This window comes from Sciurus carolinensis, chromosome 15, assembly GCF_902686445.1.
Source record: "Sciurus carolinensis chromosome 15, mSciCar1.2, whole genome shotgun sequence".
Taxonomy (NCBI): Eukaryota; Metazoa; Chordata; class Mammalia; order Rodentia; family Sciuridae; genus Sciurus; species Sciurus carolinensis.
The window spans coordinates 64,929,496-65,073,674 of NC_062227.1; the positions used below are offsets into that span (position 1 = coordinate 64,929,496).

The 144,179-nt window shown below is 41.1% G+C and overlaps 1 protein-coding gene and 1 pseudogene across 2 annotated transcripts; both read left to right on the plus strand.

Moving 5' to 3' along the window:
• Nucleotides 1–6,372: 6,372 nt before the first annotated feature.
• Nucleotides 6,373–65,898, plus strand: Malt1 (MALT1 paracaspase). Of its 2 annotated transcripts, XM_047526643.1 has the most exons (17): nucleotides 6,373–6,765; nucleotides 14,207–14,373; nucleotides 24,102–24,223; nucleotides 28,777–28,936; nucleotides 29,510–29,688; nucleotides 32,309–32,405; nucleotides 32,979–33,011; nucleotides 35,490–35,516; nucleotides 38,719–38,751; nucleotides 44,159–44,362; nucleotides 54,894–55,071; nucleotides 55,921–55,995; nucleotides 56,773–56,900; nucleotides 60,081–60,230; nucleotides 61,875–62,032; nucleotides 64,064–64,189; nucleotides 65,377–65,898. In XM_047526643.1, the coding sequence occupies exons 1-17, from the start codon at nucleotides 6,539–6,541 to the stop codon at nucleotides 65,815–65,817; spliced, it is 2,505 nt and encodes an 834-aa protein (XP_047382599.1). In that variant the 5' UTR covers nucleotides 6,373–6,538; the 3' UTR covers nucleotides 65,818–65,898. The 2 variants fall into 2 exon arrangements, with proteins under 2 accessions (XP_047382599.1, XP_047382600.1); XM_047526644.1 differs by lacking the exon at nucleotides 32,979–33,011.
• On the plus strand, nucleotides 6,891–12,880 carry LOC124965729 (small integral membrane protein 30-like; annotated as a pseudogene).
• Nucleotides 65,899–144,179: the final 78,281 nt, after the last annotated feature.

Sequence of the window (144,179 nt, forward strand, 5' to 3'; positions counted from 1 at the left end):
GCTGCATTTGTTGCTGTCACAAATTCAAACACCTGTTCTATGGATTATTGTGGTTATTACCCTGTTTAAAATCCCAACAGTGTCAAACTTTCATTAGAAATAACACCTCAATTATAATTCCAACCTGCAGTTGAAATGTATCTCTCACAGTAATTTAAGTATCCAAGTGACTGACATTTTCATTGTAGACAATAAATTCAATCTGATTCAGTATTTTTCCTACTATAATGTCACTTCTATCATAATGCCTAATATTACTCATAACATACTCATGCTCAGATAAGTTTTTCTAAACAGGAAAGATAAGATGGTAATATCCTGAGCGAGGAGTGTCACGCCTGTGAATGTCTTCCATTTTTTAAAGCATTGCTAAATTATTCTTTTCCTGGTACAAAAATGTGTTAACTGAAAATTAACTGCAAGGATACTTTACTGCACAACAATATGCCCTTCCTCCCTAAAAGGTGTCTATTCTGAAATGTCAATTTTGGAATGTTTTGTCACCCTGTCTGCAGATTGGACTGTTTCTCTGAATTTATAGGTTCCATCTCCATGCAGAAGTCAACTGGGATTCTGTATGTGGAGACAGGGAAGGATGATGAGAGATGGAAATCTATGCAGGCTCCCTGTGGGTCTTCAATCCCAGACTTCAAAGTATACAAGTTACAAGTCCATACATGCATAACATGGGTAAATACAGAAATCCCACAGTAAACTTTGAGAAAGAAAATATTGACAACAGGTCTAAGGAATAGTGAGTGAAGGCCTCAAGACTTGCCATTCTCAAATAAGTTAATCTCTCTTTTTTTCCTTGTCTTGTTGTTTTATCATTTTTGAAAAAGGGTTTGAATTTGGACAATCATTACTAGATATGAGGAAAAGGACAGTGTTCCAGGTCATCCACTGTGGCCAACAAGTGGGACAGAAGGAGCAGTGGCACTTCAGTGCTCTGGACACTGGACTGAGAGGAGACGTAGCAGCTGCAGGTCTTCAGATCTGGGTGGTTCTAGGCAGCACTCTCTTGGGGATAACCCTAGAACACTAGTTCTGGGATGCGCCTTGTAAAACTAGGCCCAGAAAACAGATAAGTTTGGAGAAATTTTGGACAGTCAGAAATTTTGGACTCCTTATGCATGGGTTCCACATTCACTGATTCTACCAATCAAGGATTAAAAATATTTGGGGAAAAAAATACATCTGTACTGGACATGTACAACTTTTTTCTTGTCATATGAACATGTACAACTTTTTTCTTGTCATGTGTCCCTAAAGGATACAGTGTAACAAATATTTACACAGCATTTACATATGGTATTATAAATTAATCTAGAGATTATTTAAAGTACACTGGAGGATGTTCATAGGATTTATGCCAATACCACACCATTTTATATAAGGGACTTGAGCCCCTGAGGATTTTGGTAGCTGTGGGGAAGAGTGGCCTGGAACCAATTCCCTGAGCATACTGAAGGACTACCAGTAAAGTCACAGCTAATTTCATGTACTAAAGGCAGTGAAACCTGAAGAATCCTGGGAAATGTGCCCTAGAGTCAGAGAAGTAGCTGCTCCTGACTCCACTGTTTTCTTGTAGGCCTGGCCCTGCAAACCCTACTTAGTCCTTTTGGAGTTCAAAGCCTACTGTCAGCCACAGTCCTTACAACTTTCACTTCCCTTCACTAGCCACTTCTCTCTCTAAGAGAATGCGTATTCCAACCCTTGAATGCTGAAGTCCATCTCTAGTCCCTCTGGCCTTTATTCCCCTACTTGGAACTTTCCATCCCTGCCTTCAAGATACAGCTCTAAACTCTGCCTATAAGAAGCCTTTGCTGGTCATTGGATAATCAGTTATTTAAATCCTACTGTATTCAATCTTATTATCACATTGTATACGTATATTCACAGTTCTCCTCTTGGGAATAATTCATCATCTCCACCTTTCCAGTTTCTCTATTTAATAACAGGGTTGGGGCTGGAGTGTAGCACCGTGGTAGAGAACTTGTCTAGCATGTGTGAGGCCCTGGGTTCAATCTCCAGCATGAGAAGAAGGAAGTTAATAAATAAAATGGAAAACAACAGGACAGGACCTTGTACTACCTTTGCCCTCTCTATTGTACTTTTACAATATTCCCCATACTAGAGATGCTTGTTTCATTTCCTGCTGATTCAAATAAGCTATGAAAGTTTAAACAACATTCTTTAAAGCATAGTGATTCATGCAGGCTACCAATACCCTAGACTGGCAAAAAGTAACCCCAAACATTTCTTCACTCTGTCTCCGTTCTTCATGCACAGAATCAAAACCTTGGAAGAGGCCATTATTTCTCATTTGCACTAAATTGTAGTACTTCTTGAATCTCCAGTCTTGCCCCTCCCTACAGTACTGCCCAAGTGAGGTTTAAAATTTTTCCATTACTCACATCATTTATTTAAAGCAGAATCTCTCGAACTTTAAATATTTACCTGTTTTAGAAGTCTTGACATAGTCACATATCACTGCACTCTTGGAAATTTAATAGATTCTTTTTCCTTTTAGTGAAATCACATTTTAAAGTTGGCATTGTCCTAATCAATACTATTCGAGAAATGGCAACGTTGGCAGATTGTTTTTTCTTTTCGGTGTTAAATAAGTATATAACTATGAAGATAAAAACATCCATGTGCTATTCAAAAGTATCTTGTATCACCAGAGGCACAAATGATCCTCTGAAAGGCACAGACCTATAAGGTAAAAACCCGGTCCCTTGGCCTGACCCAATCTGATCTTCACTGCCTTCTGGGTCTCAGTCTCTGTTCCTTTCTCATGTGTGTCTCCAGCTTTCCTGAACCAACTGTGGGTCATCAACCTGCCATGATGTTTTGTGGCCATTACATTGCTCTTCTCCGCCCCTTTTCTCCAAGCATCTCTTTTCATCTTTCACATGGATGGAAAAGCCCTCCTCAGTATTTTTACACTTCCTTTGCTCAGCAGAGTATTCACCATTCTTGTGCTTGGATTTTGTCAACACTGTACTCAAAGAACTCAAAAGAAACACTGCTGGAGACTGAAATGAACTGGGCATCTTGCCCTGCTTATTTTTTCCTTGCGTTGTCTTTGACGAGGCTGTTTTACAACTTGGAGAAACAGAAGCCAACTTGTAAAAAACTATGAGTAGTACTCATAATTCTTGTTTATAAATAATTGTAAGGTGGCAGTCCAATTAATCTCTCTCCTACAATGAGAAAGAAGCAGTTTTGTTTGTACAAATCAAACACACTTTGGCATTTTTGACAAGATTACATATATAGCAAGTCTTTGGATTCTCCTCCAAAGTGGTTGTAACTCAATTAATTGATGAGTTAAACAAAACTTCTAACGTGTACATAGTGGATTTGTTGGGAATCATAACTTTAACTTTCTTTTTAAAAACCATCCTTTAACATTATTTGGCATGTAGCCTGACACAAAGTAGGCACACTCAGCACATATCTGTTAATAATTTAATGAAAGAATACATTTAGACAAGTAAGTGTAGTCTTCACCATGGTCAATATCAAGTATTTAGGTCTGGATGATTCATCCTGAAAGTAGGGTGTGGAATACTAGCATGACTCTTGGCAATTCCAAAGTTGAAATTGAATTGAGAAAATTCCCCTAATCCTGTCAGAAATGTCAACAAGAACAGGCTACAGGGGATGTGACAAGGCAAGTCTTGTCTGAGGGCCGCCCAAGTGGCCCCAATACAGGAGCTGAGTCAGAGGGGTCACCAAGGGTTTCAGGCATGGAATAAGAGGTGGGAGACAATGAATACCATATAATCACGTAACGCCTATTTTCTTTTCTCCATTGTAACAGATTCAAGGACCTACTGGGTCTTTTAAAACCTGTCCAGTTATGAAATACTGTGTATCATTCTGCCATTTTTAATTAGAGACCATCTATAGTTATATTGTGTAAAGGGGAAAAAAAAATCTATGAGTCAACTTCCACATCTGTTGAGTGTTTTGAAGATTACATCAGTAAAGTTCCACAGAATGAAACCATGAGCTTCCTGCATATGTCTGGATTCATAAAGATCTATATCAGTTTAAACTAATGAGAAAGAACTACCAAGGATATATTCTATAAGGATGCATGAACGTTTAAGGGACACTTAAAAATCAGATCTGTGCTTTCAACTTTTCTCCTGTCTTTATACAATATAATTGACAGGAAAAGGAAGTTGAATTACTGATTATATTGTTCTCAGAATTAATGTGCAATTTTGAGAGTACTAATATAGGCACATGCCACATAACAAAACATTGGTCAATGAGGGGGCCCATGTACAAATGTGGTCCCACAAGATCATGTTGCCTAGTCATGTCACATCCAGCTTAGTTTAAGTACACTCTGATGTTCAAAATACGATGAAATCACCTAACAATGCATTTTTCAGACCACATCCCCAACTACAAGCAAATATGATTATATATACTGCACTACTCCCGACACCTACTCTCAGGTACTACTATCTTCTGCTTTTTACAGACATAAAAATTGAAGCTTAGAGTTTAAGTAACTTGTCTAAGATCATATCACTAATAAGCAGCAGCATCCAGATTCAAATTAAAGGTCATGTTCTTTCTACTCTGCCATTATGCCCCAGAACATAAATGAAAATATGGCAAACAGAGTGGTGCATGCCTATACTCCCAGTCACTGAGGAGGCTGAGGCAGGAGGATCATGAGTTCAAAGCTAGCCTCAGCAAAAGCAAGCAACTCAGTGAGACCCTGTTTCTAAATAAAATACAAAATAGGGTTTGGGATGTGACTCAGTGATTAAGTGCTCCTGAGTTCTAATCCCCAGTACTGGCCCCTTCCCCGCAAAAAATAAAATAAAATAAAATAAATAAATAATAAAGACTAGAAGACTTCCAATAAAGACTAGAAGACTTAACTTCCCCAACAGGAACATGCAGGTAATGACTCTTAGAAAATATTTGTCCAGTGACGGAAAACAAAACAGGAAAACACTAAGTGATTGGAAAAGATTTGCCAAGTCAAGGAGAATGTGAAACAGCATTTGTATTGGTAAGGGTAAGAGTTTACATTTACTGAGTACTATGTGTCAATCACTAAGTTAAGTGCTTTATGCACATCGAATTCTTTCACTCTGGCAGAAACCTTATATAAACTATATTTCAGTCCCATTTAACAGAGGAGGCACAGAAAATAACTTATTCAATATCATAAATCCTGGACCCAGCAGATATTTCTGGATCCAAAAGTCATGCTCTTAGCCATTATAGTGCATTCTGAATTCTGAACTTATACAGGAGTGAAAAAGTTTAGTGACAGCTAGAATGTGGTGGAGCCTGTATGGTGGGGCCTGTGTGGTGGAGCCTGTATGTTTCATACCAACAGGTATGAAAATCTGGGCATCCAAATTATTGCTGCAGAAAATCCTGCTGTCTGGACTGATGAAAAAAGTTAATGACCCCAGAAGCTGGGCCAGAATTTCAGCCTTGTATCTGAGGGCTACCTAGCTGGTCAGACTTCATAAAATTGCTTGCTTTGGTCCCAAACTAACCTCTACTTTCCAGTGTGACAGTGGCCTTGAATATAGTTAAGATTGGGAGAAAGCTCTGGTGTAGTTCCTCTATCAGTTTATCTACTGTGGATCATTCCAGTAAAGGCATCCTCTATAAGGTTACCTGCTCTGATTACAAAGAATGTGGATGGCACTCAGACCCGGAGAAAACAATTTCCCAGATCTGATTAGCCAAAATACACCACAGCTCAGTCTGTTTTGGTTGCAGTGCTAGGGACGGAACCCGGCCCTGTGCACGTTAGGCAGGTGCTCTATCACTGAGCTCTACCACTATACCCTCAGCCCGACCCTTCGGTATTTAAAATAAAAAAATCTTTTAACGTCTAGACAGAGATTTCGGTCAATTCCTGTCAAGAATATGAAGCTCCAGCACTACTGCTTCCCTTTGGCAACGCCATACACATGGAACCCTAAAAAGGAGGAAGCGTCCGCTGAGGCTGCCCAACGTGGGAGCTGGTGGCGTAGCCCGGCACACCCAAATCCCCAAGTCTGGCGAGCGCGGCTCGGGAACAGGCGCGTGGGGGCTGGAGACCCGGAGCCGCGCGCTCCCATCCCCAGCATGAGGCAAGCCTCCTCCCACAGCATCGGGAAGCCCCAGCGCCGCAGGCTTCCTCGCCCGGGAGGAGCTGCCGGGGCGCAGTTCCTGCACCGCTTCCTCCTGCAGCGGCAGCCACCCGTGCCCTCCTGCTCCGCGGGTTCGCAGCGCGCGCCGCGCGGGCCCGGAGGCGGCGGGGGAGGGTGGGGGAGGCGCGGCCGCACGCACGCGCGCAGCGGAGGCCCCGCCCCTCGGCCCGCCCGGCGGGAGCCGGGGAGAACCTGTCTCGCGGGGCGGGGAGCCGAGCTTCCTCCTGCGAGGGCTGCGCAGCGCCGCCCGAGTTCTCCTTCCGCCGCTGTCTCCAGGCTCCGAGGCGAGCGAGGGGCGAGCGGAAGGGCGCCGGAGCCGAGGCCCGACGCGGCTCGCGCTGGCCATGTCGCTGAGGGGGGAGCCGCTGCAGGCCTCGCCGCCCCCGGCCCTGCCGCCGCCTCCGGCCGCGCCCTCGGAGCAGTCGCTAGCCTCCCTGGCCGGCGCGACCCTCCTCCGCCTGGGGGAGCCGCTGCTGCGGAGGCTCGGCCAGACCCTGGACCGCGCGCCCGAGGGCCGGGGCTGGAGGCGGCTGGCCGAGCTGGCCGGCAGTCGGGGGCGCCTCCGGCTCAGGTGAGCCCGGGCGGGCGGGTGGGCTGGGGCGGAGGGCCGGAGCGCGTCGCGGGGGTGAGGAGAGGGCGCAGGTGGCGAGGGCTACCGCCACCCTCCGAGAACCCGAAGCCGTCCAAGTCCTGGGAATGCGAGGAGTGCGAGGTGGGGTCCGGGACGTGGAGGGCGAGAGGCCGAAGTGGCCCCGCGGTCGCTGCACCCTTTTCCTGCCCTCTGTCCCTGGAGCTGAAAGCGATTAAGTGGAAGGTAGTGACCCCGGAGGATATTGAGAGAATGAAATTCTGTCTGGGCTTGATTCCAGAGAACTTCAATGCAGAGGAAAGGGATGTGGACCCTGCCCCTGAGGGGCTAAGGAAGGTCGGGAGGCAGGTGTGCAGGTGAAGAGGGAGTGAAGCCAAGGACTGGGGTGCAGGGATTCCTGAAGGTTTTTATGCAGAGAAAAGGAAGGAGGGAAAGATTGAATCTAAACTATCTTCCTCCGTCAAACCGAGTTACCAGGTTTTTTTCTTGACTTCGCCATGAACGTAACTCGATTAAGAAAATCCTGGGGTTGTGGCTCAGTGGTAGAGCACTTGCCTAGCATGTGTGAGGCCCTGGGTTCGATTCTCAGCACCACATATAAATACATGAATAAAAGAAACGTCCATCAATCTCTAAAAAAATATTTAAAAAAAAGAAAATCCTGATAAAGAAAGGGTCCACGCTATTAGCGATTCTTGAAGTGTTGAGTCTCAAGACTCTTTACAATTATTCTTGTACAGTTATCCTAGAATGAGTGAAACCCTGTGTTGGGACCCCAGCAACCCCCCCCCCCAAATATATCTATATATATGTATATGACCCAGAGAGCCTTTATGCAGGTTATATGTATTACATACATATATATACTGCGATTTACCACGTTTGAAATTAAACCAAGAAACTTCCAAGACGTTAATTTATTTAAAAAGAACCCATCACATTGTTAACACTTTTGTAGAAAAGTAAACTTGTCCAAAACAAATTTTAAGAAGTAATTAGCAAAATAGCATTGATTCACATTTTGAAAATCTCTAATGTCTTGATCTAGTCATAAAAACTGGATTCTTTTATATGTTTCTCTGCATTCAGTCTGTTGAAATTGACAGGTAGCAACCAGCAACCCTGGAAACTTCTGAGAGAATGAATGAAAAAGTTAAATAAAATCGTAGTATTATGAAAAAACATTTTAACCTGTGGACCTCCTGAAAGGGTCCAGGAACTGCAACAGGGCTTCTAAGACTATACTTAAGACAACCACCACTCTGTCATTGTTATTACTTTGGCCTGCTTTTGAATCCCTTAGCAGTTTTTTAAACTTCTCAAGTGACCACACTTCATATTGTATTATCATTATTTGTTCACATCTTTAAAACTCCTTAAGAACAAAAGTCACTGCCTAATACTGTTATGCATAGAAGTTGTCTTAGACAATAAGTGCTTGTTAAATTAAGAAGAGGCAATCATTTAAACTATTGAGTGCCTGCTAGTAGCTAAAAATTCCAGAAGATAAAAAGTTAAATATTTTATTCCTCTTCATAAGGGTTTATCTAGTAATGGGCTAGAATTTTGTGACATTCACAGTAACATTAATTGCTATGTTGAATATAATAATAAAAATGGGGTTTTATTTTTTTTTATTTGAGCACAGAGTATAACCAAACAAGTGTTTTCACGTATTATCTATTTTAACCCTCCCAACACCCCTGAGTTACAAAGTTGAGATTGTGGCAAAAGGTGATGATGAGTTGGGATTATTTCCCATGCAGAAATGAGGTAAGGAGGGTAAGCTGGGAAAGTCAAGCAGACATAGGGTGCAAGTTCTTTCTATTCTAAGAAAAAACACATTAGGCTTTTAGCTGTACAGAGAAAATTAAAAATACTATTAGTTTAGGTACACAAATTTCTGACTTATCATAATGTAAAAAATTGTCATCTTGGGAGTGGTGACATCTGTCTGTAATCCCAGTGATTTAGGAGACTGAGACAGTAGGATCACAAATCCAGGCCAGCCTCAGCAACTTGGTGAGACCCTGTCTCAAAGTTTAAAAAAAAAAAAAAAAAAATTCAGAAAAAAAAGGACTGGGGATGTAGCTAAGTGGTAGAGCTAAGAGTTCAATCCCCGGTACTCCCCCACTACATACACACACACAAACCGTCTTTGGAGGCAGATCTCCATTTTAATATGGTGTTAATCAGGAGTCTAGTTAGGAAAGAATCTGGGCTTCTTGGAGATGACTACCACTTGGTGGTGAAGGAAGGAAGTCAGTAAGACTTTGCCAGTAAAAAGTGTGGCTGCTGGAATCTCAAAGGAATGAACACCTGATGCTGGGTGTTGCATTTTCCTCCCAAGCCTTCAGTCACTAGAGGCTGCAAAATGCTGTTAGCTTTGGGAGTTTGGTGAAAACTTTGAGGCCACTTTTCTGTGGAATAGTATAGAGAGGAGGGTAATCGCCTAGCAAGAGGTGACAAGCACAGAAGGGCATGCATTTGTGAAATCTGAGTGTTCTGGGTAGGAAGTCTGACGGGACAGGTGAGTTACACCAGTCTTCCAGGATGATAAAGGTTAGTTGGGGTGGGAACGGTTGGAGAATTGGCAAATATTTAAGGTTGTATCTGTTGACATCATAAGAGTTAAGCTGGCATTATGGAAGTTAGCACTGGAAACTTAGGGACTGGAGAGTGACAACCAAGGGTCTGGGATAGCTGTTGATTCTTAAGTCTATTTAAGACCATAAAAGCTTATGTTAAAGTGGTTTCATACTGATGGGAGAAGAGTATCTGTGATCGTAGAAGGTCCTAAGAGTATTTTTCTCTAGTGTTAGACAAGACTTGTAGTGAGAGAGTCTGATCCAAGTGAACGAGTCACAAAAGGATGTGAAGAGTTTGCAGTTACTAGAGTCACAGCCCAAATATCTTGAAAGTTGCCTCTTTTGTTTCTTCTCTCTTTACTTTTTTCCTGACTCTATACCTTTCCTCAAATTAGATGAGAATTTACTTAAGAATATGAATAAACCACAGGAAAAGTCCTTTCAGAGCCGTCTACCAGGAATTAGGAGTAATTGTAAATATTTTCAGATGGTTATTGATGACTCAGAATGATTGCTTACTTATGGTTTACTTACTTAGGCCATGTATATGGAAATGCCCTACATGAAAACCAGCCATGATTCCATTCCAAACTGATCTGATATTGGACACTGCTGTGAGTGTAAATGGGCACAGATTCTGAGTCTGAGTGTCTTGCACATAGTGTAAATTGTAAGCTTCAGGGATAGGCAGAGATTGGGGGGTGAGGGGTTCTAAAATTCCTGAATTCTGCCCAGTCAGAAGCTAAGAAATGGGACTGCGGAACATGCCCCAAGGAAAAACCATCAGTCATTGCATGCATTTATGTAGAAGGTGCTTCTTTAGCAACAGAAATCCCGCCCTCACTCAGCTTATAACAGGAATGAGAATATATATAAAAGTTCTAGCTAAAGGTTCCCTCCTCTCCATCTCTTGTTTTTTAATTTATAATAACCTTAGGGCTCAGACTTTGTATCTCTTTATGTTTTGTTTTTTAATCTAGTCTCCTCGTGTTATTCTTCAGTCATATGGCTTTATATATAATTAAGTTGATTGCTCCCAATATCTCTGCTTTGAATCCCCAGGTGTATGTAGATGTCTATTTGGCATCTCCTCTTGAGTGTCTCTTAGATATCTTAAATGTAACATCTACAACTTAACATGTCTCCTCCCACAAACCTCTTTCTCTCAGTTTTCTGCATCTTTTTTTTTTTTTTTTTTTTTTTTTTTTTTTTTTTTTTTTTTTTGGTACTGGGGATCTAAACCCAGGGCCTTGTGCTTACAAGGCAAGCACTCTACCGACTGAGCTATCTCCCCAGCCCAGTTTTCTGCATCTCTATAAATGGCAGCTACATCCTTCCAGTTGCAAAAAAATCAGTCATTCCTGATTCTGCTCCTAGATATGTTATTCTTGTCTTCAAATCCTCAGTATATATGTAGTATCCATCTTCCATATCTACCACACTGGGCCAAGCTACCACTGTTTCTCACCTGAATTATTCCAATAACCACTCAACTTCTTCCTCCTTTTGCTTTGCCCCTACTCCCGGTCTGTTCTCAGCATAGAAGTTCTTTAAAAAACATTAAATCGTCTTTTGTCCATCCTCTCCTCAAAACCCTCCAGTTGCTTTTCCATCTTAGTGTAAAAATGCCATTTAGATACTAGTTAACTCTTAGACCTAATATCCTACAGTTAATCAATCTCTCTCCCTCTCTCTCCCTCTCTCTCCCTCTCTCTCCCTCTCTCTCCCTCTCTCTCCCCCTCTCTCCCTCTCTCTCCCTCTCTCTCCCTCTCTCTCCCCCTCTGTCCCCCTCTCTCTCCCCCTCTCTCCCTCTCTCTCCCTCTCTCTCCCTCTCCCTCCCTCTCCTCTGTAGTCATGCTTTCTTGCTCTCCCCTGAACACAGTAGGGTCTTTGTACTTGCTGCTTGCTCAGAATGAGATGGTCTCCACAAATAACTACATGATTTGTTGTCTACTTTTCAAGTGTTTGCTTAAAACCATCCTCTGGATGAGGACTTTACTGATTATATTTGAAATTACCCCATACCTCTGCTCCAGTATTTCTTCTCCTCTTGCTTTGCCTTAGTTTTCTCCCACACACTTACCACCATTGGATAGATGGATACATGTCAAGAGATATGCTGGGCATGGCAGTGCACACCTGCAATCCCAGCAACTCAGAAGATTGACGCATGTGTGGATTGAGAGTTCCAAGCGAGCCTCAGCAAGTTAGCAAGGCCCTAAGCAACTTAACAAGATCCTGACTCAAAAAAAAAAAAAAAGGGGGAGGGTGGACAGGAGATGTGACTCAGTGGTTCAGTGCCCCTAGGTTCAATCCTCAGTACTTAAAAGAGAGAGAGAGAGAGAGGTGTGTCTGTGAGAGAGAGATCTGTCCTTCTCTAAAGTGAAAAATCCAGGAGGGTAGAAATTTTGTTTGCTATTCTATCCTCAATACCCAGAAAAAAATGACCTATTTTGGGTGATTAATAAATAAATTGAATTAATAAATGAAGATTCCAGAGAGTAAATGTTCCAAGAGGAGAAACAGAAGGACCTGAAAGCATTTCTGTGGTTTATACCCAAAAGGCCATTATAATATGTTCCATTTGATTTTCTAAAAGCAAAGCCCATTTGTTTCTGTAATAAAGCAGTTTTTTAAGTGTAATTCAAAAATTCCAAATTTGGGCTCAGGAAGCACACTTACAGGAATATAACTAAGGAAAGAAAGATAAAAGTTGGGTATTTGCATGCATCACCTTAGCTGAAAGCCAGTGCCCTTGCAGAAAATCAGTACAATGAAGGGAGACCCAGAATCTTGCTTTTCTCTTTGCCTCTTGTATTGGAAGAGAAATAGACTATCTCAATTTGGTCTTCATTCTTCAAGGAGAAGAAAAGTCAAAGTTAAAAAGTTAAAGCATCAGATTTGATGAGATGACTTCTTAATTTCATACATCAGATCCTAGCAAACTTCTGAATCCTAAAGCAAGTATATTTAGCATATAGTATTCTTATTTTTAAAAAAGCTCATTCTGATTATTTAAAAACTTAGTAATCCTGATTCCCATAATGATGGCTTCCCAGAAGGCAGTGTCGTGTACTCTCTTAACCTCAGCATCTGGAGCTCCAAAAAGGGAATATTTCAAGTCAGATAGATTTTATTTTTATTTTTTAATTAATATATATATATATATTTGGTTGTAGGTGGACATAGTACTTTTATTTTTATGTGATGCTGAGGATTGAACCAAGGGCCTGGCGTGTGCTAGGAAAGCATGCTACCTACCACTAAGCCATAACCCTAGCCCGAGACAGATTTCTATATATACCATTTCTAAGCCTTCAAGATCCAACATCATGACCTCAGTTCCACACAAGTGTTCTTAGTGCTCATTTCATTGCTTTTGGTTCTGCCAGTTGTTGAAGCAGCAGAAGCATGGGATACAAATGCTCTCGTTAGGTGTGGTTCTCAGCATAACAGGCATTTGTGTTTGCCTTGGTGTGTATGCACAAAAACAGAATGAACAGATGTAATTTTCAAAGGTCTCCTCGGTCAAACTTCACCCTGAAAACTTTTGTGTTATTGAGGATAAACCTGAACTTTTAGTCTGTAAACTTCCCAATGAACAGTAATGGTTTCATATTCTTGGTTGTTTCCCATGAGACCAAATAGACATTTGTTAAATGAGAAAAAAAAATGTTTTCTTTATAACAAATAATGTACTGAAAACTGCGACCTGTAAATTGTATTTGCTGCTTAGAAAAAGGTCAAAGACATGGGATGGTATAAATATGCAGAAGTAGTAGTTGATAGTTTCAGACTTCTCAAAGCACATGAAATAAGAAGGAGGAGTCTCTTGCCCAGAATCAAGCAAATCTCCACTGTTACCATCACTGCCTCCTGAATCCTTAAGGAGTCTTTTTCTCCGTGTTTTTATTGTATGTTTGTCTTACTTCCCAAGTTAATATTGTGCATAGATATCAAATGGCCAAAATTGAAATGTTTATCTCTAGGGGAAAAAAAAGTTTGGAAAAAATGTATTTAATGTATCTAATACTGAAATGGAGAAAAGATTTAATGTAAAAAAAGAAACCTTTACATTGACATTGGAAGAGATTCAATGTAAGCAAAACAACCTTTGTATTAATCAAGTAACAGCCCCATGGTGAGAAGTACATATTAAATATAAACTCATTATGTTGTAAGTAAAAAAAAAAAAAAGCTTAGTAATCCTTATATTATTTCCATGTATGTTCCTTGACTTGGGAATTTTAAATGTTTCCCATTTGCTAACTTTGTAACATTGCTGGTTCTATCTAGTGACATTTTTGAGACATTGGCTTCTCTTTCTCTCCAGAGCACCACTAGCACTAGTGATATTTGTTCATGTGCCATGATTTAGGATATTGTAACTCCCTAATGGAATGATGGCATACTCCTTTCAGAAGGCAGCAGAATTTAACCTTTTAGCACCTTCAATTTGGGTCATCTTGTGCTTCATTATCTTCAAAGAAGGAGTTAAAAACATTTTTTTTCTGGTCTTCCTAGTCCTTATTTTCGTATGAAAGACAAAAATTTTGATGACTATCAAGGCTGAATTTCTCTCACATTCCTGCTTCAAGATTTCTCTTGCACTCTCCTGCCTTAATAACTATGGGAACTGAGTGGGAGAAGGGAGTAAAGAGAAGGAGGAGGAGGAAATGCTAAAGGAGGAGGAGGAAAGAACACTAACATTCATAAAGTAAATAGCTGCTCACACACACCAACTTGTGGTTAATTCTTTACCTGGAGTGGTTCAGATATTTAGATGTATCATTCTGGAAAAAGGTTATTGACTTGAATAAATTTGTCATTTTCAGTTGTCTGGACCTGGAGCAGTGTTCTCTTAAGGTATTGGAGCCTGAAGGAAGCCCAAGCCTCTGTTTACTAAAACTAATGGGTGAAAAAGGTTGTACGGTAATGGAATTGAGCGACTTCCTACAGGCTATGGAACATACTGAAGTTCTTCAGCTTCTCAGCCCCCCAGGTGGGTTTTCCCCTTAGGAATATTCTGTAGAAGTTTGTGGAGTAAAATTTAGAGAAAAACATCTCTCATTTGACCAGGTAAATTTCATTAAATATTTTTGGAAAATATAAATGTATAGAGTTTCATTTCTCGTGTCAAAACCAAAAAGACATAGAAAGCAAATAAGAATGCATGAACATTGACTGTAGTTCAAAGAGCCAGCTATAGGAGATGTTTTTGAAATAATTGGAAAATTTTTAATATAGCCTACATATGTGACATTAGGGAGTTCATGCAATAATATTGTAGTTCTGTAGAAAAGTGTCCTATATTCCAGGAAGATGCATGCTAAAATATTTGTAGGTAAGATTATGTAAGAGTGAGCCAAAAAAAAGTGAATATACATAATTATTTTTATATATGAATGATAAAGGAAGTAGGATAGATGTTTATCATTTTGTTTGTTTTTGTTTTGGTACAGGGGCACTTAACCACTGAGTCACAGCCCCAGCCCTTTAGTTGTATTTTATTTGGAGGCAGGGTCTCGCCAATTTGCTTAGGGCCTCGCTAAGTTGCTGAGGTTGCTGAGGCTGGCTTTAAACTGTGTCCTCCTGACACAGCCTCCAGAGCCACTGGGATTACAGGCATGCGCCACTGCATGCAACAGATGTTTATTGTTTTAAGTTTTTTGCCAACATGATAGTTTTGAAGTGTAATTAAATCAACCATAATCGTTTTTCCTCAGTATGCCAATATTGAGTGAGGCATCTTTTTTCCAAAGTCACGTGAGGAATAGAAAATAGTTCCTCCTCTCTGTAGCTATAGATAGAGTTAGTCAATTTTAATGGTGTCAGGTAGGAGGGACATGTATCAGAGTTGCCTGATGGCAACAGTACTGCAGGCTCCCTTCCCAAGCGTCCACTCATGTCCCACTGGAAGCTAAAAGGCCAACCAAGCTTGGTAGGTCCATAGACTAAGGAATTAATGCTTTCTATTTTACATGATTTTCATGTATGCCATTTCGTTATGTAACAAACCTGGTTATAATATATTGTTATGTTAACATAAGGAATTAGGTACAGAAGACATAGCAGTGAACTATGGATTTACGTATACCGGAAACCTGAACTCAAAGTGATATAATAAAGGGAATACTTTGCTTGTCCTGACTGAAAAGCCTGTTTCTAAGGGACTGGTTGGTTTTTGTCTTTGTTCTTCCTCTCTTGACATAAGTTTCCTTCTAAGACTCATGCTCCAATAGCTCAAGATGTCTGCTAACCATTCCTGATCTCATTGATCTTTGTCCCCACATTCCCAGAAAGATCAGAAGATTCACTCTCATTAATTAGTTTTGTACACTTCCCTGTCCCTAAACCTGTCATTGTAGCCAGGAACATGGAATGTGCTGATTTGCCTGAATTAAAACCAGTAGTAGAATTGGGTTGAGTCAGCTTTTCAGGAACCACAGGTATCACCAAACAAAATTAGACCTATTGGATGAAAAACAGAGGCAACAGATGCTGGGAATATAACCAAAAAGTCATGAACAAATGAGAAGAAATATGGACTCCCAAGTCATCCCAATTTACCAGGCCTTAAGTAGATGGTAAAATAGGCCACCAGTAAATGCTTCCTTTGTGATATACACAGTATTGAATGCTTGACTTTTGTCTCCCAGCGCCTCTTTGTATCAAGTGTTGCAGGCCAGGAGTAACTAGCTACTAATGCAGATGACCCAATGTGCAACTCTTATCCTTCACCAGTCAGTAAACTTCTTAATATAGTATTTATTAATTTTTATATGCCCAGTGCCTCAAATAGTGAGTATCCAGTAGTTGTAAGGATCAAAATCCACCAGTCTAGGGCACTAAGTTCTCATACTTTATAGAACACCAAGGCCTCTGAAAACTTAAGAAACTTCTCTTGGAATTCAGTAAAACTTTTGAATCTCTTTGTCTTTTGCAATCTCTGATCATTGGTTGCCAGTTTTATGAGTGGAGTGCTCTGTCTTGCAGAGTAGTAGGAGTGGTATAAAATAATGATGTGTTGAATTGTTTCTAGACAATGACAAGGGCCAAACATCTCATAAATTTGTGGTGCAGTCACTGAGCTTGAAATCTATGGTCCCCAATTAAAGTTTCTTGTAGAAACTAGGCTTCACTGTAATTGAGTCATATATTTATTGACATGTAATATCTGCCTGAATTTTATAAATAATATTTTATATTTTGATTTTTAACAAGCCAGCAACTAGTAAAGTGCTACTCTAGTAAACACCAGTAATCTTTGAAAAATCCAATTTTGCTCTTTCTGCTTTTCTCCAAATAATAAGATTAGCATTTTCCTGTTTGTGTGCCCTGTTCAGGTTGGTCTGATATTTGGAAAACAGATGTTTCAAGATCATTCCAAAGGGCTCTTTTGTAGAATAGGAAAACAGTTTTTACATTACTACTTATATGCTGTTTCTGTGAAGTTTTTTGTTGTATTAGCCACATGGTATCAATAGAATTGGTTGTTACTTGAAATATATTTATTTAAAAGGAAATATTTTGAGGACTTAATAAAGCTCAGCAATGTTAGGAAGTAGTAATTTATTGTTTGCTTATTATCTATAGCTCACTGATATTCTAAAACTTATGCTATAGGTATTAGAATAAAGAAATGTAAGAATTATAGAGAAGAATTTTAATATCAAGGCTATTGAGAATAAAAACTATTGTAATTATATTAAGAATCCTAGCTCTGATAGAATCACCTTAATTTGTGACTTTGCTCATTCATTCAGTAAACCTTTACTGTATTCCAGTACTTTGCTATCTCAAGCATCAAGTGTTGTGAATTCAGAGCTGAGTAAAATAATGATTTCTACCTGTTGAAGGTCATAGTGTAGTAGGGGAATTAAACCTCACAGCCAGGACAATTGTAAAAATAAGTACATGTAAAGTAAGTAAGTTTATCTAATCTCTAGTTTTTCCTTTTCAGAGTACTATATTCTTGAATATTAGTGAAAACAAAGTAGAAATAGTCTAATGTTTTCTCTGTATTTTATCATTTCACAGGATGATATTATTCTTATTCCACAGAAAGTCTGATGATTTTTCTCTGATAGAGGTCAGATGATTTCCCCCTGATATCAGGGTCTCTGATAGGGGTCTGGTTAGGGTTAGTAAGATGAATTCTGTCAAAGATGCTGTGAGCCTCAGAACAGGCCTTTGAAAGTTCAACTGCAAGGAGGAGAAACTATAGATTAATTCTGACAGAAGGAACTTTAGTTTGCTGTATTCCATTCCAGTTGTTATGGAACAGTAGTCTGAGATAACCCTAAGAGATTACTGTAGTATTTGATCTGTCTTTTAAGAAACTGACCAAGTTTCTTTTTTTTTTTCCTTTTTGCGGTGCTGGGATTGAACCCAGGGCCTTGTGCTTATGGGGCAAGCACGCTACCAACTGAGCTATATACCCAGCCCCAAGTTTCTTTTATATATTCGGTAGCCCAGAAGTAACTAAAGCAGTGAGTGTTCCTCCATCTCTAACTGAATAATTCCTGTGATTTGGAACTAGCTTCAATGGTTGTTTATGTGAAATCTTAGATGAGTGTGAACTCATCCTGAAATTCTTGCTGTCACTAGGCTCTGGCACCTAATACGTTTTCTGAAGTCTTGAGAACTTAAGTTTCCCCTCTTCTGCTTTCTCTCTCATTGGACTTTTCCATAGCATATGGTTGGCCAGCTTCCTCTCAGTGTGGTCTTGCTTGAACTCTATGTTGGAGAAATTGTTTTAGTATTTTGTGTGACTGGTATCCAACCCTGACTTCCAGCACTGATAGTGTTTCCCTATTTTTATTTCTTTGCTCATCTTGTGAGAATTGGACAAGGGGATAATCAAATGTGCTAAAATTGTTTTGAACCAGAGATTTTTATTTCAGATCTTTATTCTTGTATTTAAGGTTCAAAGGCTCTGATCTCAAAGCAACCAATAGTAGCACATATGGTTGTGGAAAATGTAGATAAATTTAGATGTACAATTCAAGATATTTTTGCTTCTTTTGTTCTAAGTGAAAACATTTTGAGCACAGATTTATAAGCTTGATCAATTATATTTATATAGATCATAAAATGATTGCCTAAGGAAGTAAGTTCCTTAATTGCAATTGGTAGAGCAGAGACTGGAAATGTGAGAACATTTAAAGATAATTTACATTCTATATGTGCATTTCATTGGAATGAATCCTAAGTTTCTTACCAACACTGATTTTGTGATATTGCTGTTTTTTATTTCATTCTTCATATAAAGATGCTTCATTGAGGATACCTATCAGATGACTATGACCCAGCACATGATTTCGGTAGCATCTTTTCCACTTGCCCCCACCCCATTCTTTTATTTCATATCACTTTTTTCCTTGAATTCTTTGTAGCATACTCATTATGTTTTTATATCAGTTTTTATTGGCAAACGAGCTCCAGGATAAGTGCAGAGACTACTGAGCACGATTTTTTAGTTTCCAAAATACCTTAACTTCACATTTTATCTTCATACCTCAGTAAAGTGTGAACATTTAATCTTAACCAGCAAATACTTGTGTGGAAAAGAGACTTAGGGAAGTTATCATTTGGCCAAAGTCACAGTGAGTTATTGACAAAGGTAAGATTAAAAACAAGGTCTGCACTGGTGCCATTTTCAAAATTGTAGGTTACTTGAGAAACTTAGTAATGGATTATTACCTTAGGTGCTCCTTTGACCCATGGATTTCAATTTTTTTCATATTACAAAGCTTAAAAGTGCCTAAATACTATTTCTTAACTATAAGGGACTTTGCTTGTTTCACGGATCCAGGAAATTGATAATTATTCCTGAAAAAGAAAATATCAAGAAGTGAAAAAAGGCAAAGTATGGATGGGAATAAGATTAAAGAAGTAGAGATGGAAAGGGAATGTTGAGTGAGGTCTGAAAGAATGTGTTTCTGGGTGTGAGTGTTTAGTCCTGGGCACTCTAGCAGAACAAGGGATGAATGTGGGAGACTAGATTTTGCCACATAGGTGCAAATGCAAATTGACATGTAAGAGGGACACTCATGGGCATGCACTGATTGTGTAAAAGAAGAGATGTGTTACGGGAAGAGAAGGGGTGTTTATTCTGGAACGCTGTAGGACACATAGGTAGTTTGCTGTGATAGCTTAAAAATTTTTAGAGTAACTTTGAGAGAAAACATTTTAGATGGAAGCTGATGAAAAAAGAATTTTTTTTTTTTTGGGTTCATGACCTCCGAGAGTATATTTAAATATATTCAATAGATCTGTTTCTGGAAAGAGTGTTTGTGAATTACATTACTATTTATGTGAATTGTAAAAATAAAGTGAACCTATGATGAATCCTTTTGTCAAACTAAGAATTGTCCTAATTTACCTTTTTTGTAATTCTAGCAATGTTTTAAACCTTGTTTTATTGCTTAATATCATGTATCTGTGTGTGTGTGTGTGTGTGTGTGTAAAGCACAATCCCTAGTTCCATACCTTGTCACATTCTCCCAGGCTTACAGGAAATCAAGTAACTTCTCTTGACTTCTTTGCAGATATTATCTGAAAATATGCTTGTTTGCCAGGAAACTGTGCATTTACCATTTAAAATAGAACTTTCATTTGTGTACCTTGCTACATCCTACATAGTGCGGTGCCAGATTCTTTCCTTACCTTTGTTCAGCACCTTCTGACTAGTTGGTGCTGCACACAGTGTTGGTTAAGGGTTGACCATGGTTCCCTGTTGTACAAGGCTTCGTGGGAGGAAGGAAGTGTGTGTGGTTAAAATGGGAGGTATTGCAACTTCTTTGCTTTACTGCTCACCGGGTGCAGTTTCCAAATCTCATTTTGCCTTTATATTCTCAGTCTTTGAAGCAATAAGTGATAATTTTATATATATATAATTTTGTGTATTTATATAATTATTGTCAAAGACTAGACTATACTAAAATTATTGGTATAGAACCAATTTACAAACTGAATTGGAATGTTCTTTAGAAATCATTTAGTTTTGTATCCCACACAAAGGAAAGATGCTTTAGAATATCTATGCCATGTGGTTCTCTTCCAGTAAAGTCATTCACTGCTTTGTAAGACTCTCTAGGAAGAAAGCCTTTTAATTTCTGTAGTTATTGTCTCTTATCTCTTATATAATGACAGAGAATATGTGCCATGGTAAATTTGTAAGCAGTGTCATAGTGCAGAATTGTTCTGCCTGACACTTTCTTCAGTAAGAAAGGCTTATTGGGGCAGTAGATGGGATTGCTGTGGAGAATACATTGACAATCACTGGGATAGGAAAAGTACAGATTTACATCCTGGTTCTGCCCTTTTACAGGGAAAAAAGAGGTAATTTGAGTAACCTACAAATTACCTCTTACAACAGAAATATAATTCATTTCTACATTTTATAGTTGTTTTGGAGGATTATGATAAAAATGCCTGGTGCATTTCAGCCAGTAAATTGCTGCTACAATAATTTTTATTATTATACACAGTCACTTAACAACTGCATGTTGAACCCCACTGTATTACTATATATGACAGGTGCTACTCTAGGTGTGGAGTAAACTGGTAACTAAGACAAATGTGGTCCTTGCTCTCATCAAGCTTTTATTTTAGTAGGTTAGATAGGCAGTAAGAAAGGATATTTCAGGTAGTAGGGAACTTGGGGTGGAAAGATAGCTAATTTAGAGTTGTCTCCCAGAGAAACTGTTAACATATTAGTAAGAGACCTGAATGATGAGAAAAGTTCAGTGGGGCTTTGTGAGCCATGGTAAGGAGATGGAATTTTATTCCAAGTATAGTGGGAGGACACTCAAGGGTTTTAATTACAGGAGTGATTATGAATTAATTTGTTTTAAAAGATATTTGAACTGTTGGTTAGAAGCAAGGGAATAAGTGAACAGGCTTATTATCACTCCAGAACTGACAGTAGCTTGGATTAAGATTGGGTCACTTGAGGCAGGCATGGTGGCACATACCTGTAATCCCAGTGGCTTAGGAGGCTGAGGCAGGAGGATTGTAAGTTCAAAGTCAGCCTTAGCAATTTAGCGAGGCCCTAAATAAGCAACTCATCGACACCCTGTCTCTAAATAAAATATAAAAAAGGGCTGGGGATGTGGCTCAGAGGTTAAGAGCCCCTGGGTTCAATCCTTGGTACTCAAAAAAAAAAAAAAAGATTGTGGCACTGAAAGATGGTGAGACATGGCAAAGCTTAAAGGATGGGGCTTGCAAACAGATTGCAAGTGCAGAATGAGGAAGTAGGAGGACGCTTTCAAGGATGACTGCTAAGTTTAATCCTGAGTCACTGGACAGATGATGGTAGGCTGCAGCCTTCCCCAGGGAAAACCTGCAGGAGCTGGCAGAGGAGTCTGTTTTGTGTCAGAGGACCTGGGCCCATCCAAAGTTAAAGCCAATTTAACCAAAACTATATTTTTCAGATTTTTTTTCCTTTTTATCATTGTTATAACTATTTCCCCTTCTTACCATACCTAAACTTGGAAAATCAGAATATTCATATTTTAAAGTTGTGCTGTAAGACTTCCCAGGTAGATAAATGATAAAGGTGGAGACATTAAAATATAGTGTTGTGACTTTCCCACCAGTGTCACAGATTTCAGAAAAATTCTGAACTTCATTCATCCTAGGCTAACTTGTCCTTCATGTAAAAGATTAGTGAAACTGAAGGCTCTCCCCTGTCAAGAGCTTTAATTTTTTTTTTTTTTTTAAGAAGTTGTACTGTTTTTGCTTAAGACTGTCTAGGGTTTCTCCAGACCATCAAATGTGCTAGGTATGCAATAAATATTTACTCAAGTTTTGTTCCTATTTGGTATCTTTCTGTTATGGATTTCACATACATATTTTACTATTATATAGTTTTTTATAGGAAGCTTAATACCTTTGATACATTAAGATTGCTTTTATTTATAATCTCTCCTTATTACTCGTAATCTTGTTTTGTTACTTTGGATTAATGATTGTAGAGAGAAAAAAAAACAGTTTTAAGATCATATTCAGGATAGTTAAGGAAACAAGTAGGATCAGGAAGTTTTAATGATCTTTTCTTCTTGAAAACCAGTTAACCCAGTTTTATGGATTATAATCTTGGCAAATGTAAAACTTCCTAACTTTAGTGTTTATTTTGTTTTTTTGTTTTTTAATGTCAGGTATCTATTGCTGCATAGTAGATTACCCCAATGCTTAAAACAACCATTTATAACTTAAGTTTTGAGGATAGAAGTCTGGATTAGGGCCTCTCATGAGGTGCATACTGTCTGCCAAAACCACAGTCATATGAATTTTTGTCTGGGATTGAAAAATCCTCTGCTCAGATGGCTCACTCACACCACTGTTGTCAGGAGACCCCATTTCCTAATGCTTTGGCAGGAGGCCTATTTCTTTCCTTACCCAGGATGAGTGAATGAGAGAAAAATAAGGGAGGTGGAGTGTTCTGTTATTGATGCCAAGATTTCCTTCAAAACTCCTTGCAAACGTTTTCTGAGTTTTGATACTAGTAGTCATTCCTGGGATGAGAAATTTTTACATCACAAGTATCAAATTTATATCATACTGTTTTGTGAATTTCTGCTTCTAAAATAAGTTTCATTTCAGTGATAAGTCATAATGATCATTTCTTGACATTTTTACGATATCTTACTTAATCTATTTTGTTCTACTAAATAGAATGCCACAGACTGGGTGATTTCCTTTCTTTTCCCTTTTTTTTTAACCAGGGATTGAACCCAGGGGTGCTTAATCACTGAGCCACATCCCCAGCTTTTTGTATTTTTTGATTTTGAGATAAGTTCTCGATAAGTTGCTTAGGGCCTCGCTAAGTTGCTAAGGCTGGCCTCAAACTTGTGATCCTCCTATCTTAGCCTCCTGAGCTGCTGGGATTTCAGGCATGTGTCACTGTAACTAGCCAGACTGGGTAATTTCTAAAGAACAAAGTTTACTTTTCCATTTCTAGAGCCTGGAAAGTTTAAGATCAAGGCACCAGTATGTGATGAGGGCCTTCTTGCTGCAACCTCACATGACACAAGGTAGAGTAGCAAGCATGGCTGTTGTGTCTTTACATAGCAGAAAAGCAAAAGAGAGTAAACCCATTCCTGAGCCCTTTTTATAGTGTAGTAGTCCGTTCAGGGCATTGCACATGAGGATGGGGCCCACATGACCTAAACCCCTCCCACTGGCCCACCTCCCAACACTGTTGTCTATTTTCAACACATGAATTTTGGGTGACACGTTGAGACCACAGCAGGCATTTAAATTTAATCCTTGTTTTACTAATAGTCACCTAACTCAGTTGAAGTCCCAGCTATATGAGCATTTTGGACAGTATTTGCATTAACAGGCCCTGAGAACTACGGTGTACTGCTGCCTGGCAGCTATCTGCTGTAAGTGCATCCTTATTTCAGAAGTATTAGAATGTGGGGAAAACAGAGTGTCTAAGAATTGAAGAAAGGTGGCAAGTAATTCTCCCCCAGTCATGTGGAAGTATATTAAATCAAAGTCTTTTGCAGGTAAGTCTCTTTCCTCAAGATTCTACAAAGCCTACAACTCACAGACTCAAACAGATGTAGAAGGAAGTTACTTTTATTTGAATATAAACACGTTTGTGAAAAAGATGAATATACAGGTTATTTTCAAAATATTTCTTTTTGTGGTTTCAGAAATATACAAGGAAAACCCATCTTTTGTGACTTTATTTACATAACTTTTTTTTTAAAGGATTAAAGATCACTGTAAACCCAGAATCAAAGGCAGTCTTGGCTGGACAGTTTGTGAAACTCTGTTGCCGTGCAACTGGACATCCTTTTGTACAATACCAATGGTTCAAAATGAACAAAGAGGTAACTTTTTTAAAGTGTCTTAATTTCTTTGTTTTAAGAAGAGAAAAAGAAAATTAATTAACATTATTGTGCTAACTGTAATTTTAGGAATTTGACTAAAGAGTCTGATAGATATTGTTAATATTATTAATGAAGTATTCAATAATCTTTATTATGGTAATAATTCCAAAATTATCTTGCCAAAACAATGTAAGAAATAATTAACTCAGTTTTCCACTGTAAAAATTGTGGTAAATAGGGATTACTTAGGGCAACGATGTAAATAAATAGGAACCATCACTGGTATTTTCTAACATATCTTCCAGATTCTTTACAACAGATTATATTTCAACCACGATTCTTAGCTAAAAGACTTTGAAGGTTATGTGGAAAGCTAATGTAATGTTATTATTTGAAGAATTCCACAGAACTAGGTTACATGAAAAGATATAAATGTTTCTTTTTTGCTAGGAATTGAACTCAGGGCATTGCACATGCTGGGCAAGTACTGTATCACTGAGCTATACCTCTCACCCTATCCATTCTTAAGTAAAATTAAGGTTCACAGAGTGGGTCACTTATTCCACTTGTGGAAGGATTGGATGCGTGCACCTCCCAACAAGTAATTTAAAATCACATATTAGGATTCTCTTTTCTTGAAAGTTTTTTGAGCCACCCTGCCACTAGGAACTTCTGTCCAGTCGTCCCATGTGTACCCATTTTTGTGGGCTTTTCTGTTTCATTCCCTCTCCTTCACCTGCTTTCCTTCTGCATTACACCTCAAAGCTCCGTACATGTTTTTTTCAACCTATTAGTCACAGTAAATCCAACATCCTTCCACACTCGATGCCTAGGCTCCATTTGCAAATCTGAAACCAAGTAAAAGAGCCATGAGATTATGATCTTTGCTTCTTGGAATCACCTTATACCACAGAAGAAATTTGTGGTTTTATAGCATTTTTTTAATGTTCATCTACATAGGTAAAGTAGAGCAACTATGGAATGTAGAAAAAAGTTTGCATGTAGGTTTTGGAGTTAGACAGGTCTATATTGGAACACTACTGTTATTCATCACATGAACTCCTACCATCAGGAGTTATAAGAACTAAATATGAGCCTAGGCTGTTGGGAGATAGTAGTTGTCTTAGTCAGCTATTTCGCTGCTGTGACTAAATGATCTGACCAGCATAATTATGGAGAGGAAAGGTTTATCTGAGGGCTCACAGTTTCAGAGGTCTTAGTCCATAGAAGACCAGCTCCATTCCTCAGGGCTTGAGGTAGAAGAGTGTGGCAGAGGGAAGCAGCTTGCATCATCAGGAAATAGGGAGAGGAAAAAGAGAGAATCTCCACTCTCTAGATAAAAAATATATACCACATAACCATGCCCCAATTCCCACCTCCTCTAGCCACAACCTACCACTTCAGTTGATCCCATCAGGGATTAATTCACTGATTGGGTTAAGACTCTTAATAGCCCAATCATTTCTCCTCTGAACTTTCCTGCATTGTCTCACATGTGAGCTTTTGGGGGACACCTCACATCCAAACTATAACAGTAGTGAAAGGTATTTTTACCATTTTTTTTCCCTATTACAAAGTTGCTTTTATTTGAATAAACACCTTTTGCAGGAAAAGTATTAGAAAAACCCTACTGCATTAAGCATACATTTGTAAGATTTTTCCTGATTGGAGAAAAATATAAATTTAGTGATTATGGAGTACATCTTAGATATGAAGAGCTGAAATGGATTTTAGAAAGGACTTTTTTGTGTGATCTGTTAGGATAAAACCCAGGACCTCGCATGTACTAAGCAAGCACTCCAAACACTGCCACTGAACTACATCCCCAACCCTGTAATGGACTTTTTTTTGGGTACCGGGAATTAAACTCAGGGGCACTCAACCACTGAGCCACATCCCCAGCCCTATTTTGTATTTTATTTAGAAACAGGGTCTCACTGAGTTACTTAGCACCTCACTTTGCTGAGGCTGGCTCTGAACTCGCAATCTTCCTGCCTCAGCCTTCCGAGGCACTGGGTTTATAGGGGTGCGTCACTGCGCCCAACTCTGTAATGGATTTTAAAATTCTAATGAGTCAGACCACTCTTATGTTCCTGGGTGTACATTAGGAGATATCCACTTAAGTATTTGTGGAGCACCTGCTTTGTGCCAGGTCACATTTTAAGGCATGACAAGAGAGCAGTGACACTTAAGGTCCCTGTGCAGGTGTGGGGAGGGGGGGACTGTAAGCAAATGTGATCATTTCTTTGAGTTCAGAGCTAGGAGAAAAATAAGCATGTGGTAATAAAATAAGCATAAAGTAAGAAGCCACAAAAGGCTTTAGTCAGGGTAAGTAACATGGGAGGATTTATGTTTTTAACACAAACACTTGAAGGAAGCAGAGAATAGCAAGAAGACCAGGTATCTAATGCCTGTGCTCGAAAAGAAGTAGCCCTAGTGTGGAGTTGGGTAAAGCAGTGGAGATGGATCACAGGGTGTATTTCAGCTTCAATTTTGGATAAAATTAGCCAGCTGATAGGTAGGATGTGTAACATGAGGAAGAAGGAAGAAAGGTCAAGGATGGTGACTAGGTTTTCCACTTGAGCACCTGGGACATATTTATACTGAAGTGTTGAGAAGACTGAAGTAGATTTAGGGTGAAAAATCAAGGATTTGACTTTAGACATGTTAAATTTGAAATACTGCACATCCAAATGAATCAGCTAGGCAATTGGGATATCTGGTGAGATAACATCGAGAGTTCAGTAGTGAAGGATGAACCAGTAAAGAAACTCAGAAGAATAAAAAGGAAAGTATTTCAAGAAGAAAGGGTGGTCAGCTTTTTCAGTTGCTTCTCGAGGAGGCTTGTGGAGTGAAGGGAGGTTTGGTTTTGGCTTATTGTGTTTTGGAGAGTGATAGAGTAAATGCGAGAAATAGATGCTAAAATAGGAAATTGCAGGAGCAAAGTCAGAGAGGATGGGATTATTGGGAAAGGAGTGTTTTTCCTCTGCTTCCAGTGCTGGGAACCTGCAGATAGCAAGAAAAAGGGGTTATTCATATGTATGCAGGAATCTACAAAAGAAGTAACTTGCTAACTGATTAAAGTTAGAGGCTTTTGTACTTAACTTGCAGAGAAACTTCTGTAGAAAATCAGATAGGTTTCTTCAGAAAAGACAAAGAATTTCTAGAAGAATAAGGGGAGTAGAAAAATGTGTGGTAATCTTTGAGAGGTGCTGAGTCTTCCTCTTCTTCATGGTCATAAAATTGAAGAGGGTATTTATGGTAGGTTTACTCTGGTCTCCTTCTATGGAGCAGAAGTTACCCAAGAGGGAATTTATAGCAACCTCGTTTTCTAGAATTTTTTTCTTTTGGTCAGAAAAAGGATGACTGAGAAGACTTCTTTCTGCTTCTGTTGAGTCCCAGATGTTTTCAGTTTAATAGTCTTCACACCAACTCTTGAGGTGCTGAGTGGGTCTTCATGTGTCTTAAGCACAAGCTGTCTTTATTAGGAAGATGCATCTTCCATCTGAATAGGAAGGAAGAGAGCAGTTATAAATAGGCATGGGCACTGACAGGTGGGTTTGTGATTCAGTGACAGGAGGAGGAAAGAATTTCTGTCTGCATTCAGTGCCTGAAAGAAGTAGGATTTCAAGAGGTTTGAAAGAATACACGAATCATCTAATAGGAAAGCATGCTTAGCAGGGTGACAGAAGGATTATCAGGCCATGCTAAGTGCAGCCTCTCATCCCAGTAGTTCCATTTTCAGTGAAATGCTTTTTGCTCTTGTGTGTGTACTGAGAGTCAAGTTGGTTGGGGTGTGGAGAGGAAGAGCTGCAGTCTTGTTGAAATAACTTTGCAAGGGGCTGTTATAACACAATGAGGTGGCACTCGAGGAAGCCCCTTGGCAATGCGCCCAAGTTGGGTGGAGCTGATGAATTAATTGCTGGGGAGTAAAAGAAACCTTTCTACACTGACAGAAGCCCAGGCAGAAGAACTCAGGAGATCTTGGATGGCCATTTCCTCCCATCACTTACATGCTTCCACAACCCTTCTCTGCCCAGCCCTTGAAAGAAGCTGGTTGTGGTTCGTTTAAGGAGATTATCCTCTTACAGAATTTTTTAGATGAGAAAGTAGGGTCTTGAGGTGAAATAATTGTCCCTGTATTCACAGCTCATTTGATCAGAACTGAAAGTAAAAACCAAGTCTAACTCTGTGTTCTCTCCACACCACAGTGGTGTTTATCGTGTTATATCTAGTTAACTCATAAAGGTTGCAGTTGCAAATCCTTTCTTACTGAACATTCAAACTTTTTATAACAGAACAACTTTTCTATTAGTGAGTTTGGGGAAGATATTTGGGTGACAGCTCACTTCTTTTAATGAATTTTTAAAAGACTATTGATCTAAATAACTCCAAATGCCTTTGTTTGTTTTTCAGCTAACAAATATTTTAGAACTTGGAGGGGGAAAAAAGATAGATTTTCAAAGTTCCAAATTTATATCACAGATTATATTATGTATTCTAAGATGCATTTTTGATGAAGCATTTACTTATAGTATCTTATACTTTCACAGATTCCATATGGAAATGCATCAGAACTTATTTTTAACACAGTGCATGTAAAAGATGCAGGCTTTTATGTCTGTCGTGTTAATAATAATCTCACCTTTGAATTCAGCCAATGGTCACAGCTGGATGTTTGTGATGTGACAGAAGTAACAGAAAACTTCCGGAGTAAGTGATAAAAGAAGTTTAATGTTGATTGGTGAATTGCCATAATTCTTTACTTTAAAAGAACATCGTAGTGTCAGAATAGTACCAGAAGCTCACAGATGTACTTTGTCCAATACATTGTCACTAGTCATTAAGATTTTGTGGTTTAATCACCTTTCTTGTGTCTGTATGCACATGCATGCATGCACACACTTACATGCTCACATAGATCTTTTAGGATAACAGAATCTTCTCTGTCTGATCCCTGCTGCTGAACTCCTCCACCCACTAGTTTTAATGACCCATTACTCTGCCTTCATGCACAGCATCTCTAACTCAAACTTAGTTTCTCCCCATTACCTACGTGTTAACTTTGCTTAACTCAGAATTTTCTAAACATTTATCCATAGCACTTGCTTATCCTTAGAACATCTCTTAGTATTTCTGGCATTACTATAGTTTTGTGAAACTTAGTTTGGTAGATGTTTTTAAAGATTGTAAAAAACTGAAGAGTGAATGTGGACATTTTTTTTTTAATTATAGAAAAAATGTGTTTTTATTTTTAACCTAGATATTTTTTTCTTTTAATTTAAGGAAGTCCGGATAGCTTGCCTGAATCCAGGTTGCAAATCTGTGTTGAACCAAAGTCCCAAAAACTGATGCTAGGCAGCACATTGGTATTACAGTGTGTTGCTATTGGAAGCCCTATTCCTCACTACCAGTGGTTCAAAAATGAATCACCATTACCACATGAGACAAAAAAGCTATACATGGTAGGTTGTTGATTTGGGGAAAGTTAATATGTGAAATAAATGGTAGAATTAAAATGAAAAGTGAACACTAAAACTCATTTTTCAGGTTGCTTTTTTTTAATTTAATTTTATTGTTTTATTTTTCTATTTATACATGAGAGCAGAATACATTTTGATTCATTGTACATAAATGGGGTACAACTTTTCATTTCTCTAATTGTACACGAAGTAGAATCACACCCTTTGTATAATCATACATGTAATGATGTTTGTCTCATTCCATTATCTTTCCTTTCCCCCACCCCCTCCCCATCCCTCACTTCCCTCTACACAGTCCACCATTTCTCCATTCTTCCCTCACTTCCTCCTGCCCCCCCACATGTATCATCATCCACTTATCAAAGAAATCATTCAGCTTTTGGTTTTTTGGGATTGGCTTATTTCACTTAGCATGATATTCTCCAGCTCCATCCATTTACCTTCAAATGCCATAATTTTTTTCTTCTTTTTGACTGAATAATATTCCATTGTGTATATATACCATAGTTTCTTTATCCATTCATCTATTGAAAGGCATCTGGGTTGGTTCCACAATCTAGCTATTGTGAATTGAGCTTGTATAAACATTGGTGTAGCTGCATCACTGTAGTATGCTGATTTTAAATTCTTTGGGTATAAACCAAGGAGTAGCATAACTGGGTCAAATGGTGGGTCCGTTCCAAGTTTTCTGAGGAATCTCCATCCTGCTTTCCGTAGTGGCTGCACCAATTTGCAGCTCCACCAGCAATGTATGAGTGTGTCTTTTTCCTCACATCCTTGCCAACACCTATTATTGCTTGTATTCTTGATAATAGCCATTCTAATTGGAGTGAGATGAAATCTTAAAGTGGTTTTTATTTGCATTTCTCTAATTACTAGAGATTTTGAATGCTTTTTCATATATTTGTTGATTGCTTGTATACCTTCTGTGAAGTGTCTGCCCAGTTTCTGTGACCTTATTGATTGGGTTCTTCGTATTTTTGGTATAAAATTTTTTAAGTTCTTTACAAATTTTGGAGATTAGTGCTATCTGAAGTGCATGTAGAAAAGATTTTCTCCCACTCTGTAGGCTCTCTTTCCATATTATTGATTGTTAACTGAGAAAAAACTTTTTAGTTTGAATCCATCCCATTTATTGATCCTTACTTTCATTTCTTGTGCTATGGAGATCTTGTTAAGGAAGTCTAGTTCTAAGCCAACATGATGAAGATTCAGGCCTACTTTTTCTTCTATTTGGTGAAGGGTCTCAGGTCTAATGCCTAGATCCTTGATCCATTTAAAGTTTTGTACAGGGTGAGAGATACGGGTTTAACTTCATTTTACTGCATATGGATTTCCAGTTTTCCCAGCACCATTAGTTGAAGAGGCTATCTTTTCTCCGTTGTATATTTTTGGCACCTTTGTCTAGTATGAGGTAACTGTATTTATGTGGGTTTGTCTCTGTGTCTTCTATTCTGTATCATTGGTCTGCCTGTCTGTTTTGATGCCAGTACCATTTGGTTTTTGTTACTGTTGCTCTGTAGTATAAAGTCTGGTATTGTGATACCTCCTGCATCACTCTTCCTGCTAAGGATTGCTTTGGCTAATCTGGGTCTCTTATTATTCTAAATGAATTTCATGATTGCTTTTTCTATTTCTGCAAGGTACATCATTGGGATTTTAATTGAAATTGCATTGAATCTGTATAGCACTTTTGGTATAATGGCCATTTTGACAATATTAATTCTGCCTATCCAAGAACATGGGAGATCTTTCCATCTTCTAAGGTTTTCTTTAATTTCTTTCTTTAGTGTTCTGTAGTTCTCATTGTAGAGGTCTTTCACCTCTTTTGTTAAGTTGATTCCTAAGTATTTTAATTTCTTTGAGGGATGGTAGGAACATGCCTCAACATTGTAAAAACTGTCTATGCTAAGCCCATGGCCATCTTCATTCTAAATGGAGAAAAACTAAAAACATTCCCTCTAAAAATTGGAACAAGACGGGGATGCCCTCTTTTACCACTTCTATTCAACATCGTCCTTGAAACACTAGTGAGAGCAATTAGACAGACCAAAGAAATTAAAGAAATACGAATAGGAAAAGAAGAACTCAAACCATCACTATTTGCCCACAACATGATTCTAAACTAAGAGGATCCAAAAAACTCCACTAGAAAACTTCTAGAACTAATAAATGAATTCAGCAAAGTAGCAGGATATAAAATAAACACGTGTAAATCTAATGCATTTCTATTCATAAGTGATGAATCCTCTGAAAGAGAAATTAGGAAAACTACTCCAGGCCTTCAGGTGCTTTAATGTTTTTGGTATTTTTATTTCAAGTCCCTTTTGATTTAAAATTAATTGGTTCTTAAATTTGCAGAAGTGTTAGATCAACCCAAGCTTCTGTGTAAAATCCCAAAGAGTATTACACCAAACTCACTGCTATTGAAATCATTTTATTTGCTTGCTAATATTTAGCCTAGTAAATGAAAATAATCTAAGACTGTCTAAAGACTTCTGAAATGTTTTAGAGATTATTTTAATACAAAATTACTTTTCTCCAAGCCAATTTATTTACAATTTGAAGATGAAATAATGTATGTGTTCTAATATTGATACAGGTGCCTTATGTGGATTTGGAACATCAAGGAACCTATTGGTGTCATGTTTATAATGATCGAGACAGTCAGGATAGCAAGAAGGTAGATGTCATCATAGGTAAGCTGTATTACTCAATAAGATATGAGCTATATAAACTGAAACACTTATGCAAAAGGAATTCCACATTTTCACCCCATACTATTTGACAGTGTGTTCAATATCAGGAGTTATATTATTTATATAGAATTTGAGAGAATGCACACTAAATTCATAATATAGATTCACATAAAATGAGCAAAAAGAACCCAAAAGAAAGCCATTTAGATCATTTTAATTATCTTGGAGTGTTATAGTAAAACATTATGGCAAAAACATATTCTTTAAAGCTTTAGGTACAAAAAACTTGATTTGGTAGAAAAAGATTTTTAATAAAACATTTTAAAAAGTAAACATCACAGACTTATGAAGAAAACATGATTATTGCTCAACAATCCCCAGTATGAACAGCATAATTGGAGAGTTTGTGCTATTGAAGCTTGCTGTTTGTGGTTATGTTGTTAGTGGTAGAGGTTGTTGATGCATGTATTGGTGTGCCCACATATTTCTGTGCTGTTTATCCCTCTGCTTGATGGCTGCCCTTCCTAAGATCATGAATTATAATATATTCAAATTTGTTTTCTCTGAAACAAGGAAGAACAGATGAGGCAGTGGAGTGCACTGAAGGTAGTGTAATTCTTTGGTTCAAGACCAAGGCTCCTGCATGCTGGTTGCTCTGGGGACTGGTGAAGTGCTCTGCCTTACTGAGTGCAGTGATGGAAAAAATACTAGCTCTAGGAAATGATTTTGATTGAAAAATAATGTATCTCAGTCTTTGAAGTTTTATGAATTGCCACAGATGCTATTAAACTGAAATTCTAAAATTATTCATCTGAAGTTGATTTTCTGTTGCATATAAGAACAAAGTCCTGTATAACATGTTTTGAATAGTGAATATTTGTGATTAATCCTTAATTATGGCCACCTCTATCATAATATGTAGAAAATGGAAAAATCTATTTCAACACAAACTTCTAATATATTTTAATTAACCAAATGTACTTAAATTGTAATGAGTAAACAGTTTAAAACTTAGATCCCTTCCCTTAGTGTGATATCACATTGATTTGTAAAATTAGGTCTGTGGATAGCAAAGTATTTTTTCACTTGCTGCCTCTTCAAACTATTACATAATCTTAGGTTCTACTTGGATAAAGTAAGAAAATAATGTTAAATCTTACGTTTCTGGTTTTCCTGTCCTTCATATCTCTATAGTATCACTTTGTAATACTTTAACTATTGTTTTTATCCTGATACATGGTTATGAATAAGAATTCTCTCGGGAGTTCTAATCCATTATCTGTTAACTCAATGTGAGGGAGCCATGTGAAGATTTACTGATCAAACATCTCTCTAACTTTTTGACTAATCGCATGTTGTTGTTGTTGTTGTTAATATCTTAATATTGGAGACCTCTGAAAATCAATAGAAAGTGAACACCATCCTTTGGCCTCAGGGTGGTACATGTGATTATCACCCTGCCATGCTACTTCTATACCTGCGCAATTTGCCATGTAATTTTTTCAGTGGCAAAAAAATACAAGATAGGTTTCTTCAGACAACTCTATTCAGAACACATAGAGATGAAAGTCCAGTGGTGAAGTTGTTCCAAAAATTTCAGATGGAAAAGTTAGATCCAAATTTTTCTGAAGAGCCTATAAAGATGAGATATTTTGTAGTTGGTGGATTGACACATATTGTGAACAGTATCCTGTGTTTTATCTTTTTTTAACCTATAGAACATGATGTTCTCTATTTCATTTTGTGTATCGTGTTAAAACTTTTGATTAGGACAAGGGGTGGAGTTGAATAGGTGAAGCTCAGGGGTTTTGGGGACATTGAAACTCCTGTGTGATAACTGCAGCAGTGAACGCATATGTACAGATTTTAAACAATCACTTAGGCCAGAGGAAGAGGCCCCCACGATGGAATGCAGAATATGCCAAAAGCTCCTAACTGTATGACAAATGTGTGAAACAGCCTCGCTGAGAACGTGCTAACCTAACAACAATGAGTGTAGTGTAAGACTGAAAGCAGAGGAAATTGTCCACATTCCATGCACTGCTTCATACCACTCTTCAATTGATTTATGCCACAAATAATAATAAAGTTCCTGCATAACACTTTATGAATAGTATAACATTTGCAATTTATTGTTAATATTAATTTTTATCTTCATAAAATTTTTGAAGTAAGAAATAGTGGCAATAGTGACATGGACATTTGCTTGGAACATTTTAACTGTTCTTGAACCAAGGTAAAATGACCCACAGTGGATTTAGGTTAATTCTGAAACCACTCAACTTCCCTGAAACATAATCACTCTTTGAGAAATCATGAGTAATCAGGAGGAAAACATCAGATAAATCCCAGTTAAGGAACATTCTATAAAATACCTGACCATTTCTCCTCAAGACTGTCAAGTTCAGACTGGGGATGTAGCTCAGTTGGTAGAGTGCTTGCCTTGCAAGCACAAGGCCCTGGGTTCAATCCCCAGCAGTGCAAAATAAATAAATAAACAAATAAATAAATAACTGTCAAGTTCATCAGAAATAAGGAATATCTGAGCAACTGTTTCTTAAATGCAGTCCTAAAACAAAAAAGGAAATAAAATGGTTCATTAGTCATGACAGATATACCTTACTAACCTAAGATGATAAATAATAGGGAAACTAGGTTAGTGTGTACAGGAACCTTCTACACTATCTTGTAGTAGTACTGTAAGTTTTATAATGTTCTAAAATTAAAAGGTTTTTAAAAATCATTTGAGATTGTTATTTCAAGAAATTTATAGTTGTCCCAAATAGACCTTTTTTTTTTCATAATTGGCCAGAATATCTAAAACTTGGAACAAATTGTGAATGAATTTATTTAGTTTTTCATCATTTAATGAAAGCAACAATAGCTTAATAGTCAGTCCTAAATGATGTCCACGACAGTATTGTTTCCTATTCAATATTTGCATGACTTCTTCATTTAATTTGAAAAGTTCTAAACTGATAAAACATTATAACATAATTTAAGAACTCAAAAACTACTTCTCTAGTCTGTTTGTGCTTAATTGGCAGATTATTTAAAGTAATATTTTTTCTTATTCTGTTTCAGATGAATTAAATGATTTGGGGCATTCTGGTGAGTAGTACAAACATAAAAATATTTTCATTTAAAATTTTTAAGTTATTGAATTAAGTTATTGAATACAGTAAATACCATAGATAACTCTTGTTACAGCAATACTAGAAACTTTTTTCTTTGTTGAAATAATATATAGTTGAAATTACTTACATGAAGTTCAGTTTCATGCAATTGAAACATAAAAATATTCTTGATTAGGAAAACTTAAGAATTTGAGGCAGCATAAAACACCAATGTATTTTTATCATTGTTCATTACTCCTTATATCATAAACATGAGTTAATGCAGAATATGTATGAGCTTTAATTTGGAAAAAAGAAAGTAAGTATGTTTGAAGAAATGATAGGGGCTAGAGTGTAGCTCAGTGGTAGAGGTTCTAGCTCACATGTTTAAAAGCTGTAGGTTTGATCCACAGCACTGCAAAAAGAGTGACAGGCTACATTTCTGAACAGGTCATACTTGAGCCCTTGTTCTCCATTACAGAGAAATAGAACACATCTGAAGTAGCTGGGAAGGTCACCTTCACCTAACATGAGATGTGTGTAAATGGGGAAAGCTGGCATATGCAAGTAGGCTGGTCAGTGACCATTAAGAGACTGACAGATGGCAGGAATATGTAGGCTGTACTAAGAATCTGTGCTGAGTTTAATCAGAACAGATTTCTGAACAAGCTAAAGGAAGGCTTTAACTGGGATAAAAGGCATATCAATATGGAAAGACAGGATGTTAGTATAGCTTATGAGCATTCTGAAAGGTGCTGATAGATTTGTGAGTTTACAAATAGATTTGAAAGTAAAACATGCAGGAATACATTAAGAAGGCAATTACATCATCTAATGTCTGCAGAAAGCCATTATTTCTCACTATTTTAACATACATAACCAGTTTGTTTTCCATTTGGAATTTTTGTTTATTTTTGTTTTATTTCATTTTTTGTTTTTGGCAGTGTGAGGGACCAAACCCAGGGCTTCATGCATGCTAGGCAAGCACTCTACTGCTGAGCTATACCCCAGCTCCCACTTGCTATTTCCTTAAAAAAGTATTTAATTAATGAAGTTTTCTATTTCATTAATAAAGATCTATCATTGTAAATGCTGTTTGAACTGTGCTAATTGCATATTGGCAAACTAGATAAAGCAGAAAGCCACCATTACCAATTTATCAGTGTCCTTGCTGTGGTATCCTCAAATTTATGTGAAGCCTCAGACTTGCTTCAAACATTCAAAACTGAATACAGTTAAGGTCTATCCAGATATTTTCACTTGGTCTTCATGGAATCCCTCTTCCTAAATTTGTCTGTTACTTCTTGCCCTTTCATGAACATTGTGAAGTTATTTCATAAAACCTTTTGTTTACACCCACTACTAAACTTCTAAAATTTTCCTGACCCCCTTTTTCCTTACTCCCCAAGATTCATTGAGACAAAAAAATTCAAGTTTAAAAAGAGTGACGTATGGCTGGTCATGGTGGCACATGCCTGTAATCCCAGCAACTCAGGAAGCTGAGGCAGAAGGATTGTGAGTTCAGACTCAACCTCAGCAACTTAGTGAGGCCCTAAGCAACTCAGCAAGACCCTATCTCTAAATAAAATATTGAAAAGGCTAGGGATGTGGCTTAGTGGTTCAGCACCCCTGGGTTCAATTCCTGTAACAAAACAAGAGAGAGAGAGAGAGAGAGAGAGAGAGAGAGAGAGAGAGAGAGAGATGTGGGCAAAATTTGGCTTTGGAATAGGCTCCTGTAGCATTTATGTTACTAAATGTGTGAATAGTTACCCTAAGTGGACATACAACAGATTGAATTGCATCTTTCCCTGCCTCTCTTCCTGGTGACTTTCACGGGTGAGAGGGATTTCATTCTATGTAGAATAATAATGAGAGTATAGGATCTAGAATGAGACTCCCTCAGTTAGAATCTAGATTTGCTACTACCAGCTTAACAGCTTTGGGCAAGTGACTGAGTGAACCTTTTTCTTTATCTGTTTGATGAAATTGATGATACCTCATAGGGTAAAGTGAGGTCTAAGTAAATGTGTTATATAGAGAGCAGTTATAACAGTGCTAACCAAAGCATCAGTGTTACTGCTGCTACTTATTCTTATACCACTCCCATCCTCAGATTGTAATTGCTAGTATAATATTAAGGATTATTACCCCAATTGTGTCATTCAGTTATCAAAGGAATTCCCCTACCTTGATTCCAATTCCACCCAGTCTTATAGTTTTATTAAAAGTCTGAAAACCTTGGGCTGGGGAGATAGCTCAGTCAGTAGAGTACTTGCCTTGCAAGCACAAGGCCCTGGGTTCAATCCCCAGCACTGCAAAAAAAAAAAAAAAGTCTGAAAATCTTGAAGGGAAGATCAATAGTATAGAAGATTTGAGAGGCAGAATGGAGGAATGGGAAAGGGGAGGGTAATGCAGAAAGAATTCTTTAAAAATCATGTGTATATATAAATATATCAGGGAATTTCACCTTTATGTGTAAGTAAAAAATAACCAAATATAAATAGTTGAGTGAAAGGAATAGAGGAAGGAGAGGAAGGAGAACAAGGGAGGGGTGGGAGGATAGGAGGGAAAAGTGGGGGATCATGATCTGAAATTGAATTCCATGTATGTATGATTCCTTGGGATCAACCCAGCTATTATACATAACTCTAAAGTGCTAATTTTTTAAAAATCTGAGAATTTTAAAACGTCAGTTAGTTATTAACAAATAGATGTATTTTTTTTTCCTTTTAAAGTCTATTTCTGTTGTTTTGTTTTGCTTGCACTTGAACCCAGGGTTAAATTCTTTATATTTTATTTGAAATGTAATATTTGTACTTATTTATGGAGCACAGTGTAATCTGATACATGCATACAAGGTGTAATGATCATATTGAGGTAATTGGCTTGTCCATCTCAAATGTATAGGGAACCTTCACATGCTTCTTTAATTATTTTGAAATGTATGTTGTAGACCATAGTTGCTGTTTTGTACTGTAACAGAACTGCTTCCCCTTCTCTGCATTTTGGTACCCATTATCTACCCTTCAGCTCTCTCCCTTCCCCTTTCCAGTCTCTACTAAATTCTGTTCTACTATATTCTACATTTTAATGACTTTGCTGACATTTTCATTCATTACTTTTCTCACATCTTTAGCTCTGAGAATATTTATATCATGAATAATAACATCTATTTTGCTTTCTTTGTCTTTGTATAGATAATAAAGAACAAACAATTGACCAGCCTTTGGGTGAGTAGAGTTTAAAGTGCATGATCAAATATAATTACAGTATTTAATTCTATTTTATGATGATCATGAAGGAATTTTAGATATTTTAACTTGGTTTTATAAACATTTGAATAACTTTGAGACCAAATCTTTTTTTTTTTTTTTTTTTCCTCCTGGTACTGGGAATTGTACCCAGGGTGCTCTACCACTGAGCTACATCCCCAACCCTTTTTATTTTTACTTTTATTTTGAGACAGGATCTCGCTAACTTTCCAGAGCTGGCCTTGAACTTGCAATCTTCCTGCCTCAACCTCCAGAGTTATTGCTAAGATTACAGGTGTAATCCATTTGGGACAAGTTTTTATTTTTAATATTTGTAGAAGAAATTAGAAAAGGAAAAGGCTTTAAAAAGATGACAAATTCCATTTCTGGGGTCAAGTCAATTTCTGTGGAGTATTTCTATGTTTCTGGCTATATGTAAACTAAGAGAAACATGTGCCTATTACATAGATCGTAGATAAGGAAGTGATTAACATGACTTCTTAGTGGGGTAGAAATTAGGAAAGCCATAGGAGTTGCAGGAAGTTTTGGCATTTGATTTCCCATCTTCTCCAGTGAGTATAGAAGAAGATGTAGGACAAGATGTAAATGAACAGTTGCATTTAAAGAATCCTTAGAGAAGAAAATATAAGGGAGAAAACCAAGAAAATTGGAGAAGATCCAGGAGATTCATACCATATGAAGGTTAGCAGATTAACACTTAAAAAGGTTAAAAACAGTCAATATCTTGATTCCAATGGAAGTCAGATAAGGTAAGGTCTAAAATTCATCCACTGGATTTAGCTACTGAAGAAGCAATTTCAGTGAAATGTCAACAGTGCCCACATAACATGAGTCAGTTACTGAGCTATACTGGTGGTTCAGATGCAAGTAAAATATGTGTGGTCTATTAGATAAAGAAGGATTCAGAAGTGTACATGTGAAACAGATATACAGTTTGTTGGGAAAAAATGACAGTGCAAGGTTCATTGAATAGGTGTATATTCAGTGTTCTTGAAAAGTGGGAGAAATATGAGACTTTACATTCGAGAAGTGGGATCTCCTGAAACTGCTGGTGAGAGGTTGCAGATTTCCATCAAAGAGAAGACAGTTTATGGAGTGAATTCCTAGAGAGATTAGGGACTTGGGCCAAGGTGGAAAATAGAGAAATTGGCTCTAAGTAGAATGTTGAGATCTTTTTTTGTGGGAGAGAGAGGAGTGTTTTAGAAGGAAGGAGAGATTGGTAAAGATGTAGAAAAATTTGTCAGGAAGTTGACATTTTCAATTGACGGTTTTCCTTTCTGGGTAATTCTGCTTAAAGGATTAAGAAAAAGAGTAAAGTAAGTTAAATATAGAATTTGGGCAATAACAGAGATTTAGGGGCTGAAGAAAATGAAAGCTACCATGTCCAAGTAAGAAGATTGAGGGAGTCAAACTAAGACTTTCAAAAATTAAGATTTATAATGATACAAATCAGTTTTGTGACTTTTCTGAAACAATTCAGCTTTTTAGAGAAGGAAAACTGATGAACTAGTCCTCCTGCTTCTTTCTGCAAGCCAGGCACTGAGGTAACGTTTATAGGGCACATACAGAGGGAACACGAGGGTTAGTATTTAGAGGAATTAAATAAGGGATAAAGACTTCACAGGGAAAGACAGCCTTAAAAAGTTTAGTAGACAAACTGGGGATGGAGTTCAGTGAAAGAGCACTTGCTTAGCATATGTGGGGTTTGGGTTCAACCCCCAGTACTACCAAGAAAAAAAGCCAAACCAGGATCAATACCCAAGTCTCTGATCCATAGCTCCTATTAGCTCCATTATGTCAGGTGTCCTTTCTCAAGCTGTCCTAACGGAAAGAATAGCAAGATCAGCTCAACTTTTATCATTAAGTTTACCAAATTTCAAACGTCTCATCTGTGCTACCCTTTATGAAGTAAGAGAATAAGCACTGGTTCCTGAACTGAGGGCATTGCAATCTTAATAAGGGAGGCAGATATTAAGTGAATAATACAACACATAATGCATGCTATAATAGAAGTAGATATGTAATACATGCCAAACTAGAAATAGCTAAAGAATTTAGAAATTGTTCATAGAAGATGGTGATCAGATTTGTCTAAGGAGAGCCCATAGAAGGCTTTCCTAAGAGGCAAAACCCAGGTGAGAATTTTCAGATAACTGGGGGAGAATCCCAAGTAGGCAAAGCGAGAACAGTATCTGAGGGCAGAAGGAAGGAAGCATGGCAAGGATGGAGACATGAGAAGTGAGTGGGGAACAAGCAGGTCAGTACCATGGGAAGGCAGAGTCATAGGAAAGGACTTTTCAGATTAGAGTGGTAGTGCAGTCTATTGCTGAATAACAGTATTCCAAAATGTACTATCTTAAAAACAAGTTTTATTCTCATGATTTTGCAGATCACCTGGGTTCAATGGATGGTTCTTGACTGTTTTCCTTTAAGACCACTCATTTGTGTGCAGTTAATGATCAGGACCGCAGCTCACATACTTTAGTGAGGAATAATAGAAGACTTCCCTCCTTCCGTCCCTTCACCCTCGCTGACTGATCTGTTGCTTTCTTTACTTGGTGGCCAAATCCCAAAAGTGGACACTGTCAGGAATTCTTAAGGCTTGAACTCAGAACTGGCAGTGTGTCACACTGCATTATGTTGCTCAGCAAAAGTCACAGAGCATCTCAGATTCAGGAGTGAGTCTGAGTGTACCACACAAGGGCAAAAATACATGGTTCCTTGGAGGTTCATTTGTTACTGCAGTTGGAAAGATAGTAGGCATGGTCTAAAATGGGAATGGCCTTGTTTGTTGGACTGAGGAACTTGGATCTTATTTTGTAGAACATGGGAGGAGAGTCATTAAAAAATTTAATGCATCAGAATAATAAGGACTATATATTCAGCCAGTCAGACTGGATGCTATTACTCAATTTTTTATGAATATCCAAAGATTTTTATATTTAACAAATAATTAATGGCATTTAATATATACCAATCCTTTTTTTTAGGTACTTAGGGATATTAACTCATTTTGAATAAGTAACATAATAATTAGAATTGTAAGATACAAAATTAATTATATAATACTATACCAATTTTTGAAGAACACTGCATTAAACTCCGAAAGAGGTCTAGATCATGTAGTTAAAATGTCTTTCTGAAATGGTTTCATTGTTCTTTTGTATAATCAACTGGCATTTTTGTTTCCTTTTTTCATAATCCTATTTTTTGGGGTAGCAGCACTGGGGATGAAACCCAGGGCCTCATACATACTAACATGTTTCTTTTTCTACTAAATGGTTTGTGTTCAAGAAGTTGTGAATGGCTCTTACAGTGAATGTTTTCATAGAAAATTTCTTGCATTTATTTTTCATCTGAAAACCCATCATAAATTATATAGTTACTATTTTGAGATTTTCTTTATTCTTCTCCCTTAACTCCTCAAATTCAAATTTTACTATTCCTTTCTCGTTTCTCTAAAGTTTGACTCTTCCTTTCCCTTTCTATAACCAGTTTCCTGGAAAAGGTCTTTGTCAACTCTTAACCTCAATCCTACCATCTGCTTCTCTGTTCTAAATCCACCCTAGTTCTCCTGCCATCAAGGAACTGCTTCACAAGTAGATGGGGCAAGGTAGGATTCACTTACATAAATTTCCTTACCATTGAATTGAAGAAAATACTCTAAGGGATCTTAAGAACTGCCTATTAAAAACTATCTTGCGGGGCTGGGGGTATAGCTCAGTTGGTAGCGTGCTTGCCTAGCATGCACAAGGCCCTGGGTCCAATCCCCAGCACCACCAAAAAAGCCCCAAAACTATCGTTGGGGAAAATTTCGGAAGAGTTATTGGCAATTATTGTTGATACATTTAAGACATGTAGTTCTCAAATTGTTGAACTCTGGCATTCTGTAAACTACTCTTCTTTCCCAAACGTAGCCTATGTTATTTAATGACAGGAATATGTTCTGAGAAATGCTTTGTTAGGCCATGTAGGTCAGTTACTCAGTGTGGCCCCAGTGTAAACACAGTGTAGTAAACACAAGCTGTACAAGGCTGCTGCCAGCATAACAAGGCAATTGTTGTACAGTAAACTTTGTTTTAATGTAAGTAGAAGGTATATACTCTCTAATATTAATTTAAAATTTAAGCAAATAGCAATGAAAAGTATAGGATAGTAAATATATGAACTAGTTGCATAGTCACTTATCCTTTTCAAGCATGTCCTATAGGTCATTGAATGTGCTGTATTTTCATAGGACAGGCTACATAATAAGTTTGTTCATACCTTTTGACCCCTCCCTAAACCCTCAAAGAAAAGTAGTGGTAAAGTCCCTTAAACCAACCTTCATAACTGCGTAGGGCAAGCCACACACCTGATTAAGCTACCTGGTACTTTTAAAGCATAGGTATAGGTATCTCTCACACACACATGTGCACATACAAAGAAAAGCCCGTTTTCATCAGAACCCACTCTTTAGCAAAGTCTCAGTACACTAAGCTCAGAAAGTCTTACATATCCTTCAAGTAGCCTCATGACAGACAGGAAGTATTTTTAAAAGAAGATAGGAGAAGACAGTAGTAACTTTACAGAGCTACTGAAAAAGTAACTAAGACAGTCCTGCTGAAGGTCCTTCTTTTCTCCTCTTTGATATTTCCCCTTATTTGCTCTGATGAAAATTCTTCATGTCCCTTTTTTAGATATTTCTTTTGTTTTTACTTCTTCTGTTCTCAGCAAAACAGGACCTAATTTGATGGGAACTCAATCCTAAATATTCCTTGTTTAAATTTGCTCTGAAAGTCTAGTTGAATATTATATTCTTTTCTTTTGTTGTGATTCCATAGAAGTTTTTTTTTTCTTTTTTCTTGGGGGGGTGCTGGGGTGGACAGGTTACTGGGGATTGAACTCAGGGGCTCTCGACCACTGAGCCACATCCCCAGCCCTAGTTTGTATTTTATTTAGAGACAGGGTCTCACTGAGTTGCTTAGTGCCTCGTTTTTGCTTGTGCTGGCTTTGAACTTGCAATCTTCCTGCCTCAGTCTCCCAAGCGACTGGGATTACAGGCTTGTACCACCACACCCAGCCATAAAAGTATATTTTAATGTTAGTTACCATTATACTTCTTTGCAACTAATAAATATTCTTTACCTGGATCTCAAAAGTATTTGTAAGCTTAATTTCAGTTGCTTGTTTATGTAGCCTCTTAAGTTCCTCCATGTGTTGATTTCCTATATAATGGTCCTAAAATGAAATTAGATCATGATGCAACCTTATTTGAAATGAAATAATACAATCTTAAAGCAAATTTATATTATAATTATATCATTTCCATAGGTTTTAATTTGTGTATCCTCCTTTAAACCCACCCCCCCTTTTTTTTTTACAGCAAAGGACAAAGTCGCTCTTTTGATAGGAAATATGAATTACTGGGAACACCCCAAGCTTAAAGCTCCTTTGGTGGATGTGTATGAATTGACCAACTTACTAAGACAGCTAGATTTCAAAGTTGTTTCATTATTGGATCTTACTGAATATGAAATGCGTAATGCTGTGGATGAATTTTTACTGCTTTTAGACAAAGGTGTATATGGTAAGATATTTATATTCTTTTTATGATTATCTACTGTTCTTATTGTACAAGTTAAGAATTGGAAGCTAGGTAAAGGTAAGATAAATACATTATTGAAGAGTTTTATTTTTCTTATAAAAAAGATAAATTTGATCTTCATTCCATGTATAACTGATAACTTCTTAGCCTAATGCCTTTACTTTTATGTTTCTTGTTTCATCAAAACAATATTGTTCTTATTAGACTTATTAGCTGTCTTTTGTGATTTTATTTTTATTGATTATGAGAGGTATAGTAAAGCTTGTTGACCAAGTAGGAAAATGTACTTTCATATGTGTAAAATAATAAACTTTAAAGGTTGTACCAGAATGTACCTTGTAGGTTTCTCTTCTTCTTTTTTCTAGTTATTGCATGGTATGTTATGTTTTTTTAGTGGGAACTAGAATTTAACATGGAAATGTTGGTGAGCAAGATATATATATATTTGTTTCTTTTTTTGTGATGCTGGGGATTGAACCCAAGGCTTTGCACATGCTAGTCAAGTGCTCTGCCATTATGCTATGCCCCCAGCCCAGTCAGTTTTGAAATTAAAAGTATATACAGCCAAGCACAGTGGTACCCACCTATAATCTCAGCAACTCAGGGTGAGGCAGGAGGTTCACAATTTCAAGACCAGCCTGAGCAACATAGTAAGACCCTGTGTCAAATTTTAAAAATACAGATAATAAGGATGGGGATATAGTTCAGTTCAGTAGTAAAGAACCCTTGGTCAGTCCTCAGTACTGAGGCCAGAGGTGGGGGGAACCTATATAGAAACGATTCAAATGTTAATGGTTTTTCCCATTCTTAAAAATATTAAGACACTGCATGTCTGGCAAGGAATTTTTAAAGAGACAGAATATGTTGTCAGTAGTAATTAATTTCTTTGTCAATTTATTTTTTTAAATACACGTAACCTCAAACATCTGGAGGTCAGCTATTGAGTGTCGCTCCCGCCAGCAAGAACGACCCGGAGACGTGATGGGTGGCAAGCTTCTTTATTAACAGCTGATTCTTCTTTTTATTTCTTCCCTTTCTGGGAAGTTATTGTCACTTATATAGGTTATATCAACTAATTAGAATATTCACGATATGTGGGGAAAAGATAGACGTATATGGGTATAACTTGAAGCACCTAAGAATCACGCAAGAATCATGCAGAGGCCCTGACCAATTACTGAGACTTCCTCAAGGTGAAGTTAGTTGTATACGTGCAGAATAGCAGTTTTTCAACCTCACTGGCAGCTTGCCAGGCGCCATCTTGGCCAGGCTCCACCTAGGGCCGGGGGTCCGTACGCAACCCCGACAGTTCCCCCTTTTTTCTTTTAAAAGAAAAGCTCGGGACCAAGCCTGTCTTAGGCGGAGTGGTCAACCACCGTCCTTACCCGTCATCGGATAACTGCAGAGCATGCTACAGCTCCTGTCTTAGGTTGGTACGGCATTACCTACTACCTTACCCGTCTGGTCAATGGTCCAGCCTCGCGAGCCACACTTGTGGGGAGCTGCCGGCCTCTAGGGCAGCCATGGCCTGATGGAAGATGATACGATCTCTCGCTTGACTCTGGCGCACACGCATGATAGTGCGTGAGAGGAAGATAACAGCAATGATCATAAGCATGCATAATGCTTCCGTACCAGCCCACTGCTTAATAAAACTGAAAGAAGAGGATAACCAATTTAGCACTTCAGACATTGGAGCTACATCAACTCTAGTAGCATTAAGGCTAACAATTTGAGATCTAAGAATAGCTGTAAGATTATCAAATTCATAAGACCAGTTGGAACGTAGCTGAACAGACAAGATTCTAGACAAATTTGCTGCATAGCTGAAGTTATGATAAGCTACAGGTGTAACGCACAGTCCCGCCAGATGATAAATACATCCCACGTTTAATAGTTCCTGTAAAATGTCCATTTGTTCTTGAAGTAAGTCCACTCGCTGGTTCACTAAAAGAATCCCTGCTTTTAAGTGTTGATCCACTGTCTGCTGAGTAGATAAGGCTGTAGCAGTCTGTTGAACCACCTTATTGATTGTGGCTGCAGATTGTACAGACGTAGTTAAGGCTACAGCTGCCGCAGTGGCTGCTGCCGCTGATGCAACTATGGCGGTAATGACTGCCACGGTGATTCCAAAGTCCCTCTTATTTCTGGAAAGCAATACTGGCAATTCATCATCTGTAACAGAGACTGGCATAGGCAAGAAGGTAGGAACACACATTAAGTCTGCCAGCAGGAACCTAGAAGCATTTTAACATTGAGAGATAGCACAAATCTGAAGTACAATTGAGAGAAGCAGTTGTTTTGTTACATAGTTGAACTGTTCCTCCTAAGAGACTAAAAAGAGGTAGTAAGTTAGTTTATTCCGTGGAAACACACAAACTGAGCCGCAGCTCCAGTAAAGCACCGAGTTACCCTTATTTCCCAGAGTTAAAAAACCCCAAACAAAGAGACAAAGAGAAAGTTTATCTTTAGGGGACCTGAAGGTCTCCTCTATTCCCCCTTTTTGTTTATAAAGAGCATTTTTGAGGGTGAGATGTGTATGTTCAACAATACCTTGTTTTTGTGGGTTATAAGGTACATCTGTGGTTAGAGTTATTTTAATTTTAGTGAGGAATTGGTTCTTACCAATTTTAGTTTTTAGAGAAAAATTTAGACTTTATAATGCAGTACAATCTTTAACAGTTGCTTAACCATAATTGTATAAACCCCTATTTTTAAGACAATTGTTCTAAAGAATAAAACTTAAGAGACACAAAGTTAAGAATGAATTGGTGTTTTTAAGAAAACTTTGTTATTTTACCATGTCATTTTACCATATAGATTAAACTTTGGCTTATATCAGAACATTAGTATTTCACCTTAGGAAAAACCTTAAATAGCTTTAGCTGTTTTACATACATACAACCAACTTAGTTGCACACAGATTTGTTGAAACTTGTCCTTTGTTACACACAGACTTTCTTATCCAGAAACATTTCCTTTTACCTTTTACTAAATATATTTCTATACCCAGAACCTTTTATTTATTTATTTTTTTTTTATCTGTTGACACCTTTTTGTTCACATTTTGAAACAACTCTTATGAAATTTCTGAATTTAGATAAATCACCCTATTTTAATAAGATTAAATATTTTGTTGTTTATAGTACCCTTAATTGAAACACAGTTGAAACTTTTGGGACCCTTTATATATAGAATTCCACTTGTTAGGACATAACTTCTAATAACCTTGTTTTTAGTTTAGTGATGACACAAAGCAATTTTAAACCCTTTTATTTACCATCCTATGAGAACACCAATAAGGTTTAAGTATGATACCCCATGGAATTTGAGGAGTTAAGAGTACCTGATGTTATTTAACAATTAGCATTTTAACTTTGTAAATTAACCAGACGTCTCTACAAACACATTTGAGTAATCCCATACATGTTAACTCCAATTTATTTATTTTATAAAAACCGAGATATCAGACAAGTGTCCTGAACAGGATCCGTTGCCTCTTTCCTGCTGAAGAAAAGTCCTAGAAGTAATTGATATTAGACATTGTTTAACATTAACATTTCATTAGTTTGACCACCTAGAGACTTGTGAGTTATTTTCAAAGACATTTTACTTTCATTAGTTTACCCAATTTAAATTGAACCTTTTTAATTCACGTGAATAAAAGTATTTGGATCCATTTTTAAATTTTAATTTTAAGAGCGCTCAGTTTTGATGCAGATAAGACATAACACCAGACAGTACGACATACAAATAACACAAAATCAAAGGCCTTGTAATTTATAGGTGAATGTTCATTGCAATGAAACAGCTGTTTAAAAAACTTCAGTTGAATAAAAAATAGAACTGATCAAAAATAAAATCATTAACCTAGGTATGTAGGATTAAAATTATGAGCTCAAAAATACAGCATTAAAGAAAAAAAACAAAACAAAACAAGAATCCTGAAGAATAAGTCAGTTTTATGCAGCGGCCCAGGAATTTAAAACGGACACTTTTTTTCTTCTTTTCTTCTTATCTTTAGGTTACCCCCCTTTTCTCCTTGAGACGCTGTAGTCACATTCCAATGTGGCAGGGGGAGGGAGGATCACCCAGGACTTTACTTTTTAACCCCTTTTTTACCTGGTTGAGAAATCAGGTTAGGTTTGAATGCAGAAAATCACAAAACATTATTTTTTACTACTTTTAAGGAATGGAGCTGCTGAGCTCTCTGCCTAGGGGGACCCTCCCCTAAACTGATTTTTCTCTTTGTGCTCTGTTTGTGGTTTTATTTGTACTTTCTCCTTTTTTTTTTTTTTTTTTTTTTTCACTGCGCCACTGCATATTTTTGTAAGCTCAACTCTTTTGAGTAACTCTTTTTTTTGTAACGCCTTTTTTTTGTCTTCTAGCTGCTGCCCTATGCCCTCCAATTCCCTTAATGCCTGTTGACTAATTGAACCAGCTTGAGAACACTTTGTTTCTTTACTAATTTTATTTAACTCCATCTCTGAGAGTCCCTCTTCGCTCTCATTAGAATCTGACTGAGCGCTAACAGAGCCCTTTTGTGACTCTTCTTTTACCTTTTCTAACACTTCCTCTCCCTGCGCAACTGCCTTTTGTAAAGCCTCCCGAGGGGAACGCAAACAAGTTCTGACTAATGACCAAACTGCTAACGTCCCTGGGAGCGTTACCGGACAGCGCTTTAAATCTTCCCCCGGGTGTTCCCACTGTGGGATAGTTAACAATCCTTCTTCCAGAAACCAAGGTGAAATCTCCTCTACCTGCTTTAAAAATGCCCAAGCAGTTTGTCTTTAAGGAAGTGCCGTTAGCTTTAAGAATTTCTTTCAAGGGACCTTCCATTCTACATCTAGCAACCTCGTTCCCCATTTTTTGAGGAAACTTTAACCTCTCGTTCCTAGGAACTTTATCGCAATCACAATATTCTCGTCTCTAGGAAACTTCCCTGTCCACTGACAGATCTGGGTGCACACTTTCACGGATCGTTGCTCACCTCACTCACCTCTCCGCGGCACGTAAGATTCCCGGGGTTCAGCACCACTTGTCGCTCCCGCCAGCAAGAACGACCCGGAGACGTGATGGGTGGCAAGCTTCTTTATTAACAGCTGATTCTTCTTTTTATTTCTTCCCTTTCTGGGAAGTTATTGTCACTTATATAGGTTATATCAACTAATTAGAATATTCACGATATGTGGGGAAAAGATAGACGTATATGGGTATAACTTGAAGCACCTAAGAATCACGCAAGAATCATGCAGAGGCCCTGACCAATTACTGAGACTTCCTCAAGGCGAAGTTAGTTGTATACGTGCAGAATAGCAGTTTTTCAACCTCACTGGCAGCTTGCCAGGCGCCATCTTGGCCAGGCTCCACCTAGGGCCGGGGGTCCGTACGCAACCCCGACAATTGAGCTCATTCAAACTGTATTTCAGAAGATTGTGTTTACCATGACATTGTACAATAACATTTGACTGTCAGGAAGGTAACATTTCTAGTTCTGTCCTTAGGCATAAAAGCAGTAAACAAAAAGTATTGATTTCACTTTTATATGTTTCAAGTAATTTTACTTTAATAATTTATGGATTTTGCTTTTTATTTATAATTAGATTGATTTGATGAAGCAAGTTGGCAGAATTGCTCCTAATTCTCAAAGTAGAATTCTTTTTTTTTTTTTTTTTGTGGTGCTGGGGATTGAACCCAGGGCCTTGTGCTTGCAAGGCAGGCCCTCTACCAACTGAGCTATATTCCCAGCCCCACAGTAAAATTCTTTTTTTTTTTTTTTTTTTTTTTTTTTTGCGGTACTGGGGATCGAACTCAGGGCCTTGTGCTTGCGAGGCAAGCCCTCTACCAGCTGAGCTATATCCCCAGCCCCACAGTAAAATTCTTAATGGAACAAAAATCATTTCTTTCAAGATTTAGCACACTGTTGTATAAGAGATGGGGAAATGTCTTAAAATCTTATTTAACCCAGCACAGTGGCATACACCAGTAATCCCAGTGGCTCAGAAGGCTGAGGCAGGAGGATTGCAAGTTCAAAGCCACCCTCAGAATTTAGCGAGGCCCTAAGCAATTCATTGAGACTCTGTTTCTAAATAAAATATGAAAAAGGGCTAGGGGTGTGGCTCAGTGGTTAAGCGACACTGGGTTTAATCCCCAGTATCAAAGGAAAAATAAATCTTATTTAAATGAGTTTCCTTTTCTGAATAATGAGGATTACCATTGTGACCCAACTGAAGTTAACAAGGTAACTACTATTTGCAACTTCAGCTATTATGGTTAATAATATAACTTTGCTAATGAGCATTGTGGAGTGATGACTGATGGGTGCACCCATCCATTTTTCTTATGAAAATAGCAAAGAATGTATTATACTAAGATGCCCTCTTGTAATTGACTTACACTTTTCATCCTAGACTCAAGGTGGATTGTTTGAGTGTATTCATCTCAGTTTTTAAGGTACCTAAATGACTTAAATAGGAAAAGACTTCCAAAATTTTGGTAAATTTAGATTTCTGGATTGGTAAAATATTGAAAAGTGAAGGAATTCTATGAATAAGTATGTACTTGAGTATTTATTCTCATTATTATTGATATTGTCACCATGGCTTTTTAAGCCCTTTATCTGGCTAATCAAATCAAAACCTTTAATTGTCCCTGCTAAATAGAGAACCAGAAATATAAAAAGCTGGGGAAAAATTTCAGTTTAGGCCAAAATTTTACCCCACTATAAAAATGTCATCTTGGGGTACAGAATAAAGAGACATGTTAGAGCAAAATGGTAGCTTAAGGAAGCTAGAAAATTTTTTTAAATCCCACTGATTCATGTCTTAACAGGGTGGCTGCAATTTATTTTGAAGTATTGTGACTATCCAAAACATCAGACACATCTACATTAAATGTAAGTGTGTTAAAGGCCTGAGGGTTTAGGGCATGTCATAAACAAACCTTTCATTTTTGTTCAGACTGTGCCTTTAACTCTGGTTGATATCCCCAGATGACTAGTAGTACTAGAAGGAGTGGGAAGGAGGTGAAGGTAGAGTCATGAGAATTTCAGCATGAACAGCTTTAGATAAGAAAAGCGTAGGGACTCAGGTTTATGCCGTTATATTATGATGTTGTCTGTGGGCTTATAAAATATAAGTTATAAGGAACAGAAAATAAGTAATTCACTTCAAAACATATGAAATTTATTTTACAAATGCTTTAAAAACTAATAATTGAATTATATTACAAGTCCTTGAAGATAAGTAAGGATAAAGATTTATAGTTATTTAGATTGCTAAGGTAAAAAGTAGCTGTTTGGCCTGCTATTAATCCACCAAATGCTTTAGTATGTTCATCACTTACTACAGCTTAGCTGTGCTTTTGTGGAGAAGAGTAATAGAAGTAATAGAAGTACCTGGTCAGAAGATGGCAATAACTGTGTTCACCCAGGAGGAGTCAGTCATTCAGTTCATGGTAGGTCACTGGCTAAGCAGGAAGCCTCAGAGTAAGCTAACCGAGGCTGAGGCTCTGACTTTCTCCTCACTAGCAGCGTGACTAAGGTTGTTTACTTTTTCTAAACCAAAAATGATCTCAGAAAATGATTAGTAATGAATTAATGAGGTTGTTAAAGGATAATCAAGAGCAAGAATTACTCCCACACCTGGCACACTCGAAGTACTCAAAATATTATAGTGATGATGATGATGATTTCCTGAAAATTATTAAAGAAATTAATTCAACCTTTATTTTTAGATTGAGGATTTGGACTAGGCAGCATTCTTCTTTGGGCCCTCCATTAGGTTTCTTTGGGGGAAAAAAGGAGTTTGTTTATAAAGTTATAATGTAGTAAAATGGTGAAAAACTGGTATACTGACATTTTATATTTTATATTTTCTGAGAATAATGTTAACTAAAAAGTCAGTAGTAAATAATAAGAGACAGTATAATACAGCACAGTGGTAAACAGGCCTACGTTCAAGTTCTGATTCTATCACTTACTAGTGGTTTGAATTCAGGTTACCTTATAAACCTATTGTCTGTTTTCACATCTGTAAAGGGGGACTGATAATATTACCTACCTTGTCCTGAGGATTGTCTGAGTTCACATAATTGAAGTGCTCTCCTAGGACTGGGCCTGGCAAAGCAAGTGCCCTTGAAGTCTCCCAGAGGTGGCAGTTGACCTCATCAGAGCACTGTGCTAGGTGGAGTGCAGATTCACTTGGGTGAGAGAGTTTCCTAGTGAAGTATGTATCTTCTCTATGATCAAAACTAAATATCTCTGGCAAACTTTATTCCTGAAAATCATATTCCAGAGAAATAAAATACCCTAAACATCTAATGTGAAGAATTATATTTCTGACTACATTAGGTTCTTTGACATTTATAGATAGCTATATTGTCTTCTGTCCTTGAGTAATGGGTTAGTTTATTTAACAAGCAGTACTGGAGATGAGATTTAAAAAATACATCTCAACTAATTTACATAAAAATACTTAATGTTCCTCAATATAATTTGGTTGCAGACTTTAATAGAAAATGTTTATACTTTTCATGAGTCATCTTGGGGAGGAGAAGACATATTTTGGTTTAAGTACCTAATTTCAGCAGTTACAGGGCTGAGCATATGGCATTGACACAGTAGAACCATACTTAGCTTTCTCCTGGATGAGTGGAAACAAAACCTTCCCTCAAAGTTGCTGCTTCTCCCAAATCAAGTCTTACTAGAACCATGCATGTTCAATGACATGATGTGGGCAGCACCCAGCCTTTCTGGCTGGCTATTTTGAATACCTGTAGTTAGAATAGCACCACTTCTTAAATCAGAACCTTTACAAAAGGGCTCCAGATCTGATTCTGTCTTGATTAGTTTGTATAGTATGATATAATGCACTCAGTAAATACTTACAGGATTCCTATCATATCCACAATCCAGATAAGGAATGTGCTACTGCTGAGAGTAATATAGAGAATAAAGAACATGATCTATTCTCCCAAGAAAATTATAGTTCCTTAATATGGGAAAAAAGCACTGTCTGTGGAGTCCATACACTTATCAGTTGTATGACTTTCAGCAAATCATTTACTATTTTTAATTTTCTCATTTGTATAGGTAGGAATGATTTGTAGATTGTATTATGTATTAATTAGATTGTAGGAAGGTACATGTCACTGTGATCATTTTCTACCAGAAAAATGAAGTGTGTGTACAACCGTACAATGTTAGTCAAACCCAGTGATTGTTAAAAAGTACTGCCACCACTTTTCAAGGCAGGGAGAGATTGCAGTATGTTAGAAAGCTATAAGCAAGTATTAACTTGCCCAGGAGTCTGAATTTGAGATGCTCCCTGAGAATGGGTTAAAATATAGGGCAATCACAGAATAAAAGCCATGAAGATTCAAAATAAGCAGTAAAGAGACTGATGGGAACTAGTGTCACATTTTGAATACATGGTCAAAATATGTATAATTTAGTGGGTCAGAATATCCCAAAAGTTGTACACTGGTGATCGCCAACTCTCTACTTTATTTAACCCAAATAGAAACCCATTAGTAGTCACTCCAATTCCTCCTTACCCTACTCTTTTCTATCTTTATGGGGTTGCCTGTTCTGAACATTTCATATAAATGGAATCATAATCTTTTGTAATGTTTTCAGGTTTCATCCATACTGTAGCCTGTATCAGTACTTAGGGCTGAATAATATTTCATTATATGAATATACCGCTTTTTTCCTATCTGTTCATCAACAAGTGGTTTGGGGTTTGTTTTCACTTTCTGGATATTATGAATAATAAATGCTATGAGCATTTGTGTACACGTTTTTCTGTGGGCTTCACTTTTCAGTTCTCTTGGGTATATACTTAGGAGTGGAATTGCTGGGTCACATGGTAATTTTTTGTTTACCTTTTGGAAGAATCGATAAACTTTTCAGAGTTTTTACACCATGTTATATTCCCTCCAGAAGTGAATGGATCTCTATTTCTCTATATCTTTAATCACACTTTTTATTGTCTTTTTACTATAGCCAACATAGTAAGTGTGAAGTGATATATCTTATTGTGGTTTTGATTTTCTTTTGTTTAGTAGATAATGATGTTGAAATTGCTTGCCTGTTCATCCTTTATATACTTCCAAGCTCCTTCCCTGTGCCAGGAATACACAGATTAATTTAAGACTTCCATGCACTAAAGGAGATCCTTACCTCTTGGAAGAGATAAATGAGCCAGGAAAATAGTCCTAGCTGCCTTTCTTTATATAACCTGAGATAAAACTGCAGTCCATATTATAAATATGTTACTTGAATGAATTAGAATGCATTTCACACCACATCTTGATGTGTTAAATGCAGAATTAAATGAAGGCTGTTGCCACAATAATTTAAAATGGAAGTTCAAGTTGAATTTTATTATTGGGTATTTCTTAAACATGGTTGCATCAGCTTAAAAGTCATGTTTTTTAATATGCTTACCTGTGTGTTCAGATTACATTTAGAGTTAACATCTATCTCTTTTCTCTCCACCCCTCTCTCCAGGGTTATTATATTATGCAGGACATGGTTATGAAAACTTTGGGAACAGCTTTATGGTCCCTGTAGATGCTCCAAATCCATATAGGTCCGAAAATTGCCTGTGTGTACAAAATATACTAAAATTGATGCAAGAAAAAGAAACTGGACTCAATGTATTCTTATTGGATATGTGTAGGAAAAGGTAAAATTTCTAATTTTTATTAAACTACTCTTGTAGTTAAATATCAACCTTGACAAATTCAACCTAAGGCAAACTTGTGAGAAGCCAAGAACCATTTGAGTTTGTGAATTTCTGATTATAAATTGAAACTGAAAGAAGAAAACTAGAAGAAAATTCCTTTTTTTCTATGTATATCGAATTATTTTTACTGTATTCCTGTTTGCCAGAGAACAAAAGTGAAGAACTAAAAGTCATGGTTATCATACTATGAAAAATCAACTCTCCAGAATACCCGTCTCTGACAATCTGTCTCTGACAGAATACCTGTCTCTGATTGTCTCTGACAATCACTACAGTTATTCCTTCAGGAATTAAAAAAAAAAAAAAAAAAAAAAAAAAAGAAGAAGAAGAAGAAACACCTGTAGAGTGTAAAGTTAGGGCACGTCACTAGTCAGCCCTGGATCTGCAAGTATTGAAGGGATACTGAAGCTAAAGCAAATGTTTAAAGGTTTGGGTCCCATTTGCCTGCCACTGCATCACTAAGGAACAGAACCAATGATTGTTCCTCACAGATTTATTGCTTTTCACTTACTCAGCAATTGCCAATCAAAACCCAATGCCTGAGTTCAAACGCACCTCCAGTTTTAAAGCTAACAGAAGATGTGACTATCTGCTCTTAATAGTGTGGAAGCCCTAAATTATTTTTGGTAAATAAGTTGCTGACTAGATGAAGGAATTTGGAACCTGTAATTTTAAATAATGTATACTAAAATTGTATTGTATTTTTAATTATAATAGTTATATTCTTTAAAAAATACTGTTTAACTTTTCACATTTGTATCTAACCTCTCCTTTCCTCCTTTTAAATAGAAATGATTATGATGATACCATTCCAATCTTGGATGCACTAAAAGTCACTGCCAATATTGTGTTTGGATATGCCACGTAAGAAAATTTTATGCTTATGTTGAGATTCCTTCATTTTTTCTTTGATGTTTTCTTTAGATTGACAATTAGAGGCCTAGATAATGCAGCATAGATAACTAGGCATAAATTTGCCTCCTTCATGTTTTTGGTGCAATGCTTTAAAAACTTGACATCAGCACCAAATATATTGGTATTTTATTACTAAGCCCCAGTACATTTAGTTCCTGCTTAAAGATAACTCTTTAATTAGGGATGTCATTGAAGGGGAGCAAGAGAGAGAATGAGGCTCATTATTGTACGACACCCTAGGTAGCAAGCGTTATGCTTCTTTAAAAACTTCTTGCTTTAATTTCTTACTCAATGGACATTGACAAATTATAGTTGATGTATTTGTGGAGTACAAAGTGAAGTGATTGATCAGACAAATTAACATATTCATCACCTCAGATACGTATTTATTCTGCTGTCTAACAGAAGCATTTTCCCCTTTGACCAGCAACTTCCACTTCCCCCATTTGCCAGTCTCCAGGAACCACTGTTCTGCCTTCTGCTTTTGTGTTTTGATTTGTTTAGCCTCCATGTATAATTAAGACTGTGGTGTTGGGGCTGGGGTTCTAGCTCAGTGGTGGAGTGCTTTGCTTGCCTCGCGTGTGTGAGGCACTGGGTTCGATCCTCAGCACCACATATAAATAAAATAAAGGTGTTGTGTCCATCTACAACCAAAAAAAAAAAAAGAATGTGGTGTTTGACTTTCTGTGCCTGTTTATTTCACTTCTTTCTCTTGGTGTTTTTAAGGTGTCAAGGAGCAGAAGCTTTTGAAATCCAGCATTCTGGATTGGCAAATGGAATCTTCATGAAATTTTTAAAAGATAGATTATTAGAAGATAAAAAAATTACTGTGTTACTGGATGAAGTTGCAGAAGGTAAAATTTCATGGAAGAAAACAACTCAGAAAAAGGAGGGGGAGATAAACCTATTCAGGGCTCCCTGTTTGATGATTATTTTATTCTTATTAGTATCATGTGGGTTTGGAATTGATATCTATTTTATAAAGCAGTTTTTAATGTAATGTTCATCAGTGCTTCTGCTATATAATTCCTTTCTTCTTATATAATTCCATGCAATCTGAGCTGCATGCCATCTATGCAATGCCACTTAGCTGACAGGGCTGACGTCAGGCAGGGCGGTAAAATGATCCTCCGCACTCTACCTTTTGTTTCTATGTCTCATACCTTGATGCTGCCCACTGTACTTGCCTGGAAGAAAAGGGGGAAAAGGGGCCACTGAGCAATCTCTTCTGGGATTAGAGAGCGAAACTTACAGAAATTTTGATGCCTTGATAGAAAAAGCCAAGTTCATTCTTTAATTGGTAAACTTTGTATTTTTGAAACCTGCTTTAAGGGCTTGATTCTAGAGGGCTAACGCTGCATCTTCTATGTCCTCTTGTCCCTACCCTACCTTCTAGTTCAATGCTGGCTATGCTCATGTCAGGCCTGAATAAGTATCTGTTACATCAATAAATTTTAGTGTTTTGGAAATACCCTTTTATGAGCCAGACCAAAAAGAAGGCAATTCTGCACACTAGCACTCCCTAGAAAATGAGTTTCATGGATGTTCCAGAGATGACAGTTTGAGTGTAAGTTATTTCATTAGCAATTGTCAATCACATTTATTTTCATGTTTTTATCAATGTAGATGTTTTAGCTATAGCCCATGACTTAACCACTCTGTCACTTAATGTAGCCTGCCAGGGCTTTGGATTTTCTCCCCACCCTCCTGCTTTTTTCCAGAGAAATTCTGCTTTTATCTGTTTTACATGTTGGACTTCCCTGTAAGTGCTCAATTGAAGAAAAGGTTCTGCTGCTTTAATTAATTAATTAATTAATAAAACCTTCAGATTATATCAGTTATTTTTATACTGAGGTCCATTAAGATGCTTCAGAGCCCCTAAAGTGTTTTAGTCTAATTTCATTTTTAAGGTATTTTTTTAAGTCAGGTGTGGTGGTACTCTGGAAGCCTGAAGCAAGGGGATCACAAGTTCAAGACCAGCCTGGAAAACTTTTAAAATTCTTAAAAACAGGCTAGGTATATAGCTCGAAGGCAGAATATTCTTGGGTTCATTCCCTAGTATCATGAATGAATGAATGAATATTTCATCTATTTTAAAACTTAATAAAAACACCAGGCTGGGGTTGTGACTCAATGGTAGAGTGCTCGCCTAGCACAGTTGAGGCACTGGGTTCAGTCCTTAGCACCACAAAAAATAAATGAAAGTTATTTTTAAAATTATTTTTAAGAAAAAGACCATGCTCACCCATATAGAATATTTACCAAGTTGCCATGGCAACAAATGGCATCTTAGTATGTGCTGTGAGTATATTTTAATTTCTTATAAACTTAGGAAAGTTTTGCTTTTTGCTGATCTTTTTCAGACCTACCATGTCTCCTTAATTAAAATTGCAAATTTCAGCTGTGTACAAGTAAAACAAAATGTGAAATAAATTGCTTGCTATGATAGCTGTAGCTCTAGAATTTAATTTTTTGTACTGTTCAGTGCAGTCTTATTCAGTTGATTGAAATGGCAAAATGAAAGCTCACTAATCTAGTTCGTCAGTTTGGCTTTCAGGTATTTGAAAATGATCTTGCTATTTAAACTCCAAAACCTGCTAGAAATAAATACTTATTTAGTCAGGCACAGCGGCACAGGACTATAATCCCACTGACTCTGGAGACTGAGGCAGGATAATCCCAAATTCAAGGCCAGCCTGGGCAACTTTGCAAGACCCTGACTCAGAATAAAACAGGCTGAGGATGTAGCTCAGTGCTAGAGGATTTGCCTAGCATGTGGATTTGATCCCCAACACTGCAGAAATAAAACAAAACAGAAAAGCTTATTTAATTAGTAGTACCCACAAACATACTTCTGAGAATATATGTTGTGAACAGATGCACAATACAAATCTAGGACCTTTACAGAAATCTACATCTAATTGTGTTTCCTCTCTCTTCCCTGCCACCTTCCTTGATAATAATCATTTCTAAATACCATTTATCATTCCTTTAGCTTCTTTCTTTCTTTCCTTTTTTTTTTTTTTTTTGTGAATTTTTTGGTTTTGTTTTATGTGTGCTGGGGATGGAACCAGGGCCTCATGCATATCAGGCAAACATCTCTACCACTGAGCGAGCCACATCTCAGCCCTCGGTTTCTTTCTTACACAGTTTTACTGAGTTTCTTTATGTTCTGCTAGGTATAGTGGTGCATGCCAGTAATCCCAGCAGCTCAGGAGCGTAAATCAGGAGGATTGCAAGTTTGAGGCCAGTCTCAGCAATTTAGTGAGACCCTATCTCAAAAAATAAAAAGGGCTGGGGATGTGACTCAGTGGTTAAGTACCCCTGGGTTTAGTCCCCCACTACCAAGAAAGAAAGAAAAAAAAATTTTCCATATGTTCCCCCAAAGCATGATATTTTTATTTTAGGTTGTGTTTAACTTTATAAAAAGATATTGGGTGAACATGTACTCTCTCAGGACTTGACTAGAATTTTTTTCAATTAATATTATATTGCTAAGATTGATTGCTATTATTACATCACTGTAGTTCATTCACTGTGACTGATATGTAAAAATTCCACTATGCAAACTTACTAGGTTTTTTTTTTTTTTTTTCATCTACTCTCCTGTTGATGGGCATTTGAGTTACTTCTACATTTTGCTACTACAAATAGTGCTGCTGTAACATTCTTGTACATGTCTCCTAGAATGTGCCTGCAAGAGTTTCTTTGGAGTATAAATTCAGGATTTAGAATTGCTGGGTCATAGTGTAGGCCAACATAGACATAAAATTATCATGGCTTCTTTTTTAGAAAAATACTCTCAACTCTTTGAAACTGGTCTAGTATTTTTGTATATTTGCTTACTGTTACATCCCTGGCACCTTAATCTATGTCTGGCACATAATAAGTGCTCAGTAAACATTTGTAGAGTCAGTGGATTATATTGAAAATATAACCTGATTTATAAGAGAGAAAGTCCTTGGCCTAAATGTCTTAAACATAACAAAAGAATTGATGGTTTTAAAAATAATATTTACTTTCTTATTTTTTAGATATGGGTAAATGTCACCTTACCAAAGGCAAACAGGCTCTAGAGATTCGAAGCAGTTTGTCTGAAAAGAGAGCACTCACAGATCCAATTCAGGGCACAGCTCATTCTGCAGAGTCTCTAGTGCGCAATCTACAGTGGGCCAAGGCTCATGGTATGTAGATTTCTTGTGGAATCTTTCTATCATAAACTTACTTTAAATTATTAAGTTTTTTTTTATTCTGACTAAATATATTTCCTCCCAATTTTATACTGAAAATTTTTGGCCTAGTGGGCAAATTCAAATGTTTCATTTATAGATATTGTACCAATTTATTTGATGTTAAAGATCTCAAAAATTTTAGCCCATTACTTTTACCATTGGTAAAATTTAACTGATCATGTTTTATTCTTCCTTTCTTAAATGAGTTAATTTTTTTGTTTGTGTAGTATGTTGTCTTTAGCTTCTCTTATACTGTTATAACTATTGAAGTGTGTAGCTGTCTAGTCAAATCTGGGTTCTGACCTGGCTTCTACCACATGATAAACATGTTATTTATAACATGAGGGTAAAAAATAATCTGCTATATAGGATTGCTGAGATTGAGAGACATGAATGCCTCATAAATATTATTGCCATTCTCTCTATGACACTTGATCAGTGGTAGGGGTTATAAAAGGGAAAAGATGAAATAAAAATCCTATCTATAGCTTAATTAACTTTTGGTAATTCTTTTGTGATTTAGTGAAAAAGTAAGTTTGAATTATTGGCTGAAATAAAGATTTTAGATTTTTATCTTGATTTCTAAATATCTGTTCTGTGAAACTTACTAGAAATAATTTTAAAATAATTATAGTTATTGAATTCCTATAAAGCATATTTCTTTTCACAATAATTTTTGTTCTCTAAGATATATTTTTGGTAAATTAACATATTAGAGCACATTAAAAGATAAAGTACTGTAAATATATTATCTTGACATCCTAGATAATTACATTGTATTTAAAATTTTCTGCAAAATTGTCTGAACAACAAAATGACAGTGGTAAAGATCAACAGGAAACAAAACCATTTATAAAATAAGACCAAAATGTCAGGTAGAAGGTATTTGTAACAAATTTAACAAGTAGTTTGTTTTGTTTTGTTTTGTTTTTTTCCTGAGTACCAGGGAATGAACTCAGGGGCACTCCACCACTGAGCCACATCCCCAGCCCTGTTTTGTACTTTTATTTAGAGATAGGCTCTCATTGAGTTGCTTAGCACCTTGCCATTGCTGAGGCTGGCTTTGAACTTGCAATCCTCCTGCCTCAGCCTCCCAGGCCACTGGGATGAAGGCAATTCACTGGCCCAAGCCTGTAATCCCAGAAGCTACTGGAGGAGGATCCCAAATTCAAGGCCAGCCTAGGCAATTTAGTGAGACCCTGTCTCCAAATAAAAAATGAAAAGGGCTCACTGGTAGAGCATTGCCTAGCATTCACGAGACCCTGGATTTCATCCTAGCACCAGAAAAAAAATTTTTGTAATGAAGATTAAGACATCAGTGAAAATATATCTACAATTGTGTGTATACTTTTGATTACTACTAAGAAAAGTATATATGTAGATGAACAAGAACTATAGTAAAAGATTTGATATATTTAGCCAACAGAATGAGCTTTTTAAAAAAAAATTTTTTATGTGTTTAAACAATACTGGTTATATAAATTTTTAAGCAAAAGAAAACTACTCATATTCTGTCCCATATAGGATATTAACTATTTTATCAGAAAACTTACCAAGCACTCTTTATAAGTTGTCCCTATTTTTTTTTTTTTTCAGAACTTCCAGAAAGCATGTGTCTTAAATTTCAATGCGGTGTTCAGATTCAATTAGGATTTGCAGCTGAGTTCTCCAATGTCATGATAATCTATACAAGTATAGTTCACAAACCATCTGAGATAATAATGTGTGATGCATATGTTACCGATTTCCCACTTGTAAGTCTCTCCTCTTTTATTTTATTTAAAATCAGTGATATTAAGCTGGGCATGGAGGCACACACCTGTAATCCCAGCAGCCCAGGACGCTGAGACAGGAGGATTGCAAGTTCAAATCCAGCCTCAGCAAAAGCAAAGTACTAAGCAACTCAGTGAGACCCTGTCTCTAAATAAAATACAAAATGGCTGGGGATGTGGCTCAGTGGTGGAGTGCCCCTGAGTTAAATCCCTGGTACCCAAATAAATAAATAAAATTAGTGATATTAGCTGGGCATGGTAGTGCTTACCTATAATCCCAGCAACTCAAAAGGCTTAGGCAGGAGGCTAGGATGATCACAAGTTCAAGAACATCCTTGGCAGCTTAGTGAGACAAGACACTGTCTCAAAAAATAAAAAGGGTTTGGGATGTGTCTTGATGATAAAGCACCCCTGAGTTCAAACCCCAGTTCTGGGGGAGGGGAGGGATATCAGTGATGTTGAAGACTGAACGTTTGAGCTGAGGATGTAGTTCAGTGATAGAGCACTTGCCTAGCACATGTGAGACCTTGGGTTCAAAACTCAGCACACACAAAAAAAAAACCTTCTAAACTCTTAAAAACTTAAAAGTTGACGGTAAATATAAGGGAAACATATGTGTTACTTATTTGTAGTTTGGTAACATTGGTCGTGATATTTATTATTTTGCCAAAATACCTTAAGTTTGTCTAATTTAAAAATGTCTAAAGTTCACTCAGAAAGGATTTCTTTTTCATACCCTAAATAGAATGTAAAATGTAGAAGAATAAAATATTTTATTTATTCATACATACATACACACACACACACACACGGGGGGGGTTCTTTTAAAAATTATTATTTCGAATATAAATTATTATAATGAGACTTACTTGTCAAATTATGGTCATGTATTGGAAGAATAGAAATCTAGTTCTGTTCTTTCCAAACATTTATTATGATATTTATTTTGTCTTGATCAAAAGAATCCAATAAATTATACCCTTCTTCTGCATAGGTATGATAAACTGAAAAGTAAGCAAGGACTAAGAGAAACAAATCCAAAATGTCACTTTTATTATTTATAAAGACTTCATGGAACTCCTTGCTTCATATGAAAGCAAATGATTTAACATAGAATCCCACAGTTAGGTCCAGTCAACCTCCAATGATAGCCAGCACTGCTTGCCACAGTGTGCCGGGATGGAGCCCTGGGCTTCCCTTTAGGAAAGCAGAAAGGCACTAACTATCCTTCACCAGTGGTTGACTCTAAAAGAAAAAAATGGGAAGGACTGACTTTAGTTTATTCATTTATTCTTCTTAAATATTCTAGACATGTGACTCCTCCTGCACCTTCCCAAGTAAATATAAAGAATTAGCCAATTACTAATGGGGTTATCTCCACTGAAAAAGAAACTTGAGTAGTGTAATAAGTGTTTCAAGGAGTAATTTGAAAGCAAAGTACCTTTCTGAGCTAACTTTTCTTTTTAATTATATTAGTACAGAACTTACAATTCTGTTATAATCACAGAATGTGGTTTTCATTGCTTCTTTAGATCTGGATAAGGGATTACCTCCTCAGGCCAAATTCATGAGAGCAATATCTATCAAGATGTTCTTTGAGGGCTGGGGAGATAGCTCACTTGGTAGAGTGCTTGCCTTGCAAGCACAAGGCCCAGGGTTCAAATCCCCAGCACTGCAAAAAAAAAAAAAAAAGACGTTCTTCAGAGGCTGGGGTTGTAGCTCAGTAGTAGAGTGCTTGCCTAGCCTGTGTGAGGTGCACTGGGTTTGATTCTCAGCACCACATATAAATAAATAAAATAAAGGTTCATCAACAACTAAAAAAAAATTTTTTTTTTAAATGTTCTATCAGGGCTGGGGATATAGCTCAGTTGGTAAAGTGCTTGCCTCGCAAGCACAAGGCCCTGCGTTCAATCCCAGCACTGCAAAAAAAAAAAAAAAATGTTCTATGAATAGACAGTGTAGTGACTTTGATTGATTTCATTAATAACATTCACTGATTCCTCCCCCCCACAGGACCTGGATATTGATCCAAAAGATGCAAATAAAGGAACTCCTGAAGAAACTGGCAGCTATTTAGTATCAAAGGATCTTCCTAAGCATTGCCTTTATACAAGACTCAGTTCACTGCAAAAATTAAAGGTTACTACTTTTCCTGCTTATAGCTACTAATGAAAAGTTGTTTGAAACTGAAAAATCTCTTGGCATAATCCATGGATATGCTGCTTTATTGGGTATTAAATTGAAGTAGAAATAACTGATCTACAGTGGGTCCTCTCAGTGTCCTTTCTCATATTATATTCTGTCCCCAGTAGTGGCTTGAGGGACTTTTGTGTGAAAATGTATGTGCTTATCATCCATACTGCTAAGAAGTTAAGAAAATAGAGCATTTTCTACTTTAAAATATTTTAGCATTTTCAAAGCATCATGTCCTTGTTCTGTGACTTTCTACAAAACATACGGCAAATTAATATGGAATTTCTATTTATTCTTTTTTTAAATTTCTAGTTGACTTGCTAATGAAAAGCTAAGTCTACATGGTTAATAAAAAAAAAGCTAACTCTACATGGTTCTAATAAAAGCATATCCTTAGAAAAGTTGAGTTTTGAATTTATTCATAGCTGCATGATGGTGTATTAGGCAAAGTTAAGGGAATGGAATGAACACTTGACATGAGGACATCAGACATATACCTGTGTCATAGCCAATCTACTTATAAAGTCATCTCTTCTCTTAGAGGTTTAGACCATTGTCTTATTTAGTTATGTTGTTCCCCCATGATCATAGATTATTATTTCACAGTATTTTTAAAACATCTTAAGCTTTTACTTTTTTTTTTTTTTTTTTTTTTTGCGGTGCTGGGGATCGAACCCAGGGCCTTGTGCTTGCAAGGCAAGCACTCTACCGACTGAGCTATCTCCCCAGCCCCATCTTAAGCTTTTGATGTAGGTGTAAAGCCAGATTATTTTTAAAAGATAATTCCCCACCTTCAATTGTAGGAGTGGGTAAGGTTGCAAAGCCCCACTGCTTGGAAAATACTTTTTCATTCTTTATTAGGAATATAAGATCTCTGTGATTTTGATTACTTAGAGTAGTAAGATCTAGAATTCTGCTAAACTCCCAAGTATTAAATGTAGGAAAAGTAAGTTGACTAATGACCAGTTTTTTTTTTTTTTTTTTTTTTTATTTAAGGGAGAGGGAGAGGATGCCGGGGGAATTGGAACCTGGGAAAGAGGGCTGAATGGCTTTTTGTTGTGTATGGGAATATCTTAAGATTGATATTTTTTCACATTGATAAGATGCTAAACCTCATTTCTTTTCCTTTTCAGGAACATCTAATCTTCACAGTATGTTTGTCATATCAGTACTCAGGATTGGAAGACACCGTGGAGGAGAAGCAGGAAGTGAATGTCGGAAAGCCTCTCATCGCTAAATTAGACATGCACCGGAGTCTGGGCAGAAAGACTTGCTTTCAGACGTGTCTTATGTCTGAGGGGCCTTACCATAGCACCACACCCACCTTGGGGGGAACAGGGCACTATCATTCATCTCAGGACTCATTCCATGGTGTCTACCATTCACATCTTAGTAATTCAAACAGTGTTATGCCATCAGACAGGTGTCATTGCAGCCGGACTCCTAATGCATTTATTTCAAATTATCACACCCACCATTACTCCTGTCACTTTGGTAGAAGTAATGTGCCAGTAGAAACAACTGATGAAGTGCCATTCAGTTTCCCTGACAGGCTCATAATTTCTGAAAAGTGACCTTATGGGGTGTCTCACATGAAATAGTGCTTTTAAACTGAGGCATTGTGAAAAGGCAAATATATATATATATATATATATATATATATATATATATGTACAAAGAAAATTACCAACAACTGTTTCAAAGCAAGCTCAGGACTTTGAGTTGTTGGAATTATATTATTTAACCACAATCTTCCTCTTGCTCTTTTCTCTTTTAAGACTGGAAAGTAGTTGACTTGTTCTGTTAAGAATGACCTATGGGTGTGGGTGTGTATACATGTATATAACAAAAATATTTTCATTCTGATCACTTTGAAGTAGTAGCAACGGAAATGGCATTATTATGGAGTAAGTCATTGTTTATTTTACACCAAAAAGAATCCTGTTGATCATCAAGTTTAACCTAGTTTTATCAGTGGGAGAAACAGATTGAACTCTCTTGTGTAAGTTAGAGCTGACATCAGAACTGAGACCTTCAGAATTCTGTTCCCATGTTTTCTCTACTTCTGCCTTCCTGACAGGTTCTGAGACAGCTGTTACTTTTGTAGATAGGTTGAAAGACAGGTAGGTAGATATGCATATCTGTATATTATCTTGAGGAATGTGTAAACTTTAGTTTGTACTTATAGGATGTTGCTGCAAGTGTCAGTTAAGAGTTTGTATATAAACCTTCTGTAGAATAGGCTAATATTTCTTGTTTATAATTTTATGAAACCACATGAGAAATGATAAAATATTTATCTGTGTTGAAGCTAGTTGTCAGAGTTAAGAATAGAGATATAATTTTGGTATCTGTTTGTTTATCTGATCTTCCAAACATTGATGACGTATACTTTCCTCTTGAGTTTTTTTTTTGGTGGGTGATACTGGGGATTGAACCCAGGGCTGCTTAACCACTGAGCCACTCCCCCACCCTTTTTATATTTTAGTTTGAGACAGGATCTCACTGAGTTCCTTAGGGCCTCCCTGAGTTGCTGAGGCTGGCTTTGAACTCATGATCATCTTGCCTCAGCCTCCAGAGCTGCTGGGATTACAGGCGTGTGTCACTGGCCCAGCTTTCTTGAATTTAACAAGACTTAAGAGATAATATTCTTATCACTTGTGATTCTACCTAAAAACCGAATTAAGATGCAATTAGCAATAACAAGGAAAAATAGAGAATTAGTAATTTAAAATGGGCCTAAGAGATAGTATGTTTATCATTTTGTGTCCTATATAAAAGCAGGTTTAAAAGGAAATTGGTAATAGAAAGGAAAAAGATTAACTTAGTAATTTTAAAAGTCACACAAAGAAAACTCTAAGCCCAGATAGCTTCACCACTGAATTCTACCATACATTAAAATCAACACCCACTGTTTGCACACTGTTCCCAAAGAGAGGAGAGAACTTTTCCCAAACTCATCCCGTGAGGCCAGTGTTACCCTGACACTAAAACCAGACAAGAAAACTGCAGACCAATATCCCTTATGAAAACAGATGCAAAAATCTTTAATAAATTACTAGCAAACTGAATCCAACAGCATAATAAAAAAATTATATACCATGATCAAGTGGAATTTATACCAGAAATTGAAGCTTGGTTTAACATCTAAAAATCACTTAAGCTAATGTATAGTCAGTTCTCATTATTCACGGTAGTTTTGCTCTATAAATTACCACAACATTCAGTTAGTGACTATGGAACCCCTGCTCCTAGGAGAATAGGTATGTGTGTGTGTGTACATGTGACATACATACCTCATATAGATAATAAGCTTGAATATTAAAAACAACCCATTCAGGCAGATTCTGTTTTCTTTATTTTTCAAAAGTAAAAATGTGATGCAGATATGTTCAGTGATATGCCTGAGTCTGTTCCCTTAACATGTGCCAGAGTTGAAATTCAAATCCTGTCATGCTTGAGCCAGAGCTTCTTGCACTACAGTGAACTGCTTCCCACCTTCTCCATCCTTTTGTCATCTCCATGAGAACTGAAGCAAAAAGTCAGAGCATTGCCTTATTAGGTTTCATCTGGGAACATGTACTGGGTGATGAATTTTTCACTAGTCTTTACATGTCTACAAATGACCACAAAAGTTGTACAAGTGTTGATTTGGGGGTTATATGAGGTGTTCCTGAAAAGCTCACATGTGAGACAATGCAAGAAGGTTCAGAGGAGAAATGATTGTAAGAGTCTTAACCCAATAAGGGGATTTAATCCCATAATAGAGATTGAGTGGTAACTGAAGTCGTAGGGTGTGGCTTTGAGTATGTATATTCATATCTGCTTCCTGATCATGATGTGAGCCACATCCTTCCACCATGATCTTCAGCCTCACCTCCCCAAGGAATGGAGCCAGCCTTCTGTGGACTAGGACTTGAAACCATGAGCCCTCAAATAAAATTTTGCTGCTTTACAATTGTGCTGGTCAGATCCTTTTAGTCACAGCAGCAAAAAAGCCGACCAAAACAGAAATTGGTACCAAGAAGTGGGGTAATTGCTGTGACTAACCTGACCATGTGGTTCAGAAGCTTTTTGAACTTTTTGGAATTGGTGGGAGGAATTTTGAGATGTTTAACAATATAAACTGGAAATGCTTTAGGTTGTTTTAAGTGGAGTTTAATGGCTGATTCTGGTGGGAGCTCAGAAGACCAGAATGCCAATAGGACTGGGAACAATGAAGACATGACTCAAGAGGGTTCCGAGGATGACTCTATTGGAATTTGGAGTAGAGGCCATTCATGATATGTTATGGCTGAGAAGCTATCTTCGTTTTGCCGGTGTCCGTAGACTTTCTGTGAGGCTAATGTTAGAAGTGATGAACTTCTTAATCTGGCAGAAGAAATGTCTAAGCAGCATAGCATTCAAGAGGTGGCATAGATATTGCTGGCAGCTTTTAGCCAAGTTTATTGTGATATTTATTGTGATAATTGCAAATAGCAAAGCAGAAAGATTTGGAAAAAGTGAACTTGAAGGCCTGAGTAAAACTAGGGCTAAGGAAGTGGCAGTTGTTAAACACATTACTGCCACTACAAAATTGTGAAAGACTTTGCCTAGAGACAACGAAAAAGATGACTTGAGGGCATCTCAGGAGCTGGCAAGACTATACCCATCTCAAGCTCAAGGGAGTAAAGGTGAAAATTCTCTTGAGACCAATGGGACACTCTTCTTGCACCAGGGGGACTTAGGGTTTTTTCAACGTACTCAGACACTCAGGCTGCTGCAGCAAGGGTTCCTGGAGGCTTGGCTATTGCTCGAGATGGTGGCAGAACTTGGTATCAACCATGTGATGCTGATTCTACAGGAATGCAGGATGTTGGAGTCACAGGGTTCATGGAGGCTTCTGCCAATATTTCAATGGAAGACCAGGCAAAGTACAGCAGGGTTGGAGTCCCTGAAGGCACCCCCTGATAAGTCAAAAGTATGGAGATGTAAGGAGGAAGCCAGAGCTGCAGTGGAGACCCCCAAGATTAATGCCAGTAACGTGGAACATCATCCTAGGAAAGCTGCAGGAATCGAGCAGAGACAAGCCAACAGAAAGGCCATGGGTGGAGCTACACATGCCCTTTGGAGAGAACTTCAAGATACCATGTGCCCCAGATGCTAGACATGGAGCTACAGGACTTGTTTGTGCAGCTGGATTTTGGTCTTGCTTTGGTTCTATCCCTTCTTTCTATATCCCTAAATTTATGAATGGAAATGTTTACTCTGTACTATTATATATTTGATACCTATAAATTGCTTTTAATTGTACCGGAACTCACAATGTGAGATTGCCTTGAGCCTCAGAAGATTTTGGACTTGAACTTTGAGCAATCTTGCAACTGTTAGTTATGAGAACTCTTGGAAATGGAAAAAAATGTATTTTGCATTGTGAGATGGTTGTGAGCTTTTGGAAGCCAGGGGAAGACTGCTATGGTTTGGATGTGAGGTGTCCCCCAAAAGCTCATGTATGAGACACTGCAAGAAGGTTCAGAGGAGAAATGATTGGGTTGTAAGAGTCTTAACCCAATCAATGATTTAATCTCCTGATAGGGATTAACTGAGTGGTAACTGAAGTGGTGGGGTGTGGCTGGAGGAGGTGGGAATTGGGGTGTGGCTTTGGGTATATATTTGTATCTGGTGAGTGTTCTCTCTCTCTGCTTTCTGATCGTGATGTGAGCTGCTTCCCTCCACCATGATGTTCAACTTCACCTCAGGCCCTAGGAATAGAGCCAGGCTTCTATGGACTAAGATTTCTGAAACCATGAACCCTCAAATAAACTTTTCCTCCTGTGTAATTGTGCTGGTCAAATTCTTTTAGTCACAGCAGAAAAAAAAAAAAAAAAAAAAACTAACTAAAAAAGGGATTATAAATTTTAGCAAGTTGGTAAATTCACAAATACATAATAATGAATAATGAAGATCCAACTATACCCTATTAATAAAGGACAAACCCATATAGATTATCTTAATAAATGCAAAAAAACATTAGATAAAATTCAACATTCTTTCATCATGGTTCATGATGTTTTCAAGTTAAAAACTATAGGTTAAGCATTCCTAATTCTCCAAAATCTAAAACTTTGAGCACTGGAATGATGTCACAAGTAGAAAATTCCACACCTGACTGTATGTGACAAATGACAATCAAAATGCAGACACACTAAAAATATTGCATAAAATCACCCTCAGGTTTTGTGTAAAGGGCTATATGAAAACAAACGAATTTCATATTTAGACCTAAGTTCCATCCCCCAAGTTGTCTCATGTATATGTAAATAATCCAAAATCTGAAGCACTTTTCATCCTAAGTATTTTGGATAAGTGATAACCAGTATATATATTGACAGTTGACATATTCTTGTATATAGAAAATTATAGGAAATTTACTTTAAAACTGAGTTCAACATGTTGCAGGATACAAGATTAATATACTAAAATGCATTTTGTTTCTATACCAACAATGAGCATTCCAAAAATGAGGTTAAGAAAATCCTATTTATAGTAACACCAAGAAGGATAAAAGCATTTAAAAAGTGGAAAGAGGGGCTGGGGATATAGCTCACTTGGTAGAGTGCTTGCCTCGCATGTACTAAGGCCCTGGGTTCGATCCCAAGCACCACCAAAAAAAAAAAAAAAAAAAAGTGGAAAGAAACCAAAGATTAAAAAATGGGAGGACATCCATGTTCGTGGATTGGAAGATGACATAAAGATGGCAACACTACCCAAAGCCATCTACAGAAGCCCTAGATGTTGCTGGTTGGTTCTCAAGAGTATCAATACCATCCAGTAAAGGTTTACTTTTTCAGTAAAGCTTTTGTATTCAAGCTTTAGATTGACTAGAACTTCATCAAAATTAACTTTTGTACTTTAAGACCACCGTTAAGAAAGTAAGAAGACAGTCTCAGAACAGGAGGAAAGTTTTGAAAAATGTAAGGGACTTGGAAAGAACTCATAATAATAAAAATACATATGTACAAATGCTTGGATGTGATTACAGCAGTGCCATCAGTGAACTTCCTGTGATGGTGGAAATGCTTCGTATCTGTACCTCCAGCGTGATAGCATCCAACCCCCTGTCGTGGTTGTAACAAACTGCACAATACCTAGTGTGAGAAACCACATTTTTTTATTTTAGTTTTAGCTGTGTATGTAGCTAGTATCTGCCATATTAGACTGCAGCTGTAGAGAACTAGATGTTACATAGATTAAAGGACATCTTACCTTTCATATTACACCCTCCTATTTGCATTTTTTTACATCTATTTATAGCTTATAACTTTAAATGGCACAGTTTTTGTCTTCTGCCAGCCATGTTTTTGTTTTACTTAACTCTTAAGCCAGTTGCTTTGTGACTTGCATATGAAGCAATGAGCAGTCGCAGTTTTTAGTCTTGTCAACTTCAAGGAATTCAACCGGGTGGCCAGAACTTAGGTAACTGACACATATGTAAGGACAAGTTTAATGAGGATGACGTGTGTTTCCTATTGTTTGCACATGTCTCTGATATTTATATACTATCATTACTTTTATCTGTCAACAGATACCAAATACAATTTATACATTCCTTTGTGTACTCCATCCTGTTTCTCAGATGGACACCAACATTCAGATTCATAGTTTGAGGGCTAGGGTGCAGCTCAATGGTAGAGCATGTGTTTAACATGCTTAAGACCCTGGGTTCAATCCCAGTATAAAAAAAGTAATCACAGGGTTTTTAAAAATTTTTTAATTGCAAATGGACACAGTACCTTTATATTATTTATTTTTATGTGGTGCTAAGGATCGAACCCCATACCTCACACATGCTAGGCACACACTCTAACACTGAGCCACAACCCCAGACCAAAACCACAGTTTGATATTGTGAATTTTTTCCAGGACTGATTAAAACACAATTTTTTTTTTTTTTTTTTTTTAATATCAGTGCTGGGGATGGAATCCAGGGCCTCAAGCATAACTAAACTCAAGCTACATCAACAGCTCTATTTTTCTTTTTTGGTTCCTTCAGTTATACAACATATTTCCCATATTAATAAAGTATAAGTAAAGAACAAAATACCCAGAACATGAGATTGTCATATAGATGTGCATATTACTTTCATCCTATTTGATAGTTTTTTTTGTTTTTTTTTTTTTTTAATGTGGTGCTGGGGATCGAACCCAGGGCCTTGTGCTTGCAAGGCAAGCACTTTACCAACTGAGCTATCTCCCCAGCCCCTATTTGATAGCTTTAAAAACACTAAAGCATCAAACACAAGTTTGGCTTTACTAAGTAGTCATCTGAGGCAACTCCAGTTTCCACCACCTGGTCATGTTATGATTTGAAGTTGTCACTTGTCTTTGCTCCTATTTCCTTATCTATCAATTTGGGGTGATGGTATAATATCAGAGGGCTGACAGTACTAAAAAAAGATCATTTCTATAAAGTGGCAACTTTTTGAGAAGGATCAACATTATTCTTCAAATCTGACATTCTCAAAACCATACCTATACCAATACAGAGTATATTTGCCATTAAAGTATTTCCTATAAAGTACATTCATAGTTTTGTCATGGTATATCTTTAAGATACATTACATTTGAATTTTATTCACTCCAAAATCACTTTTCAAAAAACATGCAGATTTAACATCACCAGTTGTTAAAGTACTTTATTATATCTACTCCACAACTATGAAAGGTGACTTACTAAAAGATTAACAGTATTTGTCTCTAGTGGGATTATTTTTCCTTGTTTTCTTACCTGTGTTTTCCAGGTTTTATACATTGCATAACAATTGTATAATTTTAAAATATAGATGTATTAGATGTACACAAATATATAATGTAAGTATGCTCAGGTTCAATAAATTTATTTTTAGGACACATTTTTACCTTTTCATTATGATAGTCAAATTTAAAAATGCACAGTAACTTATATGTTTTTTAGTGTCATGAATAATTATAGAGGTGTTTATTAATAATTATACCTGTTACAAAATGAGTAAATCTGATCCTACTCATAAATCTGAAGTCATTACATTTTTTAATGATGGATATCATGTTTAGTTGATAGCATTTTCAGTTGTAAAAATGGTGGGTAAATATTCCTTCATTAGTAAGCTGCTCAGCACCAGGATAGTGGATAGTATCACTTTATGCTACCTACAAACGTTTTATATGCAGTCTCAACAGCCTTGCAATTATGGATGAAGAAACTGATTGCTGGACTGATCTGAGATGATAATTTACTCAGGATAACTTAAGTGGTAAGTACAGAGGCAGGATGACTCAAACCTAGACCACAGCCCATTATTTTTTCCACAATGTTGCTTGTACAATAATGAAGATGTTCAATTATTCTTGAATTGGTGCAAAAGTCCTGTGGAATTAAGTGCTCTTATTTGATGGAGTAATAAATGTTGTGCCTGAGATATATAACTGATGTTTGCAAGAAATTGTCCTACTCTGACAACAGAAGTGGCAACTTGAATTAGATGAAGTCAGGTGCTTGATTTTGGTGTTTTCTAGTCACATCAGGAAGAGAGCCAATGGGGTTCCTAATAATATTTTAACAGTGTCAATATTTCATTCTTCAATGAGAAATATGTTTAAATATTGGAACATCAATTGTAGAAGATAGTAATTTACCATTTATAAGTGTAAAAACACAGGTCATATCAAAGAACTATATTTTTCTCAATGGAGAAGACTATTATAATAGGGAAATGTGTTTTTAAAACAATTTTATATATTTTCATGAGCTTTAATTTACCACTTCCAAACATGTATACAATGGTAATTTTAGTATTACAGGAAAGACATCTGTACTGGGGATGTAGCTGAAAAGAACACTTGCCTAGCATGTAAGACCCTGGTTTCATCCCCAGCACCACAGAAAGAGATGAAAGAAGAGGAGAAGGAGAAGAGAAAGAAGTAGGAGAAGAAGAAAAAGGAGGAGGAGAAGGGGAAGAAGTAGGGAAAGGAGAAGGAGGAAGGAAAAAAGGAGAAGAAGCAAAGGGAAAAAAAGGAGACGGAAAAGAAGAAAAAGAAGGAGAAGGAGGAGAAAAGAAGAAGTAGAAGGTGGAGGAGGAAAGAAGGTGGAGAAAGAGGAGGAGGAGAAAGAAAAGGAAGAGGAAGAGAAGAAAAATAAAGAGGAGAAAGGGTGGAAGGAGAAAGGGAAAAGAGGAACAGAAAGAAAGGAGGGGAGGAGGAGAAGAAGGAAGAAGAGGAACAGGAAGAAAGGAATGGAAGAATAAGGAGGTAGAGGAGGAGGAGAAAGAGGAAATGGAGGAGGATAAGGAGATGAAAAGGAGGAGAAAGGAAGGAGAAGAGATGAGGCAGTGGAGGAGAAGTTGGAGGAGGAGGGGAAGAAGAAGATGAAGGAGAAGAAGAAAGGAAAAGAAGATAAGAATAATGAGGATGAGGAGGAAAGGGAAAATAGGAAGAAGAGAAGAAGAAGAAACAGGAGAAGAGGAGGGGAAGACTAGGGAGGAGAAGGAGGAGGAGGAGAAACAGGAGGAGGGGAAAAGTAAGAGGAAAGAGGAGGAGCAGAAGGAGGAAAAGTAAGAGAGGAGGAGGCAAAAAGCAAGAGAAAGTGGGAGAGAAGAAAGGGAAGGAACAGAAGGAACAGAAGAAGAACAACAACAACAAAAGATGAAGAAGAGGAAAAAGAGGAAAAGAAGCAGAAAAGAGAAGGAGGAGAAGGAAGAGGAGGTGAAAACAAGGAAAGAAGTGAAGGAGGATGTGGAGGAAAGGAGGAGATGGAGAAGAAAACAAGGAGGAGAAAAGAGAGGAGGAAGATGAGGAAGCTGAGGAGGAAAGGAAAGAAAGAGGAGGAATAGGATAATAAGGAGGAAAAGAAAAGAAGAAAGGAGAAGGATAGAGGAGGAGGTAAGGAAGAGGAAGAGGAGGAGGAAGAGGAGGGGAGGGGAGGAGAAGAAGAAAGAAGGAGGAGAGAAAGAGGAGGGAGAAGAGGAGGAGCAGGATGGGAAAGTAGGCAAAGGAGGAAGAAGATGAGGTGGTAGAGTGACAGAAGAGAAGGAGGAGGTGGTAGTGGAGGACAAGAGAAGAGGATTAGGAAATAAAAGAAGGTAAGGAAGATGAAGAGAGGAGGAGAAGAAGAGGAGCAGAATAAAAGGAGGAAGAGGATAAGTTTGAGTGGAAAGAATGAGTAATAAAGAAGAGGAAAGTTAAGAAGGAGAAGAGGAGAGAAGAAAAGGGAGGAAAAGGAGGACAAGGAGGAAGAAAAGGATAGGGGACTAAGAGGAAAGGAGGAGAGGAAAGCGGAATAGGACCATAAAGAAAGGAGGGTAACGAGAGAAAGGGAGGAACTGGAGAGAAGAAGATCAAGAAAAAAGAGGAAGAGGAGGAGGAGGAGATAAGAAGAGGAAGAAGCAACAGCAGCAAGAAGGAGAAAAGAAAAAAGTCAAAGATGGAGAGGTGAGAAAAAGAGCATGAAGGAGGAGGATGAGTTGGAAGTAGAGAGGAGGAGGTAAAAAGATGTAGAAGAAGAAAACAATGAAGAAGAAGAAGAAAAGGAGAAGGAGGGGAAGAGGAGAATAACAAGAAGGAGGAGGAAGAAGAGAAAAGAAGAAAGAGGAGGAGGAGCAGGAGAAGAAGGAGGAATAAAAGGGGGAGGAGGAAGAGCTGGAGGTGGAAAGGAGGAGGGGAAGAGGAAGAAGAAAATGGATGAGATGGGGAAGAAAGATGAGGAGGAGGAAGGTAAGACGATGAAGATGAACAACAAGAAGAAGGAGGAAGAGGAAAAGGAAGCAAAGGAGAAGAAGGAGGAGCAGGAATGGAGGAGGAGAAGAGAAAGGGGAAGGAGAAGAAAACAAGGAGGATGAGGAGTAGAACAAGAAGGAGGATGACGGGGGAGGAGAAGGAAAAGGAGGAGGGGAAGAGGAAAAGGGAGGAGGAGAAGGAGGAAGAGAGGAATAGGGTGGAGGAGGAGGAGAAGCCGGATATGTAGGAGAAAGAGGGGAAGGGAAGGAGGAAGAGAAGTAGGTGGAGGAGAGGAGGAGAAGAAGTCAAAGGAGTATAAGAAAGAAGAGAAGGAGAAGAAACAGAAGAACTCAAAGGAGGAGGAGGAGAAGAAAGAGAAGAAGGGGAAGAAGAAGGAGAAGGAAGGAGAGGAGGAATAGGTGGAGGTGGAAGTGGGAGAAATGAGGAAGAAGGAGGAGGAGATGGATCAGGAGGAACAGGAATGCAGGAAGAGGGGAAGGAGAAGACAAAGGAGAATAGAATAAAAAGAGAGAGGTCAAGCATAAGAAGTTAAAAGTCAAAAGGAGAGAAGAAGAGGAAAAGGAAGAGGAATAGAAGAAAAAGGAGGAGGTAAAGAAGAAGACAGTGGAGAGAGGAGAGGGAGGAGGAGAATAATGAGGAGGAAGTAGGAGGAGGGGAAGAGCAAGTGTAAGGTGGAGGAAAAGAAGGAGAAGAAGATAAAGAAGGAGGAGGGGAAGAAGAAGAAGAAGGAAGAGGAGAAGGAGGAGGAGAAGAAGAAAGAAGAGAAGGAGAAGGAGGAAGAGGAAGGGGAGGAGGAGAAGGAGAGAGAAGAAACAGAATTGGAAGGAGGAGAAAGAGTAGAAGGGGAAGGAGGAGGAGGAATGAAGGAGAAGAAGGAAGAGGAGGAAAAGAAGGAGAAGAAGGAGGTGAAGGAAGGGGAGGAAGAGGAAAAGAAGAAGGAGAAGAAGGATGTGGAAGAAGTGAAGGAGAAGAAGGAGGAGATGGAAAAGGAAAGGAAAAGGAAGAGGAATGAGAAGGAAGAAGAGGAGGAGGAGGAGGGGGGAACAAGAAGAATAGAAAGAAGTGAAGATGAAGAGGAAGTAGGGAGAGGAAGAAAATAAAAAAGAGGAAGAAGAAGGTGAAGAAGATGTAGAAGAAAAGAGGAAAATGAGGAGGAGGGGAAGAGGAAGGAGGCGGAGGAGCAGAGGAAGGAGGAAAAGGAGGAGGGTAGAAGGCAAGAGTAAAATGGGGGAAGGAGAAGTAGGAAGAAAAGGAGTAGGAGGAGAAAAAGAAGAAGGAGAAGGAATGGAGAAGAAGGAGATGAAGGAGGAGGAACAGGAATGTAGGAAGAGGAGAGGAAGGAGAATAAGGAGGAGGAAGTCAAACATAAGAAGAAAAAGTCAAAGTCAAAGGAGGAGGAGGGGAAGAGGAAGAGGAATAGAAGAAAATAGAGGAGGAGGTGGTGGTAGAGGAAGAGGAAGAGAGGCAGATGAAGGTAGAGGAGAAAGAAGGTGAAGAAGAAGGAAGAGGAAGAAGTAGGGAGGAGGAGGGGGAGGAGGAAGAGAAGAAGATAAGAAAAGGAGGAGGAGGAGGAAGGGAAGTAGAAGAAAGAAGAAGAAAAAGGAGGAGGAGGAGGAAAGAGGAGGAGGAGAAGGAGGTGGAAGAGAGGGGAAGAAGAAGAAAAAGTAGAAGAAAAAATGAAGGAGGAGGAGGAAGAAAAGGAGCAGAGGGAAGGAGGAAGCAGAGGTGGTGGAGTGGAACAGGAGAAGAAGGAGGAGGAGGAGATGGTGGTGGAAGGGAAGAGAAAGAGGTAAGAAGAAGAGGGGGAGGAGTGGAGGGGGAGGACAACGAGGTGGTGGTGGTGGTGAAGGTGAAGAAGATGTAGAAGAAAGAGGAGGAAGATGAGCAGGGGGAAGGAAGGAGGAGAAAGAAGAGGGTGAAAGGCAAGAGGAAAAAGAAGGGGAAGGGGAAGAAGAAGGAGGAGATAAAACATAAGAAAAATTAAAAGAGGAGGAGAGGAAGAGGAAGGAAGAGGTAGAGGAATAGAATAAAATGGAGGAGGAGGAGGTGATGGAGGAAGAGGAAAGGAAGATGAAGGAGGAAGAGAAAAAAGAAAAAGGGAAAGGAGGAGGAGAAGATAAAGAAGAAAAGGGAGGAGGAGGAGGAGGAAAAGGAGAATAAGGAGGAGGAAATGGAGGAGGAGAAGGAAGAGGTGGAGAAGAGGAAAGAAGAGGAAGAGGATGAGGAAAAAGAGGTGGAGAAGGAGGGGAAGAAGAAGAAAAAGTAGAAGAAAAAAAGAAGAAGAAAGAAGAGAGGAGCAGAGAGGAAAAGTGGGCAAAGGAGGAGGAAGAAGGTGGTGGAGAAGAAGAGAGAAGGAGGAGGAGGTGGGGGAGAAGAAGAGATAAGAAAAGGAGGAGAAGAAAAAGGAAAAGTAGAGGAAGATGAACAAGAAGTAGGGGAGGAGGAGGAGGAGGAGGAGGAGATGGATGTGGAGAGGAGGAGGGAAGGAAGGAGAGGAAAGTGAAGGAGGAGGGAGAAGAAGAAGAAAAAACAAGAAAGAGGAGGAAGAGAATGAGAAGAAGGCTGAGAAGGAAAAAGAAGAGGAAGCAAAGGAGAATAAGGAAGAGCAGGACATGGAGGAGGAGGAGGAGTGAAGAGGAAGAGGAATAAAGGAGAGAAGATAATATAATATATATTTATCTTTATCTTGCTGCCAGACTTGGATCCCTGCAATGTTACCTGAACTCAGCACCCTTTGTTCTCTTCCCTGCCTTGAGGAAATGGTTTGTTTCTCTTCCCACTTTCTACTCAGTTGACCTTACCTTGGACTCCAGTGGTTTTCAGATGTTGAGTAGATCCTCGTTGGTGGGTGGAGTTGGGGCTCTGGTCTCCTTGGCAAACCCCACCTTTGTTTGATGATTCTCCTCTCACACAGTCATAAATGACCAGCTGCGTGACTCTGAAGACTACAGAGGAAGAGGAAGGCGATGGGAAATTTCAAAATAAAGCTGAGAGGGCTAGTCTTCCAGCCTCCTGTTAAGGAAAGATTTCTGTGATCCATTCAGTTTGAACTGCTCCCAACAGTAAAAGCCATGTGAGCCAGGCACGGTGGAACTTAGGTGTGATCCCAGCAACTTGGGAGGCTGAGGCAGGAAGATAGTTAGAAGCCAGCCTTGGAAACTTAGGGAGACTTTGTCTCAAAATTCAAAGTTTTGGAGGTTTAGTTCAGTGGCAGAACACCCCTGGGTTCAATCCCCAGAACCACCAAAAAAAAAAAAAAAAAAAAAAAGTGAGTAAGTACTGACTTAGCTACTGTTTTAACTATTGTAGCAAACAGCACCAAACTTGACCCTCAAATCAACTCTGTCATTCAAGATGTGGCTTGCAGGTAGGTACTGCTACCAAGGCACGGTGGCAGGTGGTACCTTCCCATTTGAGTCAATTGTTGCTGCTAACTAGTTGTTAAGTTTCTTAAAGTCTGATTTTACACTATGGTGTCACCTGAGTGAGTTATGGCTCTGGGAAGAATATAGTTTCAAGGTACACAGAGGCATGCCCACCTATAAAACAGAGGGAATTTGTTGGGGAGGGTCAGGTAGGAATTTGCCTGTCCCAGCACAGGGGTCAGTGTGCTGGGATATTCTCTTCCAGAAAGCACACCTGCACAGAACACCAAATCAGTCACAGGCATTTCTGTGAGCATGAGAGAAGCAAGGGGGGTAATTACATGAATGGGACAGTTAATGACAGCAGGCTAAGGTGACCAAAACAACCGTGCCATTGGCCAACTTTGTCCATGAACCTAGAACACTTCCAAACTGAGAGTCCCTGCCCTGAACATCACCTGCAGGACCCTGCCAGTGTCTTCCACCAACACCCTTTCTGACTGGAAGTAGTTAACAGTACCGATGAACAGTAGTTATCTGTTCATCAGCTCACGGACTTGCCTTGAAAACTGCTTACCACGTTTCAGGCTTGACCCGTGTCATGGTGCATATCATGGTGTGAGTCTCAGGACGGCCCTTTCCTATGTTTTTGTGTCCTGGACCCTTGTCCACAGCATGTGAGTGCCACTGCCATGAAGGCCAGAGCTGTAGCAGGCAGTGTGAAGCCCACACAGGTGATCAGAGAGCCCTGAGTCTGTCCTGTCCATGGGCTGAAAAGAACTTCACCAAATAGCCAGCAGTTCTGTATAGGCACATTCAGCACAGGTGGGCTCAACCAACTGCAGATCAAAAACACCCAGAGCAAGTGTTACAAAAAGCAAACCATGAAACTGCCTCACCACATACAATGCCACTGACTCCATGAGACTCAGGAGACATGCAGGCCTCCCCGCTACGCAGCCCCGGGGCCTCCAGCACCCAGTGCAGACCCTCTGGTGCTCTCTGGGGTAGGATGTCATTGGTCTCCGGCCATCCCATCTGTACTGAATATATGCAGGCATTTCTCGTCATTATTCCCTCGATGATACAGTGTAACAATTATTTATATACCATTTACACTGTACTAGGTATTAGAAGTGATTTAAAGTACAGGGAAGGTGTAGTATATAGTATATGTCCTCAAATGCATGTGCTTCGCTGAGTCCCGTTCCCTGCAGAGGCACGTGGCTACTCTTCTGTCAGCGAGGCTGCAGGGAGACTCCAGGCCTGCAGTCAGAAAAAGGAGAAGTGGTGCCACCCTGAAACACACCCATGTGTGTCTCTTGCTCTCCTTTCCTCCTCTCTTCCCTTCACAGCCCTGAGGTTTCAAGTTTTCTTTTCCTAAAGTACCTTGTTCCCTTGGCTATTGGGAGGGAAGGACAGGGCTGAGAGCGAAGGAAGAGGAAAAGGAAGGATCATCTAGATGGTTATCCTCCTGTTCCGCATCCCGCCAAACTACTCTCATTAAAAAGTCTTCAAATAGTTACATCTTTGCTGCTCTGATGGCTAATTGTGGAAATAATGAGTCTTATATTTGAATCTAACTCTAAAGTCCTAAGGATGGTACCCAACCTTAGGACACAATTTATAAACAGGACACAACCTGCTCACCGCAAATAATGAAGGACTATAGTTTTATTTTACAGCTCTATTTCTGAGAAACAGAGAAAGGTATAGAAAAGGTAAATTTGGAGATAGAAGGTAGGTTAGTGGGGCCTAGGGAGGCCTGCTAATGGGTTTCTTTTGGGGATGCTGAAAATGTCCTAAAATTGGTTGCAGGAATGGCTGTGTGATCTATAGATCTTGCAAGGGTGCACTTCAAATGCATGAGTGTATGGCATATGAATTCTCTCTCAGTAAACCTTTAAAAAAAGAATGTAGTTCAAAATACTGAGGTTGTTTTGCTTTAAAGTTTTTAAAAAATCAATTCATTGCCCAAATGAATCCTCCCTCCTCATTTCAAGAACAGCATACGGCATAGGAAAAACTATGTGAAAACACACAGCAAAGAGGGGGTGGAGGAAAAGGCACTGGAGGAACTCTATGACTCATGGCTACTATTGCTTTATAGAAGAGCTCTCTCCTTCATTAGCTGAGTGTTAAGGGGTAGGGGGTGTTAGTCAGCTTTTCACCCCTGTGACAAATACCTGAGAAAAACAACCTAGAGGATGAAAATTTTATTTTTAGTTCATGGTTTCAGAGGTTTCAGTCTGTGCTCAGCTGGCTCCATTGCTTTGGGCCTTCGGTGAGGCAGAACATCATGGTGGAAGGGCATGATGAAGAAAAGCTGCTCAGCACATGGTAGTTAGGAAGCGAGAGAGAGAGAGAGAGAGGAATGGGTTGGGCACAAGAAATATCCTTCCAGAACATGCCCCTAGTGACCTGCTTACTCCAGTTAGGGCCCACCTCCAACAGTTTCCATCACCTTTCAACAATCCATTCAAATGATTAATCCCCATCAAATGGGTTAATCCGTTATAAGGATAGATCTTATGATCCAACCATTTTCTAAAAGCACCACCTCTGAAGATTGTTGCATTTGGGGAGCAAGCCTTCAACACATGAGCCTTTGAGGGACATTCCAGACCCAAACCATAACAGGGACAGTGAAATAAAAGAGAGGAAGGTTAGGCATGGTGGCACACACCTGTAATCCTAGCTACTCAGCAGGTAGAAGCAGGAGGATTCCAAGTTCAAAGCCAGCCTCAGCAACTTAGCAAGACTCTGTCTCAAAATAAAATATAAAAATGGCTGTGGATGTGGCTTAGTGGTTAAGCATCCCTGCATTCAAAACCTGGTTGCCAGAATCTGTGAAAGGCCCAGGAGGATAGGAATGGGCCCAAGAAGTCATCTTTGGGGTGCTAGTTAAGAGAACCCCACTCAAATGGGCTTAACAAAAATGAGTTTTCATTAGGATGACTCAGGCATATGTTCCAGATCCAGGGACAGAGGATACAGACAAGCTCTGGAAGAACCAGGAAGCCCCCAGTTGCCAAGGTTCTGCCTCCTCACAGTGGTGTTCTCCATTTCTTTAAATGAAGGTCAGAAAAGGACTGTTCAGGCCTCTACACTTCCTCTAGGTTCCAGAAATGCACCTACAGAGGACCTGAACTTCAATTCCAAATTCTTCCATTAGTTTACTCCAGTCAGACTTGCTTCTGAATTTGAACTATTTACAGGTAAGTCTATATTTCCTTTTTTATCACATGTGAAATGACTATTTCCAAACTTCACCTTTTTAAAAGAAAATTCAATCAATGGGAACAACCCCTTATAACAAACAGAAGCTTCAGAAACCTATACATTCCCACCAACCAAGAAGAGGCAGGGAGCCCCACCTGGGAATAGGAGGGTTCAAAGCCTGACTACAGCCCATCACCTCTGTGGGTCTCAGGTTTCTCATATATCAACATCCTTTCTGCTATAGGGTTCAATGTTAAAAATGAACAAGGTAATACTAAACAGCTTCCTAAAGAGCTTAGCATGGACATAAAGCTTAGCATCAGAATATAGTAGGAACCCAGTAACTCTTACTATCATCAAAAAAATTTTTGAGCCACCCACTAGTGACCTTATTTGGAAATAGAGTCTTTGCAGATGTAATTAAGGATGTGGCATGACATCATCTTGGATTAGTGAGAGCCCCAAATCCAATGGCAAGTATCCTTATAGAAGGAAGGAGATATAGACACAGAGAAGGTCACGTGGAGATGGAGGCAGGAACTGGCTATGTACCCACAGCCAGGGAATCCTGGCAGCCACCAGAGCTGGAAAGATCCAGAAAACCGCCTCCTCAGTCTTTGAAGGGAGCATGATTCTGCCATCACCTTGACTCCAACCCACTAACAGTAATTTTGGATTTATGGGCTCTAGAACTATGAGAGAATAGATTTCTGCTGGTTCAAGTCACCAAGCTAGTAGTAACTGTTGCAGCACCCCAAGGGAGAGGATCCTGAGCTTCTTTATAAAATCCACCTCTGGTTTCTCAGACTTCCTGTAGATTCAGAGCCTTGTGTTTGGGTCTCTGGTGTCCCCTCCTGGTCCAAAGAGAAAACTGTGCCCCCTCGTGTCCTGCAGGTATTTGACATCTCAGATGAAATGGGAGAACCAAGGGAATCACAAAACCTAGATATCTGGTCCATAGATGGGGCAGAGTGGTGCACGCCTGTAATCCTGGGCTAGTTAGCAAGAACTGGGGATTTAGCTCAGTGGCAGAGCACCTCCGGGTTCAATACCAGTACTAAAAAGAAAGCGGGAAAGAAGAGAGAGGGAGGAAGGGAAAAGGAGAAAGAAAAAATATGGTTGTAGAGAAAAATATTATAGAGAGAAAATAACAGTGCATACTTTCACCCTGTCTTGAAAAAATAGGGAATTCTTTAGCACTTGTCCTGAAGTCTTATGCTCTAACCTGTGCCTTCTCATCATTCTCAGAAAATTCAACTCCATGGTGACAGCCCACCCACCTTCTCTGTCTTATCCTTGAATTCCTCATTAACAGAGACCTCTTCTTATAACTCAATCATACACATACTACAGATCCCTGGAGATTGCGTGCTTCTGGAATCGTTGACTATACTGTCCTTTCTGATCACAAACCCTATCCTTCAACTCAGTTTCTCAAGTACCCTTTGCGTAAACCTAGACTGCTAGCCCATTGATCCCTCTAATTCAGCCCATCTCTCTTGACTTACTTTCTTGTCAAACCTAAATTTGTCTTACTTGGGTTCATATTACTATCACTCTCTCACAAACACCAACAACTCCCCTGACGCACTCTCCTATCTCCCATCTCTGACTCATCCAGTGATGGTTTTCCGTTTCCTTTTAACTGGCAGAAATTCAGCCCCAACCATCTTCCACATGCATTTCTCTCTACTCAGATGGCTCATTCTTCCCCATCCTCCTGCCCTCTCACCTGACCTTGGGGATATGAAGTCATCACTGACAACTAGAAGCCATCTGTTATGGATTGGATATGAGGTGTCTCCCCAGAGCTCCTATGTTAATGAAGGAATGTTTGGAGGTGATGTGATTGCATTAGGAGAGCTGTAGCCTAATTAGTCCTCCCTATTCTGAATGGATTAACCCGATGATTAATGGATTTACTGTAGGCAGGTTAGGCATGGCTGGAGGAGGTGGGTCACTGAGGCAGTGCCCTGGAAGGCTGCGTCTTCCCTGGGGCCCTTCCCCTCTCTCTGTTTCCTGTCCCCCAGGAGATAAGCAGCTTTCCTCCACTACATCTTTCTGCCATGGTGTTCTGTTTCACCATGGGCCAGAGCATGGAGTTGGCCCCCCCATGGACTGAACCTCTGAAACTACACCAAAATAAACTTTTCTCTTCTGAGTTATCTTTGTCAGGTATTTCGGTCACAGTGACAAAAAAAAAGTTGACTAACACACCATCTAAGCCATATTACTGATGTTCTTGCACCTACCACCATATCATTCTTTCTTTCTGCTATAATGGAGGACAGGTCTCCTCTCCTTCTAACCCCTTCATGTATATTTTGGATCCCATCTCCCTTTTGTCTTTCCCAAACTTCATTTCTCCTGTTATTCCCCCATCCTCTTTCCTACATTATCAGTGTCTCTCTTTTTGACAAATTGTTTTCACAAATCTGTCAGAGCCAGCTTTATGGACACGTCACTTCTGCATCACAAAGGGCGCTGTGGTTGGTTTAATATGACACTGTTGCTGGTCACTCATTTTTGAACAAGAGGCCAGTCCTGCAAGCTACAGAATCTTCCATTTTCTCTGCTTTCTCTCTGGTTTGCCAAGAGTAGCCAATGTGAATCATTTGTACTTCTACTTATATCTCACTTCATTAACTCATTTCATTCTCATTAACTCTAAAGTATTCTGATCCCAACACTTTTCTCCTGAAACCATCCTTACCAAAGTTTCCAAAGGCCTCAATTTTCTGAAGTGCAATGAATGCTTTTCCGTTGTCATCCCTGAAGCCCTCCTCTTATTCAACCTCCTAGCACCCTGTTGATGTCTTTTCTAGAATGTTCTCAATCAGTAATTGTACAATCTTTAATGTATGTTCTTTGTCTTCTTGCACTAGACTCTAAGCTCTGTGTGCTTGCACCTGAGGTAGGCACATAGAAGACACTCAATGCTGTTTATTGGGATAATGAATGAGTGAATGTGCAGGAGAATTAAAGATCTTGGTAAGAATTCAAGTGATCAGCAATGTATAAACTCGGTAGGGAAATTTTTAAAAGTTAGAAAGATCTAATAGACCATGAAAAAAAGGAGAGTCCAAAAAGCTGGATGGTCTGGAAAAGCAATGAGCAGCCATAAAATAGTGCTGACTAGTGCTGAGGTGGTCATGAGCGTGGGTGACTGAGTTGAACGGGAAGTGAAGGGCACTGGAGTTGAGATCAAGTTGCTGCTCTGAGGTTCCTGGATAAGTTACTTCTGTGAATATTCCAGCAATCAGATTGACAGACGTTGGAATCGAAAGGAAAACATCACCAATATTTTCAATGAATAATAATGACCAACACTTATAAAGTGCCTGCCATGTGCCAGGTACTTTTGGAAGTACTTTACAGGTATTATTTATATGTTAACAATTCTGGGAATTCTAGGTTATTACCATTGATTCCCATTTTATAGGTAAAGGTATTGAGGCAAGAGAGGTCACTCATCCAAGGTCAAACAGCTAGCAAATATACAGGTTTTTTGCTTGTTTTAGGGTGGTGGTAATGGGGATTGAACTCAGGGGCATTCAACCACTGAGCCACATCCCCAGCCCTATTTTGTATTTCATTTAGAGATAGGGTCTCACTGAGTTGCTTAGCACCTTGCCATTGCTGAGGCTAGCTTTGAACTCTCGATCCTCCTGTCTCAGCCCCACAAGTCACTGGGATTACAGGTATGTGACACCATGCCCAGCGCAAACACATTTTGCTCTAGGATTCCAAGTTGTTCCACCACCTTTTGTTTAATGACAATGTTGGGATTAAATGCGGAGAAGAGGCAGGAACTAGACCTCCAGTGCTTTGTATTTCATGCCAAACTTTGTCATGGGCTTTTGGCTGACACCATGAAGGATGGTAGGCTGCAGCATGGCAGAAAGAGATTGATGTTCTGAGCAGATCAGTCAGGCCAGAATGACCTAGAGGTGGGAGGGCTCTTCAGAGGTCTTTCGATGATTGGGACTGATATACGTAGGTACTAAGAACTATATTTCGGAAAGGAAGTGGAGGTATGTGGCAATGGCAGGGCCAACCAGAGACATGGCACACCTTGGAGGAATAAGCAGGAGCCAGAACTGCCTCAGAGGGACAGCCCAAGGGGGAGAGAGCACAAAACTGGTGACCTAGAACGATGGTTTTCTGTTTGGCAGTCTGCACCCATAAAGAGGGCAGACGGGCCAGGGGTGACACGCTGAGGCATCAGCAGGGATAAGCTGGCCAAGAACCTGTATGAGGGGTCTTCAGGGATTTGAGGCGCACCTTTCAGAACCGCTGGCTCTCCAGTCCTGCACCTGCTCGCCCTCCCCAGGGCTATGAGCCAGGACTCCCAGCAGAGGGCAGTACAGGCTTGTGTTTGGGCTCAATCTCTAGCACCAGGCCCTCTGCACCTTCCCAAGGTCCTGAGCCTGCTGAGAACACCAGGCATTTTGCATTTTCATGACCCAGGAGCGGCAGCACACACTTGAGTGAATACAGTGATGTGGCCAAGGGATGCAAGAAAGGCCTAAGGGACCCCAAGGACCAAGGCAACTCGCACGCAGTGTTGGACTTGGCAGGCCATGACGCTCCCCACTCCTTCCTATCCCCACCCAACTCTGGTACAGCAGGTCTCCTAGGAATCTGCCACAGAGAAAAGTGGGGAACTCACTCAGGTCTTGACTGTGGGGATGCTGATATGTTCCCCATTTCATAAAGGAGGGAGTACAAGTCCCCAGGGCTCTCAGACTCACTCACCGTCGTAGGGGGTCCAGGTGGAGCCTGGATTCAGATCCAGTTCCAGTGACACTGCTAATGACCACACTCCTGCTGACCCTGTGCTGGGTGCTAAGTGCAGCCATGAGCTAGACCTGAACAGCTCCCATCCTGCGGAGGCTCAGGAGCTGCTGGAAGGAGAAGTTTACCAACTTTGAAGAATGTTAGAGTCACTCTGGGAGAACCAGAATGGCCCCACTATCCATTTAGACAGGCACATTCTCCCATGAGGCAGATGTGCACGCATTCACCCCCCACGCGCCCTCTGTTTCAGCCCTACTGCAAAAAGCTGTTTTAATATCTGCAAAGGACCTTAAATTTGAAATGTTTTAGTACCTAGCGCGTTTGGGGATGTGCGACCTGTGGCGGACCTGCCTCTGCCTGGCCCGCCTTCATCCTCCACTGCGTTGTCCTGCTCTTTAAGGGACTCGAGTCTGACCAAGAGCCCAGGCTGGAGAGACAGTCCTTGGGGGTGGTGTTACTTCTTAATCCCAAAGGGCAGAGAGAAAAAAGTAGAACAGGAAATATGGTATGCTCTTCTATCTTCCTTTACTTGTTTTGTTTTTGTTTTTTGTTTTTTGTTTTTTGTTTTTTTAAGCACATCTGAGCTCTTACACTTCAATCTAGTGGTAGGTGGAAAAGAAGTTGTTCTGAAAACAGTATTTCGGGTGCCCCAGGCAGCTCAGCCCAGTGTGGCTTTAATTAACCTCCCTGTTCTTTCACTCTCCATCTGACCTTCTCCCTCAATCTGTGCCCACTGCATTGTCCCTGGGGAAGCACTGCGAGCAGCTGTTCTAGTTGGTGACAACCCACATCCATTATTTATCATCACCTACCTGCACTTACCACAGAACAGCCTCTCACACCCAGGGCTCAATGGATCTGCAGCCGAGGCATTTACGCTCACAGGCGTTCCTGTTTCCTTTTGTCATCTGCTCTTTATTTTTTGGAACTAGGCCTGCTTTCATTTGTCTGCACGAGTGGGCGATGTCTGAGTGCACTTTGGGATAGAAGTGGTCCCAGATACTGGGGACTGGGGGAAAGGTGGGGGCCACCCTGCCCGCTGTCTCCAGTGCCTACGTTTGCATCTGGACTTTGGGGATTTGTTTTGTTTTTCGGCGTATTGTCGATGCTCATATTAATGAGCACAGCTGCATTAGGTGGCTTGGGGATTTCTGCAGCCTCTTATTGGTGAGCGAGGCATGCACCTGCTAACCCTCTCCTGTGCTTCCCTGGCCACTTTAGGATGAAACTTGTGCCCACCCTCCTGCAAGAAGGCTCCCACTTCTTCCACAGGAGCACTGTAAGCCTCTGACCAGGAAGTGCCCAGTGAGGAATCTCATCCCAGGAATCATCCATTAAAATTCTTTATTTATCACAAAGGGCCAGGTTTTGCAAGAACAGGATATGAATTACAGGTTTGGGGTGTCGTCGCCTGGGATTTTCACCACACATCCCATTGGATCAATTTCTTTAGACCACGGTTTTCCAATCTGGCACGACTGACCCGTGGGGGTCAGATAATTCTTTGCTGTTGGGAGCTGTCCTGTGAATTAAGGGATTTTTTTGGGGGGGTAGAGTTTTTTGTTTTTGTTTTTTAAATACCAAGTTGAAAAATACATGCCATCTATTAGTGCTTGTATAAATTAGTACAAAATCAGTTATATCTTCTTTTCTTGGGTTGTCTTAAGGGTCAAATAACAAATCAGAACGTAACATTTAACACTTTAAAATCTTGAGAGTGAATATTAGTAAGAAATAGTGAGTTTAATCTTTTATTATCATCTAATTTTCCTTGTAGACTTAGTAAAATGTCATATAAATGCAATTTTTTAACTTTACTTTTCTGTTATTTCTCTAGAGTTGATGATAACAATACTTGTAAGTGGAAGGGATCACTGTGGCCCAAAAACCCAAGGTAAAGTACTTACAGTGATAACTTAATGCTTGTTCAGAACAGTGGGATAACTTGATTGAAAGGACTGAAAATTCTGAGTACTACTCCCATAATCCTTCTCCATATTCCAGTAATCTAAGGCTTTCTGTCAAACTATCAGCTTTGTTTTAACCAGATGTAATGTATTAACTAGAGTAAATCATCAACAAAAACCACCTTCTGGTAAGTTAACATTTTTTGGCATCACTACTAGTTCCTAGCACACTGGATTATGTCCAAAATTTTAATGAGATTCATACTTTAGCACTAAGCAAAAATTTTAAAACCCCTTGTTCCAATTTAAATAAATGAAACATTTAGCAGTCTCCCTGGTCTCTGGCCCCTAGGTACCTGTAGTATCCCCTGTTGTGACAATCAAAAATATTTCTAGATATTTTCATTTGTCCCTTAAAAGGTCAGATTGCCCCGGCTGAGTTTTACTATGATGGTAGGTAGAAGGTAAGGGTGCCCAAGACATCCTAGGATATACAGGACAACCTCCATGACAGAGACTTTTGTGACCCAAAATGTCAAGAGTACTAGGGCTAAGAAATCTCTCCCTGTTTAGCCAGGCATTAATCAAGTGTTTTGGGGTTTTCAGCTGAACAAATTCCTAACTGGTACACTCCTCATTAAGAGCTTCTCCCTGCTGGGCACCGTGGCACACCTATAATCCCAGTGGCTCAGGAGGCTGAGGCAGGAGAATCGAAAGTTCAATCAGTCTCAGCAACTTAGTGAGGCCCAAAGCAACCCACTGAGACTCTGTCTCTTAAATAAAATATTTTTAAAAAGGGCTGGGGATGTGGGCTGGGGATATAGCTCAGTTGGTAGAGTGCTTGCCTCGCAAGCACAAGGCCCTGGGTTCAATCCCCAGTACAAAAAAAAAAAAAGAGTTTCTCCCTGATATGATCCAAGGGCTCGAAAGAACTCTGTAAAAAGGTAGAGAAATCTTGTGCTGGGACTGGGGTTGTGGTTCAGTGGTAGAGCACTTGCCTTGCATGTGTAAGGCACTGGGTTTGATCCTCAGCACCGCATAAAAATAAAGATGTTGTGTTCATCTACAACTAACAAAATTAAAAAAAAAAAAAAAAGTAGAAAAGTCTTAAAGCCAGGTGGAATGGCATGTGCCTTGTAATCCTAGCTACCTGGAGGCAGAGGCAGAGGATTACAGCTTGGGCCCCCTGGTGAGAAACTGCCTCTTATTCAAAAAGAAAAATATATATATAAAGGTGATGAAGAGGGAAGATCTTCTCATCCTAAATGGGTGACTATTCAGAGCTTTGCAGAGATGCAGACAGCCCCTTTAAAGAGAAATTCAGCAAAACATCGAGGCCCAGGAGGATTGACCCATAAGGTGCTCAGGAGGTAATGGCACTTTAACAAACTCGGTGCTGACTCAGGGGGCTGACTTCCCCCTTTGAAGGAGTCTGTGAAGAGTCTCCTGTTGGGGACTTCAATGCCACGCTCTTAGGGGAGCACACAGCAATAAATGTGGGGTGCCCAGACCTCCAGGTAGGTGGCTTGTGCTCTGGTGAGGGAGGGTCCAGGGCTCCCCTCTCCTCGGGGACCAGACCCACAGCCCTAACAACAGGGTAGAAGATTTGTACCTAGGACCATGTTGGGAGTCCTGGGACACATGGACGCCACCTCCTCTCAAATCTGAGGGGTGAGGCTCCTCTGTTGTTTACAGTGCCAGGGATGGAACGCGGGGCCTCCTGCCTGCTAGGCAAGCGCCACACCCCTCCACCTACTTTGATCGGTGCGATTCTGGGATTCCATCAGTTTGAAGGCCTTCAGAAGCCACGTTTCTGTGTGTGGAGAACCCTTACCTGGAATCTGGTTCTCTTGGGAGGTAGGAGGAAAGGACTCCTGTTGCCAAACCAAAGCCAGAAAAGACTCATCAGAGACAGTCAAAAACAACCCAGTGTGCTTTGGCCATTTTCCATTCTCCGCAGCTACTGTGGCCAACAGTACCTCCCCAGTGACCTGCACAGCCTGCTGGGTGGTAGCTGGGTTTGCTGGGGCTTCCTCTGCTTTCTGGAGAAAGAAACTTGTGCTACTTCAGGGTTTCAAGTCTGGAACTTGGGAGAGTCCCAGGAGGACCCTCCCCTTCCCCACGGTAGGAAACACATCAAGACACACAGCTCCCATGCACACATTTCAGAACCCCATGGGAGAAATATTCCCCAGTCCTTGGGCTTAGGGTAACTGATGTCACAGGAAGATTTTCATATTACAAAGAATTTCCTCCCCTTGATACCGTTCAGTCTCTGTGTCCTGATTTCCCAATTGAATCATGGTCCCCAAATGTGTCCACATGCTAATCCTCAGAACCTGTGAATGTTGTGTTATCTGGCGGGGGGAAAAGGCATTTTGCCAATGCGATTAAAGTCGGTCTCCAGATGGGGTGATTATCCTGGATTATTTGCTGGACCAATGGCATCACAAGGATCTTTATGACAGGAATGTGAGAAGTGCCAGACAGAAAGGGGGACGAGATGTGATGCAGAGCAGAGACTGGAGAGATGCTCACTGAAGATGGAGGAAGGGACCGCAAGCCAAGGAACACAGGTGCCTAGAGAAGATGAACTGGGCAAGGAAGCCTTCAGAGAGAACCTGGCCTGCCAACAACTTGACTTTAGTACGGGGAAACGGAAATCAGCATTCTGTTCTCCACAACTGTATGCAAATAGACATGTGTTGTGTTGAGCCAGGAAGTTTGTAATGATTTGTTACAGCAGCCACAGGCCACTAGTACACACAGCATGCATATTCATCATTCACCACTTATTGAACAATGTATGCATATCTGCTGAGCAGCTACTATGCGCACACACTTCTCCAGGCATAGTTAGGAAAGGTAAGGAAAGCGCCTACCACTGTCTGAGCCAGCACCATTTGTTGGGATGGGCACTGTGCTCAGAGATGTTACCTATACGATCTCATTTCATCACAGACAACACTGAAAGTTAAGTAATACAGACTCCATTCTGCAGATAGAGAAACGGAAGCTCAAATGGCCTCCAATAGCCTGTTCTAGGTCCCACAGGTGATTGGAACCTCAGGTCCAGACCACAACTTTCCCAGAACTCGGCCTTCTTGCGGCTCGTGAAGAAGATGCAAACGTGGCCCAGCATGGGTGTAGCTGACCATCTATTGCCTGCACACTGCCCTGCACTTTCTGCCCTTCCCTGGCATGGAAGCTCTTTTTCCTCGACAACTGAGCACATATACTGAATGCCCACTAAATGCCAGGCACAGTGCTGGCCCACAAGGACCCTTAGATGAAGGAGCTTCCAGAAGCTATGCGGGAAAACGTCTCCTGTTAGGGTTTAAATACACTCCCACAATCGTCCCACCAGCTCTCTCTCTTCTGTCTCAAATAGTATAGTGCCAGGGGAGTCATTCCAACCCCCACCCCATCGACCAGCAACTCAGGGCCCTAGTGCAGAAGTCCCTCAGCTCCCACGCCCCGTAGGTGGTCACTCTGGGGTTTGCTTTTCCCAGCAGCATGCACACGCCCTTTATTAACTGTTCCTCCTTCCCTGCCTTTTTCCGCCGCTCCTCCTATCTGCTTCCAGAGACCACCTCCTGAATAAACCACCTGCAGCAGAGCCCTTGCCTCAGGCTCTGCTTTCGAAGAAACACAAACCAAGATGCTACCCCCATACACACCATGATTTGTCCTAAACTGGCTCTGGGACAGAAAGTGTCCTCCTGGCCTTCAGGATTTACAAAGAAAAGGTGCCAGACAGAAGGACCTGAGAGTGTGCGCGACACGTTAGTTTGAGAGCTGCCCAGGACTGATTCTAAGTCCTTCTAGAACTCTACATGTGGTCAGCTTCACACTGTGGGCAATGATAAAAGGAGCAGTTCTCTTACATGCCAGGCAAGAACCATGCATTCTGTCGTTCAGTTTTCATAATAACTCAGACTGGGAAATGTTCAGAGCAGAGGGCCAGACAGCAACAGAGCCGGATCAAATGCAGTGCGTCTGAGGCAAAGCCTGTGTTCCAGGTCACCGTATTGCTCACTCTAAGATGCGGGGGTGCTCATGGGGAAGGGCAGTTGGTATAGCTCCAGGCTTTAATGATGAATTAGCAGCTTAGCATCTTTTTTTTTAACTACACTTCTGATACAGATTCACCTCTGTGACCAGTGCAACCCCTGCCTGGCAGCCTCCAGCCACAGTGGGTTGTAGCCATTGAGTCAGACAGAGCCCAAACTGAGTAACTGCAGTACTGTAACAAACTACTGCAGGCTCCACTTTTGAAAAAGCATTGATTATTGATCCAACCCAAGATTATGGATCTTTATGGTTAATTTTCATGTAGTTTATAAGTGAGAATAACTAAATGGACCTGTTCTAGAAGACAGCATTATAGCTTGCATTTTAAGTGACTTTTATGACTTCCAAGTTACACTGTGATGAGAAATAGTTGCAAAAAAAAAGGTGCAAGTACGTCCTGGGCATAGGCACATCTCTTCCTTGAACCCTTTTTACCTCCCTAGGAAGATACAGGAATGGAGACTCCAGAAGTCAGTCAGTTTGCCCACGGTCAGCAGGTGGAACTAAGGGCGGAGGCGGGCTGTGGACGTTGGTGATTCTGAAGCCCATGCTTTCCACCAGTGAGCTACTTTGCCACTATTGTTTCTAACTGGGGCTAGAGAGCAGGTTCTTTGGTCATAAACGTTCCCATTTCCTGGTCATCCACTTGGGCCTGTATTTAAATAATCAGTTATCTTAAGTTGGAAATAAGAGTAGACTCAGGCACCCATGCAGGCCCTGGCTTGGCCCTGAGTAGCCTGCTTCCCATTCTGAGATCTGCAGGAAAGGATGAGCTTCCATCTGGCTGGGGATGGAGCTGCCCTGGAACTGCAAGGGGCAGTGCCACCATCAAGGTCAGGCTGGAAGAGAATGTCAGCCACCACCTTAGTCTGGTGATCAAAGTAACGTCACCAGTGGGGAGACTCAACATCATGTCCCCTGACACGGCCTGCTGACAAGGCCACATCACTTCATTGGTACTCTTGCAAAAGACATAACCTCCACCTAATCATGAGAAAACATTAAACCAACTCAAAATGAACTGTGTCAAGCTTCAAGGTCATGAAAGGCAAGGAAAAACAGGAACCGTCAGAGATCAGAGGAGACTGAGGAAGTAGGACATCTAGATGTGACACAGGATTCTGCTGGGACCTGGGAACACAAGAGTGATATTCATGGGAAAGCCAATAAAGCCCACGTAGTCTGCAGTTTAGTAAACAGTCGTGTACCGAGATAAGTGCACAGTTTGGATTGTTGTACTGCGGTTATGTAAGACGTTAACACTAGCGCAAGCTGGGTGAAGGGCGTGTGGGAACCTTCTGTACTATCTTTCTGTAAGCTTAAAAATATTTCATAATAAAACTTTTTTTGAAAGAAGTATTAAAGACAGGTAAGAAGAAAACAAACAGGCTGGGACTAGACTGTGTAGGAAGGAACATCATCTCAAGCTCTGCTTCTAACACATGTGTAGGTGAGAGATTTTAATGTTTTTCCTTCCCCTGCCTCCGCCCCCAGTACTGGAGATTGAACCCAGGAGCACTTTACCACTGAGCTATAGCCCCATCCCCTTCTATTTTTTAAATTTCAAGACAGAGTCTTGATAGATCGTAAAGGTTGGCCTTGCACTTGAGATCCTCCTGCCTCAGCCTTCCCAATATCCCAAGAGCTGGGATTATAGGCATGTTCCACCTAGCCAGCTAAATTTTCTCTTAATCTTTTTTTTTTTTTTTTTTTTTTTTTTGCTTTCTTCTGGAGACTTAGAAAGGTCTCCCACAAACAGTGCTGAGAACTTTGACCCAGTAGGAAAAAGAAGTAACTAACCTAGCCCTCAGTTTATAAGCAACCCAGGGGAAGCAGTAGGCAGCAGAGCCTGGAAAGATCTGAGCCTCACAGATCTGACTTGACCCTTAAAACCTCAATGCCAGGCTCCAGAGACCACGCCTCCTCCACAGTCCCACAAACCTGCCACTGTCCCCTCTGCATGCCTCGCCTAAGTCCCACTAATTGAGGCCCTCTTCACACCCATTTTAACCTGATTTCACCTGTGTTCGAGTGTTGGCGAGCAGGGAGAGGGAGGGTGTATGCCCTCCAGCTCCTGCCTGTGTGCTGCTGGTGGATTAGTCCTGAGTCATTTGTCAGAGCTTTCAGCCTCCCTTGCCTTGAGACAAATGAGGAGTCTCCCTGTACCTAGGACATACAGTGCAATGCCAGGCAGTTTACAACGTCATTTTATGGCTTCAGATTTGGGGGAGGCTCTGAGGCACTGCTTGGGCCCTGCCCTACCTCCACTGCCATGGTTCTCAGATTAATGGCCAGCCAGCACTCCCTTTCCTGGCCAGGCATTTCCAGGGGACTCAAGAATGAACATTTGGAAAGAACTCTTTGAACTCCTTCATAAATAAGTCTCCCAGCTGGAAACGCCGATGCCTTGTCGTGAGTGCTTGTAAAATCTCAAAGCACTTAAGACTTAGTGTTTCTCTCCAGTCATGGTTATTAATTCCATGCATAACTAGGGGCTATCAAGGGCCTTCACAATGTGCCAGGCTGTGAGGTCCACTTGTGATTCACATATACTGGTCCCGTGGAGCCCTGTGACTGAGCTGATGTAGGGAGACAAAGGTCACCTGTGACCTGGGCTGAGTTGCTGGCTGCAAAGCAAATCGGCAGTGTGTGTGCATGTCCTGGAGGATGAAGTCACCGCAGGGGCAGGGCTCCCACAACCTGGACCTGGCCCAGGGAGGAACTCAATAATACAAACAATGGCATCCCTTAATTATCACAAGGGGATAAGGTATCACTGGAGATACCAAGCTTGGGTCAGAAAAGCAGAAATTGATATTGATATAATGCAAGGTTCTCTGGGTAATTTATAGCTTAAAAAAAAATGTACAGTTGGAACAGGGGCTGGGACAATCCCTAAAATCAAGACTTCCTCACCGTTCTCTGCCTCCTGGAGTCAGTGCTTCCTTTCCAAATGGGCTCAGTGCCATGGACAGAGAGGGACTGAGCACAGGAAGTTCTGTTTAGAAGACGTTCTGAGGATCGTCCCTTTCGCCCGGGGGGAGCCACTGGGAACTGTAAACCTCTTCTCAGAAGGGCATTGGTTCAATTTCTGAGAAAAGGTCAGGAGACAGGAGAGGGACTTACAACTGCAGGAACAAGAGTAAATAAGTACAGAGTAACAGTTCGTGTTCTTGAGTTATTGGGGGGAGGGGGGAGGGGGTCTGTGAGTGAATTGCCACCAGGTGGCGCTGTTATTCTCTTAAACTAGCCAAGGGTGGGAACGTGGCGGGTGCTGGGGCAGATACCGTGTGGCGTGTAGCTTTGTGTGATGTACGTGTGTGTGGTGATATGTGCGCATGTGGTGTGGGGTATAGTGTGTATGGATGCCGTGTGCGGTATGCCTGGTGTGTGTGAAGTGTGTCCTGTCTGCCGTGTGTGGCATGTGGCCTCTGCTCACACATGCACTGGGACTGACGCAGCTTCCCTCCCCGCCCCCAGCCCTCATCCTTACTATACCTCTCCTTCACCATCTTCCTCTTCTCCATCCCTGCTCAGAAAGCAGCAGAAAGGAGCAAGAAAATCCAACAGAAACTGTGAAACAAGTCAGGGGTATTTTCTGAATGCCGAGGGAAGGAGCATGGCCCTCCTGTACCCAGGCTCACCCGTGCGTCCCAGTAGCCCACCTCCCCATCCTCCTCCCGCAGCCCCAGCTTCAGGGTGCCCTGTTGCTTTCTGTTGTTGCCTTCTTGTACATACATGCATTTGAGAAGAGGACTCTAGACAGAGCAAAGACGGGAAGAGGAGTCCTAGAATCGGGGTGCTTCAGACGTTCCTGTTAGAAACAGCGACCTGGAGGATACTGGTTGTAGGGAAGCTTCCTCTGCCCCTAAGATCACTCAGTGGGAAAACCCACCTCTCCTCAAGGGCCTCAGGACTCCAGCCGTGCCTGAGAAGCAGGCAGTGTGAACAGGACTGCAAGTCCTGGAGGGAGCTGTGAAAACATCACCACTCATTGATCTGTTCTCTCTCCACCTGCTTAATAGGCATTAAAAGCCACACTCCGAAGGGCTGCCTCCAGCAGTTTGCAGACGCATTGACATAATGGACTTGTCTCCATCGTACAAACCCCCAGGGGCTCAGGGTAGGCAAACCATCTATAACACTGTCATGGTGCAGGAGAGCGGGTGATGCTCTGGAAAGGGCTGTGGTTGGCTCTGATGAGCGCTTTGAGTTCAAATCCAGACCCCACTCTCTACCTGGCTGAATGACCCTGGGCAGGTTACTGATCCTGCCTGCTTGACAATCCTTGTGTACTGACTGTAATTCTTTTATTTTTATATTTTTACATCTATTTTATTGTCTTGGTAACATAAGATAATATGGGCATATTCCCAAAAGAAAAAGGTCAAAGACTAGTCGTATTGCTTACTGTGCTCAGTGCTCAACATATATGTCGTTGTTGTTGTTGTCGTGGTTGTTATTGCTAGTGACTGAACTCAGAGTCTCACACATGCTAAGCGCATGCTCTGTCCCTGAACTACACCCCCAGCCCAGCCTATATAATTTACCTTAATCCTCACAACTGATCCTATTCTGCAGAGGTAGAAAGTGAAGCCCAAGGAGCCAGGTGCTGTGTGGACTCTGAATAGTCCCAGGGAATTGTGCCCGCCACCACGGAAGAGGAGCTGGACCTGGGATCCCCTTTCTTTGTGTGAGAAAGAAGCTGAGGAGGCTTCAGAGGAGGTGGGTCTGAATGGACTTGCTTTGTTCTGCAGGGCCCTAGGCCCTGGTGCTCCATGCTGGTGATGCTTTTAGCAACAAAAGGGGACCTCATGAAACGTGGCTGAGTCTCCTCCATGTGACATGGAATGTCAGGACATTTTCCAGGCTAAACCAATACTCCCTAAGGAAGTGACATTGCGGGAATTACTGAAAACAGCACTATGTCCCTTCAGAAGACATTGGTTTTCTTTTTAAGGGACGTAATTAAATCACGTTTGTAGAAGAGGCTGACATCTTTCTCACTGGGTGTGGTCAGAAAGCAGCCTTTACAGAGAGACTGTTTTAGACTTGGAAGCTCAGATCTTCAAAGACCAAGGCATCAAAAAAGACTATTGACAAAAGCATGCTACCGTGCAGAGCGTCTAGCAAAGTTTGCTAGCCTCTTAGCAAACCTGTTGACCCTTTCATAGCCACAAGAACGTTCATTAGGGAAGAGGACGGAGATCTCTGTTATTTCCACCGATGGAGGAAGGAGGGAGGGATGAGCAAGAGGAGGGGAGATGGGCAAGGGGAGGGGAAAGGACCACGGCCAGGTGGAAGACAGAGCCCTTGGAGCTGAAGGCCTGAGAGTCAGCACTAGAGAGGGGACTTTAGGGGCGCCAGCCTTTAAGACGCTTTGCAAACAGAAATGCTTAGAGAACTGTAGAGCCGTGTTGGCGAGGGACGGCAGGGCCATAGCTCTGGGATCAGGGCTGTCAGGGCCTGGCCGCCTTCTCTGAGCGCCATCAGATGGAAAGGCTGCCCTGTCCTCTTTCTAACGCCTCCTCCCCCAGAACGCAGCCATTTTCCATGTGTAAACAATGAGCTCACTTATGCCCACAGGCCCCTCTCTGGCCTTCTCCTCCCAGGGAGGGGCGCAGGTCCCCAAAGCCTCCCCCTCCCCTTCTGGAACCCAGGGCTCCTGGGTGTTGACAGCCACCACCTCTGAGAAGGGAAGGCCCTGGAAAAGCCATCTCCTCCCTTCCTTCCCCACAGCTTTTCCCAGCGGGCGCCTCCTCACAATGGAGCCAGGCCAGGGCCTGTTGCTGAGGGAACGAGCACAGAGCCCTGCCCAGCCCCCTTCTCTACAGAAATAGCCAAGGGAGAGAGCAAAGGATTAAATTGCCCTAATCTCCCAGCTTCAGAGGAGGCTGGGCACTGGCCAGTGAGAGCTGGCAGCTCCCCATTGGCCCTGAGGAGGCTGGGGCCAAGGCCTAATTCCACCATCCCTCCTGCTCCATCTCTGCTTCCCTCTCTTCAACCACAAACACCCCAAAGGGAGAACAGCAGCTTTACTCCCCCAGCACAGGAAAGGACAGCAAAGCTGGACACTGTCCCCTTTGCCATTCTGATCTCTCCCAGGGCTTGGAATCAAGGAGGAACTGGCTTCCCTCCCTCCCGAGAGCTGTGGTTTTCTCTGCTTGTGACTGTCTATGAACAGAGATGGATGTGAATCAGACCACCTTCGACCTGCGGCCGAGGCACTGTCCAGGTCCACAGAGAGGTCATCCCAGCTACCACCCTCCACGCTCCCCCAGCTCCCTGGGGAAGTCTTCATCCGGGCACTCAGGGCTTCCTTTTGTTCAGGGGAAATTTAAAGTTTTAAAAAGAACTGGGCATGTAGCTCAGAGGTTACAGGCTCTGGGTTCAATTCCCAATACGCAAAAAAAAAGAAAGAAATTGTGAATAAAGTGATAAAAAATGTGTATGGAAGGAAATTAGGCCCCTCGGGTCAGCAACACTAACATTTTGGGTTTTCTTTTCACCTAGCTTCTCGTATTTAATATACAAAACAGATAATTCAGCAAACACAGCTGTAAGGCCTCTGTTGACTTTACTTTGTAACCTGAATGTGAGGTGGGCCCCTTATACACGGTTGGAGAAAGTGTGAATTGGTGATTTTTATTTTTTTAGAATACCATTTGGCAATGGGTGTCAAGAATATTTTTAAAATTTTTACCTTTCAGTTCACTAATTCCATTTCTAGGAACCTATCTTCAAGAATGACCAGATGTATGCAAAAAAAATTATTACAGAGACCTTCATTTTGGCATTACTTATAAGAGTCAAAATTGTCATCTTAAATGTAAAAAACACTAGAGGAACAGTTTAGTAAATCATAGTTACCCACGAGGTAGAATACTTTGTGGTCATTGAAAATCTCGTTTCACAGAGTGTGTGGTGCCTGTGATGATCTTTCTTTCCTCCAGGGGAACGTCCCTCCTCTGATTCTACTCTGACCCTTCGGATGCTGCAGAGTCAACTGGTCTCTCCCCCCGTCACCACAGCATTTCAGCACCAAACGTTGGGCGGTTCACTCATCATGATATTATTTATCACACACTCCTTTCACTTGCTTTCTGGTTTGGACACAAGAGCGTCGCACCCATTCCTGTGTGCGTGTGTGGCTGCCGTACAGGAAGGAGAGGACTCAGGATGGTAAGCTGCCTGGGGCCAGGCCGTGATTTCCAGGTCACCACTCCTTGTCAGCTCCTCGGTCAAGATTTGTTGTCCTTGATTCTATTCCAGTTCCACAAAGAGAAAAAGAGAAAAGTTTCTGAGTGAACAAAGCTCTCCAAACTGGTCTCCTTCCTGCATTTCCAATTTTTCACCCATCCTCCTCGGGGACAACCAGGTCCAAGAACTTCTAAGTTGCTGGCCAACGCCTCCCAGTGGGTTCTCCTTGTTCGTTTGCTCGTTGTTTCTAATCTTGCCATCTATCTCTTTCTGTTCCCATTGCTGCCACCCCAGGCCCCATTACTTCCCGCCTACCGATTCTGTGTCTCTGCTGGACCATCTGCTTCCAGCCTCTTGTCCCTTCAGACCATCTTCTATTCGACCTCTCTTATAGTTCTTTTTATCCCATCACTCATCGTTTTCAAATGGCCATTACTGAATGGAGTGCCACCTTCTTATCCTAGCATATGGGTCCCTCCTTAATCTTATCCCAACCCATCCGTCTTCCTGTTTTATATCACCCAACTTCTTAGTTAATGTGCCCACCTCCTGCCAATCTGGTGCATGCACCAACCCCAGGATACATCCTGTATCCTTGCAACTTCTCCATTATTCCCCGTGTGATCTTGGATCAGTTACTTAACCTCTTCAACCTCACCTCCTCGTCTACAAAATGGGGGCGGTGCTGAGAAAACCTTCTTCATAGAATTGTTGTGGGAACAAGGCAGACTCAGGAATGAAGCAACTGTCCCTTATTTGCTTGCCATTTTGCAACTGGGGCCAGCTTGGCAGGGAAAACTCATCCCTACTTCCAACCGTCAGAGGTGGATCAAGAGGAACAGAGGATCCCCTCAAAATGGTTTGCTCACAGAGCTGGAAAGTTAGTGCCCTGTCCGGTTTCCCAGCTGGGGCAGTGTCCTGAAGCCTACATTATCCTCCATTGGGACTTTTCAGGTGGCTTTTCAGAATTTCTCACAGTTGGGTTCTAAAAAAGCAGAATTGCCACCCTCTTAAAGGTGAGGCCTGATCTGGGCCTAGTGGCACATGCCTTGTAGTCCCAGCAGCTGGGGAGGCTGAGACAGGAGGATTGAGAGTTCAAAGCCAGCCTCAGCAATAGCAAGGCACTAAGCAACTCAGTGAGACCCTGTCTCTAAATAAAATACAAAACAGGGCTGGGGATGTGACTCAGTGGTCTAGTGCCCCTGAGTTCAATCTGCGGTACCAAAAAAAAAAAAATGCAAGCATCTCTCCCATCATAAGCTGTCAAGACGGTCAGAGGCCAGCCCAGACTTAGAGGAGAGGAGAAACCGTCTCCCCGCCTCCAAGAGGGAGGAGCATGAGTACACAGGAAGGCGAGAATTGATGGCAGACCCTTTGAAGACAAGCTGCCACCAAGGGCTTTTGTCATCCCCAATCTTGGCTGATAGGACACGTATTTCACATCAACTGAACTCAGAGTCTGTAGCTTTCATTTGTCAAAAGACTGCTAGAGCCAGGGATAGAACACGCCTGGAACTCCAGCAACTCAGGAGACAGGCAGAAGGATCACAAGTTCAAGGCCAGCATCAACAACTTAGCAACATCAACACCCTGTGTCAAAACTTTAAGAAAGGAGCAGGGGCAGAGGTAGGGGTAGGGGTGGAGGCTGGGAATGTAGCTCAGTGATAAAACACCCCTGGGTTCCCTCCCCCATACCCATACTGCAAAAAAAAAAAAAAAAAAAAAAGGAGATTGCTTCACTGCCACGAGTAATGATTTCCATGATTGACTTTCCCCTCTCGCTGTGACTCCTCATAACATTCCAACCTAACATTACGCTCTTTGAGGGCAAGGCTTCTATCCACAACATACAATTTTTTATTCCCCCCACAGAGATTTACACATTGTAAACTCCCCATAAATATACAGCACTTGATTTATTTTCTTCTGACAACCCTAGGACAGGGAACGGAGCATAAGAGTTGCTTTTATTGAATTTTGTACAAGGCCAGGCTCAGTGGGCTCCAGGGACACTCAGAGAAACAGTCCTTTGTTCTCCTGCCCTGTCCAAAGCTGGGCCCGGAGCCTTCCAGAAGGGGAAGCTCAGTGAGGAGGCTGCAGACTGTGGAGGGCGTGTTGAGGAAATTCCATTCAAGACCCTCATTTCCGAAACTGCTCTGTGATTAGCCTGGCTTTGTGCTGGCCCCAGTCCAGTGGCAAAGAGAGGCCAGCCCTTAGGTCATAAAAAGCACCAGGGAAATACAAATGCAGGCCCTTTTACAGCCCCGCACAGGAGGTTAAAGGATTTGCTTTGTTGTTTGTTTATCTCAAACCGAAGCCAATTATCCCAATTACTTAAAAGAAAAAAATTTACTAGAGATTGTATTTTAAGTTCATTTCTCCCCCCAAAAATGCCTCATCCATGTTTCTTTTGGTTCTGAAAGTATACCCAGTCTCTGGCAGGGAGGGCAGCCTGGGGTCACATGTCAGAGGGCATGGGGGTCAGGGGCCACCTAATGGTTGCCAAATGCGCTTGTAAGTAGCCATAGATTTGAACTTTGCGTTGTTGCTACAGGCCTGGGGCCTGCACAAGAGGCCGAGCTGGGGGAGCTAGCTCTGCAGTTCAAAGGCCGCCACTCTGCTTTCACTGGGCTTGAGGTTTCTGTCCTATATATCCTGGTTGGACTCGTGTGTGGAAGATGGGAGGTTGGGGCTTGGAGCAAGCACTGTGTAACCTAAAGTTCAAGCCCTGCAGGTTCACTGGGGTTTTCGAGTCCTAAGACCCTCAGGGTTAGTGTCAGAGGCTGAAAAGGCCCAACTGCTTTCAGAGGCCCATGAGCTTTTGTCCAGAGTGCCAGAGCCAGTAGAGGTGGAGTTGGCCCAGGACCAGCCAAGAACGCCTCGTTTCCAGACAGGTCAGGATGCTGGGAAGTGCACACAGCTGGAGAATCCTGAAATGAACTTCAAAGGTTCCGTGTCTGTTGTGAGAGAGTCATTTCAGGTGTGACCACTTGACCCCACTGTGCAGGGTCTCCTTTCCTACGGACCCTTCCTCCTCCCTACCTGCTCTCTATAAGGTCCCTGGAACGCAAAATAGCCCATCAGGCCTGAGGAGCTGACAGTGCTGCCCCTGCCCTGCAACACAGGCACAGCTTCAGCACTGTGGTCCTTCCCCTCTCCTGCTCTAGCCTTCCCTTTTGCTGCCCCAGACTCTTCTGACTAGAAGGACCCACTGCATAGGTGGATTTGCATAATTATAGAATCCGAGTAAGTCTAAAGCTGTCAACCAAATTAAGGATGCCAGCAGGAAGCAAGCACAGAAGAATCACAGGGTGAATCTGGCTGGCTCCTTGCTTCTCATGTGACCCAAGGTGAGTGATGTCACCTCCCCTAAGCTTCAGTGTTCTCAGCTATAAGATGGGGAGAGTCACACCTCCCTTGTGGAGTTGAAACAAGGTTTTTTGTTCATTTTTTACAGTACCAGGGATTGAACCCCAGGACACTTCAACACCAAGTTTTATCTCCAGCCCCTTTTTATTTTCTATTTTGAAACAGGTTCTGGCTAAGTTGCTGAGATGGACCTGGAACGTAAGATCCTCCTGTCTGCCTCCTGAGATGCTGTGATTACAGGCATGTGCCACACGCCCAAAAAGTCGTAACAGGTTTAAAATTAAGATCATGTATCTATGCAAAGCAACTGGTGTCCTGTAAGTGCCCAGCAAAAGCAGATACTGCCCCACCTGAACCAAAGAAACCCTCAGGAAAAGTGATACAAGGGGCTAGGAATGCAGCCTGGTGGTAAAGTGCTGGCCTAGCATGTGAGAGACCCTGGGATCGACATCCAGCACCACGCAGGGAATAAAGGGAAAAAAGCCAGTAATGTCCAATCTTCCCAGGGAATTTAGTAATAATGCACATTATTAAGTTTTCTTCCAGGATATTCTAAATTATTCCCTGCAAGATGAGGGCCAAGAAACTGATACCTAGCAACCACCCCAGATGATTCTGATCGCATCTTGCAGGTGGTCCCTGACCACACTTTGGAAACACTTGTGTAAGATTTTTCTGAGCAAAACAACTGCAATTACTGAATTCTCCTCCTTAGCCAGTTTAGTTATTTATGTTTTGAGATCCTGGAGATCAAGCCCAGGGACTCATACATGCTAGTCAAGATGCTACTGCTGAGCTACATCTCCAGTTCTTTCTATTTTTTATTTTGGGACAGGATCTCACTAAGTTACCCAGGCTGGCTTCAAACCTGCAATCCTCCTGCCTTATCCTCCCGAGTCACTGGTATTACAGGCTCGCTTTACAGTTTACTTTTAAGTAGTCAACAATTAATATTGCACAACATCAAGGCAGGCTGAGGTTTGGCTGCTCCAAGATGGGCCCAGCCAGGCTCGGTTCCAAGCCAGAGCTCGTATGCACGTCTGTTCCATATGTCTGTCATCGTTCTTGGACCAGCAAGTACCCAAGCCTTATCCTCATGTCACAGTTGCTAACATTCTACCAGCCAAGCAAGCACATGACCATGCCCAGCAGCATCCGTGTGGGGACAGGGCTGATGTTCGACTGTCTCAGAAGCAAATGCTTGTTTCCATAAACAAGAGATCGGCAAACTATTGCCTGGAGGACAAATCTGTTCTGCAGCCTGCTTTTATACTGTCCACAAGCTATGAAATGGCTTTTCTATTTTTTACAGGTTGTAAAGAAAAACAAAGTGATATGCAGCAGAGATCATACGTGGCTCACAAAAGATTTACTGTGTGGCCCTGGAAGACCAGTTGCGTGTCCCTGCTGTCCGCCCTCCACTGTAAGGGGTAATTTTGTACACAGCATGACTGCTGTGGTACTTCCGTGTTTTTGTTTGTTTGTTTCTTCCTTTTTCAACTGAAGGAGAATTTAAAGATGCTTCTAAGCCTTAAAGTAGGAGCTAATGGAGGAGGAGGGAAGGATTGAGAACAAAAAGGAGAGAGATGCTAGTTAAAGAAGATCGTTCTGGAAGAAGGGTCCTTGTTGAGGAAGGGGGAAGGGAGGAAAAATACCTTTCCCTGTACCCATCTTAGGTTCAAGGCTAGCGTCCCTGTAACAAAAGACAGATTAACAAGAGAAAAGCATGCACGCTTAATTAAAAGTTTTACATGGCAGGGGAGACTTCGTCTGAGTAGTTTTATGGTAGGTTTAATGACGAGGGAATGGTCATGGAGAAATATGAAAAGCAGAAAACTCTGGCTGAGTGTGGTGGAACACACCTGTAATCCTGAGACTCAGGAGGCTGAGGCAGGAGGATCGCAAGTTCAAGGCCAGCCCGTCTCAAAATAAAAAAGAAATAGGGATACAGTTCAGTAGTGAAGTGCCCTTGAGTTCTATCTCTAGCACAGAGCTAATGGATTTTTTTGCCAACCATTTCTCGGAGTCTTTGGGGATGGTCGTTGACAGGATGCAATAGTCCCCTTCTGAGCATGTTCCAGGGACTTGGCTACAGTTCCGTGAGCACGGGTTCCCTTCCCTTTCACATCTGCCATTGCCCAACCTCCATCAGTCCCTCCTGCCCACCTCTCACACTTCAGAGAAGGGACAAGTCTGCAGGTGTGTTTTCTTTGCTGACATCCACAACCATGGGTGGTGGGTGGTGGTCCTGGGGAAGAGCCTGCAGAGATAAAAAGAGGAGGAATTCATCTGCTCCCCAGAGCGGGCCTGCCTCAGCTGGCTGACAGTTGCTTCTCCCTGGGGCTTCTAAATATTCCTTTTATTTGAATGTGCTGACTTATTAATAAAGTATTGTTGAACAGAAACAGAATTTTGGATAACTGGGCAGTAGCAACCTCTTATAGCAAAACAGATACAGTCTGTGAATGGTATTTGTGATAAACATCATAGAGGAAAGTGTATTAATTTTTAGAAACAAGGGACCTTACAACTGTGTCTTTTCCTTAAATTGTCACTTCCTGATTTTATTTTTCACTAATTTGGATGTTTAAAAGAGAGGGAGAGGGGCTGGGGAGATAGCTCAGTCAATAGAGTGCTTGCCTTGTAAGCACAAGGCCCTGGGTTCGATCCCCAGCACCAAAAAAAAAAAGAGAGGGAGGGAGAAATGATTCCCACATGCACACCCATCTCTCCATAGAGCACTGTTGGGGCCCCAAGACTTCATAAATGTTGGCAGTTATAACGGAAGCAACCTCTAGACACCATCCCCATCACCACTGCCCCTCCCTCAGGACATCTCAGGAGTGCTTTTTGTTTGTTGGTTGGTTGGTACTGGAGAGTGAACATAGGGGCACTTAACCACTGAGCCACATCCCCAGTCCTTTTTTTCATTTTATTTAGAGACACAGTCTTGCTGAGTTGCTTGGGGCCTCCCTAAGTTGCTGAGTCTGCCTTTGAACTCACTATCCTCCTGCCTCAGCCTCCCAAGCCACCAGGATTCCAGATTACAGGCATGTACCACCCGCCCGGCCCTGGGAGTGATTTTTCAGGGATTTTCTATGCCCCACTCCTTTGACCTTTCTCTGCCACAGCTTGCATCTGTTGTCACCACACAATAAAGATTCTTGAAGGCAGCAGCTAAGTCTCTGTATTATCCAACCCAATGGAACGTTCTTAGCTTTCCATTGCTGCAAAACAAACGGCCACAAACTTGGCTGTTGAAAGCAGTCCCTGCTGATAAGGTCAGAAGTCCAGGTGGGCTCGGCTGCGGTCCCTGCTCTGGGTATCACAGGGCTGAAACCAAGCTGTTGGCTGGACTCCAGAGAGGTCACTTCCAAGCTCTTTAAGATTAATGGCAAAATTTAGACTGAGGTCTGTTCCCTGGTGGACTTGCCCCCACCAACCCCAGGGTCACTCTTGGGGCTGCTCTCAGGTCTGACATGCCATCCCTGCTGCGTTCAGGCCAGGAAGGCTGCATCCATCCTTCTCCTGATTTCAATCACTCTGACTTCCCCTTTTGCCATTGGCTGTATAAAACTCTCTGTTCTTAATGGATTTATGATTAAATTAGGTCCATCCAAATAATTTCCCTTTGATTAACTCTGAATCAACTGATTGGTGACCTTAATGATATCTTCAAAACCCCTTTTTGATACTTAATGGAACATAATCAGGGTATTTCCAGGCCCTGGGAATTAGGATGGGAAGTTGGGGACAGGACATTGGAGGATTTTTCCTACCACAAGGGTCTCAGAATATATGTTAATGTAAGAATATGCTGGTATAGGGGGATCTCCATGCAGTTTCTCTCCACTCTTCTTGACAAGGCAAACCCTGATAAGGCTCCTGGCCTGCTGGCAACTGTGCCATGATCCCCAATGGATACCTCCAATTCACAGGAGAGGGAGCTGGGTCCCTCCAGCCGATCTCCTCTGGCAAGCCCTGGCCTTGTCTGACACTCATGCCCATGAGACAGAGGTGGGACTGAGATGCTTCATTGTCCTATGGCTTTAGAAGACACTATTTCTCGGGGCTGGGGAGATAGCTCAGTTGGCAAAGTGCTTGCCTTGCAAGTACAAGGCCATGGGTTCAATTCCCAGCACCACAAAAACAAAACAAAACAAGAAGACACTGTTTCTCACTGGGCGCAGTAGCACACTTCTGTAACACTAGCAGTTCAGGAGGCTGAGGCAGGAGGATCACAAATTCAAAGCCAGTCTCAGCAACTTAGCAAGGCCCTAAGCAACTTAACAAAACCCTGTCTCAAAACAAAATATAAAAAGAGCTGGGTATGTGTCTTGGTGGATAAGTACCCCAGAGTTCAATCCTTGATACTAAAAAATAGAAAGAATAAAATTTTTAAAAAGACACCTGTACCATGTCCCAGGTGGGGGGATGTGGCTCAGCTGTAGACCACTTGCCTAGCATGCACAAGGCTCTGGATTCAATCCTCATTCCCAGCTCCCTCCAAAAAAAGACACCATTTCTCCTTCCTAACCTCATCCCCTGGAGTCTAGACTCTGAACAGGACTTGGGTTCCTGCCTGACTTTCTATCCACCCCTCAGTACTTCTTGGCTTCTTCATCTTTTGTTTGGATTCCTTTTTAGTTTTCAGCCCTGCTCCCTGTCCGTTCCCAGCCCTGTCTCCATGCCTTCTGTTCTCTTTTCTTCTGTAGCTCCTAAGTCTTTCTCTTCCACCTGTAGGCAAGAGTGTCCCACTCCCTAGCACAGATGCCTGTTTCTACTCCTCACCACAAGTCTCTTTTCCTAACTCTGTATCTCAAGTGCCTGGCATGTGGCAGCCATCAGTATACATCTGTCAACTGAAAAAAGAGTGAATGAATGAATGGTTTGGTGAATTTGAGTCATCCGTGCTTTTTAAATCTTCTATTATTCCTCTGATGTCAGTACCCTGGGGCCACCTCTCTAACATAGGGATGGATCATTCGTTCATTCTTTTATCCATCCTTGGGAATTCAAAGATAAATATGAATAGGATAAACATTTTTCCTAGACTGTTAAAAGAGTTTGTGCTCAACAGAAGGACTGGGGCATTTGTTTCCTTTGGGATAAGTTTTGTTAATCCAAAGACATCTTTAAAACTCAACATGTAAACCAGACCTGGTGGCACACGCCTCTAATCCAAGCAATCACAAGGCTGAGGTGGGAGGATCACACATTTGAGGCCAGCCTCAGCAAATTAAGGGAGATCTTGTCTCAAAAATTGAAAAATTAAAAATTAAAAAGGTCTGGGGATATGGCTCAATGGTAAAGTGCCCACAGGTTCAATCCCCAGTACCAAAAAAAAAAAAAAAAAACCACCTAGAATTACAAGCTATAGCCAAATTTAATCATTCAGACTCTTGGTCTGCCAACCCAGAGTGATAGAATTCCTTTCTTTTGTGAAATACAGCATTCTCATTGTTTCCCACTAAAAGAGACACTTAAATTTGCTTCCCACCAGGTTTGAAGCTGGTGCCTAATGTGGCTGAAAATGTATTGAGCCCAGAGAGGAAATCCAATGCCCCAGGGCTGCGGACTGAATGGCCGCCTTGTTTCCAAGGGCATTCTCCTTTGTCTGCCTGGGATCTCAAATGACATGTTTGGACACAAAGCCTCTTAGGTAGAAATTACTACATTTGCCGGCACTCCTAATTTGGAGCTAGGTTTATTATTTCAAAGTCTTTTTTCACAATTAGACTTTGGGGACATTTTATAGCTGAGTCAAGACCCTCCTTTGAAAATACGTCTTGTCATGCTGTTCACTAGTGTTTTTGCACATCTTCCCCTTTCCCCTTAAGATTTCCCTTTGTAAGATCCATCCTACATTGACATTTCCCAGAGAGCATTTCACTTTCCTCCCTTCCAGGTCATTTCTGACACCTCTCTGAAATATTTATCATGAAGAGTTTAAAACCTTTCTGTGTGAAGGGTTGAGAGGAGCCAGCGAATGGGAAGGCTGAGGGACAGCAGAATCCAGGGGGACCTGGGGCGGAGAGGCGTTTCCTAAAGACTCTTCTTCTCAGCTGGTAGATCTAGTGGCTCCTGAGCCCTGGGGACAGGTTTGGGCCAAGAAATGCAGGAGTGCAGGAATTTTGAGGCTGTGTTCCCACTCACCTACTGTATTAAGTATCTCTTCTTATCTTCTGTGTTCCTGATGCTCTGGCATCTGGGCCTCCCTGACTCTGGAGAGACTGCCCCAGGACTACTCAGTTCTAGGAAATAGCAAGCTACCACCTCCCAGAGACAAACTAATCAAAGCAGAACCCACACTCCATCACTTCTCTGCCTGGCTCTCTTACTGCAGCAGGCAATGTCCCCTCCCCACCCCCACCCCCATCCCTGTCAGCACAGGGTCACATGACAACCAGAGACCTGTGTCCAGTGCCCACAGAACTATTCAGCCATTCAGCTGTTAACTAGCCCATCCTGAGCCTGTCCACCCTGCTTACCCAACTTCACTCATCCTGTGAAAACCATGCTAAAGGCTCTCACCCATGTTCCCCATGCCACCACCCTCTCTCTGCCTTCGACCAACCCTGGGGCTGCCCCTACGCTCCTTCATGGTGTGCTGTGCTGCCATCTTTTCAATGGCAATTGCCTCCTGATCTATTGGTGTCCCCATATTTGAATGATTATAAAGCCTACATTTTAAAATACCAACTCTGCTCTCAGACATACTTCCAGAAAGTAAGAAAGAGGAAAAAAGACTAGCCCTGTGACTACCAGTTCCACCTAGAACACAGAGGATGCTACAGTTTGGATCTTGAATGTCCCCCATATGCTAAAGGCTTCGTACCTAGATGCTACTACTAGGAAGAGGTGAGACCTCTAAGAGGTACAACCTAGTGGGAGGTCTTTAGGTCTCTTGGGCATGCCTGGAAGGTAATTGTGGATCCTGGCTTCTTCCTCATTATCTTAGATTTCTGGCCACGAGTGATTAGTTTTGCTCTGCTTGGTGTTCCCGCCATGATGTTCTGCCTCACCACAGGCCCAAAGCAACAGGGCCTACAGATCATGGATTATGATCCAAACTGTGAGCCAAAAACCTTTGTCTCTTTATAAGTTGATTATCTCAGGTATTTCAGTATAGTGATGGAAAGCTAATTAACACAAAGAATCTGGGAAGGAGACAACCAATATTCTCTGACTCTGGGCATTATCCAAATTGATATCGAGGTCTTATAAAGTGGTAGTTTTGTCATCCTCAGCTGCAAATGGGTAACTAGGACTTAGAGAAGTTAAGTAGTTTGTACAAGCACAAACCCGCACTAGTGGGCAGTGGAGCCAAGATTAAAACTCAGTTTTGTTCCATTAACACTCAGTGCCAACTCAACTCCAATCTTTTGGTCTCAACTCCTACCATTTTGCACTTCTCACTTCGCATGGGAGCTTTTGCTGGGTTCTGTTCCAAAGTAGCTCTGCTGTCCACCAAATCTCCCCCAGATTTAAGAGAATCGTGGTATTGTACTTCCATGTAACATTGCTTCAAATCCTGAGTGGTTTTTCCTTACATCTGATATCCTGACTCACAGTCTTCTCTGAGCTATAAGCAGTGGAGAATGGGTCTTATCCTGGGCATGATGTGTTGTCTGCAAATAAAGAGTTTACGATCTATTCTAGGATCTACAACTATCACAGGAGGAGCGAGGGAGGAGGAGGGCATGGGGAGCTGGGAGGCACTTACACACAGGAGGGAGAAGTTGATATTGCCTGTGGCTGACTACTGGTGGAGAACTGTTTCCAATTTTGGTGGCCTTCTCAATCCAAGCATGGATTTCTCCATGGTAAAGCTACCCAGCCCCCACAAAAGATTTCAACTCGCTCCTAGAGTCTTTTTGGTAATCATCCACAGACCCATTTTAGTCTAAAGGAAGGAGGAAAAAGAAAATCTATGTGCACTCATTCTTGCAAAGCTTACAGATATATTAAAGAGAAAATAAATGAATGGATTCCCTGCCCCACTGCAGTTCTGAGAATCAAACCCAGGGCCTTGTGCATGCTAGGTAAGAGCTCTGCCACTGAGCTTCACCTCAGCCCTTTGGATGTTTTGTTTTGAGACAGGGTCTTGCTAAGTTGCTTAGGGCCTCACTAAGTTGCTGAGGCTGGCTTTGAATTTGCAATCCTCCTGCCCCAGCCTCTCCAGTAGCTGGATCACAGGTGAGCATCATGGTGCCCAGTTCTAGAGTTCTCTGAAAGGTCAAGAAATGTTTCAGGCCTGCCCAGAGAAACTGTTCTAATGGGGCAAGTACCTCCAGGCAGAAAAACGGTTTCGAAATTGGAATTTTAAAAAAAATTCCCAGTGTGCTGCTTATTGAGCTGTTTATTGAGCTAGATTGCTTAATTCTTACTTTATTATTGCTATACCTTGTCTCAACACCATTGTCTGGCTCATTAAGACCCCCAGATCATCCACAAACCACTTTTCTCAAAGTTCTTTCATTAATTTTTTTCTCAAAAACCACTACTAGTAAAAAGCTCAAATGGACTCACTGGTGTTCCTTTTTTTCCACCACTTCCCACAGTAGGACAGTAGCAAAATGACAAAAAAGACAGGATGCAAGAAGAACACGGGTGGGGGTAATAATTTTTTGAATTAGCTGAGAGTTAATTACATCAATTTTCATTCTGATATTCTTCTGGTGTCTTGCTAGATGATGAGCATGCCCTTTGACAAAAGCCTTATTATACTAACAAGACATTGGTAGCCTTTATTTATTCATTCATTTATTTATTTAATTTATACTGGGAATTAAACCCAGGGGCACTTTACTACTGAGCCACATCCCCAGTCCTTTTTATTTATTTATTTTGTGTGCGTGTGCGTTTTTTTGTTTTGTTTTTGTTTTTGTTTTTTTGATTCATTGTAAACAAATAAGGTACAACTTGTTTCTCTGGTTGCCTTTTTATTTTTTGAGACAGGGTCTCACTAAGTTGCCAGAGCTGGCCTCTAACTTAAGATCCCCCTGCCTCAACCTCCAGAGTGGCTGGATTACTGGTATGTGCCATAGCGCCTAACCATCAGTAGCCTCATTAAAGTTTTTCGCTTTCAATTGCTCCTGCTAAAACATCTTGAACTAATAGACACATTTATGTATTAATTGTGTTTGTAATCTCTACCTCTGGTGTCCAGGTTTCTTTTTGAGCAAACATCACTCCATCCTGGTTGCTTTGGAATATCATTCATATTTGTAAACATTTGCTTTTACACCTCCCATTTCAACTTTGTCCTTTACTGATTTACATGTTTGTTGCCTTTGGTCAGGTCAACTTCTTGTCTAGAGCGGCAGCAGACACTCAGCTGTGTCTTATGGCAATGCAAGACTGTTGCATTAACTTAACCCAGACATCAGCAGAAAACTGAACTGTGGTCCCAAAGTATGACAGAATTCACAACTAACTGTCCCATACAGCAGTTTTTCCACTAAAGGCCATGAATGTCCTTTGAGAGTATTAAAGTTTTTGGTTTCTCCCCAACACACACACACACACACACACACACACACACACACACACACAGACACGTGTGTTTCTTTTTGGTTGTTATCTAAAAATGGTTGATATCTGTGACTTGGGAATCATTTGGCCATACTGTGTGGCTCAAATTCTACCTCCCTCTTTGGGTGTTCATGTTTTGTCTTGAATTCCTGATTGCACTGGTGCTACTGAGCTATTGAGCTCAGGATCCTGTGGCCATGAGTTCTTCCTTCCCTCACTAGCCCTTCTTCCTGAAGTAGATTACAACAGTTCAAAGTCTGTTCTCTCATGAAACATACATATTTGGAAGGGGGTCTCCCACATATTGCAGACTTTTTTTAATCCTTGGGAACAAGGGCAGTTGACTTTTAATTTATGAACTTGTAATGAAAGCAAAAGTGGAGAAAAGCAGTAAACTGGAAATTATGAATGGTGTCATTTGCAATAGGAATAGGCCATTTAGAGTAAAGAGCAGAAAACCATATCTAATTAGTGCACAAGGACTGAATGCATATTGAAAGCAAAGGCAAGATTGGTATTTAAAGATTAGGTGGAAAATAATAGGGCAAAAAAGAGTGGTGGAAAAGTCCACCTAAATCAGGTGGAAATATTACCTCTGATTCACCACATTAGAAAATGTAAAATCAACAAACTATATTGAACATCTTTCTGAAGTGAGTCTCAACTTTTTCTATATACACCTTCCCATCTACCTAAATGCATCACATTTCCAAGAACAGCATAAGAGATTCCAAAAGTTTCCTTGAATAGAAGGGGGGTAGGTGCCCACCTCCAAGGAGAACTCCTAGAAAACTCCAGAGATAAGAAAATGCCCACTTTGGTCATGTGTGGAAAGGTCTTGTTTCTTTTGTTGGGTATAATTGGAAAATGAGTTTCTTCAGGTAAATAAAATTCCAGCTTTTCCCACTAGGGCAGCTATTTTCAAAACAAACAAAACAAAAACAAAAATGATAAGTATTGTTGAGGATGTGAGGAAATTGCTGCTAGGAATGTGAAATGGCACATTCCACTATAAGAAACAGTAGGGTGGTTCGTCAAAAGATTAACCAGAGCTGGGCGCAGTGGCACAAGCCTGTGATCTCAGCAGCCTGAGAGGCTGAGGCAGGAGGATCGCAAGTTCAAAGCCAGCATCAGCAACTCAGTGAGACCCTGTCTCTAGATAAAATACGAAAAAGAGGTAAGGATGTGGCTCAGTGGTTAAGTAACCCTGGGTTCAATTCCCAGTACCAAAACAAACAAACAAAAAGATTAACCACAGAATTGCCATATGATTCAGCAATTCTACCTCTGGGTCTATACCCAATAGAAATTAAACCGGAGATTCAAACAGATACTTATATGTCCATGTTCACAGACAGCAGCACTAGTCACAACAGCCAAAGGTGGAGCCAGCTCAAGTGCCCATTAACAGATGAACAAACTGGGGCATATATTTAAAATGGATTATCATTCAGCCTCAAAAAGGAAGGAAATTCTGACACATGCTACAATATGGGTAAACCTAAACTTGAGGACGTTATGCTAAGTGAAATGAGTCAGTCACCAAAAGACAAATATTGCAGTGAGGCACCCCAAGTAGACAAATTCATAGAGAGAGCAAGTAGGATGGTGGGTGCCAGGGATGGGTGGTAGGGAGAGTGGGCAGCTGTGGCTTAGTAGGTACAGTTTCTGTTTGTCAAGATGAAAAAGTTCTGTGCAGATACTGGTAATGGTTGCACAAGCATGGGGATATATTTCATGCCAGAGAACTCTACTCTTAAAAGTAGTTAAAATGGTCACTTTTACGCTATGTATATTATGCCACGATTTTTAAAAATTAATCTTTTTTCAGTCTATCCCTTTAAGTGCCAATCCTTGAAAATGTTTTAACAGAAATTTTCTCCAAAAAGTAACATGTATCCCTGATTTCTTAGAGCAGACCAATTGTCACCTAAACATTTCCAGGGTTCAGGACCAACACCAGCAGCAAGGCTGAATGCAGAGAGGCCTCTGAGTTTGCTGGCCAGCCCTGTCCCCACAGGGCCTCATGCCTGACTTTCTGTGAATTGTTGCTTTGGGGTTGTCACCTGTCACCTCCCTGGTGCCCCGCATTCTGCAGCTGAGCATTTCCTTGCAAACTTGCCATTTTATTTTTAAATCTGCCACGAGCTGAGAAGGCAGAGAAACAAGCATGTTCAGATGGGTGCATGGGAGAATGAACAGCCTCCTAGGAACAGCCTCGGCTGGGGGTCCTCTCTGCAGGGTGTGAACAGCCATTGTAACTTCGCGGAGGGCGACAGTCACAAACACAAAGCCCTCCGCACACCTCCCTGCCTTCCTGCCATATTTCAGAGGAGTTTCCTCATTGATACTTTTTCTTTCTTTTTTATTTTTTTTTTTAATGCATTCATATGTGGTGCTGAGGATGGAACCCAGTGCCTCACAGGTGGGAGGCAATAGCTCTACCACTGAGCTAAGGCTGCAGCCCAAACTGTTACTTTTAATATTGCTTTTTAAAGTATGTTTCTGTGACTGGGGGTGTACTTTGGTGTGAGGGCCTGGATTTGATCCCCAGCACCCACCACCCAAAAAAAAAAAAAAAAAAAAAAAAAAAACAAGGAAAGAAAAAGATGACATTTTAGGACAGGGAGGTGGCTCAGTGGTACAGTGCACATGTGAGGTCCTGAGTTCAATCCCCAGGACCATGGGAGAAAAAAATGTCATGGTGAAATGACATAACACACATAGAGAAAAGGGGCTAAGTGGACCATTCTATGACTAATTATAAAACAAACACTCGTGTGCGTGTCATCCAGCCAGGAAATATAGTCTCACCTGCACATCAGGGCCCAACCCCTTACATACATGCACACACACACACACACACACACACACATACACGCCGTGTATGCACAGTATATTAAATACAGTATGTTATAATCTACTTTCTTCCTCAACACAGCTCGCCACTATCTTGAGCTTCGGAGTTACCACTTCCTTTCCTCCTTGGTCTGCATGCTAAATAATGCAGTTTAATGTTGCTGTCTGAGAACTTTGTGTGACAGAGTCACGCAGTGCCAAGCTGCTTCTGCTCTGCGCCCTCTGCTTCTGCCCTGCGTCCTCCTGACAGGGGCAGGAGTCCCTCTGTCTCAGGCCAGGCAGTCAGTCCATTTCATGAACCAGTGGCGACCTTGTCCTCATTCCTGTGCTCATGGACATTCAGTCGCGCCAGGTGTTGCCGGCTATGACAATGCTTCTGTGATTCCTCGACTCTGGTGGCACAGGCAGGAGATTGGCTGCCTCCACACAAATCTGCTTCCCGGTATTAGATTCCTCTGAAACACCTAGAGAGTGGCGGGGGCTTCGACAGCTCAGCGGGTGGAGCAGAAGACTGGTGGATGTAATGCCTGGAGTGGGTTCTGCTCTCACTGGGCTCTCACCGATGGGTTTCCAGTCAGCGTGTCCCCAAGTTTCTAATGATGAGAGTCATTTACTAATCATCAGGGAGAACTTGATAAAGTAACAAATTCCAGGACCCCAAACCCAGACCTTGTGAATCAGATTTTCCTGGGAAGGTACAGAGAATCCCTTGTTACCTAGTACTCTAGGTAATTCCTGTGACCCGGAAAGTTTGGGAACACCATCGTTCCTACAATCACACTGTGTCTGTCTCTTCTGAGGTCGTTTCATTTATTAGCTCTCTTCCAACCACACGCTCGCCACGGTGCCTACTCCTGCCTGCACCGTGTGCATGCTTCCTGCAATCTTACCTTCCCTGAAAATTACCCTCACGCCTTGCTTTCTTTGGGCCAAGCAAGTTTTCTTTAAAATATCTGCATCCGGTCAGATGCGATGGTGCCCACTTTCAGTTCCAGCTACTTGGGAATCTGAGGCACATTCCAGACCAGCCTGGGCAACTTATTGAGACTTGTCTCAAAATTAAAAAAAATAAATCAAACAATCAAGGGCTGAGGGTGTAGCTGAGTGGTAGAACACTTGCCAGGCACATTGCCTGAGTTCAATTCCCAGGCATCCTGCCTAGATTTCCCTGCCTTCCACTCAGTGATCCACCTCACCAGCTTCTTGATGACTCCCGAGACCCCAAGCCCCCGTCCTCACAGCTCTTTGGCCTTCATTCTCTCTGGTGTTTCCCCCACAGGTGACCCGGTCCTGTCTTCTCCTGGCTTCTGTGCTGGCTCCCATTCCAGACCTTCGGCTCTCTCATGCACCTGCTTGATTTTGCTCACTGGTTTCTCTTCTGCCACCCTATAAATATGGTCATTCCCAGGGTCCCTTCCTTGATTTTGTTCTTTTTCCAAGCAGCCTCTCCTGGTTGGGGAGAGGCAGGTCTCTAGCGTCATTATTTGGGAGACATTTGGTTTGTCTTCCCCTCTGTGACTCTGTTCTCCCTCATGACTCAAGGTGGGTCACCACTGCCCGTAGAAATGGGAGGTTTCCCTCACGTGCACGGAGGCTGAGGAAGAAATTTTAAGTTACCCTTCCTCTTTCTCCTCCAGGGTGATTCCCATCCACCTCCTGGGAATATCAGTATGACACCATGTGGTCCTATGTTGCTTAAATGAGGGGCTATATTTGAGAAGTACAGGGTTAGGCCATTTTGTCATCGTGGGAACAACCGGAATGGCTGCACCTAATTCAGCAATGAAATCCTATGACCCGCTGCCAACTATGCCATTGATTGTCAACCAAAAAAGCATTATGATGCAGCACATAACTCTAAGAATCAACCAATGTATAATAATAAAAATAATGTGTAAGTCAATTTTTCTAGTTCTCTTCCAAGGTCCATGTACATACACGTAATTTTTTTTTTTTTTTTTTTTTTGAAGTACCAGTGATGGAGCCCAGGGCCTCACGCATGCTCAGCACAGGTTCTACCCTGAGCTGCACCCGCAGCCCTACACACGTGACTTTGTACTACTCTCTCGTCATTTCACCAACACCTCGGACTCATAAGACAGTAATGAATAAATGAAAATATAAAATGAAAATCAATGAAAAAATATGATTCCCTTTAGGTACAGTAACTTTACATCTAACTTTGGCAGAGTGCATCTTCTTATTGTAAAATGCAATCGAAACCAGAAGAGTTCCTTTTTCTATCAGGCTTGCCCTTCTCCAGCGTTCCTAGCGCGACATCTCTGTAGTCACCAGACCTCCACATCCTGGAGTAGCCTCCTCTCCCTCCCAGTTCTGAATCATGCGTCCCTGCTCTCTGCGTCCTTCCCTCGTCGCCCACTCTGGCTCAGGCCCACCGCTGCTTCTCCCGCTGCTGCAATAGCTCCCAGCCTGCCTGTCCAGCCTCAGTCTTGCCTCTTTGCACCTCCCAGGGATGAAACTGCAGCTCCTCCTCCTGACTGACTTTTCCTTCCTGGACGTGTCTGCAATGCCTGTCCCGTGCCTACAAAGCAACACGACTCCTGGTACCGCAGAAAAAATCCAGACGCACCTTAGGATCTGACCCCAACCACCTCTTCCAGCCCCCTTCATCTCTTGCCATCTTCCTGTGCCAACCCCGTCCACGCTCTTCACAGCCATCTCCACCCCTCGGGGCGGCAGAGGCTGGGAATGGCAGACGGCCACGTTCTCACGCATATTTCTCATTCTTTGTAGCAGGTTTCCTCTGCCTTATGACATGCACAGCACATTCCTCAAATTCAAATTCTTATATCACCTTGGTTGATCTCAGCTCAGCCTCTACCCCAAGTTAATCACTTCTTCCTCAGGACATCCAATGCGATGTTCGTACCTTGGACAACCTTTGCCAAGGGAACTTGCTGCTTTCTTAGAAGGAGGCTGTGGCAGCACTGGGACACAGAGGGTCATCATCAACACACTGAGTTCTGGTTAATGGCTGGCTCTGGCCTGCTACCTAAGCACATCCTGCTTAGTTTGGTATCCTAGCACCTGTCACAGTGCCGTGACTGGGAAGACTCTCAGCTTTTGCTGAATTAAAAGGTGTCATTGAGAATGCATTGCAGATTAAGCACCTGCATTTGGGACTACCAAGAAGTAAGAGAGAGGACAACATTGTGTTGAAATCAAAAATAAATTTAATCTAATTCATATTTTTAAATTATTTCTTATATTGATTTATTTTGGTACTGGGGATTGAACCCAGGGGTGCTCTATTACTAAGCCACATCCCAGTCCTTTTTTTTTTTTTTTTCTTTTTTTGCGATGGAACCCAGGGTCTCATGCTTGCGAGGCGAGCACTCTACCAACTGAGCTATCTCCCCAGTCCCTTTATTTTTTATTTTGAGTTGGGGGTCTCACTAAATTTTCCAGGCTGGCCTCCAACCTCTGATCCTCCTACTTTAGCCTACCAAGTAGCTGGGATCACAGGCATGTGCCACTGTACCCAGCATAATTTAATTCATATTTATGAATGTAGAAGTCTTGTCAGTATGCAAAAGTTTAATGAACATGTTGGGAAAGATTTTGCAGCCTGTTCTCCTTGCCTCTTGTTGGCATGTCCCCTCCTACCCACACCCAGTTCCAGGTACTGAACCCAGAAAAGGGAATACAAGATGTCAGTAAGGTTAAAATGTCTTGTCCAAGAATTTTTCACTTTTACATGGCACAGAGAATCCCAAGTATTTAAGACCACAAAATCTTCTATATGCATTTCTATTTTAGCCTTCACCACTGTGAATTACTCATTATTATTAATAGTAGTATTTCTTAAAATTTCTTTCTCCCCAGTTTGATCTCCATAAGATCAGGGACTCTGTGCCTGTCAAGCAGTCAACACATTTTATTGATGTTTTGCATGGATGCATGGATGGACAGGAAACAGTTGATACAAACTACTGTCTTTCTTTCCTCCCTGTGATCAAAATGACAACTCCATTTCTAGGCCAACCAGAAAGGATGGGCTGCCTGAAAACCAATATTTTGATCCATTTCACAGTTACCTGCCTCTTGCTTCTTTCTCTTGAATTGTGAGGATGGAAGAAAAGAGAAAGGAGATCACATAATGCTTACTAGTTTTCACCTGTTCTTTTCAAAGTAGCATTGGGGAAGATTAGTTCTAAAATTCTATTTCACTTACATACTTTTGAATAGGTAATATGTTCAGAGCCAGGTGTGGTGGTGCACACCTGTAATCTCAGCCACCCAGGAGCTGAGGCAGGAGGATCATAAGGCTGCTTGAGGCCAACCTTAGCAACTTGGCAAGACACTGTTTCAATTTTTTTAAAGGCTGAGATGTAGCTCAGTGGCAGAGTGCTTGCCTGGTATGTGGGAGGTCCTGGGTTTGATTCCTGAAAAGAAAAAAAAAAAAAATGTTCCCAAGATATAAAGTTCAAAGGTTGAAACAGCATACAAATGAAGTTTTGCCCAACGCCTATCCTAACATAGCCATTGATAGTACTTCCTTGGGAATCCTTCTAGAGATAGTCTTAGCTTATAAAAGCAAATGCATTTTTTTCTTTTTTTATGATAACAGAAGTATATCTTTTAACAGTTTTTCTCAACTTGGGTTGTACATTAAAATCACTTGGGGGAGTTTTTCAGAAAACATAAGTCATAATCTCTGGGGAAGGATCCCAGCTGTCAGTTTTTAAAATTATTTCCCAGATGACCAGGCATGGTGGCACACACCTATAATCCCAGAGACTCAGGAGGCTAAGACAGGAGGATCACAAGTTTGAGGTCAGCCTGGGCAATATAACAAGACACTCTCAAAATAAAAGGTTTGGGGATATAACTCAATGGTAGAGTTTTTGCTTAGTAGGTGTAAGACCCTGGGTTCAATCTCCAGTATCCCCCACAAACCACACACACACACACACACACACACACACACACACACACACAATTCACAGGTGATTCTAATATGCTTCTAGTGTCAAGAACCACTGTGTACACATTGTTGTGTACCTTGTTTGGGTGTTTTTGCTTTTGTGGGGGAGTTAACAATACATACCAGAGATGCCTCACTGTCAATATATAAGAATGTGTTCTTTTGCATGGGGGGGAAGGAGCACATACTAGGGATGAACCCAGGGTCTCACACATGCCAGGCAAGGGCTCTATCACTGAGCTACCACCCTAGTCCTTTTTATTTTTTATTTTGAGACTGGATTCACTAAGTTGCCAAGGCTGGCCTCAAATTTGTAATCCTCCTGCCTCAGTCTTCTGGGTACCTGGCATTAAAAACATGCACCACCATACTGGGTGAGTGTGCCCTTTTTTAACAGCTACATCCTACTCCACTGGATAGGCAGACTATGATGACTTTAAGGTTATCTAGCTACATACAATGTTTTGCTCTTTTACGTATTGTTCTAACAAATACTTGTTTACATTTATTATTTTCACACATGCATATATGCATCTATATGATAAAGATATAAATATCTTTGCTGAGTCAAATACCAAGATTATGTGTCATTTTAGGGCTGAGGATGTAGCTCAATGGTATAGCACTTTCCTAGCATGCACGAGACCCTGTATTCAATCCTCAGTACAGGGGTGGGGGTGAGGGGGATGGAAACTTGTAATTTTGGTAAATATTTTCAATTTCACTCTCTTCATTTTGCTAACTACTTGTAGCTATTAAAGATGTTTTAATATTGGACAGTTATTACTAAACTGCCCTATGAAAATGAATTATTAACCCAGGTTCATGAAAAGTTTTTATAGTGGAAAGATGCGATTGCATGTGAGAGACACATACTAGGTCGTTATTACTGTACTTGGGCTTAAATTTCAAAAAGAATAGAGATTGCCAAAGTGGATCATTTGTCATTGTTAGGGTTACGGGTGTCTTTTCTGATAGGGATGATTGGCTGCTCAGTTTCTTGTTCTTTCTTGTCATTAAAGAGTTTTGTTCTCAGAAAGGAAACAATCTGTGCTCTTTGATGTGGTTCAGAAAAAAGAGACCAACACATTTTGAAACGCTTTGTGGAGAAGCATCCAGACCAGAAGCAGCTATTTAGAAAAAAGAGCTCGCCGAGCTGTGGCCCAAATGAGGCAAGTTTTTAGAGAACTTGGAGAGTTTCTGACTCTAGAGGATTTCTCTCACTTAAGAAAACACAAAGCAAATAATGGAAAATGCAGACACAATTTTTTCTCACTCAGATGGGAATAACTCTCCAACCCAAGTGCATCTTTACTTTGAGGCTACGCCAGGAACTGGAGACAGTAAATCAAGCACTGAATTAGAAACACTCTTGTTCAAAGGCGTGGACTCCTAGCAGCAAAACAGACACCCTTCTGGAAGTTTCCATGTTTTACACAGTTGAAGATTCTACTCCATGTTAACATTCCTCTCTCTGCTTCCTTCTTCAATCTTCCTATCCCCTCCTTCTCCTCTGAGAGAGACACAGACACAAAGAAACAGAGGGAAAGGGAACAGATGCTCTTTTGCCAATGACATATTTTTTAAATAGCTGTCATGACATGCCGAGAGAAATGGACCATAATAAAATAGATCATTTTCAAGTTGAATGAGTTTTAGGGTATTCCTGTATTTCTTGAAGAAATTCAAGAATTGACTTTTGAATCATTATCATTTGAAGGTCCTTGATAGAAAGCAAAAGAAATTGACTCATAAGTGTAAGACCAAAAAGGTTATTTCAGTGATATTGAACACTCACAGAATTAAGAACAGGAACCAGGACAGGCCTGGGAACCACAGTGGTAGAGAATTGTAAGAAACTTCGAGCTGCAGAAACTTCTAGGATTATAAGAAACTTCTAGGTGCAGAGGCATGCCTGTTATTTCCAGTGAGTCAGGAGGCTGAGGTAGGAGGATCTTAAAATTAAGGTCAGACTGAGCAACCTAATGAGATCTTGTCTCAAAAAATAAATAAAGAGGGTTGGAGACGTCGCTCAGTGGTGGAGTGCCCTTGGGTTCAACTCCTAGTACCAAAAGAGAAAAGATAAAAATAGGAGGCTGGGGGTACAGCTGGGTGGTGGGGTGTATGTTTAGTATGCATATGTGGGTGCCAGCTTGGAAACAAAGGGGGGAAAAGATGAAAATAGTAAATTTTATGTTATGTATAATTTATCACAACATCTAAAAAGCAAAACAACCACAACAAAAAAAAAGTAGTGTCCAATGGTAGAGATTCCTGCAGTTCAACAAAGGAGGGTCATAAAGGAGAGGAGAGGTGCAAAGACTTTATTTTTAGTCAGGGTGCCTGTGGCAAAGCTTTCTGCATTGGATCAGCTTGGCTGACTCCAAGGGTCCTACTTGGTTATTCTTTTATTTACAGAATTAAAAATTCATGAGTTCTAAAGAAACATTTCAAAGCCAGGAAACCACTTCTTTTTCATACCTGTTACAAATTCAGGCTGGTAATCTGAACCCCACACCCCCACACCCCCACACCCCACACCCCCACACCCCCCCACGCACACAGCTTTCCTCACTGGGCTGCTCTGCTGGACCCAGGGGAAAAAAAAAACAACTTTATGATCAACAGCACTATTTCATTTCCTTTCTAAACGAAACCCTTGAGAGGCCACCCATGCAGGCTCCTGCAGATGCAAATGGGACTGCACCGTAAACTGGAGCATAAACTGGAGCGAGCACATTTCCTGTGATGAGAAAGCAAAGCAACTAGGGAGCAAGACAAAAGCAACACCATTTAAATACATACCAACTGCTGGTTTGCATCTTGATAACTTACAATTGATGAAGCGGTAGGTTATCTATCGTCTTTCATGTGGTTGGTTTCAAAATATTATTTATTATCCTCTCCAGACTGTGGCTTTCGGGTTTATTCAGTTGACTCTTCTCCATTATGTGTCCCCTCTTCTGTGCAGATGGCCTCCCACCCCTCGAAGGCCCTCTCCTGTTGTGAAACCATCCTCTACAACTATTAAGATCCTTTCTAGAAAGTCTTCCTGAATTCCTTCAGATTTCTTCTTCCAGTGACTTGCTATGACTCTCTTTCTGACTTTCCTTTTTGCAGTACTGGGGATCAAACTCAGGGTTATTCCACCACTGAGCTACATTCCCAGCCCTTTTTATTTATTTCCAGACGGTCCTACTAAATTGCTCAGGTTGACCTTGAACTTGCGATTCTCCTGCCTCAACTTCCTGAGTCACTGGGATTACAGATGGGTCCCACGGCACCAGCTCTAATTACTTTCTTTTTTCCTGTGACAAAGGACTTGGGGGATATCAGTGCCTATTTTTCAAGAGTTACAAAGTTGACTCTCATACAAATGCAGAATGAACATCCATGGCTTATGTAGGTAACTAATTCATGATAGTGCCAGGAGGATGGTAGACTGGCACAGAGGAAAAATTGATGATCAGAGGTCCGTACAGCCAGACAGAAAGGGCATCCTACAACATGTTTTCTCAATTCCTGACAAATCATGGATGTCCTCAGGAGCAATGAGCAACTTTAGGAATCTCGTCAGCACTCTTGGAAATCTAAAGGTCAGCACTTAACTTCGGATAACCTGGAACTTTGTTATAAATAAACAGCAGAACAGACAAAGTCTCACCTTCAGGTAGGCCTTGGGCTGGACAATGCTCCAGGATGATATGGAAAGAATATACGCCAATCCTTTATGTCTGAGTTCTCAGATACGCTTTCTTGACTGGATCAATCACCCCATTTTACAAGAGTAAATGGAAATTTGGAGAGGTTAGTTTACTTAATCAAGATCACACGACTAGGAAGGAGCTGAGGTAGAACTTGAAACTAAGTCTGCCTTACTCTCGCTCAGTGCTTTTCCTAAGGCACACTTCAAAACCAGAGCTGTGTGACCCCGCAGGGGGAGTTAGCAAAGGACATGCCTCACTATATGTGCACACAGAAATCCAGGGCACAGAAATGCTTGTTAATTGTCATGACAGTCCAGAACCTAGTGAGACTACCTCTGGACCCCACTAGTGACAGCGACTAAGATGCATATAACTCGGTGAACTTAGGCGCCATTTATCAAGACTTCCATGGTTCTGTGTTTAATTTCATTGACTAGACTATAATTTCTTTGAGAATGGGCATTGGAACTCACAGTTGTACCCAGTAAGTGTAAGCTGAGTACCATCTGCGGCAGATTTTATTTCCCAGAGATAACCCTACCTGTGTGTTCATCCTCCTCACTTGCTCCTCCCGCAGTGGGGCTGTTGCTCTTTCCCGGGGTTTCCCCACTTGTGGGGTCTGAGTGGCGGCTGCCCTGACTGATGGAGCCCAGCAGATATGATGCCACGTGACTTCAGAGGCGAGGCAGTGAACAGGTCACAGTGTCTAGCTCCCTTGCTTTTCCTCTCCCCAGATGCTTGCCTTTTGACCTGAACCACCATCTTGTGAGGAAGTCCAGGCTACAGGGAGAGAACACACGTGATGTTCTGGGCAATATCCCTGAACCCCAGCCAACAGCCAGCAACCTGTTGACTGAACCCCCAGATGTGGAGGGGAATGAGTCTTCAGGTGATTTCAGCTCTGAGCCTTCAAGTCTCCCAGGTGGGGCCCAAACATTGTAGAGCAGAGATCAATTATTCCTGTTCTGCCTTCTCTGTATTCTTAACCCACAGAAACCAAGGGAGATAATAAATGACTTTTGTTTTATTTTGTTTGCTATTATGTTTTAGAGTTATTTTTTATTCAGTAATAGCTAATTAATATATCAGCCATGTTCTGGGCATAGTGGATTACTAGTTTTAATTTTTCATCAATAGTTCAAATGCAAATACCATGTAATTATTTCCTACTTCACCAAGCCATGAAGTTGCCCCTTGCTCACACAGGGTTGTTGAGCCGCATTCCTGTTGGGGAAGGAGGCTCACTGGCCTCCCAGCCTCCTCAACTCAGCCAGTCTTGTGGTTCCTACTTGTAACTAGCCAGGCAGTAGCTCACACACAGGGATAAACACTTCAACTCTTTGAGAAATAGTCTTGGATTGAAAGCCAAGTTTATGTCCTAGACGTGAAGAGAAATCGGGGATGTCTAAGAAAGTAAAGATTCTTAGTGGAAAAAGGAGGAGGAGGAGGAGGAGGCAGCAAGAAAAGGGGCTGGGGGCTTAGCTCAGGGCAGAGTGCTTGCCTGGCTTGTACAGAGGCCCTCCCCAGCAAGGAGGAGGAGTGCCCACTGTGAGGTCTTGCGACGCTCTCCACACGTATCCCTCTAAATCTCAAGGGTCAACTGTACCCCTTTATGTTTTCCAAGGCTCTGAGCTCAGAAGTTCCCAGCCTGTGAAGTATGAGATTTTCCCAAGTCCTCCGCCAAAGAACTTCAGTTCAAGAAAAGAAAAAATAAACTAAACAGAACCCTGATGATCCAGGCTTTAGTGCAGTCTGCCTCAGAGCTTTTGGCTTCCAAAGGAGGTGATTAAGTAGTTTTCCCAGGAATAGACCTAATGCAGATAAAGTGCATTTTCAGGAATATTTTATGTTTAAGAACATGAGCACTATAAACTGCTATAAAGAACTGTATGTATGTATGTATGCATGTCTGCCTGCATTGGGTGGTGCTAGGGATTGAACCCAGGGTCTTGCCTATGCTAGGCAAGTGCTCTACCCCTGAGCTGCATCCCCAGCTCAAGAGTTGCACGTTGACTGGGCATGGGTGGTGCAAACCTGTAATCCCAGTGGCTTAGGAGGCTAAGGCAGGAGTATCTTGAGTTCAAAGCCAGCCTCAGAAAAAAGCAAGGTGCTAGGCAACTCAGTGAACCCTGTCTCTAAATCAAATACAAAATAGGGCTGGGATGTGGCTCAATGGTTGAGTGACCCTGTGTTCAATTCCCAGTGCCAAAAAAAAAAAAAAAAAAAAAAAAAAAGAAAAGAAAAGAAAAAGGGTTGCACTTTGAACTTTCCTTGATTTATATACAATTTTACTCCCATTAGCTAGAGGCTGTATTCATACAACACAGCTACAAAGAGGTCAGAGTCCTGCTTCTGCCCTTTACTGGCACCATAAGTTCTCTGAGCTTCAGCTTCCTCATCTGTACAATGGGGGGTAATAAGAATAACCTGCCTCCTAGGGTTGTTCTGAGGATTAAACCAACAGGTCACTGCATGGAGAGCCCTTGGCACAGAGCCTGGCACACAGCAAGGACACAGAGTCTGTTTTCATGACCATCTACTCTCTGGCATGCTTCCTGAATTCTGTTCATCCCTGTGCTTATGTCCTGTCTCCCTGCTGGAGTGTGAACTCTGTGCCCACAGGATCCTCTTTTTACGTGTGTATCTCGGCTGAGCAAGCCCCATAGAGTAGCTGCTGAATAAATAAGTTGCTTATTTTCCATATACTTCCAGATCATTGCACAGATGCACTGCTACTGCTGCTGCTGATAATAATATCAATAGCAACTCATTGTATGGTTAAACCAGGAGACAATTGAAGTATGAATTTACAAAGCATATGGTTTATTGCCTTACATTTTTTTTTCTTTTTCATAATGATTAAATTGGAAAGAATGCACATCTCACAGGGTAAGTAATAAAAATCTTTCCATGATACTAACTTCTCTCTACCATCTCTTGATCATCTCCATAAACTATAATCCCCTAGGTACAAATTTCTAAGCTCTTGACACCCTCAGTTGATCCGTTTTCTTGTGACCTGGGAGGCTACAGTCAATGATGCCTTCCACAGCTCTTTTTGATTCTGTCTTAGTAATATTGTTATAGTTTGTAAATATAAACACATATTTATCTGTTTCACCTGGGAACCTGTCGACTCTGATACAAGGTATTAAAATCAGTTTTCAAATATGAAAGTATTTCCCACTATATTTCTTGGCTCATTCCACATTTTCTTGGTTGATTCATGTAAACTACTGAAGTCCAGAGAACCTCAGCAGCAGAGTGCAAGACAGAGATTCCTAGTTCCTGGCAATATTTGTTTTTCTCATCTTTCCTAGGAATAAAAATTTTAGTGGGGCCACGGCCACCCAGAATGGATATTACATATGCAGACCTCCCTTGCAAGCAAGTGTGGCTATGTGGCAAGTTCTGACCAATAAGATGACTGGACGTAAAGTCTCAAGGCTCACGACCCTTTTCTTCTCTCCCTGTCCTTCTCCCACCCTGGTGCTTGGAATACCTGAGTTGCCCACTTGGACCATAAGGATTAGACTTCTTGGATTAGGCTGCTTGTTTTTCAATTTGTCTGTCTCATGAAGCAACTGTTATTGGGGTTTTCTGTCACTCAGAGCCAGCCAAGCCAAATCATTACTGATTCAGTGGCAAATGGTGTAAGCGAGGCACTGAAAGAAGTAGCACTTTGGTGACAAAATGAATAGCTGCACAGCTTAGCTGAGATTGCATCGTATGGACAACGAAAGCAATAATAAGGCTGAGGTGTAGGTCAATGGTGGTACACTTGCCTACTATTGGCAAAGCCCTGAGTTCAAGCCCCCCACCACTGCAAAAAATAAAAATAAAAACAAAAACATAACAATAATAATACTAATGGCTTTCTTTATATAGTGCTTTAAAATTTCAGCCCACTTTCAAATGCATTTTCTCTTTTGATCCTCATAATAACTACCTTGGGCCAAAGAAATAATAGGGCTCTAGTGGTGGCTTGTGAACTAAAAGCCACCCTCTCCTGACCTGAGGGCAGAGCCCTTTTTGCCATCAATCTCTACCTGGTCTGGCTCAATGAGTCAATTAATGGTGTAGTAGAGGGCCAGGGTTTTACTTGTTCGTGTCAATGAGCTTCTCAAGTTGCTTGCTTTCCGTTTCCTTTACAGTGATGACAAAGTCAAAACTCAGAAGGACTGCATGATGTCCCTCAACATTCTATTTTGAAGCCCTATTATTCAAGGTGGTTGTATTTAGAGAACAGGCTTTAAAGAGGTCATTAAAGTTAAATGAGTTCTTAAGGGTAGAGCCAATATGACTTGAGTCCTTATAAGAAGAGAGACACCAGGGATGTGCACACACACAGAAAAGACCATCCAAGACAGAGGCCTCAGGAAAAACCACACATGCCAACAGGTGTGAGTTGACTTCCAGCCCCAGAACTGAGACCACAATTTCTATTGTTTAAGCCCGTCTGCCAGAGTGTGTGGCAGCCTCAGTTGACTAACACAGGAACTGAGTAATTCCACCAGCGTCGGAGAGAGGGAGGCTCTGTGTGCTTCCTCAGAGTGTCCGCAGGCTGCAAAGACAAACCCGACCCCCTCCCAAGTCCACGTCCTGTCACTTAGGTGTTGGGGCAGACAGCACGGCTAGAAGTAGCCCTGGCCGCAGTAAAGGCTTTATCTCGACTTGTAACCATCAGATGTGTGTTTTTTGAGATACTGATGACTGAACTCAAGGCCTTAGACATGCGAGGCCAGCACTCTACCTCTGAGCTCTATCTCCAGTCTTTTTTTTTTTGAGACAGGCTGGACTTGAACTTGTGATCCTCCTGCCTCAGCCTCCTGAGTAGCTAGGATTAAGGTGTGTGCCACCACACTCAGTGGGAAAAATTTTTACATGTAAATGATTATAATCAAGATGTTTTTGAAAAGCAGGAAAAACATCAAACTGAATGGAAAGGGGGAAAAAAACATGGAAGAACTCACAAGATACCACTGCGCACCCACTAGGATAACTGCATTTTAAAAATGGATAGGGCTAGAGTTGTGGCTCAGTGGTAGAGTGCTGGCCTACCATGTGTGAGGCACTGAGTTCGATTCTTAGCACCACATATAAATAGATGAATAAAATAAAGGCCTATCAATGTCTAAAAAAAAAGGGAAATAACAAGTACTGGTGAGGATGTGCAGAAACTGGGGCTCTCAGACATTGCTTGTGGGAATATAAATACCGTGGAAACAGTACAGCAGTTCCCTGGAGTTCAACAGAATTACCACAGGACCCAACGATTTTACTTCTTTATGTAATCGAAAGAGTTAATAACAGATAATTTAAGCAAATTTTTGTACTTGAATGTTCATAGCAGTATTATTCACAGTAGGCAAAGGTGGAAACAGTCCAAAGGTCTATCAACTATTAACTGGATAATCACAATGGTAGAGTCATAGCATGGAATATTATTGACCCATGCAAAGAACTAAAAGTACCAACACATATTACAATGTGGGTGAACTTTGAAAACATACTAAGTGAAAGAAGTCAGATACAAAATGTCACAAATTGTAAGATTAAATTTATATGAAATAACCAGAATAGGCAGATACAGAGACTGAAAGCAGATCAGTAGTTGACAGGGTTAGAAAAAGCCAGAATAGGAGATGGGGAATGGGGAGCAACCATTCAGCAAGTTAGGGGGTTTCTTGTCTAGAAAATGTTTTGGAAGCTAGGCTTAGTGGCATGTGCCTGTAGTCCCAGCTATTTGGCCAGTTGATGGACCGGGGAGGGACTCGAACCGTAGTCTTTGCCTATACTAGGTGAGTGCTCTCCAGGAGGAGCCACCGCTTCAGCTTTATTTGGCCAGTTGAGATAAGAGGATAGATTGACCCCAGGAATTGGAGACCAGCCTGGGCAACATAGTGACACCCTTTCTCAAAAACAAAAACAAAATCAAAATGCAGATTGTAAAAAAAAAAAAAAAAAAAAAAAAAAAAAAAAAAAATCTATGGACCAAAACCAACACCCTTTTCTGCTCTTTTTTGGAGACTATATATAAATATTTAAATTTCAAATTGAAATATATAAATTTTTAAAATAGTGTTAATCCGGAACAGAGTGGACTGGATGTAGTTATGCAAATAATCTCCAAATTCAGCCTCTATACCATCATTTTTCATATAGTATTGTTTCTGCTTGTTTTTGTTTAAAATTTTTGGACGATGGAAAATATCAAACATATAGTATAAAGTATAAAGCATATCAGACATATATATGTCAAATGAGATTGTGTGTATCATAAAGCATATTATATTGAACCCTCATGAACCCATCTCTCTGCTTCAACAATGATTAACAGGTGGCAATATGCTCTCCACCCATTTTCCCTTATCTCCAGAAATATTTAAAGCAATCCCAGACATCATATCATTTAATCTGCAAATATTTTATCAGGAGTCTCTTAAAAGTAAGGACAACCCTTATAACTATTTGTTTACTTGTTTCTGACCCCGTAGCCTCTGAGCTCTATGACAACCAGGCTTATCCTCCTCCTCTTTGTCTCCCCAGAGCCCTAGCAGGGGCCCTAGCCAGAGCAACCTGAGCAGCTACAGGCCCAGACCTCAGAAGGGGCCCCTGCCGGATTTAATGCTCTGATTGCCATCTTGAAATTCTTCACTTTGGAACAAAGGCCCTGCCTTTTCATTCTGTGCCGGACCTTATAAGCCAGGGAGCCAGCCCTGGCTGTAGCTTACCCATGCTATAAACATTCAATGACTGAAGATAGGCAGGGGCTAGGCTGTCTCTGCAAGGAAATCAGCTCACTCAGGATCTTTACCCTAAACTGGTCCACATTCCCTAGCTCTGTGGCTGGTACCTTCCAAATCTGGAGGTCTAAAACTTAGGTATCATTTTTGCCTCCTCCCTTTTCCTCAACCTCCCATCCCCCCAACTACCACCACCTCCTGCCATTGGCAACTCCAGAAATTCTGGGTAAGATGGGTAGGGAAAGGGAAGCAGGTTTTGAGCTACTCTGCAAAGCAATCCTTCTGTTACCTAGGTTTGTATTTATTTGGGTGGCCTGCAGGAAAGTGTCTTAGTTTCACATTCCTCTAGGTGCTAATGGTTTATTTGGGATTCCAAGAATTATTCTGAGCGATTGGGGAAATGAGACAGAAAAGGGAATGAAGCGTATCTGATGTGTGCTAATGAGTGGGGTACCCCTTTGGACAACTGGGTTTGATCCTGTTGGTTATCATCTGAGAGACTGTCAAGGACACACCCAGAAGAGTCCCACTGAAAGGAGAGGAAGGGTGTGGGGACTCTTATCCCCCAATTCCCATAACCTGATTGGTTTTGGAGGGTTTGGGGTGGTGCTGGAGGTTGAACCCATGCTGGGGGCCTCAGGCATGCTGCTTATCGCTGGATACACTTCCAGTCTGTTGACTCCCGGGTGCTCCTGGGAGCCCTAACTCTCCAGCATTTCCAGCTGGGTGCACACATCTGCTGCCAAGAAAGGCCACAGGCAGGGAGAGAGAAGGATCTGAGGCAAGAAGCCATCAAGGTCCGGGTAACTGTTTCTCAAAGCTGCAGGTGAGTTCAAGGTGGACTGAAGGGTTGTAGCAGAGACCTCGTCAGCATCTCCTACGCAAGCATGACGGAAATTGCGATGCAGCCGGACCTCTCCCCTTTCCAACAGGGCTTTGAAGTTGTCGCTGGAATCAGTCCATTTCTTTCCACTGCCTCTGCCCTGGGCCAAGCCACCATCCTCCACCCCATTGGATGGTGCCTCACCATCCACTTTTCCTCTCACCAATGTTAAGCGTGGAATCGGGATGCTAAGAAGGACATTTTTGCCCTTCTATAGTTTTACTTTTAGAATAATTTGTTTGAACCTAGCGAGAGAAAATTTTAGACATCTATAGGGGTGATTTTCTTTTGCTACTAAAGAATATTCCTCTGCCTAGGAAAAAGGCCCATTGTGTTTATCCCCAGGAAACTTCTTTACTTGTCAAAAACTCCCTTAGAATCCAGTTACAAAGCTATTAGCAGTGTACCCACCAATATGGAGGAAATGGCAATGTTTCTAGACCTTTTGTTGTGTTGAGGACTTCTGGGGCATTCCAATATTCCACTTCCTTTCATTAAAAAGAAAATTGGCACCAAGTTTTCCTAGATTTGTTCACTCTGAAAGCAACTACTGCTTTTGGCTAGAATACTTTGCATTTAGCAGAAAGCAAGAGTGACACAGTGAACCTATTTTGGGTTTTAAATTGTTTCTAATAGACAGAGTCAAGGAATTACTTTTTGAACCCCAGCCATGTTTCTAGATTCAGTATTTAATACAGTACATGTTTATGGAAAGTCATAGTACCTGTTACTTGACAAAGCACATGGGGAGTCAGGATAGCAGAGTTGGAATCAGACCAACACCGTGAATTAAATCCCCATCCCCCACTTAAGAGCAGTGCAATCCCTGAAACCTCAACTTCCTTATCTGTAAAATGGGGCAGCATCTATCTCATGTAATTGTCCTTAGGGTTTTATATATAGGCATGTATTTGTTCCTAAACTAAGCAAATCCAAGTTAAAACCAGAGGTACCACCTCACACCCGTGAGGATGATTGTTATTTAAAAAACAAAACAGGCTGAGCATGTAGCTCAATAGTAGAGTGTTTGTCCAGTACATGAAAGATCCTGGATTCTAGTCCCAGGATAAAATAAATAAATAAATAAAAATAAAACAGCCAGGCACAGTGGCACACACCTGTCATTCCAGTGACTCAGGAGGTTGAGGCAGAAGGATTGTGAGTTCAAATCCAGCCTTAGCAACTTAATGAGGCCCTAAGCAACTCAGCAAGGCCCTAAGCAACTCAGCAAGACCCTGTCTCTAATTAAATATAAAAAAGGGTTGGGGATGTGGCTCGGTGGTTAAGCACCCCCGGGTTCAATCCCTGGTATCAAAAAATAAAATAAAAAAAGAAGACAAAATAACAAGGGTTGGAGAGGATGTGGAGAAACTAGAACCCTTGTGCCCTGCTGGTGGAAATGTCAAGTGGAAACTGTAGGAAACAGTATAGCTTCACACAAGAATTATGTGAGGGTGTGTCATTTCCTGAGAAGAGTTAAACAGAACTACCATATGTCCCCGCAATTCTTTTGCTAGGTATATACCCAAGAGAAATGAGAGAAGGAACTCAGAACAGGAACACAAGCAGATCCTGGTACAGAAATGTTTATAGCAGCTTTAATCACAGCAGGCAAAAGGTAGAACCAACCCAAATGTCCACCCACAGATTAACGGATAATGAACTGTGGTCGAGACACACAGTGAAATATTACTCAGGCTTCAAAAGGAATGCTGCAGTGATACAGGCCATGGTGTGGATGAACCTGAGGACTCCAATGCGAGGGAAATAAGTCAGACACGAAAGGACAAATGTCGTGTGACTCCGTTTGTTTGAGGTGCCTGGAAGAGTCAGATTCATGGAGACAGGAGGTAGCAGGGACTCAGGGAAGGGGAGGGGTGTTACTGCTGAATGGCGACAGAGCCTGTTTGAGATGCTGAAGGGATTCTGGGGCTGGGGGGAGGCGATGGTCACAACGACACTGTGAGCATACCTCATGCTGCTGAATTTTATACTTTAAATTATTAAATGGCAAATTTTATGTATATTTTGCCCTATTAATGAGTGTATAGATATAGATATTTCTAACACCTAGCATGGTAGGTACCTAATGGGTACTCAGTAAATAATTGAACTGTCCAATTGCCTTTCATGGGGTAACACCTTTGATCAGAACCGAGACCCTTCCACACAGGAACAGGGCCCAGGATGCCCTGTGAGAGAGAACAATAGCAGGCTGCTAAAGAGAAAGGGCAAGATTATTTATTAGCTCTGGTATCAGACCTTTGGCGAAATACAAAATACACAAAGGCAAAGCCTGCTCACGTTTGTCTCTGCTCCCAATACGGTTATGATTCTGTAGAAGACATGCCGTGGAAAGGAAGAGGCAGGAAACACCCAATTCCCTGTGTAGCTGGAGGACTTACACCTACAGCAACCCTGGTGCCAGGCCAGCCCCAGGACCAAGTTGAAGGACAGATAACAGGAGATTTCCTCAAAAATCTACCCAGCTCTCAACCTCAGAGGTCGAAGAATTCTGTCAAGTTATTCAAAGGTGAACACATTGCTATAATTACTTAACTGGACTTGTAAAATTACCCCCAACCAAATTTTATAAATCCAGTTCACAGGGCTGGTAGCGTATCTCAGTTGTAGAACGTCTGTCTAGTATGTGGGAGGCCCTGGGTTCAATGCCCAGCACCAGGAAAAAGAAAAGCAAGAGTTGAGTAAAGGTGTTGTTTTATTTTAAGGTATATGTTTTACTTTGGATCTAAAAATTAAGGGTTTCATCAAATAACAAATTAAGTGTGGAGGAGGAGAAGGAATGTAAACCCTCAAGGTAGGTATTATTCCAAGTTCATAAAATACCTGCTGGTACTAATAGACTTGCAAGTGGCTGTCACTTCTCAGGCCCAAGGTCATTCACATCAGTTTCTACTGGGTTGAAATAAACAGATGGATGGAATGTACTAAGTAGTAACTTTGGAGTTTTCACATTGATTGTTTGCTACACAAATAATACATATTTAAATCTAATGGGGTCTGTTTGTTTGGTACTGGGAATTAAACTCAGGGGCACTTTACCACTGAGCTACCTTCCCAGCCCTTTTTATTTTTTATTTTGGGACAGGGTCTCACTAAACTGCTGAAGCTAGCCTCTAACTTGTGATCCTCCTGCCTCAACTTCCTGAGTGGCTGGGATTACAGTCAGGCATGTGCCGTTGTGCCCAACTTGTTAGTACCCGACTTTTAAATAAGCCATACAAATGTCATTTCAAAACAGAGGAAATTCAAGGCATCTCATTTCCGGAATATTGCTGGTTTCTTGCCTGGTTAAATTCAATTTTAAGCTATACAACTCATGACATTATGAGGAGCCCCAAACCGTATGGCATATGGGGTAGAAGAGCCGTGTCAAGTCTTCAGTTGTACACTTTCAGGTTCACGTCTGTATAAGGGGATCTTTCTGCTAACCCAGCAAATACGGGAATTTGGAAGAAGCAGTAATGCCAGAACACAGAAATGAGTACACACCTGACGATAACAGCCAAGTTTACACCAGGTAGTGCAGTCGATCACAGGTGTGGCAGATGTCTCTAAATGCTTGCTCAGTGTCCGGCTGCCCTCTTTGTTAATGAACCACACCAACGGGTGGGAGAGGTCAGCAAGGGCAGTGCTAACTCATGACTTTCCTAACATCTCTTCCCGGTAGTCGACCACCTTAGCCAGTTCAGAACGATGACAGGCAAGCAGAAGTCTACTAGAAGATTTCTGGGAAAGCTTTTCATTTCCTGATGAAAGGGGACAGTGGCAGCAATCCAACCCTTCCCCTTTGCCCCTCTCTCTAATGCTGATGTGATGTCCACAGCTATGGCAGCTACCTTGCAACCATGAGCGGGACAAGTTGAAACCAGCTCGGTAGGTAGGATGGATGGGTCTCTGTTGGCATCGATGAACAGTTATACCAAAACCAGTAATTTTCTAGCTTTTTTCCCTGACATTTTATTATGAAAAATTTCAAGCCTACAGAGAGAATTGCACACTGAACATCCACCACCTAGCTTCTATGGTTAATTTTATCAAATGTGCTTTCTCACACATCTATGCATCTAAACATCCCTCTCGCCATCCATCAATCACCCATCCTGCATTTCCTAAGAACACGTCACCCTGCCCACTTCATTATCATTGATATCATTAAATGGAGCATTTTTAGAATTCTTTGTTTTAGTTGAGATTTTACTGAGATAATCCTAGATCCACATACAGCTGTACAAAATGACACAGAGAGATTCCTTGTATGTTTTTGCCCAATTCCCTGATGGTACTATTTTTCAAAACTGTAATGTACTATCTCAGTCGGGATATTGGCATTGATAGGGTTCATTGATCACATGTAGGTTTCCTTGTCATTACTTGTATTCATTTGTGTGTGTGTATAATTTGTTTATAATTTACCTTAAAATTTATCTTATCATCTATAGGCAAATGAATAAACTGTGGTACAACCAGAAAGGGACTATCAAGCTATACAAAGATAAGGAGGAAATGTTTAAGTCCATGTTACGAAGTGAAAGAAGCCAATTCAAAAAGGTTGCATATTGTGATTTCAACCATGTGACATTTGGGAAAAGGAAAAACTATGGAAACAGCTAAAAGATCAGCGATTGTTAGAGGTTAAGGATGAGTGGGTGGAGCACTGAGGAGTTTTTGGCAGTGGAATTCTCTGTATGATACTTTCATTGTGAATCCATGTCATTCTATATTGGTCCAATCCAACTGTGAGGGTTGAGCTTACAAATCACCTGCCTCAATAAACCTAATTAAAAAATACAAAGACAGCCAGACACTTGACACATACTTATAATCCCAGTGTCTCCAGAGGCTAGGGCACGAGGATGGAAAGTTCCATGCCAGTACAGACAACTTAGACTCTCTCTTAAAATAAAAATAAATAAATAAAAAGGGCTGGGGATGTACTCAGGGAGAGAGTACTTGCTTAGTATGTGCAAGACCCTGAGTTCAATCCCCAGTGCTACTGAATAATTAATTAAAAGAATGGTGCAGGAGGGGTAGATCCTGAGAAGACTGGAACCCAGGGGGGGGGAGCCACCCACGTGGGCTCACCCGGGGAGAGGGCTCCGAGCACTGCCCTTTGCGCGGGTATTTAGTCCCGTGTCACAGATTGGTGACATTAACTGGATTGTGATGCTTTCTTTCTTTCTTCTTCTTCTTCTTCTTTTTTTTTTTTTTTTTGGTGCCACTTTCTAGAATGAGTTCTGCTGATGCTTTCAGCTTGACCTGAGAAATTGAAGTAGAGAAATTCAGAGGAGAGGGAATTGCCTAACCCTGTAAAAATTCCAGTTCCTGTGCTGTGAATCAGGAGACAAATTGTTATGTCACCACCTTCAAAATGGCTCCAGTCAGGGTTGCCTGGGAGCTTCTGATTCAGGACAGCCTGTGCTCCAAGCCCAGATCTCCAGGACCTGAGTATGCAGAGGTATTCCTAACCTCTGAACACTCCTGGACTGACCCTTCGACTACCCCTCCCCAGGTCTTCTGAGCCTTTCCAAGAGCTTGTAATTTAAGAAGGGAGGAACCAGCAAATACATAGGTTTGAAAATGACAAACATTTCCTCCAGGGTTAAGCCAAGTCCTGGGGTTAAGACTTGTTAGTGGAGTCCACCTGCTCTCCTTGTAAACAGATAAAAGACTTTTCAGTCTCTTACCATGAAAAACTACATCCACCCCTCTGCCCCTTCCACTCTCCCACAACCTGCTCCCCCCAGCCCCCAAACCCTATAATTAAAAGGGCTCTTTTCAGACTGGAATACAATTCAGGCACAATCATTATGAAAACCCTGCCCTGTTTCTGTGGTTACTGACAACTCCCTTTGTGTAAATCTCATTAAATCAAACCAGGGACTCCTGTTTTGGGCGACAATTTCTAGGAAGAGAGAGCTACGTTAAGAAATAATGTTGCAAATATTAGGTATGAGCCCTCTTTGGATTAGAAAGTAATATTATTTCTCTCTCTGAAACCACTAACAAATCAACCATGAAAAATTGATAATGGTTTTTGTTATCCAATATCCCTGGTAGTGCTCTTTAGACTTCATAGAAAAGAGAAACAGACGGCTCGCTTTGATGAGCTATTTTATTCTCAGGCCTTTAAGGAGAAAAATGAAACTCCTGAAAGTATTGCTATAGAAACTATTTTCAATTCATTTTCATCCTATATATTTTTGGTACTTAGGAACAATTTGCTTCTCATTTGATAAGAAAAATGATGCTTCTAGAGGGAGAGGGGAGGAAGGTAAGAGAGGGTAATAAGAAGGTAGGTAGGATCAAAGTGTATCACATGCATGCGTAAAAATGTCACAGTGAAAAACATTATTTTGGGCTGTGGTTGTGGCTCAGTGGTAGAGCACTTTCCTAGCGTGCATGAGGCACTGGATTCGATTCTCAGCACCACATATAAATCAATCAATAAATAAAATAAAGGTCCATCAACAACTTAAAAAAAGAAATTAAAAAAAAGAAAACTGATTTTGTTCAATTAATAAGCACTAATTATAACTTTTAAAAAAGAAAAATTATTTTGTTCAAACAAAAGCAACAGTGGGTTTTCTTTACACCTTGAAAAGCTTGAGAAGTAAAATGTTTCTTGTACAGAATTAGAGAAAACAATGAAATCCGTCTGTATTTTCCAGGGTAGCATCTAACACAGAATATTCAAGACATTTTATCTGGTCCTCAAAGTTGTGGTAACTACTATTATCACCCCTTCCCCTTTAATTTTGTTATTTTTATTTCCCTTCTAGAATTTTCAAAGACCCTAACTATGAGGGCTCCTCTTCCCTGCTATCTTTTTCCATCAAAGGTTACAAATGGTTTAAGACCCTCTCTTGTGGGGCGCAGTGGTGCATGCCTGTAATCCCAGCAACTCTGGAGGCTGAGGCAGGAGGATCACAAATTTGAGGCCAGTCTAGGCAATTGAATGAGACTCTGACTCAAAATTTAAAAGAAAGGGGGCGGGGCAGGGGTGGGGACTAGGAATGTAACTCAGTGGTTATGTACCCCTGGATTCAATCCCCAGTACCAAAAAGAAAAAGAAATAAAAAGACCTTGAATAGATCTGGGGGTGCGAGTCAGTTGTAGAATGCTTGCCAAGCATGCGGGAGGCTCTGTGTGGGTGGTGGGGGGGAGATCATGAGCTAGCATAAAGACTTTGAATGCCATACTCACCTCCAAATCTCCAGGCTCCCCTGGTGACTGCTGCCCCCCTAACATGCTTCCAGGGCTCTGGCCTGATACTTCTGTATATGCTATGTTATTTTATTTTTTATTGGTTCTATTTAGTCATACATGACAGTTGAATCCATTTTGATATAATTATATGAGCATGGAATATATCTTTTTCTAGTTAGGATCCCAGTATCTCTCCTTCCCCTTCCCCTTCCCTTTCCCCACCCACTGCTCCCTTCCCTCTATTGATCTTTCTACCATTTACCCCTCTTTCTGTCATTTTTTTTCATTAATTTCTTGGGGATGTGCACAATGGTGAGATTCACTGTGGTGTATTCATATATGTACATAGGAAAGTTATGTCCGATTCATTCCACTGTCTTTCCTTTTCCTATCTTCCTCCCTTCCCTTCATTCCCCTTCTGCAGGTTTTTAGAGCATCATTTCCTTTGTCTTCATCCTGCACTTGACTGTAAGGTGGCCTTGTGGGTGGTCCCCTCAGCCCAGCACAATGCTCTGCCCAGTGACCAAATGGCGAAGAGAACCTCTTATCCATCGCTGGAAGCATCAGGAAGCACTGATGGCTGAAAATCTCGAGCTGTTGAACCACAACCAGACATACTTCACAGAAGAAGGGAAACCTTCTGGTAGAATCATCTTCCGATGGGGATAAATAAAGCAACCTTTAGCTCAGAAGCAGAAATATCTTTCCCTTGAATGAGATCATGAAGACCTAGGAAGACCTTGGGAGGCTTAGGAGGAAAGGAAAAAGTCTCAGACAAAGGGAGGAGCAGGGAGAGGGGAAAAGGAGCAGGATTAGAGGGGCACACCCTCTTGTGAGATTATGGAGTGATTAGCATGGTGTCAATGAATATGCATGAGGGCCATGCTGATTATTTTACAGGGCTTCATTTGCATAATCATGAATATGTTTCCATGCATTTGCACCTAATGGACTGGTTTTCAGTCTTTAATGAGGCATTGGCGCGTGTTTGAAGAGCAAAGGAGAGAAAGGGAGAGGACAGAGGGAATGAGCGATTTGGGTCACCACCCTTAGGCACGTTTTTCTCATAGCACTGAAGTCCTGTCCATTTAGAACTAGGGGCAAATGTCTAAAATCACGCATAGGGTGTCCATCAGTGCATAGGCTCAAAGAGGTCACCATTTTGCTAAACTGGATCTGACCTTGAAGAAAAGGACATCTGGACACTTTTCAGTCCTTACAGTTTCCAAAATTATGCGTCTGAGTTTCAGGAAGGCTAAGTGACTTTTCCAAGGTCACACACTGTACAGTGGCTGAACCCAGCCTACAGATCCATCTCTCAGTCTCTTCCAAGTGCCTGAGGTGAAACTGTCCCCTTTGCTGGAATTGGTTCTAGGCTATGCCAGTTGTCTTAGCATAATTATTAATGGGCTGTTCCAATCACTGTCAAAGTGTAACTGTGGGGATGTTCAGTGGTTTGTTTTGTTCAATGGTTTGAGGAAAGCCCCTGTTCATTCCTTGCATCCTCAGTTCCTAGCAGGATTTTGGGTGCCAGTAAATGGTAGAGGTAGTTCTGAGGGAGAGAAGACAGGCGAGCAGAGGGAGAGAACCTCAGTTGTTCTTGTCAGTTGTTCTGGGGTCGAGAGCAGTGAGGGGTAAGGAGAGTGGAGAAGTTTCAATCTCCAGGTACTGAGAAGGGAAGCAGACATGAAACCAGCCAGCAAAAGGCACCAACCAGACACCAAGTTAGTTGTTTTCTCAGAGTCCTGGCATGCCCGTGTGGGCGGTACCTGCAAAGGACAGGCGAGGTCATCTTGAGCCTGTAGCTGGGGAACCAGGGTCAAAACCGCAGCTCTTCTTTTTTTAGGGATCTGCAGCTTGACCTTGGACAAGCCCTCCAGCCTGCCAGGCTTCCGCTGTGGGAAGCTGGGTTGGGTGAGGCCGAAATGCAGCGAGGGGCGTAGGCAAGTGCCTCGCACCGGTGCAGACCAACACGAGGCAGCTATTATTAGGCGATCCCTGAAGGCGGAAGCGGAATTGCAATCGGGTTGCCAGCTCCGCAGGAACTGGAGCGGGGGAGGCAGGCCGGTGACTCAGCTGTCGCTGCATCCTTCCTGCTCCAGGCCACACCTGCTGTCTCAGCTGGCACCTCCCACCCTGGAAGGTTCTGGGTGGGAGCTGTTCAAGCAGGACTCCCCCTGGAATTCATTTTTCCAGGTTCTAAGCTAACCCACCCCCCCTCCTCTGATTGACACATTCTTTCTTTGGATATGCTAAATACCTTCAATTAGATTACTGTCTAGTCTGGTTTGGCCTACAGGCTTTGTCTCTTAAGGGGACCTTACCTATCTCAGGCAGTTTAGATTTTTAAAAAACCTTTATCTCCAACGAGGCACATTTTGGACCTTGTTTTCAAGTTCTTCATATGTATATGCCTCCAACTCAGATCTGGGCCCATTCCTCAGTTAGTCCACCTCAACCTCCTCAGTAGCTGGGACTACACGTGTGTGCCACCAAGCCAAGCTACTTTTTGGGTGTTTAATGGTGAACCAGAGGTCATGCCCTCAGGGAGCCTAAATGCTATCAGGGACAGAAACGATCAGTGCTTCAGAAAAAATACAGAAAGTGGGTATAAATAGAGCTAGCAAGAAGACCAAACCCAGGGAGAAGGCCTTTGTCAGTCCTTTGAAGAAGTGGGCTCCAAATTACGGCATAAGCAGTTAAGAGCTGGTCACACAAAGAGGGACTGTCTTGATGCAAAGTCCTCAAGGCAAGAAAGACTTCCTCCCAACAATGAGACACTGAAGAATACAAGAGTGTTCCTTGCCAGGGATTTGGGCCAAAGAGGCTGGGGAGGTAAGATAGGATTGGATTTTGGAAGTATAGTCCTAAAATCTTAGGATTTTCTCTTAAGAGATTTGGAGTGTTTAGGCGACTCTGATTCATAGGCTTGATAAAAATTGGAGCATGGAGTTGAGCTCCAAGATTGCGGATGACTCAGGGCTTTCGAACTTGGCCTCCAAGAATATGGCTCCAGACTGCCGAGGGGACTTAATTGTTCATGGCTGCATGCTTGAGATGTTTGCTATTTTAGTCCATTTCCTGTTTCCATAACAGAACACCTGAGACTGAGAATTGAGAAATAAGAGGTTAATTTAGCTCTATAAGCTTATAGAGCTAAATTAACCTCTTATTTAATTTAGCTTATAGAGGCTGGGAATCTACAGATGGGGGCGGCATCTGCTTGGCTTCTGGTGAGGGTCTCATGCTTCTCCATGTATGGTGGAAAATTTGGAAGGGCGAATGGTGGTGGTGTTGGGATGTGCAAAGAAAGGGAGGACAAAGGGGCCAGACACTTGATAGAAACCTACTTTCTCATGGAAGTACATTAATCACATCTAAACCATTGTGGTTTCCTAGCCTCATTTGTAAACTGGGATGAGAGAAAGATCCAACCCAGAGGCCGCTGTGAAATGAGACGCTGCTCACAGAGTAAAATGCCGAGAACAGTGCTCGTTACTGAGCGGCTCTCCATAAACATTGGTATTATCCTTGCTACTGCAACCCCCAGAAGCCAAGGGTCCTGCAAAGCCACTGTCTCATGTGCATCTGAGGAACATGGAGAGGGAAAAGCCCATAAACTGATAGAAGGTGGAAGATCCTCGAAGGTCAAGGCCTCCTCTTCTCAGTTTAGTCACAGGTCTTGCAAATCTGGTTACCAGATTTCAATGACTGATTGGGAAAGGAGTGGCTGCGGAAAGCAGGTCTCCTGGAAAGGCGGAAATACCTCCTAGGCTACAGTTCAAGGAAGACTGCAGCAGGCCTATGAGAAACAGATGCAAGACAGGCAGAAATAGAGCCAACAGGCCCCTGGTCGTTTAAAACACTGGACAAAAGTCCTGTGCCTTTAAAACATCCTAAAAGGCCAGGCATGGTGGTACATGCCTGTAATCTCAGCCGTTTGAGAGGCTGAAGCAGGAGGATCACAAGTTCAAGGTCAGCCTGGGCAACTTAGTGAGACCCTGTCTCAAAATAAAAAATAAAAAGGGCCACAAATGTTCCCCTGGGGTCCAATTCCTAGTACCAAAACCAAAAATGTACTAAAGATTTCACTGTATTCTAGAAGAATTATTCAAAGTATAAGGCTCTGTTCAGAATACAGCTTGCCCATTAAAATAGGAGAATGTTTCAGAACCGTTTGAAGTAATGTTATATCAGGCAGTCACAGTGGGTTTATAAGAGGCCCAGGGTAAAACAGCCCAGTGCATGGGATCTCTCAATCACATTTCCAACCTGCCCAGCTGTCTAGATCTTGCTCCTGTTTTGACTTTTTCTTTTTTCTTTGCAGGAAGGGCTGTT

Excerpts from the sequence above, each read along its gene's own strand:
- Malt1 (XM_047526643.1), top strand. The coding sequence starts at position 6,539 with ATGTCGCTGAGGGGGGAGCCGCTGCAGGCCTCGCCGCCCCCGGCCCTG. Across the intron at positions 6,766-14,206 it reads CGGGGGCGCCTCCGGCTCAG|TTGTCTGGACCTGGAGCAGT; the intron begins GTGAGCCCGGGC and ends TGTCATTTTCAG. Across the intron at positions 29,689-32,308 it reads AGACAAAAAAGCTATACATG|GTGCCTTATGTGGATTTGGA; the intron begins GTAGGTTGTTGA and ends ATATTGATACAG.